This window comes from Carcharodon carcharias, chromosome 11, assembly GCF_017639515.1.
Source record: "Carcharodon carcharias isolate sCarCar2 chromosome 11, sCarCar2.pri, whole genome shotgun sequence".
In the NCBI taxonomy this organism is placed as follows: Eukaryota; Metazoa; Chordata; class Chondrichthyes; order Lamniformes; family Lamnidae; genus Carcharodon; species Carcharodon carcharias.
Window position 1 is genome coordinate 90,402,515 of NC_054477.1, and position 144,179 is coordinate 90,546,693.

Below are 144,179 nucleotides of genomic sequence, written 5' to 3' on the forward strand. Positions count from 1 at the left end.
CACTGGATGGCTGACCTCTTGTGTGCAGCATTGGCACTGACAACTTCTGCCACCGCCTCCCATGCCAAAATGGTGAGACTGATGGGCCTCCTGCAGGCTGAGTGGGGTAAAGGACATTGTGGCGGGTCTCCAAGGCACCCAGAAGGTGTCCCAGGGATGCAACACTGATTCGGGGTTGAACTCTCTTGGTTTTTGGGTCTATTTCTTCTACTTCAATTTCCAGAAGGCATTTGATAAGGTGCCACATCAAAGATTATTGTGGAAAATAAAAGCTCCTGGTGTAGGATGTAACATATTGGCATGGATAGAAGATTGGCTGGCTAACAGGAGGCAGAGAGTAGACATACATGGGTCTTTTTCAGGTTGGCAAGATGTAACAAATGGTGTGCTGCAGGGATCAGTGCTGGGACCTCAACTGTTTACAATTTATATAAATGACTTGAATGAAGGGGTTCTTGAGATGGTTGCCAAATTTGCTAATGACACAAAGATAGATAGGAAAGTTAGTTGTGAAGAGGACAAAAGGAAGCTACAAAAACATATAAAACAAAACCAAAATATCTGGAAAAACTCAGCAGGTCTGGCAGCATCTGCGGAGAGGAACACAGTTAACGTTTCGAGTCCAAATGACCCTTCAACAAAACTAAATAACAATAGAAGAGAGGTGAAATATAAGCTAGTTCAAGGGGTGGGTGTGGGGGGGGTGGGGGGGGGGGGGGGGGGGTTGCGCGGGGGGAGGTGGGGGGGTGGGGGGGAAAGAGCTGGATAGAGGGCCAGTGTTAGGTGGAGATAACCAAAAGATGTCACAGACAAAAGGACAAAGAGGTATTGAAGGTGGTGATATTATCTAAAGGAATGTGCTAATTAAGGGTAGAAAGCAGGACGAGCAAGGTACAGATAGCCCTAGTGGTGGGGTGGGGGGAAGGGATCGAAATAAGCTAAAATGTAGAGATTAAACAATGGATGGAAATACATTTAGAATAATGGAAGTAGGTGGGAAAAGAAAAATCTATATAAATTATTGGAAAAAAACAAAAAGGAGCGGGAAAATCAATAAAGGGGTGGGGATGGAGGAGAGAGTTCATGATCTAAAATTGTTGAACTCAATATTCAGTCTGGACGGCTGTAAAGTGCCTAGTCGGAAGATGAGGTTCTGTTCCTCCAGTTTGCGTTTTCACATGGTCCATCTCTGACACTTCCCTTCCCTTCCTTGACCTCTCTGTCTCAATTTCTGGTGACAGACTGTCCACCAATATCCATTACAAGCCTACCGACTCCCATTGTTACCTTGACTACAGCTCCTCACACCCCGCTTCCTGTAAGGACTCCATCCCATTCTCTCAATTCCTTTGCCTCCGTCGTATCTGTTCTGATGATGCCACTTTCAAAAACAATTCCTCTGACATGTCCTCCTTCTTCCTTAACCAAAGTTTTCCACCCACGCTGGTTGACTGGGCCCTCAACCTGTCCGGCCCATCTCCCGCGCATCCGCCCTCACACCTTCTTCTCCCTACCAGAAACATGATAGGGTCCCCCTTGTCCTCACTTATTACCCCACCAGCCTCCACATTCAAAGGATCATCCTCCACATTTCCGTCAACTCCAGCATGATGCCACCACCAAACACATCTTCCCTTCACTTCCCCTGGCGGAATTCCACAGGAATCGTTCCCTCTGGCTCTCCCTGGTCCACTCCTCCATCACCCATTACACCTCAACCCCCTCCCATGACACATTCCCTTGCAACCATCGAAGGTGCAACACCTGCCCTTTTACTTCCCCTCTCCTCACTGTCCAAGGGTCCAAACACTCTTTTCAAGTGAAGCAGCATTTCAACTTAGTCTACTGCATTCGTTGCTCCCAATGCGGTTTCCTCTACATTGGAGAGACCAAATGCAGACTGGATGACCGCTTTGCAGGACACCTGCGGTCTGTCCGCAAGTATTACCCAGACCTCCCTGTCGCTTGCCATTTCAACACTACACCCAGCTCTCATGCCCACATGTCCGTCCTTGGCTTGTTGCATTGTTCCAGTGAAGCTCAACGTAAACTGGAGGAACAGCAACTCATCTTCCGATTAGGCACTCTACAGCCTTCCGGACTGAATATTGAGTTCAACAATTTTAGATCATGAACTTTCTCATCCATCCCCACCCCCTTTCCGATTTTCCCCCTCCTTTTTGTTTTTTCCAATAATTTATATAGGTTTTTCTTTTCCCACCTACTTCCATTATTTTTAAGTGTATTTCCATCCATTGTTTTATCTCTATCCTTTAGCTTATTTCGATCCTTTCCCCCCAACTCACCCCAACTAGGGCTATCTGTACCTTGCTTGTCCTGCTTTCTACCCTTAGTTAACACATTCCTTTAGATAATATCACCACCTTCAACACCTCTTTGTCCTTTTGTCTATGACATCTTTTGGTTATCTCCATGTAACACTGGCCCTCTATCCAGCTCTTCATGTCTCTCCCCTCCCCACCCACCCCCCCACCCCCCACCCCAACCCCCACACCCACCTCCCCCCCCCCCCTCCCCTTAAACCAGCTTATATTTCACCTCTCTTCTATTTTTACTTAGTTCTGTTGAAGGGTCCTTCGAGACTCGAAATGTTAACTATGCTCCTATCCGCAGATGCTGCCAGACCTGCTGAGTTTTTCCTGGTATTTTTGTTCATGTTTTGGATTTCCAGCTTCCGCAGTTTTTTGTTTTTACAAAAATATATAGATAGGTTAAGTGAGTGGGCAGAGATCTAGCAAATGGAGTATAAAGTGGGAAAATATGAAATTGTCCATTTTGGCAAGAAGAATAAAAGGGAAGCATGTTATCTAAATGGTGAGAGATTGCATAGATCTGAAATGCAGAGGGATCTGACTGTCTTAGAGCATGAATCACAAAAGACTACTATGCAAGTACAGCAAGTAATTAGGAAAGCCAATAGAATGTTATCATTTATTGTGAGGGGAATTGAATACAAAAGTAGGGAGGTTATACTTCAGTTAAATAGAGCACTAGTGAGACCACATTTGGAGTACTGTGTAGAGTATTGGTCACCAGATTTAAGGAAGGATGGAAATGTGTTGGAAGAAGTTCAGAGAAGGTTTACCAGACTAATACCTGGAATGGGTGGGCAGGTTAGGCTTGTACCTGTTGAAGTTTAGAAGAGTAAGCAGCAACTTGATTGAAACATATAAGCCCCTGAAACATCTTGACAGGGTGGATGTGGAGAGGATGTTTCATCCTGTAAGAGAATCTAGAAATAGGGGTTACCGTTTAAAAATAAAGGGTCGCCCTTTTAAAATGGAGATGAGGTGAAATTTTTTCTCTCATAGGATTGTGAGGTTTTTGAACTCTCTTCCTAAAAAAGCAGTGGAAGCAGAGTCTTTGAATATTTTTAAGGCAGAGGTGGATGGATTCTTGGCGAGCAAGGGGATGATAGATTATTGGGGATAGGCGGGATGCAGATTTCAGGTTACTATCATGTTAGCCATGATCTTATTAAATGGTTGAGCAGGCTCGAGAGGCCAAATGGCCTGCTCCTGCTCCTTGTTCATATGTTCACCAGAGCAGTCCTGGGTTGCAAACGTTGAGAAGTGTGCACACAGCTGCAGTTTAAATATGGCACCCTGCGTGAGGAAGAGGCAAGGTAATGACTTGGCAGACAAATTGGGGACTGTCTGCCAGCGAGACAGCGTGTTTCCTGTGGCTGTATAATTAATGAGGCAGCAATGGGATAATATGGCACAAAAACACGCCATTGCTGTCAGCAGGTAAAATGACTTTTTTTCCGTCCGCTACCACACTTTGTGGGAATCTGGTACAATTCTGCCTATGAATTTCAGAAGAGCCAACTCAGTGCTTACAGGACTTGTCAATTGAGAGTGAGGGACCTCTACAATAAGCAGTCTAGTGAAGCTTTTGCTATTAGATGAAAACAACAGCTTCTTCCACTTCTGCGGTGAAGGGGAGTCCTCCCTATTTATGGCTAAAATACTCATATCCCAACTTGAATAATCTTTGAAATAAGCTGTCTGATATTCACCTTGGAGACTCATGCAGCCCAAGTTGGCCCCTGTACTCCACCCCAGCCACCACCACCAGCACCCCTTCCCCAGTACAGCAACTTACTCACTGACCATAAAGAACAAAAATTAATAACACTCGATTAATAATACTCAAAGTAATCACATGCGGCTTCCTTCAGGCTTATGTGATGTAAGGACTGTATGTCTGTCCAGGAGGCTGGCCAATCTAAAGCTGACACCACAAGCAAGTAATATGCAAAACTTTCCACACTGTTACCTTCCCCAATACTAAACCACTGAAACCAAGACCAAATAAATTGTTTCAACTCTTTGACCCATAGTCACACCAAGAAATCCAGATGCATAAACGCATCCCTGCCACAAACATCTTGCAATCAAACATAAAACGGTTTCATAAAATTTATATCTGAATGTCATTTCTTTGAGAATTCAGTATGAGTTAAAGAGTATCTAATATGAATGTTCAAAACAATTTTGCACTAATATTTGAAGATCCCAGTTTCAAGGCAGAAGTTTTTAATCTTTGACCTCAAAGATCTGTTCAACTTCTTTTTCTCTTGCATCATCTCTTTTTTTCTCCTCTGTGCCTAGTGACACACAAAGTAAACCATTTCTTCTACTGCTTCATATCCAGCAGATTCTGCTCTGGGTTGTTTTCATAACAAAGTACAATGGGCAAGTTGTTAGCCTCATTCACAAAGCTCTTCCTGAAGAACTGGCTAGATACAATATGAGAGAGAAAAGGGGGGAGACAGAGAAAAAGGAGCAAATGGAAGGTCTGTGATAGGAGAAATTAAAGACAAAAGGGTTCATAGTGCAAGGTCAAAGGTACTGGAAATGCAGCAAGTAATGAATCAAAAGATGTGTCTAGAGGAGGTGTGAATGACAATATCATGAATACCTGCCACCTGAAAGCAAAAGAAAAGGGAAACAAAACAAAACCAGCAAGGAAAAGAGAAAGGAAATGGAGGCAGAGGTTATGATCCAAAGTTGTTGAATGCAATGTTAGTCTCTAAAGTGCTGTAAAGTGCCTAACTGAAAGATGAGGTGCTGTTCCTTGAGCTTATATTAAGCTTCATTGGAAAACTCTAGGAGACCAAGGACAGAAAAGTCAGAGTGGGAACAACATGGAAAATTAAAATACAGTTGAATATCTTTTATCCATATATCCAAAAACTAAACACATCCAAAACCTGAATGTTTTTTTTGAACAGCAATGCAATTAATTTGTATGTTAATAAAGCAGCATCGCATTATATTACAGATATAATAAGTATTAGCAGGTAAGAAGTAGGGTGTGTGAGAATTGGCAAAAGGGAAAAAACCTAGACCTGAATTTTTTGGGCGCGTGCAATTGGTGGGCACGGGAGCGAATGGAAAACAGGCCTCTGACCACGATCGGCCCCCAACTGCAATTCCACACTGGCTGGCCAACTACCGGCCAGCTAGCGTGAAATGCATGCTGAAAAGCTCAGCGCTGCCAGGGTGGGGGACAGGAAGAGGGCAGGTGATGACATCACTGCGGGCGTGGGTGAGCTCTGTGAGAGAGCTCCCTGATGGCAGACAGCTGCATCAGGGGGCTCCAGACCTGTAAATAATGAAATGAAGTAGTAAAAAGCTGCAAGAAAATGTCCATGCATCACAATCAAGCACCTGAAAACATACCCCATAAAAACATACCTCAGATATTTATTTTTATTTTGTTTCCTAATGGAGATTTCATCCCGCCCTTGGATGAGGTTTCATGAAAAATGTAAAGGCCGCCTGGCCGATTCACCCATCCAACTGTAAGATTGGATGGGCCATGAAAAATCGCAGACAATTGATCTGTTAATGGGCTTAATTGCTCACTTAATCGTCGGTAGGCGTGCTTTCAACTTTTGTACGTGCCTGCTGAGCGAAATATCGCGCACGTGTGTGATGACGTTGGGACGCTCGCCCAATGTCATCTCGCGTGATTTTACGCTCGATTGAGTCAGGTGCGTGCACGCCCTCAGGGTGTAAAATTCTGTTTCTAGTATTTGTAGACTATAGTTAACCTAGGCCTAGGCTATTGTAATGTAAGTAGGCCTAGCCCAACTATACATGCAGTAGCTCCAAAAATCAAAAATACCTGAAAAGTGAAACGCAATCGGCCCCGAGGGTTTTGGATAAAGGATACTCGACCTGTAACAGGCAACTGGGAGCTTGGGGTTGCACTTGCAGACTGAATGGAAGTGTTCTGCAAAGCTTTCATCCAATCTATGTTTAATTTTTCCATAGTAGAATAGACTGCAATGTGAAAAGCAAATTCAGCATATGAAATTGAAAATGCTACAAGTAAATCATTGTATTACCTGGAAGGTGTATTTGTGGCATTGGATGGTGAGAAGCAGGGAGATATAAGGACAAGTGTTGCATCTCCTTCACTTACACTGAAAGGTTCCATGAGAAGAGGAGGGAGTGATGATGGTGATGGAGGAGTGGACCAGGGTCTCACAGAGGAAACAGTCCCTTTAGAATTCTGGGAAGGAGAACAAGATACATTTGGTGGTGACATCATGCTGAAGGTGACTGAAATGACTGAGAAAATGACTCGTTGAATTTGAAGGCTGGTGAGCTGGAACATGTTGACAAGGGGATCCTTATCATGATATTAGGAGGGAGGAGAAAGGGTGAGAGCTAAGAGCACATTCATCAGAACAGATGGGAGAATGAATTAGAGGCCGGAATCACCCAGCCAGCAGCATGCCGCTTGCATATGGCTCGCATGCTGCTTGCATGCTCCCAAAACGCACTGCTCCACATTTCTTCTGGGATCTACCAATCCCAGCTGAAAAAGAAATGCACAGTGCAGTGTATTCCCTTCAACTCCAGTGAATGGTGTCAAGTTGGGGGAATAAGATGACATGCCCCCTTGTCATGGCCCAGGGTAAGCTTAAAGATCCAGCCTATGAATGTGGGTTAGGGAGTGGCAGGGTGAGGTGGGGGAACCAAGGGAGAGGTAGTCAAGTCAGGTCAGTGGAGGGGGGGGTGGCGGTATTCAGGTCAGGTCAGGTCAGCAGTGGGAGGGGGGTGGTGGGGGGTGGTAGCCGGGTCAGGTCGCGGTTGTAGTCCAGTGGCTGGGGGCTGATTGGGGGAGTCAGTTACCCAGGTGGAATTAACCAGGTCTTAAACCATGTTTTAAATTGTGAAACATTTCCTGGGTTACTATCAAGGCAAATCACACAGATCTGTCTGATCCCTCCGACTCTAGGTCAGAGTTGGAAACTGTCACGCAGGGACAGGCAATGGGGGGAATTGCCCATTGAAGTTGAAGCTTCCCGGGAAATTCCCATGTAGGTCTGTGCAACAGGACTTCCTCAGGGTCCAGGTGTGGATCATCCATCATACATCCAGTCTCCGACGATCTAAAGACCAGAAGATTTGAGACCCAGTCTTTAAAGAAACCAGGAACTGTAGTCAGTGTAGCTGTGAGAGTCAATGGGCTTACAGTGAATATTGGTTGATAGTCTGTCCCCAGGAATAAATATGGAGAAGTTGGAAATGGAGACAGAGAAATTAGAGAAGTTAAAGGGAGTATTGGAGATGGATTATGAGAAGGTGAGAGAAAGATGGGAATTGGAAACAAAGTCAATGAAATTTCCCAGTCCAGGATGAGAGCAGGTAATAACACAGATACATTCATCAATGTACCAGAAAAAGAGGTGAGGGAGGGAACTGCATAGGGGCAAAACATAGAATGTTCCACACATCCCACAAAAAGGCAGGCATAGGTAGGACCCTTCTATTTGAAGGAAGTGTGTATGATTAAAGTAGAAGTTGTTCGATGTGAGAACAAGTTCAGTCAGGGAAAGGAGAGTGATGGTGGATGGAAACTGGGTTTCTGTTCAAGGAAAATGTGGAGAGCCCTCAGAACGTCCTGGTGGAGGGTGGAGATGTAGAGAGATTGAATATCCATGGTGAAAAGGAGCTAGTTAGGGCCAGGAGAACTAGAAACTGCTAAAGTAAGGCATCAATAGATGGGGAGAGGCTGGAAAAGCATGAGAAAAATAGTTGGGAAATGAAGAAACCAGGGGTAGTCCGGTTTGTGGATTTTGGGAAGAAGGTAGCTGGGAACTATGACGTTGGAGATCTTGCTTTCACTGCATCCAGTGTCCTGGGTGAAATTTTCCGTGCCTGCTAGAATCAGGCATCAAGGTGGGTGTGAGCAGACAATATGGCGGGAAGGGCAAAAATCAATTTCACACCATCGTGAAACTAGTTTGCAACCATCCACTCCGCCTGTTATTGGCAGACCGTGTTTCCCGCCACTGGATGTCAGGAACTTCAGTGTAATACTCCTGCATATCATTATAATCCCAGCTTGCTGGAATCATCCCCCCCACACTGGATCATCTGAGCACATCAGCGTGTTTCACAACTGCACATGAGTGAAGTTCACCTGGCAAGCTGCAATTCATTCAGGACTTTGAGGCTTGTTTGCCTATCTTTCTTTGGGCAGCACTCACAGTCATCAGTGGCAGGTTTCACAGGCAGCACCACATTTTTACTTTTAGAGGGGACTCACGGGCAGCTCTCTACTTATGAGACCAGCCGTAATGTGAGGGTGACTTTTCAACAGCTGCAGGGCTAGGGCTTGCTTGGGGAAGGGGGAGAAGTGGCCTCAAGCAAGGAAAGCGCCTGCAAGGCTGGTTAGCGGCATGATGACATCGTTCATCTTCTTTCTGCACTGAACGGCAGGTAAATTGGAGGCTGCCACCAGCGAATTGGCATGTTTCCTGGGAATGCATGATTAATGAGGCGGGACTGGGATGATATGGCACGAAAACCCACCATTGCAGCGAGCAGGTAAAATGTCCTTTTTCTTGCCCGTTACCACATCAGGGATGACTCCAGCCCTGGAAAAAATGACTTGATATTCGGAAGTGGAGTCACAGTCCAGGGTGAGGCAGGAAAACATGTCAGAGATTTGACAGTTAGCCTCTGCTAGGTAGAGGTCAGTACATCAAACAACAGCAACACGCTTGTCAGTAGACTGGATAACAATGTTAGGGCTGGACCTGAGAGATCAGAGTGCTCCAAGTTTAGAAGGAGATAGGTCAGAGCAAATGAGGGGAACTGAAAAATTGCAATGGCTGATGTTACGCTGGTAGTTCTCAATGAAAGGGTAAGAGGCCATGGCAAGGATCCAGGCTGAGGGAGAATACTGGAGATAGATAAAAGGGTCCGCTGTGCAGGGGGAGCACTCCTGGCCAAAGAAGTGAGCAGGGAGGCGATGGAAGAAAAGTTCAATGATGAGTTTAGTTCAAGATTCATGGAGGTGAGGGCATAAAGAGATAAAGTCGAGGCCTTTGCTAACGACAGATCAATTAAGGTCAGAGAAGGGAATGTTGAAAAGTATCATGAATACACAAAAAGGGTGAGATTGGAAGAAGGAATGGGGGTCAGAGGGAATTTAAGGCATAGAAGAATCCGGAGGCATGTTGATACCCAAGAATTGTTGAAGCTTGCGATCTTTCACATCTGAAAGGAAGTAAAAAAGGCTAAGATGAAAGATGAAATGGAACAAGACAGCTTTGAGATAGAGTGAGTCAGTGTTGTTTAAGATATAAGTCAAGAGCATGCATGACCATGAATGTGGATTTCAGAATGTGACAAGAGCAGCAGTTTGAGAAATGCTGAATATTCAGGAGAGTCAGTTGGAATCAGTTAGAACTGAGACAGTTACATATGAACATTTGAACCTAAGAAATAGGAGCAGGGGAAGACTATGTGGCCCATCAAGCCTGCTCCACCATTTAATACGATCATGGCTGATCTTGGGCTTCTACTCCATTTTCCTGTATGCTCCCATATCCCTTGATTCCCTGATAAACCAAAATCTGTTGATCTCATCCTTAAATATATTCAATGATGGTGCATCACCCTTCTGGGATCGAGAATTCTAGTATTCACAACCCTTTGAGTGAAGAAATCTTTCCTCATCTCAGTCCTAAATGATCGGCCCATTATCCCAAAATTGTGCCCCCTTGTTCTAGATTCTCCAGCAAAGGGAAACTCTCTCACATGCCTCCAGGGATGGATCCTCAGGGTCAAAGAGTACCAACCCAAGACCTGGTTGATGATGCTACAGCCGGGGAAAGTTGAAATGCCTGCCATGGGTTAACCAGGCCACAATCAAGCTGACAATTACCCTATCCTGATTCAGCTGCCTAGGCCATTCCAATAAACCTCTGCAGTATGATCTGGCCAGGGTTTCCAGGATCATAATCATCTGCTGCACTCTGCACAGCAGTGGGGTGAGGCCATGCATCCAGATGACTTGGAGGAGACTCATTTCTCTTCTGATAAGGAGGATGTGGAGTAGGGGGCAGAGCAGGCAGGACAGCAGGATGAGGTGCCTACACTAGAGGCCAGAGCCTTGGAGAAACGCACAAGGGAGGCTTGTGACAAATTCATTCTCACCCACTTCCAGCAGGCATTTAAGCTGTCTGCCACATTAGACCACCAACCCATGTTGCCACTACATGTCATCAAACTTAGTAATTGCCAGTGTCAATCACCCAGACTCTATACGTATTGCTTCATTCATGGAGAGGTCTAGACTCTGCCTTCCCCACCCCTCCCACCCTCAACCCCCCAACACCAGCCCCCTTACAGACAGACAGATGTGGGTTCCAAGGTTCGCATTGCAAATGAGAAGACAGAAGTCACTGAATAAAGGGCACAAGAATAAATAGACCAACATAGGTTAATGAGACACAAAGACCAATAATTAATGTAAAGCACAAGTAAAGCTCAGTAGAGTGCAAACCACTGCCACAGTTATTACAAATCGTGGCTCTTTCTTGAGGTTTTTCCCTGCCTGGTTGATGCTCTGTAACTACAAACCTAAAAACAGAAATCTTTTAATCAAGAGCTTAACTCACACTCAGAGGACTTCAGGCCAATCCACAAGTAACTACATGTCTGGAAACTCTGCTCACATTTTGACAGTTATGATAAATTCCACCACAGTAGCTGAGACAATCCACAACATTCTAAATAAATAAACCCCACAAAATTCTAAAAAAAAAATCAATTTTCCCTATCTCCCAACGTGAATAGATCGTTTTTAAAAATTCCAGATCTGAATCCGGAATCCAGTTTTAATAAAATCTGTCCATTAGATTTTCAGATATATTGTTTACAAACAGATTAACAAACAGGGGCCAAAACATTGCCTCCGCTTAAAAAGGTCTATTGCCACCCTGGTCTTTTAAGTCCTCTTTCTAATACACTTTCAAGTGCACTGTTGAGGTGCAGCCTGGCATCTTGCAGCTGAGTTGGGGGCAGGCTGCTGATATGATGTCCCATTGCCTGGGATGATCTTGGCGCCTGTCTTCTGGCTGCCTGAAGGCTGGAGGGCCCTGACATGCTGAAGGGCTCCTGCACAGGTGCAGTTGCTTCCTCTGTAGGCCTGTCTGCTGGAGGCTGTCAGGTCACAGAGAGGGATGCTGAGGAACGCCTATCCATCCTTGGAACAAATTGAAAGGAACACTCACATGTGGTGGGCTGGCGCTCCTCCTCCCTCCCAGTGCACAGTCAACCAGAAATGGAAGGACACCTTGAGGGGACTGCAGCACCTTGTCCCCTCTTGCTTGGACATTGTTGCATAGAGCTCACTGCCAAAGCAATGCTATGCAAGTCTGCATGCATATCAGACAGCTGGATGGTCTGTTGGACTTGGCTCTCCATGACAGTCTCCAACCTCTGGAGGTGGAGAAAGCCATACCCGCACACACCTGAGACATGGTTTTGCAATCCTGTTAGGGGCCATTACCGTTTAAAGGAGAAATCCAAACACCCAGCAATTTACTGACAGAACCATGCCACAACATTTCACATTTTTTAACAATAACAAACTTTATTGTATATCAAAAAGAATTAAACAAAGTAAACACAATTAAGTTAAAACTATAGCTTATAAAGATATATGCTATAAACTCAGTTCTACTTTTTACTTTCCCTCCAAGAGTTCCCTTATCTTATGAAATCTCTAAGGTTCATTTGCTTTTCCTGGGACCAACTCAGAATGTATATCACTGCTCTCCAGAATTCACTCTGATTCCTCATCAATGTTCCTGCTCTTCGTCAAGGTTCAAGATTTCATGGGGGTCTTTCCATTAGCTTTGGGCTAAGCGACCCTCCAATTTCTTTACTGAACTCATGATTTTGGATTCCACAGCTCCAACACTTGCCTTCCTGTGACTCCTGCATAGTGTTTTAAAACACCAGAAAACACTTTTGGTTTCTAATAGCCCGCTGCTGTGGTTTCAAACTGCAACCAAACTGATTACTTCCAGAACTCTAATTGCAACAAGGTTAATGGCCTTTTATTGAGAGGATTGTGTAGATTTCTTCCTTTGGCATCTAGCTAAACAAATCTTCAAGCCACTTCTCCTCTTACCTCCTCTTATATGGAATACCAGCTCCCAATCACAGGCTGTGTCACCGACGATGGATCTAGCATTTACTCTAATTCAGATGTAGATCTGGCTTTATCTCTCAACTTTTAAGGAGCTACACAAGCTACATAAAACCCAAAGCTGACAGAGTCTCTTAGCTTATTTTCCAAACATCAACCAGCTATGCCCAAACTGAATTCACTGGAGATAAACACAAAACAAAGAATCTCACTAATTTCCATCATCTCCATGGCAATGTGACACAGATAGGTAGAGCTGCAAATTTACTAACTTTTAACTTCTGTTTGTCTTGATTCTGGGAAACCATATGAACAACTTATATCTTTAACTGCAAATATCATGTCTCCAGTTCTTCAGCTAAAAAAGACCAGCTATCCTTTTATGAATCTCATCCTTTTACCCTGATTTTATTCAGTAAGCATAAGATACCTTCTGAATTGTGCTTACTGATTGTGCTGCTTGCCAACCTCTAGATGTTTACAAGGGTTTTTCCCACTGAACTTACATTTAAAATTTAAATAAAATGCTATACCTCTAAAACATAAGAACCATTACATTAGGCATATGTAACATAGCAGAACTCATGGCCTGGATTGTCTCCTCCAGCATCCATACATGGCTTCATATAGCATCTGCAAGCTCTGTGTTAGGAATGAGACAGAAACAGGAGAAAGTACCAAGAAGACAGTCTAGTCAAAGGAAGGACAGGAACCTGGTAAAGGTCCTGTTAAGTGAAATTAAGGGTAAGGAGCAGAGGAAGGCTCCCAGCTTCAATCTTAAAGGAAGAAAAGCTGCAGGAAGCATATTCAAAGCAAGAGGCCAGAATATTCAAAGAGACAACTCTTTGCTATTGGTATGTGAAGCAGTGCTGAGTAAGTGAGAGAGATTGCGTGGAAGAAAGCTTGAATGCATGTGCTGACCCAGGGGAAAGGAACAGTAGAAGAAGAGTTTGAAACACTAGAGGAGGACACTTGTGGAAGGCATCTGAGAGAAAGCATCATTTTGGGAGAAGTTTCCCAATCAAGTTTTTTGAGACTGGAGATTAGCAACCCCTGAGATAAAAACAAAAAACTGCGGATGCTGGAAATCCAAAACCAGAACAGAATTACCTGGAAAAACTCAGCAGGTCTGGCAGCATCGGCGGAGAAGAAAAGAGTTGACGTTTCGAGTCCTCATGACCCTTCAACAGAACTGAAACCCCTTGTGTGAAAGAGGGAGTTCAGTGAGGCTGGTTGGCTTATGGTGTGACAAGCATCTTGGGGTATCTGATGAGAGATTCGTAGCATCTGTTTGGACTGGCATCTGTCATTTGGTTTCAGAGTATGGTTCATCTGACCACGGGTTGCCTATTGGTTTATACGGACTGTGTACTTACTGTGAACATTAGAGTATAAGATAGCTTTTGTAACTAATTTTGTTATCCTTATAAATCTGTATGTATAAAAAAACTGTACAGGCACAGTTGTGGGTGAAGGAGTATTGCAACATAGTTCATCTTCTCTTGTTAAATACATGTTTTATTCTTTTGTTAAATGCTCATAAGCTGATTCCTGTGTCTCTGTTCAGTAGCCACACTCCGCATATCTAAACAAAAAAATAAAAGTTAGGATCTATCAAGCTGGGATCCAAACTGGGACCTGACTTGTCCAGTAGTAACATCAGCTGGGATCATAACATCTGCCAGATGTTCTCTTCCCTCTCGATGCAACTCCAGCAGGTCCCATTTGACTGACACCAAAGGCCTTTTATCAGCTGGGGCTCTTGCATGGGTCTGGCCCCCCACAGTCCTCCTACTGTCAGGGACCTCAACTGTCACAGCCTTCATCAGCCATGCTTGCATGTCTGTGTGCTGTTCACCCGAATGTGACCTCAAATAGATTTATGAACACATACTCACTGAGATGAACATACCCATGCTGGTGGAGTGTGCAGGGGAATAATGTGGCACTACACCCTCTGAGGGATTGGCACACTCCTCCGCAGAGATGTACTGCAGAGTCCCTGCTGAGGCCACAGTTTATCCTGCTTCAGTGCTAAAACCTATATTGAAGAATGGAAATAATTATGGCCAATGCCTTCACATTCCTTCTTCCCATCCATGCTTGACTCATGTTTCCTTTCTGCCCAGCATTGGATACCAAGCTTGAGGCTTCCTCACTTTCTTCGCACTGCACTCTGATCTCACCACTGTTGGCTTCCTACAACACAGAAGAAAACCTGCAACTATATATATTTAAAGAATGTTATCCTTATTGCTATTTATTTTTAAAACTGGTCTTTTTCTGCTGAACAAAGAAAATTAAGATGGCTGCTACAATTCACCTGGTTATGGGGTTGGTCCTCAGGCTGAGAGCTATCCCCAGGAATTTCAAGGACAAAATAATTATTTTCTCAGTTTCTGGAATGTCATACCTCATTATGCCTAGAGAGCTACTAATATCACATCACACCTGGGACTGTTCAGACCAATTTCAAAGGGAACTATAAGGATAACATTTGCATTTGATAAACCAACCTTGCAAGCAGAGTCAGTGGGTCTGCTGAGTCAATAGTTCCCACACGCCAGACACTCAACATAGATGGCAGCCCTTTCAACAACTAATGACTGAGACATTATCAGTACTGACACCAAAGCCTATTCCAGATGCTGAATAAACAGCCCTTTTGAAGTCATTTTTGAGAAGGAAGGCCACATGACCCAAGCCTTCTGCCTTTTTGGACAGTTTAATATTACATCTTTCGCACCCAGACTGCTGATTTAACATCGACTGGACAGGATGCCAGCAGCTGGGCTGGATGAGCAGTCTCAACTTCACGAAGCCTGCTTGATTTATAAATGTCTGACCAATGTCTGTCAGGTAGTCTAAACACAGAAAGCCCATTGTGCAGCAGCATAATTTGTTTCAAGGATTTTTGTATCATTTAACCAACAAGAAACAGGACACCACCATGAAGGAAACACCCTTTGAACTCTGGAACTCACATGAACCAATATTCATTTATTTGTGGCCTTTATAGTTCTTAGATGCAATGTGACAATCTTATGGTGTCCCCCTCACTGCATGTCGTCATCATCCTCTGCAAATCTAGCAGCTATGCGGGCCTCCCAAGCACGCTTGCCTTGTCTGGCCAGTGTGAGGGCCTCATCAACACCACCCTCACCTACAAGGACCTCCTCACCCTCATCACCATCGACATCCTCCTCATTGGAGGAGATCTCCAGCTCCTCCATCTTGTCATTATCCAACTGCTCTCCCCATTGCAGCTCCAGGTTGTAAAGAGTGCAGCAGGTGACAACAATGCATGACACCCTTTGCGGATTGTATTGCAGGGCTCCACCAGACTGGTCCAGGCTCCGGAACCTCATCTTCAGCATCCCAATGGTTTACTCCACCAAGGTACAAGTTGCAGCATGAGCCTCATTATATCTTTCCTCTACTGTGGCCTGAGGTCACCCCCCGGGAATCATCAGCCATGTCCTCTGCGGGTAGCCCTTGTCCCTGAGGAGTCATCCCTGCAGCCTCTGTGGACCCTGGAAGATGTCATGGATCTGTAGCTGACTGGGAATGTAAGGGTCATGCACATTCCCTGGAAACCGTGTGCAAGCCTACAAGATGCATTTGTGGTGGTTGTACACCAGCTGCACGTTCAGCAAATGGAGTCCCTTGCGGTTGACATGTTTGACTACACATTGTGGTGGAGAACTAAGCGCCACATGCGTGCAGTCGATCGCACTCTGCACCTGTGGGAAACCCAAGATCTAGTCTAATCCAATCACTCATGCATCCTGGCTGTCATGGTCCCGGGCAAACTGCACAAAGTTTTGTGCCTTCACGAAGATGGCATCCATGACTTCATTCATGCATTTGTGGGTGGAGGCTTGTGAGATCTCACAGAGGTCACCTATGGAGCCCTGAAAGGAGCCACTAGCATAGAAATTGATTGCCGTTGTCACTTTCATGGCCAGTGGCAGTGGGTGTCCTCCTTGTCCACGTGGCACCAAATCTGGCAGCAGCTAGCTGATGTGACCGACCAGTTCCCTGGTCATGTGCAGTCTTCAGCAACACTGGTCCTTGGTCATCTGCAGGAATGAAAGGCGGACTCTATAGACCCTGGGGTCCAGCTAGGTGCCAACCAGCGACAATTCGCTGTGGCTTTTCGGCAGCGTGTGCAAGAGCGCCAGCTGCCCCTTCTTCCAGATAGTGCTACTGCACCATCTGTGCAGACAGGCGCCTCAGCTGCTCTCTTTTCCATTGTCTTCAGCCTCTATTCACCACGAGACATACAGCTAGTTCACCAGGCACTATGATCCTGATGTACTCCTCCTGCAGGATGAAAGAGAGAGATGCTTGGGTTAACATGGGTGTACTAAGAACTTGTCTTGCTTAAGTCTGAAGGCTTCTTAACGCATCCCAGAGAGTGCTGGCCACCACTTCGATGGCCAGAGATTAGTGCGCTGCATGGTTGCCCGAAACCCTACCCTCATCCACCCCACCCCACCTGACCAATTAGCGGCAGCTTTGCCCACTGGACTGCATGCTGTGCTGTCAGCTCAGGCAATCTCCTACCACGCGCTGCAAGACTGCATTGTTAGCCGGGTTTTGAATGTGTAAAATAAGTTGATCTCTGAGTTAATCCTAATTGGAGCTTGCTGTGGATTATTAGTAAAATTTGATCACAAAAACCAAGGGACTGGGAAAACATGTCATCGCTGATCTCTTACAAACTAATTCAAAACACCTTCTGCTTGCAGAAGGACAGGTGATAAGAGGAAATCAATGCAGTTTGAGCAGTCCCTCTCTCTGTAACACCATCTGCAACAGCCCAGCCTTCTTGTTCTCCAGCAAGGTCAAGAGCCTCCTGTCAGGGTGTCTCAGCTTCGAATGTCCAGTACACCTCCATTCATCTTTGTCCTTTCCCAGTTGTTGTGGGCCCTTTTATCCTGCAAGCAGAATGGGAAAGTGAGTCTCCCTACAATGATCAACTGATCCCCTAAGCAGTTGACATCCCTTTGACATTTGATGGGGGCTCCCGTATGTCTCATTCACATGTCGACTATCACTGGACTTGAAGGATGCAGACACCAAGATGCAGACGCCTGTCGCCCACGTGCAGTCATTCCTCATGAGATACCTGGAATGGAGGCACACAAATCTTTCCCTCGCTTGTCTGAACCCTCCCCACATTGAATTAGATATTTTTCTACTTTTCACTCTGATTCCCTGTCAGCTGCAGCAAGATGTGGCTGAAATACTGGATTTCTTTTATCTTCTGGTTATGTTTAACCTTCTGGACCTTCCTGTGTCTCTAACTCTATGGAGACTTAGATCATAGAGTGGAATCCTGTTGTACACATATTATGGCAGCCTCAGGGAAGGTGACTCCTTCTGAATTAAAGCAAGTTACATGAGGGGAGTTTTAACCTGTAAAAGTTCATAGGTTGAGGTACAGGTGGAGAATTAAAGTTGATGGAAATGTCAGCATTTCCAGAAGTCAGCTCCAATTTAATTTGGGCACATTTAATTGTGTGCATATAACCCTTGCAGGAGACACTGGTTAGTGATTTGAATATTTAAATCATTGATTTGCAGCAATCTTTAAACCAACATTTATATTTAGCACCACATGCACAGGTTTCCTGGAGTTTCTGAAACTTGCCATTGACACCAAGCTGAGAAGGAAAAGGCAATTTATGGGGCTCAATAAAAGTCAGTCAAATGCAACAGTAAATACTCAGTGCTCACAGCTGCTTTCTTACCCACCACTGGGAAAGGATTCGATCAGAGTACTTGTGGTGAGAGCTTCATTTTCCACACTTCAGAGGCGTTACCTCTTGATCAGGATGGGTGGCATCTTGGCTGCCACGGAATGGATCTCAGGTGAGGAGCAATATGAGCATGAGCAACAGCAGCAGTCATAGCAACATCAGCAGGAACAGCCGTTGAGGAGATACTTGCAGGTGGTAAGCAGAGATGTGACACTACCCAGGTTGGAGGATATACAGCAGAGGTTCAGAATTGCAGTGCTTCCAGATGCTTGGACTGTTGGGACTGTTTTTCTTGGAGAGGAGAAGGCTGAGAGGAGGCTTGATAGAAGTTTTCAAAATAATGAGGGGCCTAGGTAGAGTAGATAGGGAGAAACTGTTCCCATTTGTAAACAAATTGAAAACCAGAGGGCACATTTTTAAAGCGTTTTGCAAAAGTAATAAATGCGAGGTGAGAAAAAACTTTTTCACACAGCGAGCAGTTAGGGTTTGGAATGCACTGCCTGGAAGTGTGGTGGAGGCTGGTTTAATTGAGGCAATCAAGAGGGCATTGGATGATTATTTAAATAGAAACAATATGCAGGGTTACGGGGAAAAGGCAGGAGATTGGCACTAAGTTAAGATGCTCAGAAAGCTAGTGCAGACACGATGAGCTGAATGGCCTCCTTCTGCAATGTAACAATTCTGTGATTCTATGTTTCTGGGGCCCCCCTTCAGTGCGCACCAACTAGAATCTCCTGAATGATTATGGTGTACTGAACTTTGCATAACAATTGTTCAGCAGAGAAGCTGGTGCAGCTGGAGGAAGATGACAGTGAGCACACATCATGTGTAGGTGAATCCGAAGAGGAGGAGGAGGAAGATGGTGACTCCAATGCAGCACCAGCTGCTCTCATGTTTGCCCAGAATGCCAGCGATTCCCTTATATCTGTAAGGTTCATTTAGTTACCACCAATGTGCCAATATAACAATCATATCCAATGGACACTTTCTCGCCCTGCAATTCCACTGATACCAAACAGCCCAATAACCAATCAATCATCCATTACACAGCTCCACATTTGCCACCATCAATTCAGGTATCAACAAGCAACAGAAAAGATGAGTTGCCAATGAACAATCAAGACATGCAACATGAGAAAGTGGTGCAAAGTAATAAATTTTATGCGATTCTAGTAAAGCAACTCCCCAAGGCTCCTTCGACAGTACCTTCCAAACCCTTGACCTCTATCACCTGGAAGGATAAGGGCAGTAGATACATGGGAACATCACCACCTGCAAGTTCCCCTCCAAGCCACACACCATCCTGACTTGGAACTATATCACCATTCTTTCACTGTCACAGGGTCAAAATCATGGAACTCCCTCCCTAACAGCACTCTAGGTGTACCTACTCCTCATGGACTGCAGTGGTTCAAGAAGATGGCTCACCACCACCTTCTCAAGGGCAATTAAAGATGGGCAATAAATGCTGGCCTGGCCAGTGATGCTCACATTCTGTGGAAGAGTGAAAAAAGAAAATACCAGAAAATCTCATATGCCCATGTGTAACTACAAATCTTAATTTTTTCTTTTCCTGCTTCTCCTACTGTTAATGTAAGAATGCTGTAGATTAGCATTATGAAGATGTCACCCTTGACTGAAATCAAGCCAACGTGGTCAAGAGGTTTTGTCATATTTAATTCTGATGTTTAATTCTGTCCCGAGGTAACCGGGAGGCCCACATATCTGATGATCAGGGATGCCACTGTTTTCCAACTCTTGCCCGTCTGCAGTTGTCAGCAGTGAAATATGTGGAGGACCATCTCCAGTACTCTCCCTCTCCTGGTGTTCTGTGTTTTCTTCACCTGCAATGCAGGAAAGAAAACACACTAATGGCATGTCCATTGGATGTGGTGCACTTGGTGACGGTAACTATCCAGGAGGCATCAAATTACATAAGGATGAGAGTGAGAGCCTGTTGTGAATGGATAGATGGGGATTTGAGGATGTGCATAGAAAGAGGATGAGTGCACTTGTGGGTCTGAGGAGTGAAGTAATGGTGTAGATTTGACAAAGTAAAATGAAGAGGTGGGGTGATGTGAGCAGCAGGTTGGTGAATGTGCAGCTATAATCACTCATCTGAATCCAGAAGCATGGCACAATGCTGCTCCTGCTAACCTCTTGGACCACCTCCAGCCATAATTTCTTTGTGGCAGGATCAGGTTTCTTAATCCTGTTGCTGGGGAAGAGCATGTTTCTTTCTGCTTCCTCATAGTCCCCCACAGTATGCCAAGGGAATGGTCATTAAATTGAGGTGCATCCCTGAATGCCATAAATCCGTGCTGAGACTTCACTTTCTATTCTCCCTGACTTCCCATTTGGGTTTGGACCTTTAAATACTGAAGTTTAAATTGCACCATGCAGGTCCACCGTGCATGGGAACACCACGACCTGCAAGTTCCCTTCCAAGCCACACACAATCCCGACTTGGAACTATATCACCAGGGTCAAAATCATGAAATTGTACATTTGCTGCCAAACTTGAAGTAATGGTATAATTTTGTGGCTGTTATAAATTGCTACAAACAGTCGTGCTGAAAGTTCTTCTTGGGTTTCCCACCCCATATAGTACCCTCTCACTCTAAATGCAATTCTGAATTATTCTTGGGGCCTTTCTCAAAACTTGATTCCTTAATTAAGATATACGTATTTCAATTAAAAAACATTGCAAAAGTGCAATGATTGAGAGCAAATATAATGCAATGTGACTGACAATGCCACTATTAAGTAATGCTTAGAAAACAACTTTAGAGCATTTTATAAACTTGCCCCATGTGTTATAATTCAACACTTCGCTCTGGCTACAGAGCTCTGAAGTCATATGGACTTCCTCTCCACAGATGCTGCCAGACCTGCTGAGTTTTACCAGCATTTTCTGTTTTTATTCAAATTTCCAGCATCTGCAGTATTTTGCTTTCACTTCCCTATGGTTGTCCATTAAGTTCAAGTACAGAGTGAGAGTGCATATACTGCATTGCTAACTGTTACTCCTTCCCTATGATGGCATGAAGCAGGCAGACAACAGTTCAGCACTTACTGCTGTGCCATCATTTTCATACCATACCCTTCAGAAGTGACCAAGGTGCCAGCCACATACATTCAAAGGCTTATGATTATACTTAAACCAGGATCCTATATTGAAATTAGGACTCTAACACCAATCACTAAACAAATCGCTCAGTGCTGGCTTTGTCAGTAAAACCTGACAGGATTAGTGTCAGGAGTATTTAAATTGGCATTCATATGCAGTGAATTGAATCACAGGATCATTGTGCCATTTGGATTGCCAGGAGAGTTTATATCATTCACATTGCTTCTTTCTCACTTTTATTGCATTACACACTCTCAGTAAGACTTTGCTGCTTATCATTAGTGCTATTATTGCTGGTTTGATTTGGATGGAAGAACAGATGGAGGGAGAAGAGTAGCAGGAAGAGCTGGGCTTGTTAGAACAGAAGACAAGGAGGTTACACCTCTTAAGCTGCATCCAGTGCACTAGGTGAGTGCTTCCCAAACTTGTGGCCAAATTTGAAATTTGAGTGAAAATTTGGGGTTTGGGGTTTGGGGAAGGGGGAAAGGGGTAGGAGATAAAACGGAACAAAACAGCAGGATAGTAACCTTCACTGTTTAATTATTAAAGTGCACATTAAATTAGAACATACAAAAATCCTGTGTTTTTAAATTTAAACTATTATATGAAAACGTTATCTTACTCACTGGGCCTAATGAGACATATGGGCATGCATGTTGCGATACAGTCTCTCAAAATCTGGCAGTGTGATTGATAGTGCACATCTAATCTCCGACATCCAGGCTTGATCAATGTTGGGAATTGATGCAGACCAGCGTGCTAAAAAAAAAGATCAGGGGAGCTGAAGGCAGACACTGAGGCTGCCTGTGCAAAACTTGTACACTCTCCACCCCTCCTAGCAAACTGCAAACCGGAAAAAAAATCAGGCACGCTCATGGCAGACACTGAGGCTGCCTGTGCCAAGCTTGTTCATTCCCCACCCCTCCTAGCAAACTGCGAACAAAGAAAAAACGTATGAGTGCAGAGCTGGTCCTAGGACTTTTCCAATAGAATTTCCATCACGGCCACTATTACAGCCTCAGGGTTCACAACCCCAAAATCTCATCTTGAGATGACCCATGGCTTGGGAACACCAGCATTAGATGCATAGGCCAAAAATCACTTTCCTAGCAAGCCACCATTGTTTTATAATATCACCTTTCCCATTGATTACAACCTTCAGCAGAAGAAAGCTCAGTGGTTGGCTTCCTTCACATCCACATCAATTACACACATACTGTTGCCAGAATATCAGTCAGCAGCATAAATTTACCAAGGTTATTACTCAATTAATGTTCTATTGGTATCTGATCACAGAAACAGGAAGAGGGAAATTACCCAGGTTACTGCCATGACATAATTATCCTACATGAGTCTACCTTGGCCACAATATTCAACTCTCCCAAGCATTTGTCATGTTGGCTGCTGGAGAACAAGGGATAACACCCATCTGCAAACCCAACACGCCCAAGTGACACAGATATAATTAAAGCCAAGACGACACCAGAATCAACACTAAGCACAATATAGGACTGCTAAATGAGAAGATGCCCTGATGCCAGGGTCAAATTTGATTAACAAGGCTGTATAGATAGATGGTGGGATTTCCTCTGTGATCTCCTCATTTTCAGCCAATTAATGGGCAGCAGGCAGGGGAGTTGGCCAATAATGGATGGCAGGCAGTTGGAAGTCCCACAATAATTAAAGGGAAGCCAGCAGCCTTCATACAGGCTGCACAAGTGGAGGACACTGGAAGGAAAGCTGAACAAGGAAGGTCATGCAGGAATAGCTGAATCTGAGAAAGGGTCGCTCAATGGGTCAGGGACATCTCTCTGGAGGTGCGCCGCAGTTGATGAAGGAATGGGGAGAAATGTTGTTCCCATTAGATATAATACGAAGGCCAGCAAGCCTCATGAAGAAGGTATGGATGGAGGTACCAAGGAAGTCAGCAGCCATGGGGTGGTCGCATGAACACGGGTGAAGTGCCTGAAGCATTTCAATGAACTGGTCATTCTGGTAAGTTGAGAGGAATTCATAATAGCAAGTTTGTAGCCCTGATGTCTTCAATGGCACCCATGAAATGTGAGGTCAGGTGGCCAACCCATGCATCAGGCTTGACCATAGATCAATGTCCACCCTGAGATGCAGAGTCACCTCACACTGGAGGTGCATGATTAGTCACAAGTGATCACTGCATTGCCAAGGCTGAATGGTCACTTAGCTGGCCTCCCAGTGACATGATGTTGTACACGGAAAGTGGCACAGGCTGGCAAGTACAGCTGGGCTTTGAGACAGGAGTGATACTGTGTAAGTATGTGATTACAGGAGTAGAACACTCAGAATTCCAGGGAGCGGAGAAAAACTGGAGATTGTGTGCCATTCATAACTGTAGTGATGCCAATAGAGATGGAGGCAAAGGATAATGGATGGGTTGCAGCAGGGAAACCTGTTGCTGAGGGAAAGGTTTGTGTGGAACCTATAAAGTGTGTGTAACTTGATGGATACAGACATCAAATATTCTGGCGAATATTAGGTAAAACTATGAACCTTGATGAACACGCAAAGCTCCTGGTCAAGGTAGGTCAGCAGGAGTTGGCTGAAAGTGGAATCAATGACAGCTCTGAGACCGCAGGAGATGTCAGAAAAGGATCTGTTATCTCTGGAGACAGGGTCACATCAGCCCAGCACACCGTCCGCAGAGGCACTCACATCAGTGGGCATTGATGCACATTTGGAAAGGATGACAATTAGTTAGCATGACACAGATGAGCAAGAGCAGCTAATGGAGGCAGTGATAACTGCTCACCATTGGAGGACTGAGGTGGTGCCTTGTGATTCCCAGTTTCATGCTGATGGTAAGCCTCAACAGCCATCATCAAAGAGGCAGGTGCTGGAGCAGCAGTGTGAAACATGTGGATCCCTGTCAGAGTTCCCAAAGGCTGTTCGCTCCCATGTACACATGATGCAGAAATCCATCTATGCCATGATTAATGCCATATCTCTGACGTGTGGGCAAATGGCCCCCTCCATTGAGAGAGTGGTGACCCCGGGATGGTAAGCTCATTTAATGAAAAGCACCTATGCTACACCAGGAAAAGACTGAATGGTTTCCAGGGCCAGAATTTTGCTCTCGTCAGGCAGGTGGACCCAGGAAAGGTCATGAAGCCAACCGCCGCCTGCGATCGGGCCTTGACAACGATTTCACGCTGGCTGGCCAATTATCAGCCAGCCAGCGTGAAAATAATACTGGAGTGCTCTGTGCTGCCAGGGTGGGGTCAGGAGGAGCGCAAACGCAGAAGTGTGTGCATGTACGGGGGGTGCGCACAGTAAAAGCTCCCTGAGGAACAGAGTTGCCTCAGGGAGCTGAAGATTTTTAACGATAAAAATAAAGATATTAAAAATAATTAAAACATGCTCCCTCAAGTGACTCTGTGTTAAAAGCTTTTAATTTTTTTAAATCACTGGTTGAAACCTCATCCCACCCGTCGATGAGATTTTGCCAAAAATGCAAAGGCCGCTTGGCCTTTTCATCCACCCGCCAACTGAGCAAAAAATTCGAGTCAATTAATTGACTAATGGCCTTAATAGGCCACTTAATTGTCAGCGGGCTCACTGCTGCCTCTCACATGTGTCCGCTGAGCAAAACATTGTGAGAGTGCGTGATGACATCAGGGCACTCGCTTGACGTGATCGTGCACTAGTTTACTTTCGTTTTTGTTGGGTGCAAGCCCGCCTGATGAGAGAAAAATTCAGCCCCAGTTTTGTTTCATAATATCATGGGAGAAATGTGTGAATATGAGTGAGTCGCGTGTATCATTGGCATGCAAGTTGACGTCAAACCCACGGGAGCATTTCCATTGGCTGCCAGGTCTCAAAGCTGCTCCAACTTACCCTCCTGGAGGAGGTGGTGAGACGCTCAATGTGGTCTTCCATCTTCAATGCAACTCCCCTTTGGAACTCAAGGTTGTGTAAAGTGGAGCATTCCACCAAGATATTTATGACCCTTGATAGCCACATGCGTGCAGCTGAGCATGCCCCTAGCATCTGATGAATCCAGGCAATGGCCTTGAATTCTATTGCCCTCATGGTCTGATGGACCTGACCTGTGATACCTGATGTATAGCACTGACCTCTGGTACCTATTTGATGCAGCAATAGGCCGCCGACTGGGTGATCCCACACATGTGTCCAAATGATCCCTGGGATGAGCCTGATGTGTAATAGCTGAGCACCATAGTTTCCTTCACTGCCACTGGCAATGGGCAACCACTACATCCATTGGTGTCTACTCCTCCAGCATTCTGCACATGCCTGCTATCCACCTGGACAGGCATAGTTTCCTGAGACACTGGCACTCTGGCATCTGCATGAAGCTAAGCCTCTGTCTATTAACCTTTTCAGCTGGGTGACACCTTCTGTGAACATTAGCTTGCATTGAAGTCCTATGCACCATCCTAATCCACATCCTATCACATCCTCATGACACTGTTGCTCCTGTGGCTGAATTAGTCTCTCTCTCCCACTCACTGGAAGAGTCAAACTCAGAGCATGGAGCACTTATTTAGATTTGGAGCATTCACAGTTCAGTGCCTCTAAACCCCTTTGTGCAGTGGACCTTGGAGACACCATTTCAATAAGTGCCCTCTGGTATGGGATTCACTCTACAATCCCTCCAAATGTTTATACCTTTGCTTATCTGAAGCTTAACCTGCCTAGTTGACAATGCAGTTGTACTCAATGGCTGCCACTCCCCCAACACTCAGTTGTCACTGAGCTCTTTCCTCCTTTGCAGACAATTCACTGATGCTATGTGGCACCCAGCTGCCCCATGGAGAATTTAAAACCCACTTCAAAATCACTCTTGGTTCACACCTTAATAGCCTCAATTGCTGTACACCTGCACATTCTTCATCCCACTGTCTGAAAGCCCCGTGGAAATTTGTCCGGTGGTGAGATGTGGTGCCTGCCGTTTTACCGGCAGCCCCACCTCCAAGCCAAATGCCATGGCAGTCGGTAAAATCAAGCCCAGAGATTTAGGGGGCTTGACCAGGGCCGCTGACAATTTGCTTCATGCAGATCTTCCCACATTGTCCTGATATGCTGCATATTGCAGCCTCAACATAAAAAGAGGTCTTGATATTGAGCAGGCACAGTCCCCAGCAAGCTAGGAAGCCTAAGCAAAAGCAAGTAAACAACAGAAGAATGAAAACTATAACAAAAGATGTGAGGATTAGCTAATTGGTGACCTGTTCATTCCCTCCCCTGACACTTAGGGATTAAAATTACCTGTGCCTCATGCTGGTAACCCCATGAATGCTTTCCACTGCTCCTGCTCCTTGCTGGTGAATTTTCTGAGTTAAAATCAGGACTCTTACGTTTCTCATATATTGTAGTATATTATTGTCAGATCAGTGAGTACTAGCTAAAGGACATCATGATCCATCAATCTGATTATGTTCCCCGCACTAACAATTGAAGAGCTCAGTTTAGTTTACCACATTTATTAGTTGGCCTGTGCAAAAGCTGTTCAGATTGCTTTCTCCATTCATTTTTGACAGATCAATAAAGCTACTATAACATAAGCAGTGCACAGAATCTCAAGCAATTGCTTGCTACCTATAAATAAATGGCCTGATAAGACAGCAGGTAGAGAGGAGCAGGATAGAGTCCAAATTAGATTCAAATGCTGATCTATTAACTGCATCCAGTCGCCATTTTTTTCTCTGCAAATTGAGGATAGGTTGTCACAGCGGTAAGGCAAACACCACTTTTAGGATTTAAAATACTTCTGATTTGACACTCCAAAACATCTGCCCTCTTGTCTCTCAGAGAAAAGGAGACCTAATCATATTTAAAATCAGGCTCATTTCTATCTTTTGTAGTCTATCAAAGAGTATGAAGCAAAAACCTGTTCTTCAATTTGAAAATTTAATGGTAATAATATATAAAATTCAGATTTGTGCCAATGTTAATTATTCCATCAGTGATGGCACTTGCAGGCTGGATGTGAGGGTGAAAACAGATATTAGCGCAGACCCTTCATTTAGACCGAAAGTATCATGATGAAATGGTGCTGTGTGCCTGTGATTTCCTGAAATGTGCTCAGAGAATTCACTCTTAAGCCCCTTTCTTCTACCACTATGACCCCAAACCGAACCTTTCCACTCACCAAGGTTCCTTGACCTTATTGGTGTTTCCCAGATTTATGCTGCTCTCTCCCAAAATTCCATTCAGTCAGATATCAACTTTGCCCATAGCACCAAGACCACCCTAGCCAAAGTCACCAAAGGCTTTCTTTGTTACTGTGACCATTGTGCATTATCTATCTTTGCCCTTTACAAATTCTTTGTGACACCTGACATGGTCAATCACACCATTCTCCATATTTTCTTCTTGGTGCTCCCTTGGGATACTGGACACAAATTTGCATGAAGTGCGGTAGCGGGCGGGTAAAACAACGTTTTAACCACCGGCTGTGATGGCTGGTTTTTATGCCGTAGGCGCTCCCGGGAAATACAGTTCTCATTTGCTCACCTGCCATTATCCCTCCATTGCATCACACCAGGCATCAAGTTTAAAGTCAGCCGCAAGCACACATCTCAGACTAACACTGTTACATGGAAGACATGGGCCAGAAACTGAAGAAGACTACAGCCCTCCCAGTTTAATGACAGGTCTCTCGAGCAAATTTTGGATGCCGTGGAGGCCCGCTGGGATGCCCTGTACTCTGGCTCTGGTTGCAGGATGGGCAGCAACACGACCAATCCGGCTTGGGAGGTGGTGGCAGTGGTAGTCACCGCCAACGCCCTTCAGAAGCGGACAGCCACCCAGTGCTGCAAAAGGGTGGATGATCTCCTCCGTTCCGCCAGGGTAAGTCACTCTTTTCATCACTCTCATCATACATATTCACAAACCCATCACACAGGACTCTCACTCACTGCCAGTTGAAGGGGCATCACCATTCACTCTCTCACACTCACTGTCATTGTCCTCATCCCGTCCATGGGACCACTCATCACCCTCACAGGTCAGGCATACTTATCATCTGGTGTCCTGCTTACAATTTCTCTATCTCTATCCATGCAGGACAAGCTGGCACACAAGAGAGAGAGAGAGAGGTCACAGACTGATGATGGAATGTTGAAATCAAGATCCTCACGGACTTTGAAAACAGAGCCATCCAGCTGGCCAGCGATGACTGGAACCAGTCCTGTGCTGACGATGAGGTCGGTGTTTCTCTAGCAAGTGAGGATCCAGCAGTGCAACATCCATCAACCATGCCATGAATGATATGTCCTCTTTCATAGGTCACTACCATGCACTAATTATCTCCCCTTGCTTTCACAGGCACATCTATCAAACAGCTGACAGAGTCCATGACCCAGAGCCTCAAATCAAGTCCCGAAGAAACCTCTGAAGAGGAATCTGAAGGGACCCTCCCTGAAGACCTGTCACAGCGCTCACCCACACCCTCCAACAGCACAGAGACACACACCTCAGTGGGACTTAGCTTTAGAGCAGCCTCAGGATCACAACCTGGTAAGCACATCACACAGTCTGATCCACAGCAGGAGGAGGCAGGGAATTCCCAGGTGTCCAGCACTCAGAAGACTGCGGGAGGCCAGAACATTGCTGAGTCCGAGTCAGATGACGAGCTTCTGGACTCAGTCATTTTCTCAGATGCTGGAGCTGTAAAGGCAAGCTCAGGAACATCAGGAAGAGATGTTTGCTGCACTCCTCAGATTGCAAGGCATGATGGAGGAGTCCGTACACCTTCAGGCTAAGATGATAGCATTGGCATGCCAATGCACTGAGGTCAACACTAATAGGATGGTGGCCGCCATGGAGACCTTGGTCCAGGACTTCGTTCCTGCACTGCTGCACGGGCTCAACTCCATCACCAATGCCATACTTGGCCTCCAAAAGTGTGTATGCGAGAAGGGCGCCGGGCAGCTCAATCTCACTCCAGCTACCCGTGGTCCTCAAGTATTCAGCCTGGGGCCCCCATAGGGAGGAGAATCTGCAGGTGCACACTTCCGGGCCCATCCATCCAGGTGACTCCGAAAGTGTCCGGCCCATCTGATGCCCCCCTTCCTGTGACCTCAGCAGCTCTGGCTCCACAGGCCAAGGAGAGTGCCACTGCCACACAGCAGGACCCCCAAAGCAGGCCCAGGCCATCCAAGTCTCGGCCGTCCAGAGGACACCTACCAAAGTCATCACAGACAGGGCGTTGCAGTCAGCAGGCTGTCTCCACCTCCGCTGTGGATGTCCAGAGAGCATCAAGACGTAGCATCAGGGTTAGGAGGTTTAAGGAGAATTAGTTGCACCGCCTGGGCACGGGTGTTAATCACTTGTACACAGTGTTCACTATTGTCAGTAAGTTCCCCAGAATGTCTCCCTGCCTATGGCTTCTTGTTCTGATGAGCAGTGTTCGTGTCACTCAGATGTGAAACCTTTCTGCACAAGATAAAGGCAGGTGTATCAGTCCAGGGCCTCTTCCCTGTGCTCTGTATAGCCTTCAGACCAAAGTGGTTGTCCAGCCTTACACTCCCTGGACACATTACTGATGCCTCCACCTCGGCGCTGCTTGTCATTGCTGCCAGAATGTAGTGGGCAGACGGCACAGAGTTCTCTCATACCCTCTGGTGTGCTCTCAGCAGCTTTAAGGAGGGACTGCTCCCCATCTCTTCAGCACCTATGACCACTGATGCTGTGCTCCAGCTCCTGAAGGGCTCAGGTGCTGAAGGCAGAAAAAGCATCAGATGTTTCTAAGGTTTCATGGCTTTGTCTCTATAGTATAGCCCATATCACGGAGCACAAGCGAGCTGCCCTCGACCAGATAGGTGTCAGACATTCTCAGAGGCTGTGTGAATATTTATCGAGTGTCCTCACCGCATGTCATCATTATCCTTCTGCAATTGAGTGAATATTAGTGCCTCCACCACATCTCCATGACAGTAGCATTCTCATAAAGGGTATTCGCGCTGCTTTAAGCCAGGCTGGAGTCAAATGTTCACAAAAGCGATGTGAGGAACTATAGGGTCACCTCACTGCATGTTATCATAATCCTCCACAAATCTAGCAGTTATGAGGGCCTTCTGAGCACACCTGGTTCATCTAGCCAGTGTGAGGGCCTCATCCCTGTCATCGTCACCTCTGAGGACCGCCTCAGCCTCATTCCCATCGACGTCCTTCTCATTGGAGAAGGCATGCAGCTCCTCCAACTCCTCCTCAGCCAGCTCCTCTCCCCGTTGGAGCGCTAGGTTGTAAAGGGCGCAGCAGACAACGATGATGTGTGATACCCTCTGCGGACTGTATTGCAGGACTCCACCAGACAACACCAGACACTGGAACCATATCTTCAGCATCCCAATGCTCTGCTCCACCAAGTTGCGAGCTGCAGCATGAGAATCATTATAGCGTCGCTCTGCTGCAGTCTGAGGCCACTGCACGGGTGTCATCAGCTATCGCCTCTGCAGGTAGCCCTTGTCCCTGAGGAGCCAACCCTGTGGACCCTGTAAGACTCTAGGGATCAGTGACCAACTAAGCATGTAGGGGTCATACACACTCCCTGGAAACCTGTAGTAAGCGTTTCTGGCTGTCTCACACCAGCTGCATATTCAGCAAATAGAAGCACTTGCTGTTGATATAGTTCACTGTGTGAAGCGATGGAGATCTGAGCACCACATGAGTGCAGTCAATCGTCCCAGGCAAAATGCACAAAGTTGTGTTGCCTCGCAAAGATCGCATCTGTGACCTCATGGATGCATTTGTGGTTGGAGGCTTCAGAGATCCCACAGAGGCTGCCTGTGGAGCCCTGAAAGGAACCACTGGCATAGAAATTGAGCCCCATGGTCGCTTTCATGGCCACTGGCAGTGGATGCCCTCCATGTCCCAATGGTGCCAAATCCTGCAGTAACTTCCAGATGTGACTGACTAGTTCCCTAGGCATTTGCAGTCTTCAGCGACACTGGTTCTTGGTCATCTGCAGTAATGAAAGGCAACGTCTATAGACCCTGGGTATCACTCGGCGCCAGCCTGCAATGGCTCGTTGTGGTTCTTGGGCAGTAAGTGTGGGAGCCCCAGCCGCCCCTTCTTCCTGAAGTTGCTGCTCCTGCTTCTGTGCAGCCAGGAGCTTTGGTCGCTCTCTCCTCTGTCTTCTTCGTGCTCCGTAGGCCATCAGGCAATACAGCTAGTTCACCAGGCTCCATGATCCTGATGTATTCCTCCTGCAGGATGAAAGAGAGAGACACATGGTTAGTATGGGTGCACTAAGAACTTGTCCTGGTTAAGTGTGATGACCCCTTAAAACCTCCCAGAGAGTGCTGGCCACCATTTGGATGGCCAGAGATTAGTTCACTCCATGGCTGCCCTGTTACTTAGTGGAGGCTAAACTGGGACGTTGACGTTGCAAAGGTCTTTGAGCACCTCTGGCAGTGACTTGCTCCATGACCAGATTCAGCGTGGAGATTGTACAACATGTGCAGCCCGACTGCTCTGGGTCCACTAAAATGCTCATGAATTTGCAGTCTGTGCCAGAGAGAGTGATGTGGGGGGGGTGGTGGGGGGGGAATGGCTGTGTGTGTGTGTGTGTGTGTGTGTGTGTGTGTGTGTGTGTGTGTGTGTGTGTGGGGGGGGTGGCGGGTGAGGAGGTAGGGGTGAGGGCGCGGTGGGGGGATCACTGAAGAATTTGGGGGCACTTGATACCTCTGCATTACTTGTGTGGGCCGATAAGCTAGGAGCCCGAATCCAATCATATCGATGTGGCTGCGCCTGAACTATCTCAGTTGCAGAGGAATGGTCACCTTCTACAGTTTTCCCGAATGCTTGGCCACTTCCCTCTTCCACCCTACCCCACCCCAGCCTGAATGTTTGTGCGTTACATTCAAAGGCAAGGCTGCCCTTACCGCCAAACCCCCCCGCCACCGGTCGCCTCGACGGCAAGGCTGCACTTGGCCCCTGCTCACCCTCACCATCAAAAGTCACCTCAGAGGCAAGGCAGAATGTAACCCCAACCCCCCAGCACCCCTGAATCCTGCAAAGCAACAGCCAACACTGGCGAGCTCTGCAGACTGCGCCTCCAGTTCACCCAAAGCGCAGGCCAACAAGTGCGTGTCGCCTCTGTGCTGTTTTGAAACACGTCAGCGTACTTTCCTGCCAACGTGGACAGATCCAGCAGGGGTTTCAAGAGCCTGGCGGGATGACCTGATAATAATATGCTGATGCATTACAATGTGGTTCCCAGCGACCGATGGAGGGAAGCACAGCCTGCCATTGGCTGGCTGAGTGAACAACTGCGACCTGCCTTCCCGCCACCATGAAACTGATCATGCCACATTGTCCGCTCACGCCACCTATCACGTCCGCGCCAGCAGGCACGGAAAATTCCGCCCATGGTTCTAACTTTTTCCAATAATCCATACATCTCAAGCAGTGAATTCCCCTCTCAGCCCTATTAAGTCACCTCCACACTGCACCAAAGTTGCATCTTTGGCACCTTCTTTTCCTTGCTTAAGTCTTCCCATCTGGACATCCTCCTCCCGTCCTGCTTGTAGCTACTCCTACCAGGATATCGACTATCACAGGATCACAGAATTATTATGGTGCAGAAGGAGGCTATTCAGCCCATCAAGTCTGCACCAACTCTCTGAGCATTTTAACTTAGTGTCAATCTCCTGCCTTTGCCCTGTACATTGTTGCTATTTAAATAATCATCCAATGCCCTCTTGAATGCTTCAATTGAACCTGCCTCCACCACACTTCCAGACAGTGCATTCCAAACCCTAACTACTAGCTGTGTGAAAATATTTTTTCTCACTTCGCATTTGCTTCTTTTGCAAAACACTTTAAAACTATACCCTCTGGTTTTCAGTTGGCTTATGAATGGGAACAGTTTCTCCCCATCTACTCTGTCCAGACCCCTTATGATTTTGAAAACTTCTATCAAGTCTCATTTTTGCCATCTCGTCTCCAAGGAAAACAGTTGGAACTTCTCCAATCTTTCCTCATAACTGAGGTATCTCACCCCTGGAACTATTCTCGTAAACCTCTTCTGCACTCTCTCTAATGTATTCACATTATTCCTATAGTGTGGCGCCCAGAAATGTACACAATACTCCAGCTGAGATCTAACTAGTGTCTTATATAAGTTCATCATAACCTCCCTCCTCTTGTACTCTATGTCCCCATTAATGAAGTCCAGAATACTGTACATTTTAGAAACAGCTCTCTCTACCTCTCCTGCCTCCTTTGATGACTAATGTAAATATACACCCAGGTCTCTCTGCTCCTGCACACCCTTTAGAACCACCCTTTATTTTATACTTTCTCTCCATATTCTTTGTACCAAATTGTATCACCTTACACTTCTCCGCATTGAACTTCATCTGCCACCTATCTGCCCACTCTACCAGTGTGTCAACGTTCTTTCGAAGTTCTACACTGTCCTTCTCACAGTTTACAATTCTCCCAAGTTTTCTGTCATCCCCACCTTTGAAATTGTCTCCTGAACACCAAGATCTAGATCATTTATATGTATCAGGAAAAACAAGGGTCCCAATACCGACCCAGGGGAACTCCACTACAAATCTCCTTCCAGCCCAAAAAATACCCATTTCCTATCCCTCAGCCCATCATAGTATGTCACACTCATCTGTCTTGCAGCATCCTCACACATCCACTGAGATTCAGCTGCAACAACCCTGTGACATCCTTCATCCAACTATACCTAGGTTGACCGGTCTTTCTGCTGCCCTCCACTTTACCCTCTAAAAGAGATTTCAGTGGTGTTTCAGCCCTGATCAAATGGCTGAAACAGTGATGTTTTCTTTTCTCCATGTCATTTTTTAAGAGTTCCTTTTGCTCTTGCAATTTCAAGCAGCCCTTAATTTGTGCAATGGTTTGGTGTGGAATTTTAATTCTAAGTCTTAGCATCCACATTTCAAAATCCTCTATTTTCTTCCACAGATCTTTATATGTTGTCCAGATTTCTAAGATGTACAGGAAAGTGGATAGAATGTAAAACGTTATGAGCTTTTTACCTTGTTGCAAGCTTGAGTTTTCTTGTTGTTCACAAATCCTTCATCTTCACAAAATTGTATTTGAATTTCTCTCTATCTTTCTTCTGACTTTGACATCATATCTACAATATTCTGCTGTCATTGCCTAAATAGCTGAACCTCTCTACTTGTTCCAGGGTGGCACCATCCACTTCAATCTAGTTTCTTCTAATGTATATCTTTTAATTACCATTATTTTTGGCTTTTCGGTGTTTATACTCAATCCATATTCTAAACTCCTAGATTTTACTTGATCTATAATATTTTGTCGGATCTCTTCTGATTCTGCAAGGAGTGCTGTGCCATCAGCATACACAAGTTAGTTCTGTTCTTGCTCTGAATTTTAACTCTGGAAGTACATCTGATTGTCTGAATATTTGTTGCGTGTGATAAATCCAGACTGTGTTTCACCAATTTCTGCTTCAAATGTATTATTATATCTTTCTGTTATGATTTTCAAGATCACTTGAGTTAGAAGGGTTATTAAGCTTATAGTTCCGAAATGATTGCACCCATTGTTTTAGGTTTCTGAGGTACGCTATGCCCAGTACAGGCATGAAGATATTACAATTTTAAAAGTTGTATTGTTTTGATTCATTCACGGATGCAGGCTTCGCTTACTGGGCCAGCATTTATTGCCCATCCCTGGTTGCCCTTGAGAAGGCGGTGGTGAGCTGCCTTCTTGAACCACTGCATTCCATGCGGTGTTGGTACACCCACCGTGCTATCAGGGAGGGAGCTCCAGGATTTTGACCCAACGACATTGAAGGCACAGCAACATGGCTCCAAGTCAGGATGGTCTTAAAATGGATGCAACACTTTGTAAGATGGCTGACAACACATCATGTAACTTTGGCAACACCGGCTCCAGACAAGGCTTGAAACACAAGCAAATGCCTCGTTAAAATATGAACAATCCCAGCCACATGTGAAACTCACAGAGTCCTTTGGTTAAGGGTGAACTGTAAATGGACAGGGCTATGATATACCGGCCAATTCGTTTTCCTACCTCACCATGGACAACAAAGATGTCAAAATTCATTGGCTGTTAGACAAATATGAAATGAGTCTCATTGCTTGTGATGACCTCACAGCTCAAAACACTCAAAAGTATGAAAGGTCACAACACGGGATGTGTATTGGCCCAACCCACTACCTTATCTTGAAAAGGACTTTAGGCTTATCAAAAGTCATAGATTATAGGTCACATCATTAAAGCAGCCATGTTTGTACCTGCTTTTTAAAAGTTACTACAGAGGTTGGTCAGATCAGAGAAACACAAGAGAGATACCATTGGAAACATCATCCAAAAAGCCATCAAACCAGCTGCAAGCCAATGACACAGCCAAGATAAAACAGCTATACCTTGAAAATGGCCTGTTCCATCTTCAAGTTCACTTGATAGCTAACCTGCTGGCAATTCAACTACCAGAAACCTCGCAGTTTACTGAGAATTCTCTGCTTTTACCTGATCTGCACTCTAGCTACAGCAGCAATTCAGTTAAGAAACTACAGACCTGCTACAAAAGAGACTGCAATCACTTCAACTTATAATTGTGTTATTCTCTTCCTCATGTGTTTCTATTCTTTATGTGTGTGATAGCATGTGTGAGACATCACATTAAATCCTCGGGGGCAAGAGTGTGATAATAAATAATCTTTATTTTTAAATTCATCAAAGCTTGCTGCTAGGAATTATTTAAATTGGAACAAACCACTCTGAGAGTAAGAACACACACCCACCTCACACGATAAACATACGTTGTTCACTGACAATAGTGAACACATAAGGCAGTATTTTCCATTCCGATTTGCAGCGGGCTTCATGTGGGTGGGGGAAGGGGCAGAAATCAGTTTCACGCTGTTGTGAAATCACAGTGGGATCATCTGATGCTGTTTGCCATGTGCGAATCCCTCTGGAAACCAAATTGCATCCTGCTAATGGGATGCGATGTAAGGCCGGGAATCATCCCTACATGCCCAATTTACCATTATGCCAGTGAGAAAACCCGCCAGTCCAGAACATATCTGAACAAGCAAGACATGCAGAAATTGGGACCTGCCTTTAGGTCATTGCTCAGATCGTGGCCATCCGAAGAGAAGAATATGCTGGAGGCCTATTGCTACTGGACCCTGGAGGAATACACACACCACATCATGCATATGGTTTTGCCATGAAACAGACCTCGGAAGGTGGGCAGTCTCCTCACAGCCGCTTTGACTTAACTGAGGCTTCAGATCTTCATGGGCTTTGCTGATACTTCGGACCTGCTATGGATCTTCAGGGACTGCATCATGGGCAGGCAGAGATGAGTGGCGGAGGGTGGGGGGAGAGGAAGATATAGGTGTGAGTGGGAGGGAAGTGTACCAGGGGATGAGGTTGAGGTGGGGAGGTGAGGGCGTTATGGAGGGAAGGATGAGTCTTCGGGGGGGGGAGTGACAGGGGATTGTGATTGTGAGGTTGGAGCGGGCTGAAGGTCTCGGTGGGGAGCGGGGTGGGGGGGATGATGTTGGGAAGTGGGGGGGGGGTTCAAAGGTATCAGGGGGTGTGAAGTTGGTGGGGGTGGGGCAAAGATGTTGGGGGGTTGAAGTTGGGAGGGGGGAGCTGTAAGGGAGTGGAAGGTTTATTGGGGGAAGAAAATGAAATGTAAAGGGGGAGGAAGGTGTAAGGAAGGTTTGGAATATCAAGGTGAATGTGCATGGGAGGGGCCTGTGGAGTCAATGAGATGCTCCTGGGGACCGAACTGAGGGTGGGCATGGTAGGACGGAATGGTGATTGTTAGAGGGGGCAGAGGCAACCGGTAGGGTGGGAGGGTGAGAGTGCGTTGGTACCAGTCGAGGGGGTGGCGAGGGTGGTTGGTGGGGCCTCAGTGGCAGACATGGAATCTGGGAGCGGGAAGGAGGAGGTCAGGCAGGTCAATGTGGATGGGGTTGGGATCTTCAGGAAGGTAGGGAATCTGCACGTTCACCTGGACATTCATGAAAGAGGAAGGTTCGAGGTGTAGCGTAATGATGGAGAGGTCAAAGGTGATGCCAGGGAGGTCAATTGTGGGAAAGGACATTGGTGTCTGCAGGAGGGGAAAGGATGGGGGAGCTTATCAAATACTTAACAACTACCACGCTGTGCAAATCGAAAGATGCTGAACAGGCACAGGTGCTGCATGGGAGTGTGATCAGTGGGTGGGCAGAGATGCAGCTCAGCTCAGATGGACAACTGAAAGTGATCCCCAGCAGGCAGCACTAAAAATGCTCAGGACAGTGAGATTAGTGTGATATGAGAAGGATCCGCATGCGTGGGAGAGTGTTTGCATGAGGCTCTGTCTTACACAATTTCTCCCTCCAGGTTCACTCCTAGTCCAGCTATGTGCAGCTGAACTGCTAGTGCAGGGGGAGAGCCGGGGCCTTGAGGGCCCCAGCTTGCTTTGGTTGTGCTCCTATGGGCCAGCTGCCCTCTCTGAGGTGACAGAGGATTGGGCTGAGGGGGCCACAGGCAAAGGGGATTGGGAAAGATCGGACAGTCTCTGGGATTCCTGAGTGGATGACCCAGGGGTGTCCAGCTGCTGCCCCTCCTCCCCTCGGGTGCCCAAGGACCCCAGCCTGACTCCTTGAGGGGAATGAGCAGCTGTGAGAATGTTGAGATGCACCATTTCCCCATTGCATTCCCACTGTAGGAGCTCACCCATGCCCACTATGATGGAGTGCAGATCTGCATACATCTCTGTATTCTACTGGACTAGGGTCTGCATAGCATCTGCCATCCTTCCCATGGAAACATCCATGTACGCATATGTGGCCACCACTTCATCAGAGAGCAGGCAGATGCTCTCCTCTGACTTGCATGCCGCTCTGTTGAAGGCTTCCAACAGCTCTGTATGATGTTCCCCCGCCTTCTGCTGACTCTCCACAATGAGTTGAAAGGCTGAATCCAGAGGTTTGTCATCTGACTCCAACCTGATAGATGTCTCTTCCCCAGCAGTCCTCAGACTGCCGGGGAGCTTGGCTGAACCTGCCTTCTCCTGCTGCTGACATGTGTCTGTGTGGTGACTGCCAGATTGTGAATGCAAGCTTGCTCTGGATCTAGTCCCAGCAAGGTGTGTGTCTCTGCGCTGGTGGAGGGTGTGGGTAAACGCTGGATGGATCTACCAGGCTGCTTATTTCCAGCTCCTCAATGGGGGAGGTGTCCTCTTGGTTGGAGGTGAGGACCTGGATGAAGCTGAGGGACTGGCTGGCTGAGGGTGTTGGTCACTTGCAGAGCTTCCTGGGAAACAAAGTTGAGATAATTAGCGAATGGCAGCAGAGTCATAAACAAGAGAGAGAGCACTCACATTTGCATTGAAAGAAGGTTGATCTGGTGCAAGATCCTCATGTGGATTTTTGTCGCCAACCTCACCATCACTGCAGGCACGGTCTATGTCCTCACCAGTCAGCACAATAGCACACTCCTCAAAGTGAGGGGCCTAATTTGGGCCATTCCACTCCCCAGTCTGGGACCACTCCCTGCTGTTGTGAGCCAGCTTCTCCTGTATGCAAACAGGTGGAGAGAGTGTGAGCAAGACACATGGCACTGCGTGGAATGTTTGTGTGATGAGCGGAGCCATGGACGGGATGAGGATGCAAGCTCCAGAGGATATGAGCCTGATGTAGATGTGAGGGTGTGTGTGAGAGTTAGTTGTGTTGTCCCTTGAGGTGTGAGTTCCCTGTGGATGTGTGATGGGTTTGTAAGTGTGAGAGTTGAGAATGATGAGGTGGTTGGCTTACCCTGATGGAACAAATTAGATCATTCACCCACTTTCTGCATTGGATGGCTGACCTGCTCCATTGGCACTGACTGCTGCAGCCACTGCCTGCCAGGCTGCATTGGTGATGCTGATGCACCTCCTGCAGCCAGGGAGGGGTGTAGGAGATCGCAGTGGGCCACAACAGCGTCCAAAGGAGTTCCAGTGAGGTGTCACTAAATTTGGGTGCTACCATGTTCTTTGCTTTCAGGGCCATCTGTTGACTAGAGTAGTCCTGGCCTGTAGACATGAAGTAGGCTGCGCTCTGGTGCTCTTTAAACATGGCACCTGGAGCGAGGAAGTACTGAGGTCATGGCGTGGTGGGCAAATCTGAGCCCGCCCACCAGTGATCCGGCGTGTTTACCACAAATGCGTTATTAATAAGGAGGGAAGTGCCAGGAAGCGGACAATATGACACAAAAACCTGTCATTGCGGCCGACGGGAAAGACATCGTTTTGCTTTTCACTTAGTTCAATTCAGGGATGATTCTACTCATAAACTCTGTCCATGATTGGTATCCTAATGAATTATGAATGTCTCAAATCATGAACGTATCCTTCAGTATATATTGATTACAAATTTGTTAGCACTTCTATTTCTGTTTTCCCAAAGACTTTCAACTCTTCTGTTGTTACCTCACCTTTGTCTGGAGCCTGGAGCCTGGAACTTTTCCTGTACTCATCAATTCCAAAGCATTCTTTACCTCTGATATCACAATGTTTGGTCTACAACTAGAGGGATCCCACAATGTAGACCATCATGCAATTCACTTGTATATTCTGTCCATCTTTTTGCTGCTATGTCCCTTTCAAATAATGTTTTGCCATTTTTGTCTTTTATGCACCCACTATCTTTTGTTATCCCTTTCTTTCAGTAAAAGATTTCAACTTCTGGTGCATAACTCTCTACTGGGCATATTGGCTTGAATTTTTTCAGCAAATTTTCTCTCACCTTAGCTCTGCAGGAGAGCTGCAGAATCTACTAGGAAAAGACAGGAACTTGTTTGTGCCGCACCACTGCCATTTCTAGAAATTTCAAGCCTGCCTTTTAGAAATGAAGCTTCATCCTGCTCTTTCCAAGGAAATTGTTGTGAGGATTGATTGTGGAACCAAGACAGGGTCCCTCCTCCCTGTGATTTCCATACTCCCTGATGCATTCGTACTCTAGCATTATACTTGGGTTCCGTAGCCCAGTGAGAACTACTGTTCAGAGGGTCATAGGTTTCCTGGACAATGAGCCACCATTTAAGAAAAAATGTTGAGCTGTTACATAATAGGCCAAAAGGAGGTCTTGTCTAAGTACTGGAGTGCAGTCTATGGAACATATCACCTGCAGTGGAAACATGTTGGGTCCTCCAGCTGCATGCATGGGGCAGGCACCAGCAATATGTTCACAGGTGCCCATCTACCCCATTTGACCCCACAAACTTTGGTTGGATCAGTGCTGTGGGTATTGGCATACATGATCTGGCATAACCACTGCAATTAGTGTTCAGGCTGATTATCCTCAAAAATGAGATCATTTTCCATTTGTGTGTTTGCAATGTCCAGTTCATTCTTTCCAATGCCACCCTTAAATCTGTGGCTACCTCTATTTGTCTATCTGGCATCAGGTTGTTAACAAGCTAGAACTTTCTCCAGTTGAACACTGGGAAGACCAAAGTCATTTTCTTTGGCTCATTTCAAAAATTTTTATCTTTGCTCCAAACACTCTCCCCTCCCCTTTCTACTCAGGTTGTGTTCTATTTCATCCAGTGCGCTGTCCATCAAATATTGACATTTAATCTTCTTGCAACAAATTCATGAGCCACTTGGATTTGCTTTGTTACACCAGATTTTCACGCTCTGCTTTTTGAATTTAGGTAACCTGTCTAACTATTGGTACAGACCAGGGAGGGATAGTAAGATCGTTCCCTCGTTTCACCCCTTGACTGACTGAAGACAGGTGTATTTTAAAACACAGGGGCAGGATTTTCTGGCCCTGTCGTGGGTGGGACCCACCGCGGGCGAGGCGGCGCCCCAGCCAGAAGTCCATTGACTTGCGGCAGGACCGGAAGATTGCAGCAGCAGGTGGGTGTGGAAAATCCCACCCAGAGTGTTTTAATCCCCTGAGTGCTGTGACTGCTAGGAACAGACGATGATAGTCTTTCGCTTAAGCTTTTTTAAAACGGAGGATAAATGTTTATTACTCAACACCCAAAATGTATTCGCAACTGCACCCACACCCAGTCATACAGTCACACACAAGAAAAGGTGAATACAAAAGAGATAGCATGCACTTAGGTCTTAAAAGTCCAAAAATTACTGTCACACTTATTTCTCTCAAGATGGTTGAAATGTTGCAGGCCTATGATCCCTTTTTGGCCCACTGAAAAAATAATGAGTGGAGGTTTGTGAGGATGGATTCACAGTGGCTTGTTGCATGCAGTAGCAGGTTTCTCTGAAGTGCAGTCGAAGCCCTGAAGTGAAAACCTGGTTTGGTTCTGCAAATAGGGATGTAAAAAGCCAACCTGAATTCTCTGTCTTTTGATGGTTCTCACACAAGGTCCTATTCCATTGCTGGTCTGGATCTGTTTCCCTTTGGAGGCATGGATGTGATTATTCATCCATTTTCTGTACTGGATGGCCAACCATTTGTGTGCAGCATTGTCTACCACTGCCTCCCAAGCTGAAGTGGTTAGACTGATGGGACTCCTGCTGCCAGTGCTGGGGTAGAGGACATCATGGGGCGGGGGGGTCCACAGCATCCAGAAGGCATCCCAGGGATGCCTCACTGAATCGGGGCTCTTCTTGGCTTTTGGAGCCATGTCTTCACCAGAGCAGTCCTGGGCTGCAAGCATTGAGAGGTGTGAGCGTGGCTACAGTTTACATGTGGTGACCTGCGTGAGGAAGCAGCGAGGAATGGGCAAATCGGAGGCTGCCTCCAGTGAGATGGTGTGTTTTCTGTGGCTGCAGAATTAATGAGACAAGAATGGGATGATATGGAGTGAAAACCCGCCATTGCGGCCAGTGGCTAGATGACTTTTTTCCCGCCCGCTACCACACTTTTTGCAAATCTGGGACAATTCCACCCATTCTCTTTCATTATACCTCCGTTTGTTTCACACTGCTATCACTTCCATCATGTAACCACTTCCTGCGCCCCTGCTCTCCGCCCAGCATTACAGCTAATTCTTTAACTTTGCTTGTACCTATTATCCCCCAGCCCTTTCCCTTCTGCTGTTCCTTCTTAAAACCTGCTCAATTGTAATATCTTCCAAGTCTGACAAATGACAATGCCTGAAACACCCGCATTTTTCCATGAAATCTTTTACATTCATCTGAGTAGGCTGATGGGGGCCTCAGTTTGTTACCTCATCCAATAGACAGAACCTCCAGGGATGCAGCGCTGAAGTGCTCAAATCTCTTAAATGGGACTTGAACCTATAGCCTACTGAACACTACCCACTGAGCCAAGACTGACACAACATATGCATTGTTAGGATTTCAGTTAAGTCAGAGCTTCAGAAGCCAGTGAATTATATACCTTTATTCAGAGTCCAAATCTAATAAAGGCAAATTTTATTCAGCTCGGCTATATTTGTTTAACAAGCTCATTTTGTTTTAATTTGTTATTGCAATAAGTAATTCAAAATTGAATAGTTTTGATTATTTGTTAAGAATGTCAGGGAATCAAAATAAACTGCAACCACTGGAGATAGGGGATAATACTTTGGACATCTTTAACTGAATAGGATAAAGCAAAATTTCAGCTGCCTTTTCTTGTATTTAGATAAGGATCCCATGGCACTATTTGAAAAAGAGCAGGGAGGAATCCTCATGTCCTAGCTAACTGATGTTTTACTATGGGGTCGTTTTGCTTGTGAGCCGGTTGCATGTTTATCTGTGGGCAGGTGAGTCAATTACAATATACGGCAGACGCAGAGACCAATATGAAATGAAGCACATATTATTTATTTACACAAACAACAGAGCACTAATATGATATGTTCTTCTCCAGGCCCTACTCTGGACTAACATTAACATGTAGCCCATGCTACACAGCTATTGGGCCTTACAGTCATGAGGTCAACCTGCTCAGTCTCCTAAAGGTGTATTACACCTCCGATTACCACATCCCTCCCCCTTTACTTGAAAGTACATTTTACATTATATTAACTATTTACAAAAATGAACTATTTACAAATTCAGTCTCTCAGGATGGTCAAATGTGTTGACCGTTGTAGTTCTTTGACTTCGGAAGGTTTATCTGGGTCCTCCCTCTCAGGAGTTATCTGTCCACTAGGCTCCCCAGTAGGAACCTGTAAATTTGCCTCTTCGACTTTCTCAAGCACAATGGGTTCTACAGGTACTTCCAAGGCAAGGGGAGTTTCTTCTACCTGCGGTATAGACTCCAACGAGAATGTTTGGCACACCTTTTCTTGTGGATCTGTTTCCCGTTTCCTGAGGTGATCCATGTCTCCTGATTATCCAACCTTCAACCGATATATGGTAGGGCAGGGATCCTGTCACTGCACTGACTTCACCTGATAGTTATTTGGGCCCATCTCCAAATTTCTTTGCTTCTCCTACAGCGACGTTTCTTTCATGACTGTGTTTAGCGTGTTCATTTTTCTGGGCCACCTGACTTCTCTCTATCTTATGAGGCTTAATCATGTCCTGAGATATCTCTTCATTAATAAATTTGCAGGGGCACCAGTGGTGGCCATATGTGGCATGGTTCCGTAGCTGAGCAGGAAACTTGATAATTTTGTTGCTATAGTGTCCCCCTCTAGTTTTTTCATTTTGGCCTTGAAGATCTGAATTGCTCTCTTGGCCAATCCATTGGATGCAGGGTGGTATGGCAAGGTCTTGACATGTGATATGCCATAGAGAATTGTAAATCTTTGCAATTTTCCGCTAATGAATGCCATTCCATTATCAGACACTATTATTTCTGATAAACTGTGTATCACGAAACTTAATCTGTTTATGGTGGGGGCAGATGTGGGTGATGGCACCCCAAATACATCCATCAAACTGGAGTGGGAATCGATAAGTAAGAGGAACATTGTGCCCAAAAAAACCCTGCATAGTCAATGTGGAGGTGGACCCATGGCCTTCCTGGCCATTCCCAAGGATGTAGTGGAGCAGAAGTAGGCAATTTCTGCATCTGTTGTCATTACATGCAGCTCTTGACCATGTTTTGATTTCAGTGTCCATCCCTGAGCACTATAAGTAGCCAACATTTTCATCCTGGAAATGATAGGGTGAGCGCTATGCAATTCTATCAATAATGGTTGTTTTCCTCTGGGAGGCACAATGACTCTCACTCCCCACAGTAAGATGCCATCCTGGCAGGTCAGTTCGTATCTCCTGCTAAAATAGGGCTTCATTTCATCCAACTTTTACTCTTTAGATCATCCCTGCAAGACTTGCTCCATGACATGAGACAAAACTAGACCACGGTCTGTCCGTTCTCTGATCTGTTTGGCATTCAGATCAATCCAGAAAGTTTAAAAACAAGACAAGTTCTTGAGGGTTGGGGACATGCACATTGCTGTCCTTTAGAGGTAATTGGCTCAGTGCATCGGCATTTGCAATCTGACTTCCCAGCCGGTAGATAAAAGTATATTTGTAAGCAGCTAGAATCAGTGCCCATCTTTGGATGCGTGCCAAGGCAACTGAGGGTATTGCCTTATCTTCCCCAAACAAGCCTACTGGTAGTTAGTGGTAGGATACCATGGCGAAGTGGCGACCATGGATGTATCGGTGGAATTTCTTAATGCCAAATACGATGGATAAGCCTTCTTTATCTATTTGTGAATATCTTCGCATTGAGTGTTTTTGAAACATAGCCAATGGGCCGTTCAGAACCCTCTGACATCCGGTGAGAGAGTACAGCCCCTACTCCGTTAGGGGATACATCGCATGTTAAAATCAATTGTTTCTTTGGGCTGAAATGTACCAACAGGGCCAATGAATGCAGTAACTGCTTTACTGCTGTAAAAGCCTGTTGTTGTGGGGCTTGCCAAGTCCACCTATGGCTTATCTTGAGCAACCCGTAGAATGGCGCCAGTACAGACAAATTTGGGAGAAAACGACCGTAGTAGTTAACCATTCCCAAGAAGGACTTGAATTCTGTGTCATGTTTCAGGGCTGGTGCCTCATGAATAGCTCTCACCTTACCTTCTACAGTTGAAGGCTCTGCAAATCGACCCTATGACCCAGGTAAATTCTTTTGCTTGGAAAATAGGTTTTTCCCTTTTCAAGTGTACTCCGGCTTGTTGGCAACGCTTCAATACCTCATCCAAGTTAGCTAGGTGTTCTTCATCAGTTAGTCCTTCTACCAGGACATCATTGAGATAAACTACCACATTGAGTAGACCTTGGAGCAAATTTTCCATAATCCATTGGAAAATGGCACAAGCCAATGAGACTTTGAAAGGTAACCTGGTATACTGGTATAACCCTCTATGTGTGTTGATAGTCACAAAATCCCAAGAGGTCTTTTCTAGCTTGACTTTCTGGTAAGTGTGGCTCATATTGAGTTTCGTATATGTGGAAAGTCTGGCCACTTTTGATGATGGCCAACTTGTAGTCCCTGCATATTCGCACACTCCAGTCAGGCTTTAGTACTGGAACTATGTGTGGTGCCCATTTGGAAAATTGTACACATTGTAAGACTCCCAACCTTTCCAGCCTGTCTAATTCAACATCAACTTTCTCTCGTAATGCATAGGGGACTAGCCTGGCCTTCAAATATCTGGGGCTTGATCCGGGAACAACGTGGATTTTAGCTTGCAGTCCCTGAATCTTCCTGCGTTCTTCCCTGAACACAGAGGCATAATTCTGTAATAATTTTTGCAGGCCTTTCACTCTGAATTGAAAAATCCCAGTCCACTCCAATTTTATTTCCTTAAGCCAATTCCAATTAAGTGGAGTTGGACCTGCCCCTGCTACCAATACCAGGGATTGGTTGGCAGACTGGCTTCCATATTGTACTGGAACCTTGCATATACATTTCACTTGTATGTTTTCACCAATATATGTCTTTAGCCTGGCAATTGAGTTTTCCAGCTTTAGTGAGTGGCCTCTTCCATTTAGATACTTAAACGTGTGTTCCCCTATGACTGTCGTGGATGTGCCTGTAATCTGCATCACGTAGATTGGCTCTGTTTTACCCATTTTTAAATTGTGTAGCAAGCAAATATCTGACTCTGTTTCTTCTGGCTCTTCCATTATATAAATTTCATGACGTCTGCCTTTTTGTTTGAAATTTGGCCTCAATCTTTCTTTACAATATCACATGATGTGCCCATTGCGATGGCAGTAGAGACACTCGATTCTTTTAAACTGTCATTTGTTTGTAAGTTGTCTGGTTCCAATTCTGCTATTATGAATGTGGTTTTTATCTGTTAAGCCATTGCTTTTTGCTGGTCTGTTAATGGCGGCTATTTCCTGCCTTTCCACAGAGCCCTGTGCTTCTGCATAATTTCTTGCCAGTGCCTACCTCCTGGAATGAAGAATGGCGCCATTTTGTGCTCCCTTGATTTCTTCTGAGTCCCTGACTGTTTCCATTACAGGTGCCAACTCCAGTTCTTTGCTGGAATCCAAATTTGTCTCTGACAACAACTTTTTTGAATGGCATCTTTGTTAACCCTACACACTAATCAGTCTCTCAACATGTCATTAATCGATGTCCTGAACTCACAGTGCTCTGTCAATTGTTTTAAGTCTGCTACATAGCAAGCGACTATCTCTCCAGCAGTGTGACACTTCAAATTGAATTTAAAATGCTGTGCTGTTACCAAGGGTTTTGGTTGAAAGCAGCCTTTCACTAGATTCACCAGCTCATCAAAGCTCTTAGGATCTGGGGTGTTTGGTGTCATTAGATTACAAATTAGGCTGTATGTTTCACTGCCACATGATGATAAGTGGATCGCCCACCTCTTCTGTTCCCCTGATATGACATTGGCCAAAAGGGAAAATGATATAATGGCAATATAATGGGACTAGTCATCGGTGGTCTGATCAAACGTTTCAATGCAGCCAAATTGTGGCATACTAGAGGGCGACTATAGTGAGAGTTTACAATTGTAATGTACTTACAATCAGCCTGCAGGGCACGGCTAATTCAGTACAGTTGAGTTTTTGTGGCTTTCTTTGGTGTTGTCAACTGGTCGTGTTTTGCCTCATCGCCAGTTGTTATGTTTTACAATGGGGTCACTTTGCTTGTGAACTGGTTGCTTGTCTATCAGCAGGCGAATCGATTACAATATACTGCAGATGTAGAGACCAATATGAAATAAAGTAAATACTATTTATTTACACAAACAACAGAGCACTAACATGATATGTGCTTCTCCAATCAGACCCTAATCTAGACTAACATTAACATGGTAGCCTGCGCTACACAGCTATTGGGTCTCACAGACACATGGTCAATCTGCTCACTGTCTCTTAAAAGTGTATTACACCTCAGATTACCACACTAACATTACTTTTTTAATCCTTCCCCTTTGTGGTATCCTCCTAATGCACATTGGATGCAGTATTAATCTGCACAACAAGACTTACTTTACGGTTAAAAAAATGATTGTTTGGAGTACTTAGATGTTTTAATTTGATAAAGCACCCCAAATGTACAAAGCATGTATATGGCAATAATAGTAGGAGACTTCAACTATCCTAATATCAACTGGGATTCAAACAATATAAGGGACACTGAGGGAGAAAAATTCATGCAGTGCAACCAGAAAATTTTTTTCAACCAATTAGTGACAAATCCAACGAGAGGAGATGCAATTCTAAATCTAGTCTTGGGGAACGAAGAAGGGCAAGTGGGTGAAGTGACAGGTGGTGACCATATCGGGGACAGTGATCACAATTCAGTTAGATTTAGCATTACCATGGAAAAGGACAAAGATAAGGCAAGAGTAAAACTTGAACTGGGGGAAGGCAAATTTTGCAGAAATGAGAAGGGACTTGACTGAGGTGGACTGGACAGCACTGCTGGAGGATAAAAACAGTGGAAAACCAGTGGGAGGCACTAAAAAGTGAGATCCTAATTGTACAAAGTGGACATGTCCGTTACAAAAATAAGAGTGGTACTGCCAAATCTAGACCTCCCTGGTCGTCTAGAGGAATACAGGGGAAGATCAAACAGAAAAAGAAAGCGTACGATAGGCACAAAGAACTAAGCACTGCAGATAGCCTAAATGAATATAGGAAGTGCAGGGATGAAGTAAAAAAAGGAAATAAGGAAATCAAAGAGAGGGCATGAAAAATGATTAGCAAGTAAAGTTAAAGATAACCCAAGGATGTTTTATGAATACATTCCTTAGTTAAGGAAAAAAGTGGGGCCTATCAGAGATGAAGATGGAAACTTGTGTGTACATGCAGAGGTTGTGGGAAGGGTTTTAAATGAACATTTTGTCTCCGTGTTTACAAAGGAAAGGGAGGATGTAGATATAGTAGTCCAGGAGGAACACTGAGAGATATTGGATGGGATAGTCGTAAAGAGAGAGGAAGAACTCGAAGGGTTGAAATCCTTGAAAGTTGATAAGTCATCAGGGCCAAATGGATTGTTTCCGAGGCTGCTGAAGGAAGTCAGGGAGGAGATAGCAGATGCTCTGAGGATGATTTTCTAATCTTCACTAGTTACAGGGGAGGTACCAGAGGACTGGAGAAATGCAAACGTAGTTCCATTGTTTAAAAAGGGATCAAACTAAATGCCAAACAATTATAGGCCAGTTAGTCTTACAAACGTGGTGAGCAAATTAGTAGAATCAATCCTGAGAGATAGGATTAACTGTCATGTGGAAAGGCATGGACTGGTCAGGGATGGTCGGCATGGATTTGTTAAAGGAAGGTCTTGCCTCACAAATTTGATTGAATTCTTTGAGGAAGTGGCAAGAAGGGTAGATGAAGGTAGTGCAGTGGATGTTGTATACATGGATTTTAGCAAGGCATTTGACAAGGTCCCACATGGCAGATTGGTCAGGAAAGTAAAAACCCTTGGGATTCAGGGTAATGTGGCAAACTGGATAAAAGGTTGGCTTTGTAACAGGAGACAAAGGGTAATGGTCGATGTATGCCCTTGCGAATGGAAAATTGTCTCAAGTGGTGCTCCACAGGGCTCAGTGTTGGGACCCTTGCTGTTTGCATTATATATTAATGATTTGGATGAGAATGTGGGGGGCATGATTGGGAAATTTGCAGATGACACAAAGATTGGCCGAGTAGTGGATAGTGTAGAGGATAGCCATAATCTCCAAAATGATATAGATGGGTTGGTGGAGTGGGAGGTAAAGTGGCAGATGGATTTTAACATAGAGAAGTGTGTGGTCATACATTTAGGGAGGTCAAACAGTTACAGGGATTACAGAATAAATGGGAATCTACTAAGAGGGTAGATGAAGTGAGAGATCTTGGCGTACAAGTACACAGGTCCCTGAATGCAGCAGTTCAAGTAGACAAGGTTGTAAAGAAGGTATATGAAATGCTCTCCTTCATTGGCAGAGGTATAGAATATAAAAGTAAGGATTTAATGTTGGAATTGTATAAAACACTGGTGAGGCCACAACTGGAGTATTGTGTGCAGTTCTGGTCACCACATTACAGGAAGGACGTAATAGCTCTGGAGAGAGTGCAGAGAAAGTTTACAAGGATGTTGCCAGGGTTAGAAAAGTGTAGCTACGAGGAGAGATTGAATAAGTTGGGGTTATTTTCCTTAGAACAAAGAAGGCTGAGAGGTGACTTGATTGATGTGTACAAAATTATGATGGGAATAGATAGAGTGGACTGGTTAAAATTGTTTCCCTTGGTGGATAATTCTAGAACTAGGGACATAGATTCAAGATAAGTGGCAGAAGGTGTAGGAGGGACATGAGGAAGAATTTTTTTACGCAGAGGGTAGTGGGTGTCTGTAATTCGCTGCCCAAGTTGGTGGTAGAGGCAGAAACTCTAAACTCTTTTAAAAAGTACCAGGATCTGCACCTTAAGTGCTGGAAGGTGCAGGGCTATGGGCTGGGTGCAGGAAGATGGGATTAGAAAGGGCGCCTCTAGAAAGGGCATGGCCTCCTTCTGTGCTGTAACTTTACTATGGTTCTATGTAGTTGGTTATAATGTTCTTCTCATGAGATATTTAAACAACGTAAAGTTGTTCTCACAGTGGTATCAAATACCCAATCCTGATAGTTATGCGTCCTTTGTATCTCATCAACAAATGCCATTTATTAAATTGTACTTTCATCCTGAAACCTATTGATTTTGTAGTCAAACCATTTACTGCAATAGGAACAATCATTACTTTTAACTAAATGTATACATGTAACAAATCAATAAGTGTTCCTTGGAGATTTGGGTTAAGTTCCATCTCATAACAGCATGGGTTCGCTCTATTGGAAAACATTTACTTCTACCAGGCCTCTGTTTCCAGGGCATATCTTAATTATTCATAAAACAATATCTTTAAACAGTCTTTTCAAAATATCTTTCTGATCCCAGTAAAGGCCAACATATGTTTCTAAAAATTATATTATTTCTGATACCCTATGTAAGAGCAGAGGAGATCTCTTCTTTCTTTATTTCTTTCTTTCTTTCTTTCTCTTTCCTTTTCTCTCCCTCTCTTTCTTTTTCTCTCCCTCTCTTTCTCTTTCGCTCTTTGTCTCTTTCTTTCACTTTGTCTCTTTTTTCACTCTTTCTTCCTCTTTTTCTCTCTCTTTCTTTCTTTGTTCCTCCCTTTCTCCCTCTCTCCCTTCCTTCCTTTGGTTCTTTCTTCCTCTCTTTCTTTTTCCCACTCTTAGTCTACTAAAGACCATCTGACATTCATGCTAGATGAATATGATTGCTATCTTGCATATTTATATGAAATCCATTTCTATATGCTCTGTAAATATCTTGCTTCATAACTAGTTGGTAAATATTTCTTTCATATGATCATTTCTAACACTGTCAGTTCTATTAATTTCAGTAGTAAGTGCTATTGCTTGTGCATTCCTAGCAGTTACATTAATAGTCAGGAAATAGTGTACATTGTGTATCTGAGTGACAGATTCCTCATGGATGAGACTCCCCTTTGCAAGCATGAAATCAGAAAATTACCTTTTACTCTACACTTCCATCCTTTACTCCCATTTTCTGACTTCTTTTCAACCCTCATCTTCTCTACTTTCCTTTTTCTTACTTTAACTTTGAATTTATTTTATTTCTATCGAATCTATTTTTTTCTTTTTTTTAAGCTTTATTTTAAGTTGAAATTCTTTAAGGTAAGAGGAGTTGGGTTTGGATGTGTGTGGAGAGTGAACTCATCAAAATTGAAGTTGGGTTGGGATCCCTACATCATCCTACTAAAATTCACCAGAGTGGGATTGAAGGCGATTGGGAGACTTCCTGTGTACCTGTTGAGTAAGGAATTAAAATATTCAAATAGCTTACTGTTAAGTACTGTCTTAACCCTCAATTCTGCCTTTAATAGCCAAAGGACCTGTTTCCCAAGCTGTCAGCAACACACCAGGGTCATCAAGGTGAGTGCATAGAGGGAGGAACATCTTCAGTAAAACTGACAGGCAGGGAAGTCTTTCGTCAATGAAAGTGAAGAGTCACAGCCATGGTCAGGTGAGAGACTGCTGCTGACAGCACTCTTTCTTAGACAGTGCTTTCAGTGTTTGACAGGTAATGGACAACTATTTCTTATTCTTCCATGTGATGTGGGTTTAGCTGGCAAAGCCAGCATTTGTTGCCCATCCCTAATTGCCCTTGAGCCTTGAGAAGGTAGTAGTGGCTGCCTTCTTGAACTGCTGCCATCCAACTGGTGCAGATATACCCAAGTTGCTTCTGAGAAAGGAAAGGAGTTCTAGGATTTTGATAAAGCGACAGTGAAGGAGCGACAATATAGTCCCAAGTAAGAATGGTGTATGACTTGAAGGAGAAATTGCAGGTAGTGGTGTTCCCATGCACCTGCTGCCCTTGTCCTTCTAGGCAATAGAGTTGCTGGTTTGGAAGGGGCTACTGAAGGAGGCTTGGAAAGTTGCTGCAGTGCATTGTGTATATGGTATACACACTTCTGTGACTGCATCAGTGGTGGACGGAATGAATGTTTAAAGTGGATGGGGTGCCAATCAAGCATGCTTCTTTGTCCTGGATGGTCTTGAGTTTCTTAAGTATTGTTGGAGCTGCACTCATCGAGGCAAGTGAAGAGTATTGCATTGCCTTGTGCCTTGTAGATGGTGGATCGGCTTTGGGGAGTCAGAAGGTGAGTTACTCTCTGCAAAATTACTTACTACTGATCTACTCTTCTGACCTGGTCCAGTTCAGTTCCTGGTCAATGGTAACTCTCAGGATATTGATAGTGGGGGATTCAGTGATGGTAATGCCATTGAATGTCAGGAGAGATAGTTAGATCCACTCTTCTTGAGGATGATCTTTGCCAGGCACTAGTATACCACAAATGTTACTTTCCACTTATCAGCCCAAACCTGTATGTTGTCCTAGGGCAGGATTTTTACCTTGTTGGGCGGGCTCGGCGGGTGGGCCCGGGAGCATTCGCAAAACTGACCACCGCCTGTGATCGGGCTCCGCCCACAATTTCACACAGGCTGGCCAATTAACGGCCAGCTGACGTGAATCATGCGCTGCAACACTGAGCGCCGCTAGGATGGTGGGGGGAGGAGGGCGAGGACGAGAGTGGACGTTTGTGCATGCACTTGGATGTATGCACTGAAAGCTCCCTGAAGTCACAGAGCTGCCTCAGGGAGCTGAAGATTTTTAAAAAAATAAGTAAAGAATTTAAAAATGTCAAAAACATGTCCCCTCATGTGACTCTGCCACATGAGCAGGGACATGTTTTAACTGAGATTTCAACCCCGCCCGTGGGTTTCATAAGAAACCCAAAGGCTGCCTGGTCAATTCACCTGCCTGCCAACTGTAAGGTTGGACGGGCAGCGAAAACTTGCATTTAGTTATTACTTTAATAGCCTTAACTAGCCTGTTAATTGTTGGTGGTCGCGCTGCTGACTCCCACACGCGCCCGGCAGGATTGTGCAGGTGCGCGATGGCGTCAGGACACTCGCCAAACGTCATCGCGCATCATTTTGCACTCAAGCATGTCGGGCACATGCCTGCATGCTGAGCGAAAAATTCTGGCCCAGGTCTTTCTGCATATCGGCATAGTCTGCTTCAGTGTCTCAGGAGTCGCGAATGGTGCTGAACATTGTGCAATCAATAGTGAACATTCCCACTTCTGACCTTTTGATGGAAGGAAGGTCATTGATGCAGCAGCTGAAGATGGATGGGCCTAGAACACAACCCTAAGGAACTCCTGCAGCGATGTCCTGAGACAGACAAGATTGGCCTTTATTAATGACAACCATTTTCCTTTGTACTAGGTATGACTCCAACCAGTGGAGAGTTTTCCCTCAATTCACACTGACTTCAGTTTTGCTAGAGCTCCTTGACGCCACACTCAGTCAAATGCTGCCTTGATGTCAAAGGCAGTCACCCTCATCTCATCTCCAGAGTTCAACTCTTTTGGCCATGTTTGGACCATGTTTGGAGCCAAGTGGCCCTGGAAAAATCCAATCTGAGCATCAGTGAGTAAGTCACTGCTGTGCAATTATCGGTTGATAGCACTGTTGATAACACCTTCTATCACCTTGCTGATGATTAAGAATGGACTGATGGGGCACTAATTGGCTGGGTTGGATTTGTCCTGCTTTTTTGGAGAGGACATACCTGGGCAATTTTCCACATTGTCTGGTAGATGCCAGCATTGTACCTGCAATGGAACAGCTAGGTTAGGGGCGCAGTGAGTTCAGGAACACAAGCCTTCAATACTATTGCTGGGATGTTGTCAGGACGCATTGTCTTTGTGGCATTTAGTGCCTTCAGCCATTTCTTGATATCACGTGGAATGAATAGAATTGAGGGGTGTGAGATGGATCATCGACTCCGCACTTCTGGCTGAAGATGGTTACAAATACTTCAATCTTTTCTTTTGCACTGATGTGCTGGGCTCCCCCGCCATTGAGGATGGGGATATTTGTGGAGCCTCCTCCTGTCAGTTGTTTGTTTACCACCATGAACAACCGGATGTGGCAGGACTGCATAGCTTAGATCTGATCCATTGGTTGTGGTATTGCTTAGCTCTATCGGTGCATGCTGCTTCCACTGGTTGGCATGAAACTAGTCCTGTGTTGTAGCTACACCAGGTTGACATCTCATTTTTAGGTATGCCTGGTGCTGCTCCTGGCCTGCCCTCCTGCACTCCTAATTGAACCAGGGCTGATCCCTTGGCTTGATCCCAACTTCTTGGAAGGTGCTTCACCTGCCTAGCACGTCAACCATCTTCAAATGCATTTCCCTGCTGCCAGCCTTCACTACTGCATGGGAGCAGCTTATGCAGCTCCATCACTGCCAGCAGCATTAGCAGCAGCAGGAATAACACCAGCAGCAACACCAGCTGCCTTCTCCCCAGCCACATGCGCCTCTACACGGCAGATGGGATTTACGCTAAGATCGAGGTGGAGGTAGGCAACACCCCCAACACAGGATTGCCAGGGAGAGGATCAACTCTCTTGACATGTCTAAGCAGCAATGCCTGAGGATGCTCAAGCTTTCATTGCAAGTCATTGCTGACATCAGAAACCTCCTGGAACAAGATCTCCCTCCCAGTGGGGCAAGAGGGCATTGACCATGGTCGATAAGATGCCTCTCCCTGCCAACCACCTCCCTTCCCCCATGGGATCTGTGTCTCTTTCCAAGTTGTGTGCCCTTTTGTCCTAGAAGGAGTGAAAGCAGAGAGATGCAATTATTCATAGTTGACTTGTGCGGAGAGGGAAGGACAACATTTGTAGAGGGTGACTGTGAGTGATGAATGTGAGACAGCAATAGGATGTGGGTGAGCATGAGTGTAAGTGTTGGCCACTCAGACATGGGTGTGATGTGCCAGCAGAGAGAGGATTGGGTGCAGCTGCAAAGCGTGTTGACTTGAGGCATGATGTACAGAAGAATGGTGGGGAAGTCAGAGTGCAGGGCTTGGCGCCTGAAAGCATTCTCCTACTCACCTTTCCTGCTCTCCCAGTGGTCTCAGATTCTCTTGGTCCACTGTCTCCAGTTTGGAGGGAACACACCTCTGCTGTTGACTTCCTTTGCCACTTCAATGCATGTCCGATTGGTTGGACAGGTTGTCCTCATCCTCTGATCCTTGGTAAAGATCACCTCACTGCAGACCCTCTGATTCCACAATAGAATCTTCAGATAAGATTGAAAGACCCAAGGAGCAGCCTTCCTATCCTGTGGTTATTGCAGCCTCAAAAACCAAGTGCCAGTGAGCCATTCTAACCCATATGGTCCCTTTATTCAAATTCCTTCCTTTGACGGAATCAATGCATTGTCCCTCCTCCCATCGCGGATTGGGTGGGGAATGCCAAGATGGGATTCTATTGTTGTAGATGAGTAAACAGTCTCAGCCAAACTCAATCCATCTGTCAAATTGTTCTCAACCCACAAATGATATCGGTGATTGGCTAGGGACTAAGTTGGAAAGGTGCCACCATGTATTCCTGAGTCTTCTGTGCCTTGTCACTTTGACAGTGAGATCTCCAGCATAAAAATTAGTCACCCATATGGCTCCTTTATTAGAATTCCCTCCATAAAAATTGGTCATGAGATGATTGTAAACCAGTTTTCAGAAACGTCTTTCAACCAGTCAAGATTCAGCACTGTAAAGCCTAGCATTGCTGTGGTTTAACTGATAGCACTCTTCTCTTTAACTCATGAATGTTACAAGTTTGAGTCCCATTCCAGCGTTTTGAGCATATAGTCTAAACCGACACTAATGAGGGATTATTATATTGTCAGATGTGCTGTCTTTCAGATGAGGCATCAGTTAAGATCCTGCCTGCTCTCTCAGGTGGATGTAAAAGATCCCACAGCACTATTTTGAAGAAGAGCAGGGGTGTTTGCCCCAGTTTCCTGGCCAACATTTTTCCCTCAAGCAGCATCACTAACTCTTTTATATCTCACTGTTGTGGGACTTGCTGTTGTTCAATTGGATGCTGTGTTTCTGGCATTACAACAATGACTACACTTCAAAGCAAAAGTGCTTTATTGAGACAGTAGTAAAGTGGTAATTTCACTGGATTAGTAAACCAGAGGTCCAGGTAAATGCTCTGGGGGCATAGGTTCAAATCCCATCATGGCAGCTGGTGGAATTTAAATTCCAACTAATGAAATCTAGAATTGAAAAGCTAGCCTCAGTAATAATGACCATGAAACCATTGTTGTTCTAAAAGCCTATTTTGTTCACTGATGTCCTTTCAGTGAGGAAATCTACCACCCTTACCTGGTCCAGCCTACATGTGACTCCAGACCCATAGCAATGTGGTTGACTGTTGCCTGCCCCCTGAAATAGCCGAGTAAGCCATTCAGTTCAAGGGCAATTAGGGAAGGACAACAAATGCTGGTCTTGCCAGTGAAGCCAAAATCCCATGTAAAGAAACAATAAAATAAAGTGCTGTGGGACAACCTGAGGTTGTGGAATAAATGATTCGAATGCATGACTTTCTTTCATGGTCACATCACATATTCAACAAGATCAATGGTATCCTGAATGTTAATTGATGTCTTTGAGGGGGTAAGTAGGGCTGGTAAATGGTCACAAGGATCATGATGCATGATTAGCCTATGCCCTTTTTGCAATAATGCAGGCAGCCTGTAAACTAAACGATAGTGGCATGAATCTGAACGTAGCTAGCGTACTGCAGAGTGGCTGCACACTTCAGCAGGGGCTGCTTAGTTCATGCAAGGCTAGTGCCACATAATGCTAACCTGCATAACCCACTCGGAAGTTTTGAGGAATAAAGGGACCTTGGTGTGTGTCTATAGATCTCTGAAGGCAGAGGGGCATGTTAATGGGCTGGTGAAAAAGGCATATGGGACACTTGCCTTTATCAATCGAGGCATAGATTACAAAAGTAGGGAGGTCATGATGCAGTTGTATAGAACCTTGGTGAGGCCACAGCTGGAGTACTGTGTGCTGTTCCGGTCACCACATGATAGGAAGGATGTGATTGCACTGGAAAAGATGCAGAGAAGATTCACCAGGATGTTGCCTGGGATGAAACATTTAAGTTATGAAGAGAGGTTGGATAGACTTGGGTTGGTTTCGTTGGAGCAAAGAAGACTGAGGGGTGACCTAATCGAGGTGTACAAGATTATGAGGAAGGTGGATAGGGAGCAGCTGTTCCCCTTAGTTGGAGGGTCAGTCACAAGGGGACATAAGTTCAAGGTGAGGGGCAGGAGGTTTGGGGGGATGTGAGGGAAAACTTTTTTACCCAGAGGATGGTGGTGGTCTGGAATGCACTGCCTGGGAGGATGGTGGAGACGGGTTGCCTCACATCCTTTAAAAAGTACCTGGATGAGCAATTGGCACGTCATAACAGTCAAAGCTATGGGCCAAGTGCTGGTAAATGGGATTAGCTAGGTAGGTCAGGTGTTTCTCATGTGTTGGTGCAGACTCGATGGGCTGAAGGGCCTCTTCTGCACTGTGTGATTCTGTGATTCTTAAAGCAGAGATGCATTCTGGCTGCAGTAGATGCTGGAACTTGTTCAAGAAGAGTCTCTAAGCAGAAAAGAGAATGGAAATAGTGCAACCAACTAGAGAATGAACAATCCAACAATTGGCGAATTCTGCTTCACAATGCTTTGAAGAGCTATAGAAGGGATCCTCCAGAACTGCCGGCTTGATGCAGGAGATGATTCTCTTCTATTAGGTGACCAGGAGGCTTTCTAGATGGACATTATGAAGACAGTGGTAGCAGATAGCCATTGCAGCCAATGCCAGCATTTGCTCTGAGGATGTGGGTGCAGTTCCATAAAACACTCAAAGACTTCACGCATGAGGCCAAAGTGAATGAATCTTTAGATTTTTTCAATTCACACACAGGATGTGGGCACCACTGACTAGGTTAGCCTTTATTGCCCATCTCAATTGCCCTTGAGAAGGTGGTGATGAGCTGCTTTCTTGAACTGCTGCAGTCCATGTGGTGTAGGTACACCCACAGTGCTGTTAGGGAGGGAGTTCCAGCATTTTGATCTAGCGACAGTGAAGGAACAGCGATATATTTCTAAGTCAGGATGGTGAGTGACTTGGAGGGGAGCTTCCATATAATGGTGTTCCCATGTATCTGCTGCCCTTGTCCTGCTAGGTGGTAGCGGTCATTGGTTTGGAAGGTGCTACCTAAGGCGCCTTGGTGATTTTCTACAGTGCATCTTGTAGATGATATACACTGTTGACACTGTTTAGCAGTGGTGGAGGGAGTGAATATTTGTGGATGTGGTGCCAATCAAGTGGATTGCTTTGTCCTGGATGGTGTCAAGCTTCTTGAGTGTTGTTGGAGCTGTACTCATCCAGGCAAGAAGGGAGTATTCCATCACACTCCTGACCTGTGCCTTGTAGGTGGTGGACAGGCTTTGGGGAGTCAGGAGATAAGCTAAATGCTGCAGGATTCCTAACCTCGGACATGGTCCTGTAGCCACAGTATTTATATGGGTAGCCCAGTTCAGTTTCTGGTCAAAGGTAATGCCCAGGATGTTGATAGTGGGGGATTCAGCCATTGAATGTCAAGTGGCGAAGGATAGATTCTCTCTTTTTGGAGATGGTCATTGCCTGGCACTTGTCTGGCGTGAATGTTACTTGCCACTTGTCAGCCCAAGCCTAGGTGTTGTCCAGGTCTTGCTGCATTTGGACATGGAGTGCTTCAGGAGCTGAGGAGTTGCAAATGGTGCTGAACGTTGTGCAATCATCAGCGAACATCCTGACTTCTGACCATATGATGGAAGAAAGATCATTGATGAAGCAGCTGAAGATGGTTGTACCTAGGACACTACCCTGAGGAACTCCTGCAATCATGTCCAGGAACTGAGATGATTCATCTGCAACAACCACAACCATCTTTCTTTGTGCTATGTATGACACCAACCATGCCATATCCAGCGCATATGAGGCGCAGTCATCATTTTGGTACAAAAACGACACCCTAAAGCCAAAACCCTAGGTACTACAGAGCTCAATTTTACATTCTTTAATTTTACTTTACACCCTTTGTTATTCTTTTTGTAATTTTACTATAATTCACTGTTTTCTTCAGTTCTTTAAAATATTGATATTATAATTTCCTTGTTTAACTATTTTAGTGTTGAATACCATCTGTTTTATATGGTTTGTATTTAATTAGCTTCAAATTATTAGCTTTGAGAGGATCTCAATTTTAAATGGTGTTTTAACTCCATTTATCATTTCTATTTGATCATCCTTACTTCAAAATCAGTTTTCCTAAAATAACCAAGATTCACTTTCTTAATTGCTGCCATTCATGAATGGATATCAAATCCAATTATCAGGGCCCATGTACTCCTTTCTGTAAATTTTCCACCGTATCAGACTCATTGCTAAATAATAGATTACATATGCCCTCTCTTATGTCCTGTAGAAAGAAGCAGCCCTGTGTTCGCTCATCATCTGGAATTTTGGAATATCCATTCTCTCATATAATTTTAACTTATGTTAGTTGGAATTATCTCATAGTTACAACCTCCTTTTTTTCCCTTATCAATATCTAGCATGCATCCTCTCTTTCCTTTAAGAAATCAATTTCATGTAACTTTACTTTTCCTGGGAGTATTGATTTGCATTATATGTTTTACAACTAGGACATACTAATCCAAACAGGTGTACTGTGCTGCAGAATGGGATGAAAAATTACCCTTCATGATGTTATCAAACGAGCACTTAACATATACATATCAGATTTCTTCCCTTGCTATCTTAATGGAGCAGCGACCTGTTTAAAATAGGCAAGTTAGTGCTTCCATTAAAAAAAAGTAGAGAGGAATTTGATACAAGCAAGTCAAGCACTTGCACACTAACCCTACCGACAAATTTCCAGGCTTATCTCGCCATTTCAACTTGAATGTTAGACAAAACACTAAAGCTGGCTACATCTGTCACTGTACCAGGTGTTGCATAAGAAATGAAATCAGGCTCCAGGTGGGTTGGAATGCACAGCTGCAATTTGATCACTCACCCACATTCAGAATAGAATGCCATATGGCTTGGAATTAAGATTTAATTTTTGAGGTGTATTTTTTACAGTTGACACATTGTTCGAGATAGATACACATGGAATAGTCTTAAATTAAGAAATCTAGCTCTCTAAAATGATACTCAAAAACTCCAAAACTGCACTCTAAATTGTAATACTTGGTGAGTTTAACATATGGACTACTATAAGTATACAGATCAGACGGTGGTTAGTGAATACATTTACCAGAGACTGAAATATTCATTACCCACCTCTGTCTGCCACCAGTGAGGTAAAAAGTCCAATCAGAGAGCAGCAATTATCCCAGTTGCCTAGCTTATAGAGTTAGAGTTGAGGCCTCTGCGCCCTATAGTGCACTGAATTGTTATGCTGACAGAAAAAAATCTGATTAGAAAATGACATATTTGTTTAACACAAGAATAATCCAGGCTTTTTGAACAGTTGATTTTTGCAGATGAGGCTATGACTAGGAGCTCTTCAATATTTGGAAGTAGTGTATATGCCACAAATCCATGCATATGTAAGGAGAGGGAGGCCTGAGTTTCTGTGCACAGTGGTTGAGTATCATTTTATGAAATAAAATAATCTGGATCAATTCACTAAGGTAACACCTATATCACCACCCTCCCCTGTGACCTCTACCACTGAAAAAGACAAGCAGAAAACTAATGGAAACCCAATCATCTAAGTTCTCTTCCAAGAGACACATCATTCTGATTTTGACATATATTGTCATTTATTCACCATTGCTGGTCAGTATCCTGAAATTCTCTACCCAACACCATTGGGGAATGCCATCACTGCAGTGACCGCGGAAGACCCAACACAGTCTTCTCAGGGCAATTAGGGGTAGGCAATAAGTTTGGCCTCACTAATGTCACCCACGTCCCAAGAACAGATTAAAAAATTACATTTGTCAATAGCAAGACAGATACACGAAGACCGCACTCAATTGCCAAAAACCGCTTGATGTGACAGCAAAGGGCTGAAGGAAGTTTCCACATCTGAGTGAAGTATGTTCTCTTTGCAATGCTTAGATTCATTTAGAATTGTCAATTTTTAAATACATGAACTCTTCATCAACCCACCTGGCAAATGAGGCAACCCATCAGTCAATTCTTATCAGCATCTTCAATCTATAAGTTCCAAGTCAGTGGACCAAGAAACTTTCTATTGCTTATTTCACCTCCTCCTGCTTCACTCTCCATGGTTCAGTTCTTCTATTGCCTCTATGGTGCAGCATGTCTCTGCTGCTTCCACCATGCTAACTCTGCAGATCTTGTTGATCATCATCACTGCTGCTTGCCCATATTTCCCTACTGCATCTATCACCAACTATTTGCAGCTTCTCTAAAGCCCTTACAGCCATTGTCTTCTCACAGATGCTGGACTTCTCTGATCTTCCTGCTGGCCTTAAATTGACCATTGGACTAATTCCCTCTGCTCATCATGCAGCTGGTCTGGGAAATTCCCTGTTATATCGAGCTCTAAGTCTCTCGCCTGTGTAATTTACTTTCTTGTATCGATTCGCACATGCACATTGATGGTGTTCCAGAATTGAACAGTTCCCCACTGATGCATCAGCCATCTGCTTCTGCTTCCTAGTGCCCCTCTCCCCTTGCACACATGCTTTTATTTCTTTCAGTAACAAGCCTCCCTTGCTTACTTTCACACATGACCATCAACTCTGTAACTTACCACATCACCTCCCCATCTCTGGTTTAAATCTCTTGAACACCTCATTTGATTAATTAGTGGGCTTTGTTGAAGCTATTTTGCTGTAATGTGGTGGTACCATCCCACTTCTGTGTTTTCAGATCAATCAGGGAAGACAGATGGGATGACACACCTAAACAAGCATAACATCATAAGATCATAGAAAGAGGAGCAGAAGGAGGCCTCCTCCGGCTCTGCCTTTTGATTGGACCGTGGCTGATCTGATTGTGGCTTTAACTCCACTTTCCTGCCTGCTTCCAATAACCCTTGACTCTCTTGTCAAACAAAAATCTGTCAAACTCAGCCTTAAATATATTTGATGACCCAGCATCCACAGACGTTGCCTAGTCTGCTGAGCATTTCCAGTATTTTCTGTTTATATTTGAAAACCAGTTGGGTGAGAACTTCAAGACAACCAGATTATTTAGCCAAACAGCATCTGCCAGGAGTTAACTAGTCCTAATTTTAAGCTGCACTCCGAAGTAGATAGCATTGTGCAAATCATGACATTTAATATATTGCTGACATCAATTTAACATGAGGAAGAATTAAGTGCCAAAACAGAAGGAAACAACAGTTCAAACCAGTACTCTTATTTCCTAGTTTTTACTGGTGTTCCTTTTGAAGGTATACAAGACCAGCTCGGACCAGTATTCTTATTTCCCAGTTTTTACTGTTTATTCTTTCTGGGAAATAGCAGTGTGATATCGAATGCTGTCACCAGGACTCCGAATCATTGACACCTCTCCTGTGCTAACAGCAATATTAGTGCCACACAACTGATCTCAAGTGCTTCCACCCTCTATTGTGGTCAAGGTTCTCATGGCTGCAGGCCGTCTCCCTTTCTCTGTCTCTATCTGGGACTGTGAGCTCTCTTATCCTGCAAGAGAAAAGACTGGGAGTTTGGAACGTGAGAAGCAGTCTGCTGAGGGTGGAAGGTGAACATTTGAGGAGGGTAACTATGACAAATGAGAGCAAGAGGGCAATAGTTTGAAGCTGAGTGTGAGTGCTGAGTGTTGAGATGGAGATGTGAGGAGAAGGCTGGGGGTAAAATAATGTGTGTGACAGCAGGGTGTGTCAGGCAAAGGAGTGCTGTACAGGAGAATGTTGGGGAGATGAGAGAGTGAGAGTTGCTGGATGAAAGTAGTAGGACACTCAACTTTCTGGAGCTTATAAAACCATTAAATCTTTTGAGGTATGATCCAGGTCCTTGGCACCATGTTCCTGTTGCTCACCGCTTCTATTACTTGCAACCACAACTGCTTGGTGAAGCTGGCTTGCCCCCTCTTCCCGTCCTTGCATCCATCAGGACCTCCAAGGATTAGTCTGAGAATCATGGGATAGCCTTATGCATTGCCTCTATTCTACACTAGTTGCCTTCTTCCCACTTGTACATTCAATATCTCACTCATTGCTGCCATTGTGAGCCCTGCTTTAAATGGAAATTTTTCTTTGCTGTAAACCTATCTTCTTCCAGCTTTCGCTGCAAAATGGGAGTAGCTTATGCAGCTACTATATTGATTTTTGAAAAGGAACTGGAGGAGCAGAAACACCAACACCAGCAACAGCAGAAGTAACAACAACAGTAATAGCTCCCTACTGAATCTACCACCTCTTACAGCCAGACTGCAGCCTCAGGGCTGGGTGAGCATGGTATTGCCTGACAAGGTAACCATGGCCATGATTCTTTATGCATTAGGCTCCTTTCAGGCTGGAGAAGGTGATATTGCAACATCTGCCAGTTAGCTGTCCACTGTTGCACAAGGGAGTTAACTGAGACTCTATTGGCAAAAAGAGCTGAATGCATTTCACACTCTGTTGCTAGAGAGAAGCAGGGAGTGTGAGCACATGGTTTCTCCAGGATCCCAGGCTTCCCCATGGCTCAGAGTGCCATTGACTGCACAGGTTGCTTTGCGGGCACCACATGTGAATTCTGAGATGTACCTCAATCAGAAGGTATTCCGCTCTCTTAATGTCCATCTGGTGTGCAACAATATTTAACACGGGTCAATGCTTGGTATCCTGGCAGCAGTCATAATGCCTTCATTCTGCAGCAGTCTGCTGTATCATCTTCATTTTAGTGACCACAACACACCAGAGGGTGGCTGCTGAACAACAAGGGCTATCTGCTGACCACCTGGCTCATGACTTCAGTGTGCAACCCTTGTTGTATATGTACAAGAAAGGTTATGCTGCCACGTGAAATGTGATCAAGTAGGCCACTAGAATATTTAAACAAAGTTTCAGCTGTCTAGATGCCTCTATAGTTGCCCTGCAATGCTCACCAGGATGCTTGTCACGATTTGTGCTAGTCTGCTGCATGTTCACAACCTCACCATCATGAGGGAACAGGTATACAGTGAGCAACTGAAGAGAAGGAGGGGAAAGTAGAGGTGGAGAAGGAGAAAGGAAAATGGCTGGTTGCAACGTCCATAGTCAACTCATCCGACTGCAGTAACAGAGAACACAAGACAAGTTCACCATCACAGCGGCCTCTTGGCCACAATGCTGAAACAGAAGCCAACAAGAAACAACCGTTGCAGTTCATATTTATAAACCAAACAATCCAATATTCCATACCAAAGTCAAAGTCAACTAATCACATTGTACATTCCCTTACTGCCTGACTTCATTGCATCTTTACCTATCCTAGTGCTCCTACACAGTAGTACCCCAGTGGCTGCAACATGACTGGTGAAAAGCTGCTGAATTTAAATGCGGGAGACTCCAGATGGCCTTAGAGGTCAACCTTGAACTGTCCTGGCTCTAGAAGGCCCAGATTTGGGCTGCATGACTTCAGCACAGCAGCAGTCTTGGTTGGCTAGCAGAATACAACTAGGACAATGAGGGAATGGCAATGATGGGAGATTGAATCCTCTCACCCTAACAAAAGGAAAGCAAATTCATGCAGCACAGGGCCACTGCAATTCCTCTGAGGCTTGGCTTCAGCAATCTTAGCAACGTGTTGGAGTACAGATTGCTGGACTGCTGTGACACTCTGCAAGCCCCTTTGCATACCGGTGTCCACAGCTTTGACGACAGCAGTCTGAGCTTGCTTGGTAGTAAGTTGAACGTCAACAAGTGCAGTTTGAGCTTGTGTGGCAGCAAGCTAATGTTAAGTGCCTCAGTTAAAGCTCCCACTGCAGCACACAGATTATGGGTGCCTTCTGCTCATGCTGCAATGGAAGTTGAGCCATTGGTCATCAGATGTTGCATCGTGGTTGAGTGCACAAGGATGCTAATGGAGTTGGCTTTCACTTCCATGCTGAATAACATGGGCTTCAAACTCTCAATGAAGCCCTGTGTGAGGTTGATATTGATCCCTCCATAGTCCTTGAGATAGACCACAGGCTTTCCAGCAGGCCTGCTAATGCACTGAGCAGTTCATTTACATACCCATCAACCTTGCTCTGTATGCCACTCTATCAATGCCCTCATATTAGTTCTCTGCAGTAGAACTAGTATGCCACCTCACCCTCCAATGAGCTGGCACCACTATCTTTGTCTCCTGCCCCAAAGGCCACAGGTGCCCAGTGCTCTTTTGGAAATAGGTTCCTTGATAGTGCGTTAAATGCAGTGGCGATAAATTGCTGCAAAACATGTGCAGTGAATATTTAGTTTGTAGAACATTTTGAAAAGGATAAAACACTTTCTCTGCTTTTTAGGAAAGAGAAGGGAGAATGGAAGTGGGGCGGGAGTGCAATTATGCCAGCCTCATGCACAAATGGTTAATTATTTTTCAGGATGTGCATATAGAATTTTTTTTATTTTGCTTTTACTTTTCAGAATGTCCAAAGGCACTTCACTGCCAATAAAGAACCTTTAAAGTAAAGTCATTGATGTCAATTAGAGAAACTTGGCAGCCAATTTGTGCTCACCAGGGGCCCAGGGGAACAATGAGAGGCACAATTTTCCATGCCCGCTGGAGGCAGGCGCCATAGGTAGCCTGAGCAGACAATATGGCACAATTAGTTCCACGACGGCAGGAAGGCAGGTTGCAATTGTCTGCTCAGCCCGCCGACAGTGGGCCATGTTTCCCGCCATCAGCCTACGGGAACCTCATTGTAATACATCAGCATATCATTATCAGGCCTTCCCTCCAGGGCCTTGCACACCTGCTGGATCGTCCATCCACCTCATTGGGAAAGCACACTGACGTGTTCCACAACAGCACAGAGGCGACATGCACTTGGCGGCCTTCACTTTGGGTGAACTGGAGGTGAGTGCACAGCAACATTCTGCACAGGTCACCAGGGTCACCTGTTGCATTGCAGGTCTCAGTGGCACTGGGGGATCGGGGTTAAGTGCCATCCTGCTTCGGAGGCAACTTTTGAGGATGAGGGGGAATGGGTGGCAAGTGCAGCCCTGCCTCTGAGGCTACTTCTGAGGGTGAGGGGGCATCAGGGGGGCAAGTGCAGCCCTACTCTGAGACAACTTGTGAAGGTGAGGGGGGTTCAGGGGGGCGAATGCAGCCTTGCCTCTGAGGCGACTTGTGAGGGTGAGGTGGGGTCAGAGGGGCAAATGCAGCCCTGCCTCTGAGGCAACTTGTGAGGGTGAAGGGGGAGTGGTGGGGTATGTGCAGCCCCGCCTCTGAGGCAACTTGTGAGGGTGAGGGGGGAGTGGGGGGGTAAGTGCAGCCCTGCCTTTGAATATAGCACACAAGCGTTCGGGGTGGGGGGTAGGGTGGGCAAGGGAAGTGGCCACACATTTAGGAAACCTGTAGAAAGTGACCATTCCTCTGCAGCTCAGACAGTTCAGGCACAGCCACATTGATATGATTGGAGTTGGGCTTCTAGCTTATCCGCCCATTCAAGCAACGCAGAGATATCAAAGTGCCACCAAGTGCTCCAGATCTCCCACACCCAACCCATAGAACAGACTGCAAATTCATGGGCACTTTAGTGGACTGCAGAGCAGTTGGGCTGCGCACATTATACAATCTCCTCGCTAAAGCTGGCCATGGAGCAGTCACTGCTAGAGGCGCTCCCAGCCCCTTGCAAAGTCAACAATCTGCTTTGGACCAATCTCCCCCATGGTTCAAAGCTAACAGGGCAGATATGCAGCGCATAATCTCTGGCCATCACTTTGGTGGCCAGCACTCTCCGGTAAGCGTTAAGGGGCTGTCACACTTAACCAGGATAGGTTCTTAGTACACCCAAACTAACCACCTGTCTCTCACTTTTATCCTGCAGGATCATTGAGCCAGGTTAACTAGCTGTATGCCTGATGGCCTACAGAGTGTGAAAACAATGGAGGAGAGAGCGACTGAGGCTCCTGGCTGTGCAGAGGCAGGAGCAGCAACCTCAGGAAGAAGGGGCGGCTAGGGCTCCTGCACATGCCACCCAAGAGCCACAAGCAGCTGTCACAGGCCAGCGCTGAGTGACACCCAAGGTCTATAGACACCGCCTTTCATTCCTGCAGATGACGAGATCCATTGCCGCCAAAGACTACGAATGTCTAGGGAACTAGTTGGTCACATCTGCCAGCTATTGAAGGATTTGGCACCATGGGGACATGGAGGGCATCCACTGCCAGTGGCTGTGAAAGTGACCCCGGCAGTCAATTTCTATGCCAATGGCTTCTTTCAGGTGACCTCTGTGGGATCTCTCAAGCCTCCACCCACAAATGCATCCATAAGGTCATGGATGCCAAATTCATGGGGGTACACAACTTTGTGCATCTTGCCTGGGACCGGGACAGCCAGGATGCAAGAGTGATTGGATTTGCCCAGATCTCGGGTTTCCCACAGGTGCAGGGTGCGATTGACTGCATTCATGTGGTGCTCAGATCTCCGTCATAACACACGGTGAACTACATCAACCACAAGAGATTCCATTCGCTGAACGTGCAGCTGGTGTGCGACCCCCAGAAACAGATCCCGCAGGTATGCGCACGGTTTCCAGGGAGTGTGCATGATGCCTACACCCTCAGTCGGTTACAGCTCCCTGCAGTCTTCCAGGGACCACAGAAGCTGCAGGGTTGGCTCATTGGGGACAAGGGCTACCCGCAGAGGCCATGGCTGATGACACCCATGTGGCGGGCTCAGACTGCAGCAGAGCGATGCTATAATGAGGCTCATGCTACAGCTTGCAACTTGGTGGAGCAGACCATCGGGCTGCTGAAGGTGAAGTGCCGGTGCTTGGACCAGTTTGGTGCAGCCCTGTAATACAGTCCAAAGGGGGTGTCAAGAATTGTCGTCATCTGCAAGGCCCTTTAAAACCTGGCACTGCAACAGGGAGATGAGCTGGCTGAAGAGGAGGTGGAGGAGCTGCACGTCTCCTCCGATGGGGAGGATGCCAACAGGCATGAGGCTGAGGAGGTCCTTGGAGGTGATGATGATGGAGATGAGGCCATCGCACAGGCTAAACAAACCAGGCACACTCAGGAGGCCCTCATAGCTGCGAGATTTGTGAAAGATGATGATGACATGCAGTGAGGTCACCCCATAGATCCTCACATCGCATCTGTGAATGTCTGGCTTATGGCAGCACAAATATCTTCTGTGAGAATGCTCCTGTCATGGAGATGTAGTGGAGGCCCTAATAATAGCTCGATCGCAGGAGGATGATAACGACATATGTTGAGGACACTCCATAAATCTTCACACAGCTTCGGAGAATGTCTGACTCCTGTCAGGCTGAGGGCAGCTCACTTGCGCTCTGTGATCAGGGTCATATCATAGAGACGCAGCCTTGAAACTTCAGAAGCATCTGATGCTTTGTCCGCCTTCAGCACATGAGCCCTTTGGGAGCTGGAGCACAGCACCAGTGGTCACTGATGCTAAAGAGATGGAGTCCAGTCCCTCCTTCAATGTTCTGAGAGCACATCAAGAGAATGAGAGAACTCTATGGCGCATGCCCGCTACATTCTGGCAGCAATGACAAGCACCATGAGGTGCAGGCATCAGTAATGTTTCCAGAGAGTGTGAGGCTGGACCACCACTTTGGTCTGAAGGCTGCACAGAGCACAGGGAAGAGACCCTGGACTTGGACACCTGCCTTTATCTTGTACAGAAATGTTTCACGTAAGACAAGAACACAGCTCATCAGAACAAGGAGACATAGCCAGGGAGATATTCTTTAGAATTTATTAACAATAGTGAACAGTATATACGAGTGATTAACACCCTTGCCCAGGTTGTCCTTAACTGTCCTAACCCTGTCTTGGTGCCCCCGGGACAACCACAGCGGAGATGGGGGCAGCCTGCTGACTCCGACACCCTGTCTGTGATGAGCTTGGCAGGTGTCCTCTGGAGGGCCAAGACTTGGAGGGTTCCGGCCTGCTTTCGGGATCCTGCTTTGTGGCAGTGGCACCCTCCTTGGCCTGTGGAGCTGCAGCTGCTGAGGTCACAGGGAGAAAGGGATTGGATGAGCCGGACACTCTTAGATTCACCTGGATGGATGGGCCCGGAAGTGCGCACTTATGGATCCTCCTCCCTATCGGTGCCTGCTGTCCCCAGACTGATTTCGTGAGAAGCAGGGGTAGCTGGAGTGACACTGAGCTGTCCGGCACCGCTATCGCGTACACACAGTTGGAGGGCAACTATGGCATCAGCGATGGAGTTAAGCCCGCGCAGCAGTGCAAGAGCAAAGTCCTGGACCAAGGTTTCCATGGCACCTGCCATCGTCCCTGTGTTGACCTCAGTGCATTGGCATGCCAGAGATTTCATCTCAGCCTGAAGACAGATGGGCTTCTCCATTGTGCCTTGTAATCTGAGGAGTGAAGTGGACATCCCTTCCTGATGTTCCCCGGCTTGCCTTTGCAGCTCCAGCAACTGTGACATGACTGAGTCCAGAGGCACGTCATTGGACTTGTACTCAGCAAAGTTCTGGCCTCAAATTGCCATTCAAATGCCGGACACTTGGGAAGTTCCTGCAGCTGCCTGCTGTGGATCAGAAAGTGTGATGTGCTCACCAGCTGTTCTAAAGCTAGGTGCCACCAAGGTGTGGTTCTCTGTGCTGGTGGAGGGTGTGGGTGAGCGCTATGACAGGAATCCAGGAAGGGTGCCTCCAGATTTCTCTTCAGAGGTTTCTTCAGGGCTTGATTGGAAGCCCTGGATCATGGACTCTGTCAGCTGTTTGGCAGATGTGCCTGTGAAAGCAAGGAGAGATAGTTAGTGCATGGCAGTGGCCTGTCAAGTAGGACACATCACTCATGGCATGGTTGTCTGATGGATGTTGCACTGCTGAACCCTCACTCAGTAGAACAGCACTGACCTCATCATCAGCACAGGACCTGTTCAGATCCTCACTTCAGTACAGAGCTGGATGGCTCTGTTTTCAATGTTCATGAGGACCTTGATTTTGGGCATTCTGCCACCAGTCTTCGATCTCTCTTTCTTGTTGTGTACCAGCTCATCCTGCATGGATAGAGACAAAGAAAGTGTAAGCAGGATGCCTGCAAGGCCAGATGACAAGTATGCCTGACCTGTGTGGATATTGAGTGGTCCCATTGACAGGATGAGGACGATGAAGTTGTGTGTGAGAGAGTGAATGGTGATCTTCCTTGAACCGGCAGTGAGTGCAGGCCCTGTGGATGTGCGATGGATTTGTGGGTGTATGATTGAGTGATGAGATGAGTGACTTACCCTGATGGATTGGAGGAGATCATTCATCTTCTTGTGGCACTGGGTGGCTGTCCTCTTTTGAAGCACGTTGGCACTGACCATCTTTGCCACCGCCTCCCAAGCCGGGTTAGTGCTTTTGCTGCCCATCCTGCAGCCAGAGCGGGGTAGAGGGCATCCTGACGGGCCTCCATGGCATCCAAAAGTCTCTCAAGAGACACTTCGCTGAACCTGGGACTGCAGTCCTCTTCAGTTTCAGGGCCATGTCTTCCATGCAGCACTGGTGAGCTGGAAGTACCAAGATGTGTGCTTGCGGCTAAGCTTTAAATTTGGCCCCTGGCATGATGCAACAGCAGAATCATGGCAGGCGGGCAAATGAGAGCCTGCCCACCATGGAAATGGCTGTTTCCCGGGAGTGCATATATAATGAGCGAGTTCGGGATGATACGGCGTGAGACGCTGCCATTGCAGCCAGTGAACAAAATGCCGTTTTACCCTCCCGCTACTGCACTTAGTGCAAATTTGGGAACATTTTGCCCGAGGTAAATGACATGATAATAGGCCTGAAGTCAGGGCAGATGGTAAAATTTTAAAAACTGAAACCTAATCCTAATTTGTCCACTTTCTGGTAAAATTAAGCTGGAACAAGGAGTGGGAAGTGAACCCACTCCCAGGGCTCATCATTCAAATATTTTAATGAGACTGGCAGCATTTGATTTAACCCACTTTGCAGTTTAACAGTTGCCATCTTGGTTTCCCAGGTCTTGGAAATCCCATAACAGAAGAGAGTTGAGGATAACTTCAGGGAGTTTTGCTTGTGGGCAGAAAGAGCATCTCCTGCCCTCTTGCAGCACCACCCCCCAACCCCCCCAAACTACCACTATGTATCAAGACTACTGGAACCAGATGACCTCAAGTTTAGAGGCCGCCATAAACAGACCCTACCTCCTTCCAAGGTCACGATCATAGCCCCATTTCTCAGATTAGATCCTGCCTTCCACTATAACCCTCTTCCACTATCTGCTCCAGAATCCTTCCCACCTAATTGGAAGTCAATCAGTCTGGCCTCTAGCTGGGAAACTTGTCAAGGGGGGCAAGTTAGAAAGGGAGTTAAAATTCCACAGGATGCGGGAAAACATGGACCTGCAGGTTTCCTATCTGACGCTCCAACCCTCACCTACATAACCTGCCACTATTCATATCCAGGTCATTGCTTTTTTGTGATATTGATTAAGGAATATATCAGGTCCAGAACAGCAACAGCAGGAGAACTCCCTTTGAAACGGACCTTGGAATCTTTGACATCCAGCTGAAAGGCCTCAGTTTAATATCTCATGCTGAATTATACCTCTGCTCGACTCACATCTCTGTCATGGGGTATGGAATTATTTTATAGTTCATGGCCATTGTCTCTGTTATCCCTATGAAGATATGTCAGGCACATTATACTAATTTAGAATTAAACAGGCATGGGGATGAATTCCCATGGTGGTTCTCCTGCTCACCTGCAGTAACATTAATGGAAGAACTGAAAAACACCAAAGCAATGACGTTCATTATTCAACGGACTGATAGAGGATGAATTTCCATGAGGTTTTTCTTATGCCACATTGAAGTATGATCACTACAACCTTCTTTATTTTTATAAGGAACTCAAATCCTAAAGATTTATCCTTACCAAAACTGGACCATAAATAAATGAAGGATCATTTATTTCTAATTTAAGCTGTTCTGGTCCAATTTCCATATTCCAACAAATTTTTGCCTCAGGTACTTAAATGTTACAAGTTATATCTTTATGACACTTGAAAACTATAATCATTTGTGCCAACTGGAATAACCTATTCATGAATCATGCTAATTAAACTGATATCTATATAAATTAGGTTAATTAGAAAATTAAGTATTTCCTTTCATCCAAAGTATCTAAATTAAATCATTTTGAAACTTGGAGAATTTAATTGTCACACAATAAGGGATAAAATATTCACAAATTATGCTAATTAGATTAAACGCACGTAAGCTAATTATGCCACATACTATTCATAATGTTGATCCTCTTCCCACCCAATTGCTGCTGAGTGCAAAATTTGCACTTCCGATAATGAAAGTACTTTCAGTGTTTTTATCATTGATCTGGAATTTCCAGCATGAGTTTTGCACAATGGTAAACTAAAAGCATTTTAAGGACAGGCTCCATTAACATGCCCATCAATTGAACAGGATTTATTTTGAACCACCAACCAAGCATAATGGCTGTGAAATTCCTGGCCCCCAATGCCAAGGCATATGAGCATTGAGAAGAGTGCATCTGTCCACCAAAATTCTGGGAAATTGACCCCATTGGAAATTTCCAGGTTATAAATCTTGTGGGGCAGAGATGTGCATGGCCTGTGGTAGATCTTTCTTTTACATGGGACGTGGGCGTCACTAGCAAGGCCAGCATTTGTTGCCCATCCCTAATTGACTTTGGGAAGGTAAGCCACTGCCTTGAACTGCAGCAGTCCATCTGGTGCAGGTACACTCACAGTGCTGCTGGAAAGGGAGTTACAGAATTTCAACCTCATGACAGTGAAGGAACAGCAACATAGTTCCAAGTCAGGGTGGTGTGTTACTTAAAGGGGAACTTTCAGGTAGTGGTGATGTTATGCACCTGCTGTCTTTGTCCTTCTAGTGATAAAGGTCATAGGTTTGGAAGATTCTGTCAAAGAAGCTTTTGTTAGTTGCTGCAGGGTACGTTGTATATTGTACACACAGCTGCCACTGGATGTCATTGCTAAGGGAATGAATATTTAAGTTGGTGGATGGAGTGCCAATCAAGCATTGCCCTGGATGGTATTGAGCTTCTTGGATGTTGGAAAGCATTGTGGAAAGTGTTCCATCACTCTGCTGACTTGTGGATGGTTGACCAGCTTTGGGGAGTCAGGAGGTCAGTTACTCCCCTTAGAATTCCCAACCTCTGAACTGCTTTTGTAGCCAGAATATTTATATAGCTGTTCTAGTGCAATTTTTGGCCAGTTTAACCACCCTCTTACACCCCCACCTCCAGGATGTTGATAGTGGCGAATTCAGCAATGGGAATGCCATTGAATGAATATATCTGACATTTGCTACCACTTAAAGTTTCACACCATAGGTTTATTCCAATTACTATTATCATTCATGTGTGCCAACATCTGGGAGGATTTCATTTCATTATAGGTCATCCTTGGAATATAGAAGCTGTAGGAGCGTGTAAAAACCTTCCTCCATTTCATGAGAGATCTGGGTAAGTCAGCCAATTCAATGTGGAAGGTGTTGGGGGACTGTTTGAAGAAGTCCATGTCAATTAGGTTGTGAAGTGTATAGCACAGTATCTCAGAGAGCCTAAGCATATTCAGTTGACTCTTTCTGAGGGATTTAAGGATCTCTCTGATTGCATATGGTTTATATTCCTATTGATTGCTAGCAACCAGAATCCAGTTCCCACTATCCATGGTGTACAAACCAAAATTGTAGTTTCCCTTCACAGCAGTGTCACAGAGGACTGCCTCATCTCGGTGTAGAAGCTGTCATCTTTGAAGTATCAAGCTTCCATGAATCCTTTATGAAAGAGTTAATTTATCCTGTGTCTACCTGAGAACCTGAGGGCCCTGAGGTTCATTGTATTTTACAACATCTATCCATATCTCAAACCCCAGGCTCTAAACTGCAATGATCGAGAGAGAAATTATAGAATAGGGCAGACATTGTCGTCACAAGGGGGCTACTTCAAGAAGGACAAAAAAAACAAGCATAGTTGCAGTGAATCACTGGAATATATAAAATATATAAGGACTGCTTGATGTTTTAAGGAGCAAGAATACTCTTTATACCATAAAATGTTAATGAGAGGAGGCCTCTCTTTTATTGGCCAAGATCTCTGAAAATATATTTCTCTATGCATCTGTCAAGATGTCACAGATGTGTCTGGCTCCCAGTTGCCTTGTAGCACTAGGCACTCCACTTGCTTCTAGTACTTCATGAGCCTGGTCTTCAACATCACCAATGTTATCATCTGCCTTTCTACCCTTATCTGAGACATTTAAAATCAATTCTTTACTTATTTTAGATTTATGAAGTGCGCCACATGCTTCCACAGTTCATGAGACAATTCCAAGTGCACACTGTGAGGGTGCTTGGACCAGGATCTTTCATGAGCATCCCAATGACTTTCTCAGTTCTTAGTTTTCATGAATGCATCAATGATGTTCCTCTGTGACTGCAGCGGCCCCAGAAGCAGCATCATGCTTAAAGAGAGTAGCGAGTATCCATTATCACCCAAAAGTCGCAGAATCCCAGAATTATTATGGCACAGAAGGAAGCCATTCAGCCCACCGTGTCTGCACCGGTTCTCTGTAGGAGCAATTTACCTTGTGCCACTCCCCTGTCTTGTCCCAGTAACCCTGTACGTTCTTCCTTTTCAGATAACAATCCAATTCCCTCTTGAAAACCTCAATTAAATCTATTGCCACAACACTCTCAGGCAGTGCATTTCAAAAAAAAAGTTTTTCCTCATGTCACCATTGCTTCTTTTTCCTTAAACCTGTACCCTCTTGTTCTCAATCCTTCCACCAATGGGAACAGTTTTTTTCCCTATCTACTGTACCCCTATCAAATCTCTTCTCAACCTCTCTTGTCCAAGGAAAACAGTCTCAATTTCTCCAATCTATCTATACAACTGAAGTTCCTCACCTCTGGGACAATCCTTGTGAATCCTTTTTGAATTTTCTCTGATGCCTTCACATTTTTCCTTGTGTGGCATCCAGAACTGGCGCAATACTCCAGCTCAGGCTGAAAAATGTTCTATACAAGTTTAATATAACTGCCTTGCTTTTATACTCTATGCACCTATTAATAAAGCCAGGATGCTGTATGCTTTATTAACTACTGTCTCAACCTGTCCAGCCACTTTCTATAATTTATTCACATATGCACCCAGGTCCCTCTTCTCCTGCACTCCCTTTAGAATTGTATATTTTATTTTATATTGTCTCTCCACATTCTTCCGACCAAAATGAATCACTTCACATTTCTCTGCATTAAATTTTATCTGCCACTTGTCTGCCCTTTCCACCAACATGTCTATGTACTTTTGAAGTTCTACACAAACCCCCTCACAATTTACAATGCTTCCAAGTTTCAAATCATGCACATATTTTGAAGTTGTATCCTGTAGACTAAGGTCCAGGCCATTAATATGTCTCAGTAAAAGCAAGGGTCCCAACACTGACACCTGGGGAACTCCACTAGAAACCTTCCTGCAGTCTGAGAAACATCCACCAAACACTACTTTGTTTTCTGTCATTCAGCCAATTTCATATCCAAGTTGCTACTGTCTGTTTTATTCCATGAACTATAACTTTGCCCACAAGCCTGTTGTGTGGAATTTTATCAAATGCCGTTTGGAAGCCCATGTACACCACATCAACAGCATTACCCTTATCAAACTTCTCCGTTACCTCATCTGAAAACTCCAATAAGTTAATTAACTACAATTTGCCCTTAACAAATCCATGCTGACTTTCCTTAATTAATTTGCAGTTGCCCAAGCAACTATTATTTTTGTCCCGAATTGTTATTTCTAGAAGCTTCCCACCACCGAAGTTAAACTGACTGGCCTGGAGTTGCTGGGCTTATCTTTGAACTCTTTTTTGAAAAACATTTGCAATTCTCCAGTCCTCTGACACTACCTCTGAGCCTAAAGAAGACTGGATATTTATGGGCAGTGCCTCTGCAATTTCCACTTTGATTTCCCTCAGTATCTTTGGATGCATCTCATCCACTCCTGTTGCCTTATCAAATCCAAGTACAGCCTATCCAATACCTCCTCTTTATCAATTTTAAACCATTCAAGGCATCTTGCCTCTTTTCCCTGCTGTTGAAATGGAGCTGGGATACTAGCCTAATGAAATATAAAAGCATTATGGAAGGTCACAACATATCAATGTGCCATAAATTGTGCCTGTCATCACAAATGATCTGACATCAGGGAATGGAAATCATTGCAGTTCATTTTTATTCAAAGAATAAAATGTCACAATCAATAGATCTTACAGTCTTTTGGGATTTTAACCTTCTCAACTGGGTAGACAGCAAGGACAATCACCCAAAGCCAGCAGGGTCCCATTCTGGGTCTTAGGGCGGAATCATCCCAGATTTGCACTAAGTGCGGCAACGGGCAGGAGAAAAAGTCATTTTACCCAATGGGTTTTTGTGTTGTATCGTCCTGCTCCTGGCGCGTACCAGGAAATAAGTCAGGTTGCTGACGGGATGGCCTCTGATTCGCCTGCCCTGCCCTCACCTCAGGCCTTCAGTAATTGGGGTGCCCCTGCACAGAGCTAATTCTCTCTAAAGGATCAGAAGCTGCAGTTAGTCATGGCTGGCAAAGGGAGGAATCATGCTACCTCAAATTTGTCAACTCCTCCCTCGGGTGCCTACTGGATGCAATGGAAGTCCTTCTTGCAGTCCTCTAAGTCCGGTCTGGGTGAAGATAAGCATACAATGTCACCAATCCAGCTTAGAAAGCAGTGGCATCAGTGGTCAGGGCCAATGCTTTGCAACAGAGGACAATCACCCTGTGCCAAAAGAGAATAAATGATCTCCTTTGTTTCACCCGGGTAGGTCACTCTTCTCGTCACTCTCAGCTCACACGCTCACAAACAAAACAAAGGGATCTCACTCACTGCCAGTTGAAGGGACATCACCATTCACTCTCTTACACACATCTTCATTGTCTTCATCCCGTCCACGGCACCAGTCGCCACGCACATGTGCCAGGTATCCTTCTCATCTGGCCTGGCAGATATCCTGCGTACACTTTCACCATCTTTATTCATGCAGGATAAGCTGGCACACAACAAAAGGGAGAGATTGCAGACTTGTGAAAGAATGCTTGACATCAAGGTCCTCACAAACTTTGAGAGTAGAACCATACAGCTGGCCCATGGTTACCTGGACCATTCCTGTGCTGATGGTGAAGTCGGCGGTACTCAACCAAATGAGGACCCAGCAGTGCAACAAGAATCAATCAAGCAAGCTGTGAGTGATGTGCCCTGATCCGCAGTCCCCTGCCTTGCACTAATTAGCTTTCCTTACTTTCGCAGGTACATCTGGGAAGCAGTTGAGGTGTTCCATGACCCAGGTCCTCAACTCAAGCCCTGAAGAAACCTCAGAAGAATCTGATGAGACCCTAATTGAAGACCCATCACAGCACTCACCTAGTGCAGAGACACACACCTCGGTGGGACCTAGCTCTAGAGCAGCCTCAGGATCATAATCTGGTGAGCGCATCGCACAGCAGGCGGAGGCAGGGACTTCCCAGTTTTCCTGCACTCGGAGAACTACTGGAGGCCAGAAATTTGCTGAGTCCGAGTCAGATGAGTAGCCTGTGGATTCAGTCATACCTCAGTTGCTGGAGCTGCAAAGGCTAGCTCAGGAACATCAGGAAGAAATGTCCACTGCACTTCTCAGATTGCAAGGGATAATGGAGGAGTCTGTCCACCTTCAGTCTGAGGTGATAACACCGGCATGCCAATGCACTGAGGTCAACACTGGTAGGTTGGCAGCCACCATGGAGACCTTGGTCCTGGACATAGATCCTGCAGAGTTGTGTGGGCCGAATTCCATCGTTGACGCCATGGTTGGCCTCCAACAGTGTCAATGTGAGAGGGGTGCAGGGAGCTCAATCTCACTCCAGCTACCCCTTCTCCTCAAGGATTCCGCCAGAGGCCCTCGAGCATCCATAACGAGGAGAATCAACAGGTACGCACCCCAGGACATCCATCCAGATGTCTCCAGGCATGTTTGGCCCATCCAGAACCCCCTTTCCTGTGAACCCAGCAGCTTTAATTCCACAGGTGAAGGAGGGTGCCATGCAGCAGGACCCCCAAACCAGCTGGGGCCCTCCAGGTCTCGGCCCTCCAGAGGACACCCATCAAGGTCATCACAGACAGGGCGTCGAAGTCAAAAGGCTGCCTCGACCTCTGCTGTGGATGTTGGGGGAGCACCAAGACATGACAGCAGGGTTAGGAAAGTTAAAGAGATGTGGTTGCACAGCCAGAGCAGAGGTGTTAATCACTCACATGTAATGTTCACTATTGTAAATAAACTCTGGAGGATGTCTCCTTACCTGTGGCTCCTTGTTATGATGAGCAGTGTTTGTGTCATTCAGATATAAAACCTTGGTTCCTGCACAAGATAAAGGCAGGTGCCTCAGTCCAGGGCCACTTCCCTGGGCAGTGTGTAACATTCAGACCAAAGTGATGGTCTGGCTTCACACTCAAAGGACACATTATTGATACCTGCACCTCGAAGATGCTTGTCATTGCTACCAGAACGTCGTGGGCAGGTGTCATTCTCTTTGTGTGCTCTCAGCACCTTTGAGGTGGGGCTGACCTCCCATCTCTTCAGTATCTGTGATCAGTGACCCTGTGCTCCTGAAGGGGTCACGTGCTGAAGGCTGACAAAGGATCAGGTGCATTTAAAGCTGGAGTGGGGAACATACAGCCCATGGACCGGATCTGGTCATTGCTCAATTTCATTTGGACTGCAGCAAGATTATAGACCTGTGACAGTAGCACCTTCAAAATAGCATTTCTCATCACTGTTATGAATTTGCTTTGGATAAAAGCGTCAGCTAAATTACTAGAATAATATTTAACAATACAGACATAACAAGATTCATAATGGAAAAGCAAACTCAGCCATCACATTAAAACAGCGGGTGAGTTGAACGTTTCTGTATTCTCTCTGAAAAAACTAAATTAAGTTAATTTTAAATGTGTGGCCCACGACTGATTTTGCCTATGTGTGAATAGCCTGTGATAAGAAAAAGTAAGAAAAATAACAAACTGATTTAAAGTTTCATGGCTGCGTCTCCTGATCACAGAGCACATGTGAGCTACCCTCAGCAGTCTGAGGCCGCTGCATGGGCATCATCAGCCACACCCTTTGTGAGTAGCCCTTGCCCCTGAGGAACCAACCCTGCAGCGTCTCTGGACCCTGGAAGATGTCAGGGATCTGAGACCCACTAAGGATGTAGGAGTCTTGGATGTTCCCTCGCAATCATGCACAGAACTGCAGGATGTGTTTGTGGTGGTTGCATACCAGCTGAACATTCAGTGAGTGGAAGCCCTTGCAGTTGACATAGTTGACCGCTTGTTGCCATGAAGATCAAAGCACCACGTGAGTGCAATCAATGGCACCCTGCACCTGTGGAAAACCTGAGATCTGAACAAATCCCAGCGCTCTTGCTTCCTGGGTTTCCCGGCCCTGGCTGAAATGCACAAGGGTCTGTGCCTTTGTGAAGATGGTGTCCACAGCCTCCTGGATACACTTATGTGTGGAGGCTTGTGAGATCCCGAAAAGGTCACCTGTGGAGTTTTGGAAGGAGCCACTAGCGTAAAAATTGAGCACTGTGGTCACTTGCACGGCCATTGGCAGCCGATTCCCTCCATGTCCCTGTGGCACCAAATCCTGCAGCAGGTGGCATATGTGACTGACCAGTTACCTAAAGATGTGTAGTCTTAGGCGACACTGGTTTTCAATCATCTGCAGGAATAACAAGTGCCATCTATAGACCCTGGGTCTAGTAAGTCACCTACAAGTGATGGCTCTCTGTGGATCTTCAGCTGCGTGTACTGCAGGCCCTGCCACCCCTTCATCTTGAGGGAGGTGCTTCTCCTCTTGCCAAGCCAGGCACTCCGCTGCACTCTTCTTCTTCTCTGCTTCCTGTAAGCCATGAGACATTCTGCTAAATCACCAGGCTCCATGATCCTGATGTTCACCTCCTGCAGATCAAAGAGAGAGACACATGGGTTAGCATATTTGTCCTATGGACCCCTCTTGGTTAAGTCTGAAGGCCTCTTCATGCATGCAGGAGAATGCTGGCCACCACTTGGATGCCCCGTTTGTAGTCTGCTCATTGTCCAAAACCCCTCTTAACTTGACTGATTGGCAGCAGCTTCAGCCATTGGACTGCATGCTGTGCTCTGAGCTCAGGTGCAGGCTTTCTCCTAACCCGCACTGCAAGGCTGCGCTGTTAGCTTGAAGAATGATGCATCCTGAACAAGAATAAAGAATTGCAAGGGGCTGTGAGTGCCTCCGCCCAATCACTGCGCCATGGCCACCTTTCGCAAGGGGATTGTACAACATGCCCTGTCGGCCAATTGTTGTGCTGCCCCCTAAAACGTACAGTCTGCGCCCAAGGGATGAAAAGTTCTGGAGCATTTGGTGGTAGTTTCACGCTTTTACATTGCTTGAGTGGGCAGAAAACCTTCAGAGACTCGACTGCAAGCATGTTAATGGAGCAGCAGATGAATGGTCTCAGCTGCAGGCGAATGCTGATTTTTGACAAGGTTTTCCAAGTATGTGGCCTCTTCCCTCACCACCCCTCCCCCCGCACCCCTCACCCTCCTAGCATGTGCTTGAGTACTTCCTTTGGTCTGTGCTGCCTTGCCTCCCACCAACCCTTCCCCCCCACCCCAACCCCCCAGCTTGACCTGCACTGGAGCCCTTGCCCTGGCACCGCACTGAAAACCAGCTGGGAAAAAGCAATTTGCCTGCATCCACGTGACTGCTAGGGGCCTCTTCCTTGATGCCCTATGGGCAATGCCTACAAGCGCTTTGTAAGGTTGTGTGCAGGTGCCTCAGGGTTCCCCTTAAAGTTCAGATCGCTAGGTGCATGCCTTTTAAAGGCAGTTGTGAAGCACACCCTTCTGAAATCACGCTGATGTGGGTGGTAAATTTGATGTGGAGGGGTGATTCCAGCAAGCAGGGCTTATCATGAGATACTAAAATATTGAAATTAGGTCCCTGACCTGCAGTGGTGGGAAACGCGGCCCACATTGACAGGTGGAGCGAATGATCGCAAACTGATTTCACGGCAGCATGAAACTGATTTTTGGCTTCTCACCATATTGTTCCCTCCCCACCCACCATGACACCCGACGCCAACAGGGGCAGAAAATTCCAGCCTTAATGACATCAATGGGACCCAACAGCAAGTCTAACTCAATGGCCTAAACATGAGACCCGAGGGAGGCTGCTGCAAGAACAACTTGGCAAGAAAGTGGAATGGAGCAAGAAGGAAGCCTAAAAAGGTACGTTTTTAATAACCTCTTTTCTTTTCCTGCAGAGCCATAGGAAAGCTCAGTGAGCTTTGTTCCATTTCAGGGACAGTTTAATGCTCTTTTGCCTGTGTATCCTATTTGTGCTGAATACATTTTTTGCCAGTTTCAACAGGGGAGTTACATGTAATCATTTTTTTCTTCGCAGTTCCCAGTGTGAAGCTATATAAAATTCTTATGGAATAATATCAGAACACATTTTAATTTTTATCTGGAATACATTGACCTTTGAGGATTTGTGTCTGCCAAAGGATCCCTGGGTTTTTATAAAACATTTAATATTAAATATTAAACAGGCTCTTCCATAATAGAAAGATAGTGTCTTGTATTTTTTTTCACAGCTGTTTTCTTAAAATTAGATCTTTGGTGTATTGAACAGCTACCTGCATTCTCTCTGGAACACAATCTTATTTCAATTGCTCTGATAATTCTAACTTTATTTAACTCATTACTCAATAATGAATGAGTACCTCTGTTCCTATGAGCCACTGCCATGCTCAATATGTCCATGACTTTATATTTTGATAATCTAACACTGCAAAATGTCAGTTTTCCTTCTCTGATACCTTTCCTTAAAGTTCAGACAAAATGACCAATTTCAAGCAGAATTATTCTATTTAAATGTTTTTTTTGTGTACATTTAAAGCATTAAATTGTTACAGTATTAAACAAACAATAATGTAAATGGAAATTGAGATACTCATTGATGTTATATCTCACCACGGTAAAGAGAAAGATTCTTATTCCTTTGCCAAAATTGAATTGGGTGAGATGTTCCTGCTTGTGCAACAATGTAAATGCAGTTAGCACCAACACAAGTAGATTTTTGGCTGAGGCCCTGAATCAAATGGAGCTTTTTCCCAGTGCCAGACTGATGGCATTTTCACTACTTGACAATGTTGTTATTTTGGAGATTGAAGTTACAAAATGTTGACAGTGGTTTGGTCATAAAGCAAACAGTTTTTTCTTACTAGAGAGTTAAAAAAAAATAAAAGTGTATATATGAAGATGTTAAAGGTAGAACCAGAGTTAGGAATGAGAAGTCAAGCTTCTGAATAGCCGCATGAATTGTACTCAATAAAATTAACAACTAACTTTGAGGAAGGATTACAGAAAATATAATTTATTTTTTATTTTACATTTATGGGATGTGGGCATCGCTGACTAGGCCAACATTTATTGCCCACCCGATATTGCTGTTGAGAAGGTGATGGTGAGCTGCCTTCTAGAACTGCTGGAATCCATGTGCTGTAAGGATACTCACAGTGCTGTTAGGGAGTGAGTTGCAGGATTTTGACCCGGCAACAGTGAAGGAATGGTGATATATTTCCACTACTGGAAGTTCCCCTCCAAGCCACTCACCATCCTGACTTGGAAATATATCGCTGTTCCTTCATTGTTGCCGGGTCAAAATCCTGCAACTCCCTCCCTAACAGCACTGTGTGTACTTACAGCACATAGATTCCAGTAATTCAAGAAGGCAGCTCACCACCACCTTCTCAAGGGCAACTAGGGGTGGGCAATAAATGATGGCCTAGCCAGTGATGCCCACATCCCATAAATGAATTTAAAAAGGTATATTTTCTGTAATCCGTCCTCAAATGAGCTGAAATCAAGCAGCTATTCAGAATCTTGACTTGTCATTCTTAACTCTGGTTCTTTCTTTAACACCTTCATATATATTCTTGCTCTTGGAGACTGCACTATTATTTAGGCAGAATAGATGTTCCATTGTGATTCAGTTTCCTGGTAATTTAACGTATATAAATTACTAAGTGTATTGAATGGGCATAATGGGCTCTAAACTCATTCCACCAGCCTGCAGCATAATTCAATATAATTCAGGTAAGCTGCTGGTGACAATCAGATGACTCAAAGCAGTTGACCTCCCATGGATGAGTTTCAGCCATTGCTGAAGCCCACAGATAAGGCTGAGGTGAAGGAGGTGAGCAGATAACGGCAGGCTGGCAGCAGGCACAGTTGTTTCACAGAAACAAGAACAGCACTTCTACCTTTCAAACTCTGCAAAAAACATTTATAAAATTTCTGGGGCCTTTTTTTAAAATGGCTTCCAAACTTTCAAATTATGGTAACCAACAATTAGGACCAAAATTGTGTGCTAAATCCAGACTTACAAACAGCTGTGAATTAGTTAGTGTCTGTTTTTATCTTTTTGCTGAGATAATGTTCCCAATAAATTAATGATAGAGAATGGGCTATCATATTGGCCAAAGTTACCACTCTGCTTGAAAACAGGATGGCGGAGGGTACAACTCCTTCTTTCCCAGTTAATGCTGTTTTTTTCATTCTCTCAATTTTCTGGATAACATAATTCCTAGCGGCCAGGCTTCCTATCTGAAGCAGGCAGAACTTAATGCATCAATTCAAATTGGGGTTAAATTATGTCATTATAAAGCCAATACTATTTTCCAACCTCACTTTCCCACCAGCCATGGGTGGAACTTGTCCTGAGGCATCTACTCCAAAGACTATTCAAAGATATTTCAAGTAAATCTGGATAGAGTTTCTGAAGACATTTTCCTTGCAGTAACCATTCCACATTTTTTGAGCCACTATTGTAGGCTCTAAACTATAAAGGCTTTTTTCACATTGCATTTATTTTGTTATATGGCACTTCTAGGAATCTTGTGTGAGATGGAATAGGAGGAGGAGTAAACAGAATTGGAGGCAGAGCACGTAGAAGCTGATGTGTTCAGAAGATTCCTAGTTCTCCCAACAGAGCTTATAGGTTCAGTACAATATAGCTCAGAGGAACACTACTGAAGACTGCATAAAGGCAGTTCTGACACATCCTGGCAGAGGATCTACAGGCAATTTGCACAGTTTAACATTGCATTGCTCATTGCAGCCCTGAACTTCCTTGCCTTCCCTTTAAACCGCTGAAGGTTTCAGAGCCATGGCAGTGCCTCATTTCCCACTTCATAATCAGCAAGCAGCCTATGGGGAGTACAGTTTGCATAGGCAAGTCACCTCACTCGCAGAAATGAGGGATATCTCAAAAACAGGGACTGATTCCCTATTGATTTATCTGAGCAAGCTTTGCTTTCACCCACTGGGAGACTAAAATGGACTTTGCAGGGTTACTTAAACTGACCTTATATTGTAATATCATTTTTTGCCTCCTGCAAACCTAATCCATAATTTAAAAACTGAAACCTGTCTGGGATGCTTTTCTTTTTTATGTGAGCCACTCCTGATTTATACATATTGAACTACCAAGCTCATTTATCAAGTTCCCTCTCCAGAAGTCATTCTATTGGGGATGGGACAATCTGGGCTCTCCAGTTCTTCACAGTTCTTATTACTATCAGCCCATGTTCAGTCATCGGGAGAATGAATTCAAGCAGGGTGTCAATTGTTCACTTCCTACCAGATGGACCAATGATATCACATGATTCGCTGTCTCACAATTGAAGCCAGCCAACTTTAAAGTGATTGCAAGCTCAAAGCTCAAAGGTTCCAATCTGTGACATTTTTGTTGAGAAGAGTTTTCTGGATGGGAGAATCTATTTAAAATCTATAAAAGATTTGATATTTAAAAATGAATTAATGCACAAATCTCCTTTGTGCTGTATTGCTTGTACTGGAGAATATATTCCAACATTTTACATTAATTAGATAGAAAGTACAACACAGCTGCCTGGCACAACCAGTGTTTGTTGGCTTCCCTTTCCCCAAACCCACACCTCCTCCTTATTTGCCTTTGCTCCGTACTCACTTATAAGCTAAAATATCTAAATTCCTCTGGTTCTGATGAAAGCTCAACAACCTGAAACATTGGGCAGCATTTAATCCAGCCCATCATGGTGGGACACATGGCGGCTGGGCTCACGTAATCGCAGGAGAGGCCACATGACAGCCTGCTGCTGGCGGGAAAACCTTTGGTTTCATGACAGCGTAAAACCAGTTCATGATTGTCCACTCAGCCCACCAATGGTGAGCATCATTTCCCGCCATCGGATGTCGGGAATCTCAGTGTAGTACATCAGCATATAATTATTAGACCAGCCCACCAGAATCGTCACCCAGCTGGATCATTCGTCCATGTCGGCAGGAAGGCATGCCGATGTGTTTCACAATAGCGCATAAGAAACGTGCACTTGGTGGTCTGCACTTTGAGGGGAACTCAGAGATGAGTGCACAGTAACATTGGGGAGCAATCGCCAGAGTCATCTGTTGGACTTCAAGCTTGAGGGGCGTTGGGGGTTCGGGGTCAAGGGCAGCCTGCTGTTGAGGCGATCTGTGGAGGGGGTGGGCATTCATCTCTGGCCATCCAAGTGATGGCCAGCACTCTCCGGGAAGCATTAAGGGGCCTTCATACTTAACCAGGACAGGTTCTTAGGACACCCATGCTAACCAAGTGTCTTTGTCTTTCATCTTGCAGGAGGAGTACATCGGGATCATGGATCCTGATGGCCTACAGAGAGTGAAGATGATGGAGGAGAAAGCAACTGAGGCTCCTGGCTGCGCAGAGGCAGGAGCAGCAACCGCAGGAAGAGCTCCGGACTCCCACACACGCTGCCCAAGAGCCACAGTGAGCCACCACTGGTTGGTGCCTAGCGACACCCAGGGTCGATTGACATCGCCTGTCATTCCTGCAGATGACCAAGAAGCTGCACATGTCTAGAGAACTGGTCAGTCACATCTGCCAGTTACTACAGCATTTGGCGCCACAGGGACATGGAAGACATCCATTGCCAGTGGCCATGAAAGAGACTGCAGCGCTCAATTTCTATGCCAATGACTCCTTTCAGGGCTCCATAGTTAGCTTCTGTGGGATCTCACAAGCCTCCATCCACAAATGCATCCATGAGGTCACGGATGCCATCCTTGCAAGGGCAAACAAATTTGTGCAGCCAAGATGCAAGAGCGATTGGATTTGCCCAGATCTCGGGTTTCCCACATGTGCAGGGAGCGATCGACTGCACTCACGTGGTGCTCAGGTCTCCATCACAACACACGGTGAACGACATCAACCGCAAGGAATTCCATTTGCTGAATGTGCAGCTTGTGTGCAACCACCACAAACACATCCTGCAAGTCTGTGCACAGTTTCCAGGGAGTGTGTACAACTCCTAAATCCTTAGTCATTCACAAATCCTTGATGTCTTTCAGGGTCCACAGAGGCTGCAGGGATGGCTCCTCAGAGACAAGGGCTACCCACGGAGGAGGTGGCTGATGACACCCATGCAGCGGCTTCAGGCTGCAGCAGAGCGACACTATAATGAGGGTCACGCTGCAACTCACAACTTGGTAGAGCAGACCATCGGGATGCTGAAGATGAGCTTCTGGTGCCTGGACTAGTCTGGTGGAGCCCTGCAATACAGTCCACGGAGGGTGTCATGCATCGTCGACACCTGCTGCGCCCATCACAACCTGGCGCTGCAATGGGAAAGTGAGCTGGCTGAGGAGGAGATGGAGGAGCTGCATGTCTCCTCCAATTAGGAGGATGCCAATGGGGAAGAGGCTGAGGAGAGCCTTGGAGGCAACAATGATGGGGATGAGGCCCTCACACTGGCTAGACGAAGCAGGCATGCTCAGGAGGCCCTCATAGCTGCTAGACTTGTGGAGGATGATGACAACATGCAGTGAGGACACCCCATAGATCCTCACAAAGCCTCTGAGAATGTTTGACTCCTGTCTGACTGAGGGCAGCTCGCTTGCGCTCCGTGATCCGGGTCATATCATAGAGACTCAGCCATGAAACTTTAGAAGCTTCTGATCCTTTGTCCGCCTTCAATGCCTGAGCCCTTCAGAAGCTGCAGCACAGCATCAGTGGTCACAGATGCTGAAGCGATGGGGGCCAGCACCTCCTTAATGGTGCTGAGAGCACATCTAGAGAATGAGAGAACTCTGTGGCGTTTGCCCACTACATTCTGGCAGCAATGACAAACACCGTGAGGTGCAGGCATCAGTAATGTGTCCAGAGAGTATGAGGCCGGACCATCACGAGGCTGGAAGAATAGATAGGTGCTCGATGGTCGGCACGGACATGATGGGCCGATGGGCCTGTTTCTGTGCTGTATAACTCTATGAATCTATGAAGGCTGCACAGAGCACAGGGAAGAGGCCCTGGACTGAGCCACCTGCCTTTATCTTGTGCAGAAAGGTTTCACATCTGAGTGACAAGAACACTGCTCATCAGAACAAGGAGCCATAGGCAGGGAGACATTCTTGGGAGTTATTGACAATAGTGAACAGTATGTATAAGTGATTAACACCCTTGCCCAGGCTGTGTAACATGTGCTTCTTAACTTTCCTAAAGCTTGAGCTGTATCTTGGTGCTCACCTGACATCCAACACCCTGTCTGTGATGACCTTGGCGGGTGTCCTCTGAAAGGCCACGACCGTGAGGGCCCCAGCCTGCTTTCGAGATCCTGCTGTGTGGCAGTGGCACCCTCCTTGGCCTGTGGAGCTGGAGCTGCTGAGGTCACAGGAGGAGGGGATTCGGATGGACCAGACATGCTCGGAGCCACTTGGTGGATGGTCCCAGTGTGTACGCCTGTTGATCTCCCTATGGGTGTCTGAAGGCCCTAGGCTGACTCCTTGGGGAGAAGGGGTAGCTGGAGTGAGATCAAGCTGCCCTTCACCCCTCTTGCATACACAGCATTGGAGGCCAACTATGGCATCAGCAATGGAGTTGAGCCCACACAGCAGTGCAGAAGCGGTGTCCTGGACTAAGATCTTCATGGCGGCCGCCATCCTACCAGTGTTGATCTTGGTGCATTGGCATGCTGACGCTGTCACCTCAGACTGAAGACGGACAGACTCCTCCATTCTGCCTTGCAATCTGATGAGTGCAGTGGACATCCCTTCCTGATGTTCCTGAGCTTGCCTTTGCAGCTCCAGCTACTGTGAGACTCGTTGTCTGACTCAGACTCAGCAATGTTCTGGCCTCCAGCAGTCCTCCAAGTGCCAGATGCCAGGGAGGTCCCTGCCAATGCCTCCTGTGGATTAGGCAGTGAGATGTGCTCACCAGATTTTGATCCCGAGGTTATTCTAAAGCTATGTCCCACCGAGGTGTGTGTCTCTGCCCTGGTGGAGGGTGTCGGTGAGGGCTGTGATGAGACTTCAAGAAGGGTGCCTCCAGCTTCCTCTTCAGAGGTTTCTTCAGAGCTTAATTGGAGACCCTGGGTCATGGACTCTGTCAGCTGTTTCCCAGGTGTGCCTGTGGAAGCAAGGGAGATAATTAATGCATGGCAGTGGCCTGTGAAACAAGACACATCACTCCCGGGAAGGTTGTCTGATGTTGCACTGCTGGACCCTGACTTGGTAGAGCACCACTGACCTCACCATCAGCCTGGACCAGTCCAGATCATCGCTGCTTTCAAAGGCATTCCTCCACCATTCTGTGACCTCTCCCTCTTGTGTGCCAGCTTATCCTGCATGAATAGAGATTGAGAGAGTGTAATCAGGACAACTGCCAGTCCAGATGATAAATATGCTTGGCCTGTGTGGGTGGTGAGTGGTCCCATGGACATGATGAGGACAATGAGGTTGTGTGTGAGAGAGTGAATGGTGATGGCCCATGAACTGTCAGTGAGTGATAGCCCCAAGGATGTGTGAAGACTTTGTGCGTATGTGAGTTGAGAGTGATGAGAAGAGTGACTTACCCTGGCAGAACGGAGCAGATCATTCATCCTCTTGCGGCACTGGATAGTTGTCCTCTTTTGAAGACCATTGCTGCTGACCACCACTGCCACGGCCTCACAAACCAGAGTAGTGAGTTTGTTGCCCATCCTACAGCCAGAGCGGGGTTAGAGGACATCCCGGCAGAACGCCACGGCATCCAAAAGGCGTTCCAGTGACACGTCGCTGAACTGAGGGCTGCAGTCATTTTGCCTTTCAGGGCCCTGTCTTCTTTGCAGCAGTCATGGTCGGGAAACACTGAGGTGTGTGCGTGCGGCTGGACTTTAAATTTGACGCCTGGCATGAGGAAGCGGCGAGGTGATGGCGGGCGACTGACAGCTCGCTCGCCATGGAAACAGCGTGTTTTCCGGGAGTGCATAAATAATGTGGCGGGTTTGGGATGATACAGGCCCCATCATGGCCGGCAGGTAAAACGTTGTTATACCCTCCTGCTACCGCACTTAGTGCAAATCTGGGACGATTCCATCCACAGTACCTAGGAGGCCGTAAAGCATTTTGGACTCTGAGTCTGGATTGCTAAACTTGGTCTCCACCCCTCTTTCAAGTATTTTGTTGCTACTGTATTGTTAATTGAGTTGCTAATCTGGAGCTGCCTCATTTTTTTTGTTTCTGCTGTTCTCCATATTTTGGTCTGCCTGAGGTTCTCATCCTCCCCACTGAAAGCCAATGTTTCAAACTTGTTGGAGAGGTTAATTGCTTATGACCTCCCTGCTCTGACCTGCCCCTCCTCACTTCCTCTGGCCTGCCCAATGTAACTACAACTGTCTTGGTGTAGACCTCAACAATGCCACACAACGTATTCATAATAGTAATTAAATTGGTGTTACTATAGCATCCTCTTCCCTCAAAAATAGATTTACATTTTGTCTTCCTCAGAGATATCTGTGCTCATCTGGCCTCTTGAGCACCCTTGATTTTAATCCCTACACCATTGGTGGTTCTGCCTTCAGCTGCCTAGGTCTTAAGTTCTGGAATTCCCTCCCTAAATCTCTCTGCCTCTCTGCCATGCTTTCCCCTTTAAGACATTCTTTAAAACCTACTTCATTGACTAAGCTTGTGGTCATCTGGTCTAATATCTCCTTGCATCACTCGCTCTCAAATTTTGCATTATGACGCTCCTGTGAAGTGCCTTAGGATCTTTTTTACATTCAAAGTACTATATAAATACAAATTGTTGTTGGTTTTGCTGTTTGTAGCATATGCCAAAGTCAGCAATGAGCAGCAGCACATGGAAATTGGTTTAGAAGCCCAAGATTCTAGCTCAGTATATACTGAATAGTTTGGAGGAAGTATTTAGTGCCAAACCTGAAATTCTGGCATGTAAATGCCATGCTAGAAAAATATATATATAAATATTTTGTAGCACCACAGCCTTTGATTTCAAATTGGAAGCAGTCCAACAGTAAAGCTACATATTGAAATAAATGACCCAATCAATGGGAAAAGTACTGAACTTGCAAGCCATGACTTTGGGCACACCCATAAATCATAATGGATAATATTGCATAGAACACTACAGCTTGTTGTTTTAGTCTTGCATTGCAGTCACATCCAGATAAATAATTATCCTCCCTGGTTAGTTAGGTTTTTCATATTTTCCAATCACATACATTACAGATTTCAGCTATAATTTTGGGATATGTTTGCTGCCCAGGCATAAAACTGATATGACGATTCGATCACCTGTTATGGAAACTTCAAAAATGTAATTTCCATTGATCTCATTGGAAATTTAAACTCTGCAGTTTCTATAAGGAGCAGTCAATCCACAATGTCAGTTTTATGCCAGGGTATCAAGTTGGAAATCCACCCCATTATATACCCATTTGCTAAAATGCTACATAACAGTCTTATCAGCAAAGTTTAAGCCTATGCAATAAAAGGTACAGTAGCAACATGGATACAAAGTTGACTGAGTGACAAGAAATGAAAAACAGTGGGTAAATGTCTGTTTTTCGACCTGGGAGAAGGTATACAGTGGAGTTGCCCAGGAGTTAGTACCAGAACTACTGCGTTTCTTGATCTATGAGACTTGGGTGTCAAGGATACAATTTCAAAATCAGTGGATAACTCAAAAGGATCTGGAGTGAACTTCCTGAAAGTATGATGGTAGCAGATTGAATCATGGTTTCTAGAGGGAATTGGATAATTATCTGAAGACAAAAAAAATCTGAGCTACAGGGAAAGGGCAGGGGAGTGGGACAAGCTGAATTGCATTTACAGTCAACATGGACATGATGGGCCAAATGGTTTCCTTCTGTTCTGTAACCATCCAATGATTTTATGATTATGATATTTATATTTACTGTGACAGAGGTAAACAATCTCTTCCTCCTTGGTCCTGCAGCCTTTGATATGGTTGATTGTAAAATTCTGTTCCTACACCTCTGTACTATAAGCCAGCTAGTTGAGGCTACTCTGGTTTCTTCCTTATCTATCCTATCATAGCCAGACACTCACCTACAGTGGCTTCTTTTCTCATTCTCATTCTATTACTTCTGGTGTTCCCCAAGGATCTATCCTTGGCCTCCTCCTTCTTCTCATTTATATGCTACTCCTCAGTGATATCATCTGAAATCATGGCATCAGCTTCCATATGTACGCTGACGATACCCAGCTCTACCTCACCAATGTCTCCCTTGACTCCTCCTCTGTCTCTGAATCATCTGACTGCTTGTCTGACATCCAGTATTGGATGAGCAGAGATTCCCCCCCAACTATATATTAGGAAGATAGAAGCCATTGGCTTTGGGTCCCATCATGAACTCTATTCGCTAACCACTGGCTCCATCCCTCTCCCTGGAAACTGAGTCAGGCTGAACCAGACTGCTCACAACTTTGATGTTATATTTGACCTTGAGATCAGCAGCCTACCATTTATCCACACTATAACTAAGTCTACCTACTTCTGTTGTGTTTGCTTCACCCTTGTGTAAGTTTTAAACACACAAAGAGTATTGACCATGCATAAGGATCAGTTAACACTTCAACAAGGATTCTTTATAGACAACTGGCTACAGTGCTCTCTTCAGACTGACACTCATAGAGAGATCAGAAGGTAAGTTACATCATTTCCCTTACACCTTTGCACATTGAAAAGGTAGCCACGCCTCCTAACAGAATTCCACAACAATTTCCACCTCCATGTTGCTGAAACCCTCGTCCATGCCTTTGTTACATCTAGACTTTATGGGCTGGATTTTCAAGGAGTTGGAGAGACTCCATGCAGGTGTAAAAATGATGGCTGGGGCCTGATCCTGGGATTCCCATCCCATTCCCAGAGGCCCCAATTGTCATCAGTGCATTCTTGACTGGGAGCCCAGACATCTATTACTCTATTGAAACAACTGCACTACAGGGAAAACATTACTTGATTGACAGCCTTGCTCAGTAATCTATTCTGTCAATTGCACAATGCTTATTTACACAAGACAAAGGGGTTTGAAGTTCTTGCAATTTCTGCTACTGATATTTTAAAGCAGGCTGAACCAGACTGCTCACAACTTTGATGTTATATTTGACCTTGAGATCAGCAGCCTACCATTTATCCACACTATAACTAAGTCTACCTACTTCTGTTGTGTTTGCTTCACCCTTGTGTAAGTTTTAAACACACAAAGAGTATTGACCATGCATAAGGATCAGTTAAAACTTCAACAAGGATTCTTTATAGACAACTGGCTACAGTGCTCTCTTCAGACTGACACTCATAGAGAGATCAGAAGGTAAGTTACATCATTTCCCTTAGACCTTTGCACATTGAAAAGGGTCTGGATTATTTTAAAGGGTCTGGATAATTGATACTTTTATAGGGCTGTAATGAAATTAGTTCTTTTACAAGGAAGTAGAGGATTATGTATGAATGAATATTTTTTTTAAAAGCTTTATCACATATCCTATTGTTACTATAAGATTCATTGGTTTTGTACAGAGTGTATAGTGAGTGAATGGGCATGGAAGTGCCATGGCTTGGGATGGAGAGCATGAGGGCCCATGGGAGTGGGTAGAAGAGTATAGGTTGGCATGGGGTGTATGACGGTGCATGGGGAGGGTGGGTGGAAGGCCATAGCTTGGCATAGAGGATTTGAGGTGCCATGGAGATGGGTAGAGGACTACAGCTTAGCATGAGTGGTATGAGGAGGCATGGGCAGTATGTGGGGGTTGAGGGAGTGTCAAGGGTGAGGGCTAGAGGGCTGTTCTTTGTCGTGCTGTCATAATTACATAAGTACATAATTATAGAGTACAGGCCCTGCTTCAGACTTGCTAGCCCCGGTAGCTGCCTCTGAGCTCTTTCCAGGGGCAGTGGACCTGACTCCAGTTAGCACCTACTCCCTGGAACGAAAATACCATCTTTGCTGGCACTTTGTCCAAAGGTGGGCGGGCCGAGCTGAGAAATTTGCCGACTCCTACTATCCACCTCTAGGATGAAAACCCAGCCCAATTTTTCCAATGGTCTCTTGGCCAGCCTCCCATATTCTATTCCCTGAAAACTTGAAGTCTTTTAAAAATCTGCTGCCCTTTTCTGAACCCGCACCAAGGTCTCACCTGTATCCTTGTCCTTGCTGATCTACATCGGCTCCTGGCCAAGCAATGCCTCGATTTTAAAATTCTCACCCATGTTTTGAAGCCGCGCTTGGCCTCACCCTTCCCTATCTCTGTAATTTCCTTCAGCCCTGCAAACTCTCGGGCTCCCACACACCCACCCCCGCACCATCCTTAAGCCTCTGCGCTGCACTAATTCTGGCCTATTGTGCATCCTCAATTTTAATCATTCCACCACTTATGGCTTTGCCTTCAGTAATCTAGTCCCTATGTTCTAGAATACCCTTCCCAAACTCTTATGCCTCTCTTCCTCTCTTTGCTGCTTTAAGACATTCTTTAAAACCTAACTCCTAGACCAAATATTTGGTGCTCGTGCTCAGGATGGAAATTAATACCCCTCTCCCAGCCCCAGTAACAAATGCTTCATAATGCTCCGGTAAAGCACTTTGGTATGTATAATTACTTTAAAGTTGCCATTTAAATGCATGTCATTGTATTAGCTGTGAGTTGCACAATTAAACAATTCGAGTGCGTTTTTTAATTTTAAAAATTTTGCTGTTCGTCCTGACGTGCATTTTCTTCTATCTCTTTCCTTTTTAAGTTTTCAATTTACTTTATTTTAACCTAATTGTAAATATTTCACTTGCCTAGTTTCTTTTTCCTCCTGCTTCCTGCATTGGATGCAAATCTTGAAAATACTGGATATCATGGGCTGAAAGCCAAGTTCAGAGGCTTTTTCAGAGGCAAAAAAGCCCAAAGACTGACCTGGCTAATTGTTCACATGTAAAAGTGCATCAAAGAAAAGGCATGTTGATAAATGAATAAACTTGCCAGTGGCTCCCACAACCCACTTATATCCAGTTCAGCAAACACGTCCACAGTATGTTCAGGATCATGTACTATTTTCTCTCCTTTCTCTTCTCTGGGGCTTTCCTGCAATTTTTACTGTCGCGGGGTGGGATGACAGGTTGGAAATGTGCTCCCAGCAAAACTACTTTTCAGTTAGTTATCAGGAGATGCACAGAGCAAATCATGGTACTTCAACCTCCAGTTTCTTTCAACCCTCTTTCTGACGAAGGGTGTGCTCCTTGTCCAACAATCTCACAAATGCCATTAACACATTGAAATTCAAATATGGCCGTCAATCTGTGTCCTACTATTTAGTGCCACAACAGGTTGGAAAACCAAGTGATTGTCTCCTTTCCACAGGTTTTGTGCTCATCTGTGCCATAGTAAGGTCAACATTAAAAGGATTTTGTCAAAGGGCAGAGGTTAGGGCATATGGAACTGAACTGCTAATGTGACTAAAGCATAAATGTCAGTACCTTTAACTTTCAGGTTATAAAGTACTGATAAATTAGATTTATCTTGCTGTCTCAGTAAGTATATAGGATTGATTGTTTCAATTGAAATGACTACATTGAAAGTATAACATCAGTAATATATTTGCTTAAATGCGTAGCATGTTAATTAGAGATCTGCATTGTTTATACACAGCAGGCATGAACTACGGGCTTGGTAATTGGCCAATTACTATAATTAACTCATTAAAATTAATCGCCCTATTTATAATAACTGGGTACTTATAGATAATTATTTATCTCACTTCATATTTTTAACCTTGAAAAATTCAGTTTCCAGATTTAAACAATCGGTTATCCTGATTAACATGTAAAAGGTAGTAATAATTAAACTATGCCCAGATCAGCCTTGAAGAGTATTTTTTTGTATTGTCTCATAATATTAAAATAAAGAACAAAGAAATTAATACAGTTTTGTGATCATTTACTGCTGGTTCTCAAACAACCAAGGAGCTAAACAAACGCTGGGAAGGATTTATACTTAGATAGTAATTACTGATCCTTGAAGGGTTGGTAAAATGCTGTCAATTAATCAACAGCTAGAATTTCTAATTGATGCACACACAGTTATGACACTGTTCTTCCAAAAGTCAGGTCCCAGGAAATTGCCAGCGGTATGCCATAAAACATACATGACAGATCTGGGCCTTCCACTTCATATTAATGCGAGGTGCCAAGTGTTATTTCCTGCAGAATGACTGCACAGGGAGAACTGAGCATAACATTTTTAAAATTTTTATCAGAATATTTTTAGGGTCTTTTATTTTGAACTGAAAATATATTCCAGAAACATTATTGCAGACAACATTATTATAGTTGCTATAAATTTACAATCTACAAATTTTCCAGTTAACAGAATAATAGCTTAGGTGCATGTTATACCCTAAACATGTTTAAATAAATCTAGAATAATAAGTGGCAGTCATTTAATCACATTTTAATGTGGGATCTTGATATTATATTCTTATTAATGCAGGCACCTTTCCATTATTATTTCTGACTTCTCTTCCCTTTGATGTTGAAATGCAAATGCAGCAACTTAATACATGAATTCATTTCTAACATAATTTTCAGTTACCGACATATGACACGTACCATTTTGGCTATTAATGCAATTATAGGAAGGAGAGTCTATTTTCTGAGAAATTATATTAAAATTGGTGGTACTGATGCCTGATTTTAAACCATTACATTCTGATCAAGGAAGCTAGTAGGCTGTCAGCATCCATTCTTCAGTCTACATGACATTTTACCTGGCCACTACAGGTGCATGTCAGGTACCCATATTAAAAAGGAGATCAAAATAACAAGATCAGGTCATCTGTGTGGATCTCAACATTGGGCTAAGTGGCTGAATAGGTTGCACTCAACCTTGCTACTCCTCATTTTGCAAAAGATTGCCACTGATACATGCCAAACTACAATAAATATAAATTTGATCGAGGAACCTTTACTAAGTTGGAAGTTCTTGGAGCTGCTACTGCTCTGGCAGCATTACTTTACCCTGTTATGGGTACCTGACCTGCACCTGTAGTGGCCAGGTAAAATGTCATGTAGACTGAAGAATGGATGCTGACAGTCTACTAGCTTCCTTGATCAGAATGTAATGGTTTAAAATCAGACATAAGTACCACCGATTTTAATATAATTTCTCATAAAAAAGAGTCTCCTTTCTATAATTGCATTAATAGCCAAAATGGTACATTTCATATTTCGGTAACTGGAGATTATGTTAGAAATGAATTCATGTATTAAGTTACTGCATTTATATTTTCTGATATGAAGAGTGCTATGTATAAATACAGCTTGGCGAGACTCTCGACAGTATGTAATATAAAATGACATAAATTGCATATTAGCATGGATGTTGTAGAGGTATCAAAAGGAAGCAAAGAAAGGTGTAATTATGTTAGAACAACAATTATTTTCTCAATTAATAGACCACACATATTTAAGCTGTCTAGAGTTTTGATTATTAGTTGATTGAGCATTTAAACACAATATGTGCATGAAATTACTTACACTGCAGTAGCAGCCTAATGAAACGACTACTTGTGTTATAAAATTGAAAAAAAACTAATTCCATCTACCATCTTTGTATTTTGCCCTTTTGGTGGAAGAGATGGATCAGGCAGAAAAGTGAGCACAAGGATTGCTGTTGAGTGGCTGCATACCTCAACAGGGGTGCAAGTTCATGTTGGCTAGTGCTGCATAAAAATGTAGGCCTGCCCCTCCTAAAAGGAAGGTGCATTCTGGCAGGATCAAGTGTTGGAGGTAGCTGAAGAAGATATTCTGAGCAGAAAGGAAAAGTAAATTTGGTGTGACAGGACTGAGACCATGTTCCAAAATTCGCAACACAGAATTGGAGGCCTTGGTGCAGGAGGTGGACAGAAGGAGAGAGGTCCTTGATCCACACGAGATCAGGAGGCTGTCCAAATTGACACTGTGAAAGCAGTGGGAGCAGTTAGCTGTTGCAGCCAATGCCAACAGTGTTGCCCTGAGGGTCTGGAAGCAGTTGTGAAATAAGTTCAATGACCTCACATGACTGGCAAAGGTCAATTAATGCATTTTCAAAAGCCATGTCCTTAGTATTATATCATTAGCCTCATACATTACTCAATGCACCTTCAACTGCCCTGGCCACTAATCTACCAACAATAGCTATCACTCACGATGTTTGGAAAAATGCTTTTGCATACTGCTTCATATTGTGTACTATTGCTTGCCATTGTCATGTGACCTCTGAGGTAATCCTGGGAGAAACAAATGATTCGGACAGAAACCATTTCATCCACCATATGGAACATGGTGTCAGGTGTTTGCAATTGAATTTGGGTGAAAATTAACAGCTGTTAGAGAGCCAGCTACTGTAAGAAACAGCAGAGAATAATTAAAATTTCAGTCTGCAACTTTGTACAGGATGGGTGAGTCTGCTGGGTGAGTCAGTATGGTTTTCAATATTCCAGTACCATCCCCTATGGAAATGAACGGAGATTTGAGAATGGATTGGAAATTCTTCCAGTCTCAATGGCAGAGCCATGAAATTGCCAGTGTTAAATAAGAAACCTGAAAATATAAGAATAGCAACTCTGTTATCAGTGCTGGGGAAAGATGGCTACAATCTGTATTTCACCATACACCTCACTGAGAAGCAGAAAAAACAGCCTTGTGAAATTTTGGAGCCCTTGAAGATGCACTTTGAATCCTTTACTAATGTTATTTATGTGTTATGATCCAAGCTGAGGTTACCCCTGCAGCTAGCTATCTGCCTCTTCTAGGCTGCTTCTCCGGCAGCTATCTTCAAAACCAGTTGAACTCGAACAGCTTCCAAAGCAAATCTGCTGTTTCCAACTTTCCTGCGTGTGTGCCTTTGGGAGAGACCTCCTTCTCTGGACACCTGTTGCTAGGCAATAGCCCAATTCTTCTACTCTTGTTTGTTTAACCTAGCTGCAACAGTCATATAAACCTCATCAGAAATGTAGGCACCTTTTTAAAGTGAAACTAAAACTCAATTTGACCTTTCTTACCATACAGATACTAAAATACAAATCAAACTTAAACTTTAAAGCTAAAACTCAATCTTAACACCTACTAATACCAATATAACTTATTTAAATTGTCTCTATTTCCTAATCTATGAATGCTACATGTTCACCAAAAGAACTAAGGAACAGGGAGAGGATGTTAGAACCATAGAACCATAGAATAGTACAGCACAGAAAACAGGCCATTCGGCCCTTCTAGTCTGTGCCGAAATATTATTCCGTTAATCCCATTGACCTGCACCCAGTCCATAACCCTCCAGGCCTCTCCCATCCATGTATCTATCCAATTTATTCTTAAAACTTAAGAGTGAGCCCGCATTTACCACGTCAGATGGCAGCTCGTTCAACACTCTCATCACTCTGAGTGAAGAAAATATTGATCAGTATGTGACTGCGCTGAAATGTCTAGCTGAACCCTGTGAGTTTGAAGAACTGAAGAATGATCTGATCAGAGATAGGATTGTCCTAAGAACAAGAGATCCCACCATGAGAGCACGTTGGCTGAGAGAAGAGATACTTAGTCTCAAGAAAACTATTGACATGTGCCGAAGCTCTGAAATGGTTAGTTATCAGCTGAAAAGTATTAATGTGAGAACTGGCGAGGTTTTGCACAATGCTGATGGGCAGTACAGGCCTTCCAAGTATAAGGCAATGGAGCAAAGGAAGAACAATTTACAGAAGGGCCAGTAGAAAAATTAAGGCCAGAGTACTGGATGTAAATATTGCAGAGGACACTGCACTGAAGAAAAGGAAATGTGCCCAGCATGGGAAAAACAGTGCTCGAACTGCAAGAAGCTGAGTTACTTTGTATGCAAGTGTTTTTCTGGAAAGAAGACAAGCAAGCCTACAAAGATGGTTGCTGGAGAGATGCTGGACAATGAATCTGACGAATCACTCCACACACTAGAGCAGGTTGTTGGCACCTTCAAGTCTGAAGGCAAAAATGGTTTGCGATTATTGGAATGATGACTGCAGAAGCAAAGCATCAAGTGAACGTGAAGCGTCAGATAGACACTGGTGCATCATGCAACATCAAAAGATTCGCGGACCTGTGTGAAGTTGCTCAAGATGATGACCTGAAAATGATGCTGTCAGAAGCTTAATGTAGCTGGTGAGGCTATATGATGGATCCAAGAGGACAAGCTAACCTGAGCTCCCAATGCAATGGGAAGAAAAAAGATCTGCATTTCCAGATAGTAGACATTAAGCAAAATCCCCTCATCTCAGCTGAAATAAGTCAAAAGCTTGGACTGGTAATCCTCCATGTACCAGAAGAAATTTACAGTGTTATGCATGGCACCAAGACACAGGCTGCTGAACAGATCCTGACAAATTATAAAGATGTTTTCACAGGTTTTGGATGTCTTCCTGGTAAATATCATTTTGAAGTAGATGAAAGTGTGATGCCAACTCAGTATCTTCCAAGTAGAAGTGCGGCTGCACTCAGGTCCAGCCTGAAAGACAAGAAGGAGGAGCTATAATTTCCTAGGCCCAACCATCTTCAGCTACTTCATCAATGACCTTTTTTCCATCATAAGGTCAGAAGTGGGGATGTTCGCTGATGATTGCACAATGTTCAGCACCAATCGCGACTCCTCAGATACTGAAGCAGTCCAAGTCTAAATGCAGCAAGACCTGGACAATATCCAGGCTTGGGCTAACAAGTGACAAATACAAGTACCAGGCAACAACCATCTCCAACAAGTGACAATCTAACCATCAGCCCTTGACATTCAGTGACATTGCTATTGTTGAGTTCCCCACTATCAACATACTGGGAGTTACCATTGACCAGAAACTGAACTGGACCAGCCATATAAGTACTGTGGCTATAAGAGCAGGTCAGAAGCTAGGAATCCTATGCTGAGTAACTCGCCTCCTGACTCCCCAAAGCCTGTCCACCATCTACAGGGCACAGGTCAGGAGTGTGATGGAATATTCTCCACTTGCCTGGATGAGTGCAGCTCCAACAGCACTTAAGAAGCTTGACACCATCCAAGACAAAGTAGCCCGCTTGATTGGTGCCACATCCACAAACATTCACTCCCTCCACCACTGACAAACAGTGGCAGCAATGCATACCATTTACAAGATACACTGCAGGAGCTCATCAAGGCTCCTTAGATAGCACAATCCAAACCTACGACCACTACCACCTCGAAGAACAAGGGCAGCAGACACATAGGAACTCCCCTCCAAGCCACTCACCACCCTGACTTGGAAATATATTGCCGTTCCTTCACTGTCGCTGGGTCAGAATTCTGGAACTTCCTTCCTAACAGCGCTGTGAGTGTAGCTACACCACATAGATTGCAGTGGCTCAAGAAGGTAGCTCACCATCAGCTTCTCAAGGGTAATTAGAGATGGGCAATAAATGCTGGCCAAGCCAGCGATGCCCATATCCTAAGACTGAATTAAAAAAACTTGAAAAGATAGGCATAATCAAGAAAGTGACTACTCCTACCTACTGGATTAGCAATACGGCAGCAGTGAGAAAACCTGGAAAGCTGAGATTGGGCATACAGTACGTCAGTAAAGTTTTGATGAGATCTCACTGCCCAATGCCAACCATTGAAGAAATGTTGCTGCAACTTGCTAAAGCAAATGTCTTTACCACCCTAGATGTGAAGGATGGCAAGTAAAGTTGGATGAAAGCAATAGTTTTCTGATTACATTCTGGATGGGATGTACAGATGGTTTCACATGCAATTTGCCATTTTTGCAACTCTTGGAAGCGTATCAATGCTGACAACATGAGATAGTCAATGACTTTACAGGAGTGGAAACAATCGTGGATGAACTACTCATCTATGGATGTGGAGATATGATAGAAGAAGGCATTTCAGACCAGGAACAGAATATAATGCAACTGCTAGAGAGAGATTGCCAGATGAACCTGTAGCTAAACAAGAAAAAACTGCAACTGAAGGTGGCTCAAAACAAGTACAAAGGTCATGTGCTGACAGCAAAAGGGCTTTGCCTGGACCCTCATAAAATGCTACCTGTATGTCAAGAGACTATCATATTTCTCCTAATATCATTTTGGGATACTTTAAAACAGGGTTATGTGTGTTTGTGTGTGTGTGTGTGTGTGGTTCTGTTGTGTGGCTAATTTAATTAAACTAGAGACAGTTAGACAGCAAAGTTGAAATTATTAAAGAAGTGAGGTGTAAAACAGGCATTTGAAATGGAGATGAGTAAGCTAGGTGTGAGGTCTCGGCAGATATGATATGAATGAAATTTGCATTTTTAGATAAATGGGAAAAGTGTTTGATTTACAACTGGCAAAATAAATAAGGCAATGTTATTACATTGATTCTTCCCAAAAGTGCTGGCCCTAATGAGAACATGAAATATTTTTATATTCTGGGAAAAGTAGCTTCTAAAGACAAGTGGAAATAATTTGGGATTTACAAATCAAAAGGCATAAAGAAGGATGGAAGGCTATGTGATATGTGATCATATGACTGTGTGAAACAGGTTTGGTGGGAAAAGCATCTGGCCACCCTGAAGAAGTTTGCTATTTCAGTAACCAAAGTTGTGTTAAAAGACTTTGGATGTCCATTTTCCGGTAGGTGCTTGTGATAGTATTGCTGGATGACTTAATAAATTTGGAATTTATTTGGATAGTTGCCTTAAAGGGGATGTGCAGTTGGGAGTATGGTTAAGTAGACATTTTGGGAACTGTTATGGCTGTAATCTTGTGTGTTTTTCGAGGTAGCTGTGGGAGTCGGGAGGCTTGTAATGGATATTGGTGGACAGTCTATCACCAGATCCTCACACCCCGCTTCCTGTAAGGACTCCATCCCATTCTCTCAGTTCCTTCACCTTCGTCGCATCTGTTCTGATGATGCTACCTTCAAAAACAGTTCCTCTGACATATCCTCCTTCGTCCTTAAACGAGGTTTTCCACCCATGGTTGTTGACAGGGCCCTCAACCATGTCCGGCCCATCTCCCGCTCATCCACCCTCACGCCTTCTCCTCCATCCCAGAAACATGATAGGGTCCCCCTTGTCTTCACTTATCACCCCATCAGCCTCCGCGTTCAAAGGATCATCCTCCGCCATTTCCGCCAACTCCAGCATGATGCCACCACCAAACACATCTTCCCTTCACTCCCCCTGGTGGCATTCCATAGGGATCGTTCCCTCTGGGACACCCTGGTCCACTCTTCCATCACCCCCTACTCCTCAACCCCCACCTATGGTACCTCCCCATGCCCACGCAAAAGATGCAACACCTGCCCCTTCACTTCCTCTCTCCTCACCATCCAAGGGCCCAAACACTCCTTTCAAGTGAAGCAGCATTTCATTAGCATTTCCCCCAACTTAGTCTACTGCATTTGTTGCTCCCAATGCGGTCTCCTCTACATTGGAGAGACTAAATGTAAACTGGGTGACCGCTTTGCAGAACACCTGCGGTCTGTCCGCAAGAATGACCCAAACCTCCCTGTTGCTTGCCATTTTAACACTCCACCCTGCTCTATTGCCCGCATGTCTGTCCTTGGCTTGCTGCATTGTTCCAGTGAAGCCCAACGCAAACTGCAGGAATAGCACCTCATCTTCCGACTAGGCACTTTTCAGCCTTCCGGACTGAATATTGAATTCAACAACTTTAGATCTTGAACTCTCTCCTCCATCCCCATCCCCTTTCTGTTTCTTCCCCCTTCCTTTTGTTTTTTCCAATAATTTATATAGATTCTTCTTTTCCCACCTATTTCCATTATTTTTAAATCTTTTATGTGCCCCCCACCCCCACTAGAGCTATACCTTGAATGCCCTACCATCCATTCTTAACTAGCACATTCATTTAGATAATATTACCACCTTCAACATCTCTGTGTTCTTTTGTTCTTTTGTCTGTGACATCTTTTGATTATCTGCTCCTATCATTGCTTGCTTGTCCCTACAACCACACCACCCACCTCCACTTCTCTCCCCCCACCCAACCCGCCCCCCTCCCCCCGCCACCTTAAACCAGCTTATATTTCACCCCTCTCCTTGGATTCACCCAGTTCTGCTAAAGGGTCATGAGGACTCGAAACATCAACTCTTTTCTTCTCCGTCGATGCTGCCAGACCTACTGAGTTTTTCCAGGTAATTCTGTTTTTGTTTTGGATTTCCAGCATCTGCAGTTTTTTGTTTTTATACTCTAGGAATTATTGCCTCTCTCTGCCCTTTACACTACTACTATCCCAGTCTATATTCAGGTAATTAAAGCCCCCATTATAAATACACTATAATATTTTCATCTCTCTGTAATTCCCCTGCAGATTAGTTCCTCTACATCCTTCTCACTAATTGGTGACCTATAGACTACACTGAGCAATATAATTGCACCCTTTTTTTCCCTTAGCTCTAGCCAAATTGATTCTGCCATTGAACCCTCCAGGACATCATTTTTCTCCAGCACTACAATACTCTCCTTAACCAATACAGCCACCCTCCTCCTTTTCTTTTTGCCCTATCTTTCCTGCACACTTTGTACCCAGGAATATTTAACACCCAGTCCTACCCTTCCTTGAGCCAGGTCCCTGTTATTGTCGCAACGTCATAATTTCGCATGGCATTCTGTGCCTGTAACTCACCAACCTTATTTAAGATGCTCTGTGCATTCATATAGATGCAGTATAACCCTGATATGACCCAAGGATGAACATGTGCAGGAAGATGCTGACCTTATGTTGAATGATGAATAACCCCAGGGATCACAGGCAAGGCACAATGAGATACGTACAAGGGAGGTTCACATCACACTTGTAAAGGCACATTTCAGGTGATCCTTATTAACAGATCCATGAATTCTATTAAAGCTACAAACATCTGCAAGCATGTTGCCACTTTCTTTATTGCCATTACCATTTACCTGCACCCATTAACAAATTGGACAGCAGCATAGGGAATGCATTGACTACACAGAGATTGGTTCTTTCCTTCACACTCTTTGAGGGTACTACTGAAGGCACAGTGGTCTGCGACCAATGAAAGGAATCCTCTTGCCTTACACCATTGCTCATTTATTGGGAAACAAAAAGTTGCAAGGCAGCATGCATCAGTAAAAAAATAAACCCATGATCCCTAAGTGCAGCTAGATGCTCTTCCTAAATCTCTTCTGTTTGCATCCACGCGAGCAATATTCAGGTCAGTGAGCATGCACAGGTGTCGGAGCCCTGCCCGCCATCAATTAAAATGCCACTTAAGGCCATTAAAAACCCAATTGATCCAGATTTTATGTTGCCTGCGTGATTTCGCGCTCATCGTACGGGTAAAACCAGCAGGCGGGCAGCCCACTTTTTGAAAAACCTCATCCAAGGGTGGGATAAAAAAAGGCAGCAGCATCACCAGTGTAAGTAGTGAGGAGTTTAGGAGATAGCTTGCAGCTGGTTGCTTTTGGAACTTGACAGCTTCATCTCTGTTCTGATCTTCATTCTTAACATTTCCAGGCTTCATTTCAGGACTCGTCTCCAAGGCTCCTGGAAGATTTTGACCATGTGGACTCTTCCAGGTATCAGATACACTTCTGCAACCCCGGTAATGGGAATCATGCTTTTCACTGGACGTACCTTCTCTGAGGAGGGGCAGAAGGGAGAGGAGGCCAGGTCCGCCAATGCAGCTTCCAGGGGAGGGACCTGTGGGAGGAGAGGCGCAGGCACCAAGGGGCGCAGGGACAGCAGGTAGTCCAAGATGGAAGGGGCCACAGAAGATGCCACTATCCTGCTGCCAGGGTTTACAAGCAGCGTGCATCTATCAGAATATGCCCAAGGTGCAATACCAAAGGAGGCTCCAGGGAGACTGTGACCTCCATTCGTCAGATGTTGGGCCTGAGACCACCTCCGATTGTATGGGTGGACACCCCATGCCAGCGGCTCTCAAGGTCACAGTGGCCCTCAACTTCTATGCCTCCAGTTCTTTCCAGGGGCCAGTGGGGGATCTTTGTGGAGTCTCCCAATCAGCTGTTCACAGTTGCGTCAAGCTGCTGACAGAAACTCTGTTCAGGCGGTAATGAAATTTATTCATTTCCATACAGACAAGGTCAGCCAAGCTGAGCGAGCCATAGGGTTTGCAGCAATTGCTTTGTTCACCTGCATCCATAAGAACATAACAACATAAGAACTCGGAGCAAGAGTAGGCAATTCAGCCCCTCGAGCCTGCCCTGCCATTTATTATGACCTTGGCTGATCTCATTTCGGCCTCAACTCCAATTTCCCACCCTCTCCCCATAACCTCTCAACCCATTACTAATTAAAAATCTGTCTATCTCCTCCTTAAATTTATTCAGCCTCCTGGCACCCACTGCACTCTGAGGTAGTGATTGACTGCACACGTGGCCTTCAAGGCACCAGCAGGTCAGCCGGGTGCCTTCATCAGCAGGAAAGGATTCTACTCGATGACCGTCCAGATAGTGTGTGACCACAAGATACAGGATCTGCAGTCTGTGCAAGGTACCCTAGCAGCTCCCATGACACTTACATCCTCAGACATTCCCAGTGCCAAGGCTCTTAAGTGCTCCAAACCAGCTGGATGGATGGCTGCTGGGTGATAAGGGCTATCTGTTGAAAAGGTGGCTTATGACGCCTCTCCACCACCCAAGAACAGAGGCAGAGCAGTGTTATAATAGAAGTCATGCCTCCACAAGGACGGTGTTAGAGAGGACCATAGGTCTTCTGAAGATGCGCTTCTGATGCCTGGACTGTTCAGGGGGAGCACTACAATAGTCCCCAGCGCGGGTGTCGCTGATTGTGGTTGCATGCTGCACTCTCCACAAACTGGCACTGGCAAGGGGGGACCCACTGGAGGAAGAGGATTTTGCAGCAGCTCCATAGGCCACAGAGGATGAATTCAGTAATGAGTCAGAAGAGAAGTATGGTGAGGAGAATGCTTAGGGCATGGAGGCAGACCTCTATCCTTTGGGAAGGCAGGGATACCAGGGACGCCTTGATCTAATGCCCCTTCAGCTAGGCTGTCAAAGATCTGCTTCCACCTCTTGCCAGTGTTGCCACCTCCATCCCAAATGCCTGAAAGGATTCTTTCATTTGAACCCAAAGTCCACTCAGTGCCTGTGCAATAAAGTTTAGAGCCACTCACGTCCAGCGTTACACACTGACACACTCTGCACCACAAAAAATGGGAAGCATACTCAGGCCATTACAACAAAAGCAAAATTTATATAATTTTCACACTCAAAACAAATTAACATTACCATCTCTGGTGTTCATTTCTACAACTGTAAACACATAAACAATACATTACGGAACAGATGATCACACGTGAAAACTCCCTCTTGTGCTCATGGTGCCTTAAGCTTATGTTTATGAGAGCTGCATCTTGGTGCCCCCTGCCCCCACCCCCCCACCCCCCCCACCACCGCCCTCACTGGCAGCAACATTAGACAGCCTGCTGACTCTGCTGTCTTGTTGGCCTTGATGACCTTGGCGGCCATCCTCTGACCAGTGGAGCCTGTGCTGGCACTGACTGAGAGGATGTGGCCAGTGCCATGGCTGGCATCCCCCCAGTCATCACAGCCTCATCAGGTGCCCTGGTCACTGGCAGAGGAGCAAAGGAGCTGCTGCCATCATCCAGAGCCCCCTGACAGGAGCCCGCAGAGACAACAAGCAGCTCATTCGCCAATGTTAGGTTGCTCTGGACCTCCCTGCTGATCAATGATGGACAGGCACCTAGCCGGGATACTGGATGCCTCATCCATCTCCCAAACTGACCTCCTTTCAGGTCCAAGAGCAACCCCAGGAACCCCTGATTCTGTCCCTGGAGCTGCCTCTCCATGAGAGTCGCCGTTCGCTCAATGGAGAAGACAGTGTGCTCGGCCTTGAGTGTCAACGCAATGCTTATGCTCTGCAAGGACTCCTCCATCACAGAGTCCATGGCAAGCATATCCTCATGGATCTCTGCCAGATCCTCCTGCACATCCCACTGCCACCTAATGCATGACTCCAGAGGCTCATCATCTGTCTTCAACTCAGCATCGTCTTGGTCTCCAGCAGTCCTCCGACTGCCAGTGCCTGGGCACTTTCTGCTTCTGCCTGCACCTCAAGGGAGAGTGAAGTGCCCTCACTGCTGTGCTCCGACATTCTAGCCAATGATCTAATACCCACTAAGGTGCTAATATCTGCGCTGTTGCCCAGTTCAGAAGCGGCTGTGACACAGGAGCAGCTGAAGCCTGGCGGTCCTCTGGTGTCAGGGGTGGCTCTTTGGGGTCCTGCGAATGTGTGTGTGCTGGTGAATCTAAGGGAGAACAATGACATGTCATTAATTTAAGTCATCACACTGTCACTGTGCATGTCAGGCACCCTGGTGAGACAATGGAGATCTGCATCATGGTGCTATTGTCTTTCAATGATCATTGGGGTCTCCAGTTTTGAGGCTCCTATCAGTTAAGAGACTACACAAGAATGTTTGCACAATCTGAAACTCTCACCTCTGTGCACTGCACTATTACCTTGGGTGGGCCTTAAATGGCCAGCCAGCGTGAAATCCTGGTCATGGGCCGATGGCAGTCATGGTCCTGTTTCCCAACCGCTCCCTGGCCCGCCAATTGGGCAGGCCTACTAAGGATAAAATTCAGGCCATTGTGTGGGAAACTGACCTGGAGAAACCAATTAATGGCCAAAGGGTCATCCATGAGCAAATATTTAAAAAAATTAAGGATGGTGGGCGAGCTCTGTGAGATGGATGGTAGATTTGGGACCTTCCAGCTTCAAAGTAGCAGCAGGATGTCATGGCCGGTAATTGAGGAGAGAAAGCATTTCAAAGTGGTGAGACCATCTCTCCAAATTTTAAAGTTTGCATCATAAGTTTTTGACAGTCTAGCCATCAGTTTGGAGTGGGGAGGACTGCACTGCAGGGTGAGCTGTGGCTGCAGCTCCACCCAGGCAAATAGGGAAGGCAGGCAGGCCTCTGGACCTGCCTAAGGCACTGGCTCTCAGTCTTCTATCAGGAGGCCGCTGCCAGGTACTTAAACTGCCCCCTGCCACCTGCGGGAACATTGAGAGCCATAGTCTTCACTGACACTTAGACACCTGCAGAGAGCTGAGGTGAATCTGGTACACTGTCTCCCACAGGTAGGCACATCTTGACATGGCAAGCTGTTGGCACTCCTCGATGCACTCTTTAGCAGTGTGCCCAACTTGGAGGCTGGCCCTCTTGCTGCTCCTATTGTTGGTTCTGAGGCCTCACTGGTCTCTGATCCTCCCTCTCTCTGCATTGCTCTTCCTCTTCACGGAGGTCACGAAGACTAATGGATCTGTCGTACAATAGTTGGTCTCTCCTCATCTCATGTGATGTCCTTGCAATCAACATCCCCAGTAACCTCACCCTTGCTATTCCCTTTTTAGGGCCACTGCCCCTCTGTGTCATTTGGAGATTGCCCACTCCATCCCTCCCCACTCTAGATGCCTTCCTTGCACAAGCACAACTAAATGCAGATCCAATCCCTAGAGGCTTAACACTGCCATTGGCTTCCACTTCCCACTCTTCCCCCTCAAGTCAACAAAGACTTTCAAAATGGCTGGCTGCCAGAGATAGCACTGGGGCCTTGTCTTGTTGCTGCCACCTTTAACTGGTTGGGGTATTGAAGGCCTATGAATTCTGTGCACCATTCATGAAATGCAAAACATTCCTTAAAATTCCATTCAATTGCATTTAAGTTCAGATTAATTATCTTTAAGTAAGCTCAACTGATGTCCCACTATGTGCCAGTGAGAAAATCCACCCTCCATCTGCCCTGCCACTTATAAAATTAGGAAGCAAAGTCATGCTGTTGGGATCCCATATGAGTGCACTTCCTCCTGCTCTTTCAGGCCCATTAAAATTCTGGCCAGCCGGTAGGAATCGATCAGTAACTATTCTGAAAAATATTGATGACCCCCTTCAATTGCACAGGTGGAGGTGCCCTGACGTCACAATCTGCCTGTTTTGCAAAGTTCCTGCACACACTTCTAATGCCCGCACCAACAGCCTCAACAAAATGGCATGGACCATGCCAGACGTGCGTGCACCCATGGGGGCACCATTTTGCAACAGAACCAAAAATATGAGCACCAGAGGGCCAAACTTTGCCGTTGTTATTTCCACAAAATTGGGTATAATTTTGACTGTGTGCTTGTGTAAAACAGTGATAGCGAATCAGCATTCTATTTTACATCTCTCCTGATTTTTTATTTCCATTAAATTCAATAAAAATCAGAAAAGATATAAAACTCTCTGCAACTCTGGTGAACTGTACATCTTTCCTTACCCAATTTACATACTTTCCTTATTGTGGATAGACTATGGCATATTGTGCATTTTTTGCTTTCACTGATTAACCTAATTTAAAAATAGAATAAAAGGAAATGGTTTTTTAAATTTACATAACCCAAAATGCTGTAATTTCAATATTTCATAACAAGTGGTGAAAGGAGACTGGTTCTAACACAACAACTCTCTAAACAATGAACTCTTAGTCATACTATCAATGTTGAATTCTTGCTGAGGCCAGCCAGTTCCAAACAGGAATGACGGAAGTATGGTATAAAGTTCACATTGCCTTCTGTGTACATCATTTTCCAGAAAACCTGCAAAAGGTTTCATGGGTTTTATTAGGGGAGGGCAAAAGGCAGAATCTGTGTTGTACAAACTTGCCATCCTAACAAAGGAGAAGAACATGCCAACAGGGACAAGCATAATGTTAAAGGATTGCAATACTTAGTTCAAAGATATATAGGTTTTAATTGATGTTCTTGTGCACAGATGTATAAGGTGTATACATTGCATGGAAAATAAGTGTTCCCATCGCTCATGTAATACATTTTCAACAGTGTTTGTGGGTCGTGGTTATGCAGCAACACTGTGCAGTAGAAGCCTACACCTAGACAAGTTGCAGGAAATTTAGGCCTTGATATGCCTGATGTTCAAATGCAAAACGGGTGCAAAACGGGCAAAAAGGTCCAGGGTATGCAACTAAAATAAGTATGATGTCATTTTGGCAAAGTCAGTATTCAGGCATCACTGTCAGCTGCCTAAGATAGGTATTATGACACCTTACAAATGCTAATGCATCCTTAAACATGTCTTTTTGTAATTGGTCAGCTCTAAGTGGTGCATGCTACATTCAGCTTTTCTTTTTCTTGAGCTGGCATAGCTAACAATTTTTCCAGGGATTGCTGGAGGCCAACAACAAGCAAAGTATTTTACTTCTTCTTTGCTTATCTTTTAGTGAAGTAAAAAGGGACAAGAATGCCTCCAAGATGCCCTTGAGAGCATATGCTGGCCCACACTCACCAACATACCTCCCCAACCGCAGCCCTCCTTAGGTTGCCAACCCTCCAGGATTGGCCTGGGAGCTTCCAGGAATTGAAAATCAATCTCCAGGACACTGCTGTGTGCAACCCTGGAGAAAAATCATTAGGACATTAAAAAAGATTGTTTATTTTGCCATTTTTTAGCGCTTTTCTCTTGAAAAAGGCGAGCAACTGGTTAATGAGTCCTTTCGCTTTCCAGTTGGCGTAGGGAGGCAGTGCGTCACAAGGGTGGATGTGTTGGCTGATGAATGGCTGGAGCTTGGCGGGGTGGGGGGGTGGGGGGGTGTGGGGGGTGAGTCATTTAATGAAACCTCCAGGAATGTGTTTAATTACAGTTGACAATCCCAGCCCCCAAGCCACCACTGCTGTCCTGCTCTTCCCCGGAATGTACCAGTGGATGGGTAACACATCAGCTGCAAATTTTCAGGCAGCCGAGCAGGGACCAGCCTCTGGATGCCTGCACTAGCAGCTTACCGAAACAATGCTGCTGAGCCCCAATTTCATATATGGACATACATAATAATGGTATTGTCTGTCTGACTAAGTTTGTCATTGGTGCACAGTCAAGAGCACTGTTACAGGCACAGCAGAAGACTCTGTATTTTTGAAATTGGAGTTTACAGTCAGCTTTTGAAGATGCTTGATTCAATTCAGGCAGAACGTCAGCTGGTGCTAAATGAATTGCCATAGTCATTTTCTCCAGTTATAAAGCAGTAATCTCTTGGCATCCACTGCAACCTGTTCTGGTATCTGTATTTATGTTACTCTGTGTTAAACTTACATTGGTTTCACTGTCAATAACACTGGTGCAAACACTGAAACACTGTATCATTGTAATTGGATATTCACAATCAGAGTAGAAGGGTCAATGTACTGAGAGCAATGGTACATCTGAAAGCTTACAATTAGAGGTACATAACTTCAAAGCAAACTGTGAAATTGGGTGGAATTTTCCTAAAATTGCACTAAATGTGGTAGCAGGTGGGTAAAATGGAGTCCTATTCGCAGATGAAAATGGTAGGTTTTCACGCTGTATCCTCATGAGCGCGCATCATTATTTATGCATTCCAGCGAAACATGCCGTTTCCATGGCAGACGGGCTCTCATTCACCCACTTGCCATTACCCCGCTGTTACATCACGCTGGCCACCATCTTTAAAAAGCAGCCGCCAACAAAACGCTCATCACCACCAGCTCACCACCACTGTGCAGGAGACATAGCAAGCAAAGGCAAAAAGACTGCAGCCTCCCCATTTCAACAACGGGTCCCTTGAGTGACTGCTGGATGCCGTGGAGGCCTGACTGGATTTGCTCTATCCCCGCTCTGGCTGCAGGATGGGTAGCAATTTCGCCAACCTGGCTTGGGAGGCGGTGGCAACGGTAGTCAGCACGAATGTCCTGCAGAGGAGGACAGTCACCCTGTGCCACAAAAGGATGAATGATCTCCTCCGTTCCACCAGGGTAAGTCACTCTTTTCATCACTCCCAACTCACACACTCACAAACCCATCACACATCCACAGGGCCCTCACTCACTGCCAGTGTAAGGGACATCACTATTTCTCTTTCACACACACCATCATTGTCCTCATGCCATCCATGGAACCAGTCACCACCCACACAGGTCAGGCATACTTATCATTTGGCCTTGCAGGAGTCCTGATACATTCTCCCCCTCTCTATCCATGCAGGACAAACTGGCTCACAACAGGAGGGAAAGGTCACAGACAGGTGGAAGGATGCCGGAAATCAAAGTTCTGACACAATTCAAAAACAGAGCCATCCAGCTGGCTGTTGATGACCGGGACCGGTCCTGTGCTGACAGTGAGGTCAGCGCTGCTCTACCAAGTGAGGTTCCAGTAGTGCAACATCCATCAGTCAACCATGCTGTGAGCGATGTGTCCTCTTTCACTGGCCACTGCCAGGCACTAATTATCTCTCCTTGCTTTCGCAGGCACATCGGCCAAACAGCCGACAGAGTCCATGACCCAGGACTCCAATCAAGGCCCAAAGAAACTTCTGAAGAGGAATCTGAAGACATCCTCCCTGAAGACCCATCACAGCGCTCACCCACACCCACCACCAGTGCAGAGACACACACCTGAATGAGACCTAGCTTAAGTGTAGCCTCAGGATTACAATCTGGTGAGCACATCACACTTTCTGATCCACAGCAGGCGGAGGCAGGGACTTGCCAGGTCCCCGGCACTCAGAGGACTGCTGAAGGCCAGAACATGATGGAGTCCAAGTCAGATAATGAGCCTCTGGACTCAATCATGTCACAGTTGCTAGAGCTGAAAAGGCAAGCTCGGAAACATCAGGAAGGGATGTCCGCTGCACTTCTCAGATTGCAGGGCACGATGGATTAGTCCGTCCATCTTCAGGCAGAGGTGACAGTGCCAGCATGCCAATGCACCTACATCAACACAGGCAGGATGGCAGCTGCCATGGAGACCACGGTCTAGGACATCACTTCTACACTGCTGCACTCATAGTTGTGAACGTCTGACTCCGGTATGACTTATCCCAGCGCCAATACCCTCTGTGAGAATACTCCTGTTAATTGAGATGCTGTGGAGGTTCTAATATTGGCTTGGTCGCAGGAGGATGAAGACAACATGCAGTGAGGACACTCCATAGATCTTCACATGGCCTCTGAGAATGTTTTACTCCTGTCTGGCTGAGGGCAGCTCGCTTGCGCTCCATGATCAGGGCCATCTCAGAGACGCAGCCATGAAACTTTAGACGCACCTGATGCTGTGTCCGCCTTCAGCACCTCAGCTCCTCAGGAGCTGGTGCACAGCATCACTTGTCACAGATGCTGGTGTGTTGGGGCCCCACCTTAAAGGTGCTGAGAGCACACAGAGAGTATGAGAGAACTCTGCATCGCCTGCCCACTACATTCTGGCAGCAATGACCAGCACTGCTGAGATGCAGGCATCAGTAATGTTTCCAGGGCTTAACTCCATCACTGATGTCAGTTGGCCACCAATAATTTTTACGCAAGAGGGGTGTTAGGCAGCTCGATCTCACTCCAGCTATCCCTTCCACTCAAGAATGAGCTAGGGGACCTTGGGCATCCATAGGGAGGAGAATCAGAGAACGCACGCTCCGGGATCATCCATCCAGGTGACTCTGGGAGTGACCAGCCCTCCAAATCCTATCTTCCTATGACCTCCGCAGATCCAGATCCACAGGTCGAGGAGGGTGCCACTGCCACACAGCAGGTCCCCCAAAGCAGGCCAGGGCCCTCCAAGTCTGGCCCTCCAGAGGACGCCTGCCAAAGACATCACAGGTAGGGCGTCGCAGTCAGCAGGCTGGCTGTTGATGTCCAGGGAGCACCAAGATTTTGCGTCAAGGTTAGGAAAGTTAGGTAAAAGTAGTTGCACAGCCTGGATGGGTGTTAATCTTGTACATGCTATTCACTATTGTCAATAATCTCCTAAGAATGTCACCCTGCCTACAGCTCCTTGTTCTGATGAGCAGTGTTCTTGTCACTCAGATGTGAAACCTTTTGGCACAAGATAAAAGTCTAGGACCACTTCTCTGTACTTTGTGTGACCTTCAGGCCACAGTGATGGTCTAGCCTCACACTCCCTGGAAACATTACTGATGTCTGCATCTCAGCAGTGCTGGTCATTGCTGCCAGAATGTAGTGGGCAGGCGATGCAGAGTTCTCTCATTCTATCTGTGTGCTCTCAGCACCTTTAAGGTGGGGCTGGCCCCCTTCACACCAGCATCTGTGACCAGTGATGCTGTGCACCAGCTCCTGAGGAGCTGAGGTGCTGAAGGCAGACACAGCATCAGATGCATTTAAAGTTTCATGGCTGTGTCTCTGAGATGGCCCTGATCATGGAGCGCAAGCGAGCTGCCCTCAGCCTGACAGGAGTTAAACGTTCTCAGAGGCCATGTGAAGATCTATGGAGTGTCCTCACTGCATGTTGTCTTCATCCTCCGACGACCAAGCGACGATTAGGACCTCCACAGCATCTCCATAACAGGAGTATTCTCACAGAGGGTATTGGCGCTGGGATAAGCCATACCAGAGTCAGACGTTCACACCTGCGATGTGAGAATCTACGGGGACACCTCACTGCATGTCGTCATATCCTCCACAAATCTGGCAGCTATGAGGGCCTCCCAAGTGCGCCTGCCTCGTCTAGCCAGTACGAGAGCCTCATTCTCATCATCGTCACCACCAAGGACCCCCCTCATCCTCATCCCTGTCAGTGTCCTCCTCATCGGAGGAGATGTACAGCTCCTCCATCCCCTCAGCCAGCTCCTCTCCTTGTTGCAGCACTGGTCACCCTAGAGGCTGACAGGCACTTGCCCCCAGACACCTCCCACCACCCCCCTTAGCATTAGCCTCCGAGGCTGGCCAGCAATTGCCCCTGGACACCATTGCACCCCCCTCAGCAGTCGCCTCTGGGGCCAGGCATCAGTTACCCCCCCCCCCCATTGTTGCCCCTGAGCTGTGCAGAACATTGCTGCTCACTCACCTCAGTTCCTCCAAAGTGAAGGCCGCCAAGTGCACGTCGCCTGCGTACTGTTGTGAAACACGTTAGCGTGTTCTCCCGCCAACATGGACATAGGCGGGCTGAGCAGAAGATCGCGACCTGCCTTCATGCCGTTGTAAAGCAGATCCCGCCATATTTTCCGCGCACGCCACCTATCACACTCACCACCAGCGGCCTCAGCAAATTCTGCGCATTGTGTGCATCACTGTTGATAGTTTAGTGTTGCTGTGAATAATTTCCACTCTGTAATAACATTAATTCAGAAATATGAATATACGAACAAGGAGCAGTAGGCCATTTGGCCCCTCGAGCCTGCTCTGCCATTTAATAAGATGGCACTTTTGTAGACACCTGGAATCCAAGATAGAAGGACCATGGCTGACCTGATAGCAACCTCAAATCTGCGTCCCACCTACCCCTGATAACCTATCATCCCTTTGCTTACCAAGAATGCATCCACCTCTGGCTTAAAAATATTCAAAGACTGCTCTCGCCACCATTTCAGAAAGAGAGTTCCAAAGACTTACAATCCTCCAAGTGAAAAAATTTTGCCTCATCTCTGTTTTAAATGGGCGACCCCTTATTTTTAAACAGCGACCCCTGGTTCTAGATTCTCTCCCAAAGGGAGCATCCTCTCTGCCTCTCCATCTTCATGTAGACTGTCAGGACCCAATGCAAAATGAAGCAGCATGAGATTTTCTCAAGCAAGAGGCTTTTTAAAAAATTCTTTCACAAGATGTGGGTGTCACCAGCTAGGCCAGTGTTTATTGCCCATCCCTAATTACCCTTAAAAAGTGTAGTATAAAGAGTTAACATTTGGGATATGCTAATGTATGACATAGATAATAATGTACTACTGTCAATCTGTGTTAGATTCGAGAAAGAGAGATTGGAAAACCATGCCTAGCAGCAACATGCCTACTCTGCAACCTGTTTAGATGTAGTATTAATAAGCAAGTGTTAAGCAGGTGCCAAAATATGTCAGCTGTCTGTCTACTAATGATGTACCACGCTTAGAAGGACCATCTCAGAACATGGCGGCCGCCGTGGGGGCATTGATGCAAAAAATACATTGGTGTTATCAAGGGAACCACAGAGTGAGGAAAATCTTGATAGCAGCTCGTAACAAACCAACAGAAGGAGGAGACAAAAGCAAAACACTGCGGATGCTGGAAATCTGAAACAAAAGCAAAAATACCTGGAAAAACTCAGCAGGTCCGACAGCATCTGCGGAGAGGAATACAGTTGACGTTTCAAGTCCATATGACTCTTCATCCGATCTGAGGAAATATAGAAATGAGGTGAAATTTATGCTGGTAGAGGGAGTGGGACAGGAAGATCTGGATAGAGGGCCAGTTATTAGTTGTAGGTGGAGGCAAAAAAGAGATTGCCAAAGATGTCATAGACAAAAGGACAAAGGGGTGTTGACGGTGGTGATATTACCTAAGGAATGTGCTAATGGGGACATTAAGGGTAGCAAGCAGGTCAAGCTAGTGGCAGATGGTCCTAGTGGGGGTGGGATGGAAGAAAGGATCGAAATGGTCTAAAAAGGGGAGATAAAACAATAGATTGAAATAAATTTTAAAATAGGTGGGAAAGGAAATATATATATATTTTTTTTTTAAATTATAAATTATTGGAAAAAGGAGACATTCTGGAGAGAGGTAATGATTACTATACCTGGTGAGCAGTCTCTGGCCCTACCCTTCCTGTTTAACTGCCTCGAGGCATGGAGAGAGACTAGCATTAGCATTTAATGCCATTTTCTCCGGTATTGACAGCATCAGGTCTTCACTCTAAAGATCAAAAGCATCAAGTTAGTTCTTTCTTTATGCAGTAGATGCAGTAGCAGACAACGCTCTCCTGAGGCAGGTGTTAGAGGAGTCCACTGCGGGCTTTGAGACTATTATCAAAGCTTTTGATACTTACTTTAGCCTGCTAAAGAACACCATTGTCAAGCAAGCGGTTTAGTATGCGAGGCAGGCCGAACTCCGAGTGCCAAATCAGGCTATAATCTGACACAATTCCAAGGTTTCACATGGCTCTGATGATTGGGTGGACCCATGGACAGTGGCCCCATGCATATGAAAGCCCACCAAATCGGGCAAAGGGGAGCAAAAAAAAAAATCAACATGAATGTTAGAACTGCCAATGACATGCCAGGGAATATTTCCAATGTGGCAAAACTTGACATTTCAAGCATTTTTGCAAATCAAACAATTTTAATCGAACAAAAGACGAGAATGTAGTTATGAAACACACTCTATTCAAGAAATAGAAAATCAAGACAAAAGTGAAATTACAGAGCTCCTCAGGAAGTTGAATGTCTTAGCCCAGACTATTGGTCAGTTACAGTGCAAGTTCAAGGCTTTGATACCACGTTTAAAATTGATACAGGAGCTGTTGTGAACATATTAGCAGATGCTTCTCAATTGGCTTCAGCCAATGACCCTTCATTCATCAGACATCAAATTACAAGGTCCAGGCAGCATAGACTTTCCAATTAAAGGCAGGATTATTGCTCCTTTTCACTACAAGAGGTAACAGTTGTTGATCCTATGTTATCCACAATCAAAGCATATCATTATTGAGTGGCAATGTTGGCAAGCTTCTCGTAATCTTCAAAAAAATGATGCCCACCATTTAAACGACTCACTGTCTTTCCTGCAACAGTCTTCAACCTTTTACTTAAAACCAGTGGAACTTCAAGATTCAGATGCTGAGGAAGTTTATACAATCAACAGCAACTTCCTTCTTTACACAGAGATATCATCCACAAGACTACAGGCAGAGATTGAAGCTATGAATCTCTCAGTTCCTCATGAAGTAAGGCCAGAGGTGATGGATACAAAAGGCACTGCAGCAGATGGTGACCATCCACATGAGGACCTGCTGGACCTGAATTGGCTTTTCCTGGAAGAAGGTGATGAGGAGAAAGCCCTTGCAGCACTGAGTGATCTATTGGTGGTAGAAGTCCTAGATAATGATATGGTTTTCTGGTTGATTGATGCACCATATGAAGTCTCTAGTTGTCTTTTTAAAGAGGTCAGCTGTGTTTCCAGAGGCTGAACAGCATTCAGATCTTTGTTCCACTGAACATACCAAGGTATTGCATAGATTATCTCCTGTTGTTACTGAAGAATCTTCCAGAGAGGATGCCTTGCCTGAGTCCATGTCAGAGTCCATAGAGGATCATACTGCCACAGAGCTGGTACCTTACAGGGGTGAAAGTCAATTGAAACCCATACTTCAGTCCCAACTGGAAATCTTCTTCCTTCTATAGCTGTATTTCAGCACAGAAGCTACAGCAGGGATCTTTATCACTTCTGAAACAGTATAATTCTATAAAGCATTCTTGTCTCTGAGTCAATTGTCTACAGGAAATTTGTCTCATTACAGAAGATGATGCTGTCGAGACAGCATCTTGTCTCCATGTCCTCAACTATTCTTCCCATTGCCCAGAGTGCAGCAATATCAAACAGAGAGAATTGTAGCTCACTTACCACTGCCTACAGAAAGTAGATGGTCCTCCTGAAATACCATTGGGAAATCATTTCTTCTTTTTTTCCTGAAAGGCTTACTGGAATTTTGTTGTTTCTTCCTTCATCATTTAAACTCGTTGAAATCTTGAATCTTCAATACCTTTGCAGTCTTCAATGCAGCAGTGAATGACACAATCGTGACAGTCTTCCCTGGCGTTAAAGATCATTCTTTTTCTGAAGCACTTTCCCTGTGTGCTTTGAGAGAGTAGCAAGTTCCTCAGAGAGTTATTTTTTTCTAGTCCCGGAGGGTCCAAAGGTAAATTCTCTTCAGTCTTCTCTCTTGGATCAGTCTTTCATTGAAAAGTCTCCATTGTCCTTTTAGTTCAATCATCCTGCAACCCACATTTTACCTACCAACAAAATTGTTGTCCTATTCTTATAATGATAATGTCCTCCAAAACAAGGGAGAAACCCTGCATGTCTCCAAGATGTCTTTCCTAAGGGCTAAGGATACTATGGTAGATTAAATCCCTTAGGACTGTGACTTGGGAAGGGAAGAGTAGGAGTAGGAGTTGGATAGAATCTGTAGCTGTAAAAAGGGAGTTACAGAAATCCAAAGTAATTAAAGACAATTTGTTGTTGAAGACAGGATAGTATACTTGGGGAAGGTGTAGTATAAAGGGTTAACAGGTAAAGGGACAACAGAGAGAGGGATAAGCTAATGTATGGCATACATGATGATGTACGACTGACAGCAATCAGAGAGAGGTTGGAACAGCATGCCTAGGAGCAACATGGCTACTCTGTAACCCACTTAGATGTAGTACAAATAAACAAGTGTTAAGCAGATACCAGAATATGTCTACACTGTGTCTACTAAGTACCATGCCTAGAGACCAAGATAGAAGGACCATCTTAGAACAAAAAAGTGGTGGTGAGCTGCCTTCTTGAACTGCTGCAATCTATTTGTTGTTGGTGCTGTTCGGAAGGGAGTTCCAGGATTTTGACCCAGTGACAGTGAAGGGACGGCAATATAGTCCCAGGTCAGGACAGGTTGTGGCTTGGAGGGAAACTTGCAGATGGTGCTGTTCCCATGAACCTTCTGCCCTTATCCATTAGGTAGTAGAAGCCACAGGTTTGGAAGGTACTGTCGAAGAAGCCTGGTGTTTGCTGCAGCACATCTTGTACACACTGCTGCCCTTGTGCATCAATGATGGAGGGAATAAATGTTTAATGTGGTGAATAGGGTGCCAGTCAAGTGGGCTGATTTGTCCTGGATTGTGTCAAGCTTCTTGAGTGTTCTTGGAGCTGCACTCATCCAGGCAAGTTAAGAGTATTCCATCACGCTCCTGATTTGAGTCTTGTTGATGGTGGACAGGCTTTGGGGAATCAAGAGGTGAGTTACTCATTACAGAATTCCAAGCCTCTGACCTGCTCTTGTAGCCACAGTATTTAGATGGCTGGTCCAGTTCAGTTTCTGGTCAATGGTAACCCTCAGAATGTTGATAGTGGTGGATTCAGTGATGGTAACACCATTGAATGTCAAGGGGCAATGCTTAGATTCTCTCTTGTTGAAGATGGTCATTGCCTGGCACTTGTGTGGTGCAAGTTTTACTTGACACTGATCAGCCCCAGCCTGAATGGTGTCCAGGCCATTCTGCATTTGGACATGAACTGCCTCAGCATCTGAGGAGTTCTGAATGGTGCTGAACATTGTGCAGTCAATAGCAAACATCCTCACTTCTGACCTTATGATAGAGAAAAGGTCATTGATGAACAACTGAAGATGTTTGGGCCTAGGACACTATCTGAGGAACTCCTGCAGTGATGTCCTGGAACTGAGATGATTGACCTCCAACAACCACATGTCAGGAAGATATAATAATTCTCAGAATGTTATTGGAACTTATTGCAAAATAATGATATCTGTGCCTATATGTGTCTGTGTATGTGTGGCTCTGTCTATGTGTGTATGTGTGTGTGTGTGTGTGAGACTTAATTGGATTTAAGGCAGCTGGTCTGAAGGCTTTGATGTGGTAGAAGATGAGCTCGGTTGGGAATGTTAAGTAGGTAAACATAAGTGCAAAAGGACATTTGCAATTTTAAATAAACCAAATTAGATTGGTTTCAAATGAGGGGCGAAATGTGTCACCTAGCCAGGTGAAGTTTAGAAATCTTTTTCCCAAAGATTACTGGTAAAGCTTAATACTATGAGAGATTTTTATTATAGAAAGGTAAAGTTCAAAAGACAGAGAAACAATGGGAATTTGCCTTCGAATGGGGAAAGTATGTATAAAGGAACGAAGGCTGTGTGTAAAGGCAGGCATTTTAAGATCCAACAAGTGTGAAAAGCCTTCAGCATCTATGCCTCAAGCTACTGTCTGCAAAGAGCTGAAGTTATGGAAGCTCACCTTGAATTGGATTGTCAGGATATCATGTTTCTTTGCCTGGGTCTTTTAAAATCAGTGTGTCTTACTGTTGCTTTAACAAAAGTATAACTGGGAGTCAAATTAAATAGGGGATTTAGCAATTATTATAGTAGTAATTTGTAGTCATATGTAAGTGCTTAAAATCATTTTTCTTGTTAGTAAATACTTAATCTAGTTTTGTAAAAGCCTAAAAGACTTGGTGGTCTTATTACTACTGAATTCAAGGCATGCATCTCGAAATTTATATAAATTGTAAAACAAGTTGTGGCAGTTGTTTTAAGTTTCCCTCTGGGATTTGAACAACTCAGCATTTACCATTGGCTGTGCCATAACACACAACCATCTTCCTTTGTGCTCAGCAGGTGCAGACTTTTCTCCCAATTCCAATTGACTTCAGTTTTGCTTGGGGTCCTTGATATCACACTCAATCAAATGCTACCTTGATGTCAAGGGCAGTCACTCTCACCTCACCTCTGGAGTTCAGCTCTTTTTTCCATGTATAGACCAAGGCTGTAATGAGGTCAGGAGCTGAGTGGCCCTGGCAGAACTCAAACTGAGCATCAGGTTATTTCTGAGTAAGTGTCACTTGTTAGCACTAATGACAACCCCTTCCATCACTTTTCTGATGATCGAGAGTAGACTGAAGGGGTAGCAATTGGCCGATTAGATTTATCCTGCTTTTTGTTGGTAGGATATACCTGGGCAATTTCCACATTAGGTAGACGGCAGTAGTGCAGCTTGGCTAGGGTCATGGCTAGTTCTGGCATGCAAGCCTTCAGTACTACTGCTGGAATGTTTCTAAGGCCCATAGCCTTTCCTGTATCCAATACCTTTAGCCATTTCTTGATATCATGTGGAATGAATCGCATTGGCAGTCTCTGTGATGCTGGGGACCTTAGAGCAGGTCAAAATGGATTATCCAATCAGCACCTTTGATTGAAGATGATTGCAAATATCTTAGCTTTGTTTTTTTCACTGATGAGCTGGGTTCAAGCTGTGCTTGGGGATGGCGGTATTTGTGGAGTCTCCTCGCGCGGTTTGTCGTTTGATTGTCCACCAATATTCACAGCTGGATGTGGCAGGATTGCAGACCTTTAACTTGCACCACTTCACTTCAGCACTGCATGAGTTACAAATCCAGTGATATTTTAAACTTGGTTTGCAAAATCCTGAGTGATCCATTGGAAATTTTTGTTAACTTATCAGACTATAATTTTTTTCCTCCTTGTTCCCTAAATATTTGAATTATTGAGAGATAGTTTTTTTTTCCCCATGAATGTAAACAAAGCATGTGCAGATCTCTCTCTTTGAAAGTGGATAATGTAACAGCCAGACAGGAGCCAAGCAATTTAAACACTGTTGTGCCTGACTGGTACCTGAATTGCAATTATTAGTCTCAGACCTGTAGCTGAAATGTAAATGAACCCTGAGTAAACAGTCACACATCAATTGTATATTAAGTTTAGTACATTCCAATCACCCTCTGCATAATGAAATTTCTGATGAATTCCCTACTGGATTTATTAGCATCTATTTATATTTATGATGGCTAGGCTTGGATTTTCATGCCTCTGTCCATGTCAGAATAGAGGCATCGAGAGAAAAATAAACAATGCACAGGACCCGGAATGGAAATCCCAACCCCATTTTCAGCTCTGCGTATTCTCATTGGCATGGGAAAGGTTGGGGGTGGGGCAGGAGGGTGATTTCTGATTCACACACTGGTTTGGAGAGAATCTGGAATCTTGTATTGGAAAAAATTTCTAGGCTCCATTTTCATTGTTCCTGACGCTGCCGTGAAGGACTTGGGAAGCACGGCCTTAGCAGCAAATCATGGAGGGTGGATTGAAGGTGTGGAAACTTTATACAAAGTTATCCCAAACTGTTAATAGTTTGTTTAAGTCACCTGGTCATCACCTTATAGTTGGGATGGGGGACTGAGGGAGGGACTAGTGCTGGGTCACTTCACGTGCTACAAAAATACCTGGCACCAGGCAGACCTGCCAAGCTCTCGCAGAAATTGTATTTTGCTGAAAGAGGCCTTCAATTATAAAATTGGTGCAGCTCCCTCACACATCCAGGCCATCGAGGCAGGCCAGCAGTAGGTATGTGCTACAAAGGCAAAGGTCTCCAGGCATCATGAGGCTAGCTTCAAGAGGCACAGCCAAGAAGGAAGGCATGCTATTACCCTGAGAACAGGGTGTATCATGTTAGGCATAACTATTTGGACATGTCAGAGTGCCAGTGTAGGAGAAGGCTGAGAATATCTGGACATGCAGGAAGAACTGGTTCCTCAAGCTAATGGCCAACAGTCTTGCTGGTAACATTCAAGGGGACGGCAGCCCTAAATTATTTTGTGTTTAGCTCATTCCAGGGCTCTGCTGCAAACCTGTGCGGCATTTCACAAGTGGCAACTCATCGTTGCATGACCACAGTTATGGTTGTGCTGTTCATGTGGATGATGGACTTCATCATCTTTTCCACATATGTGGACCCCAGGGCAATGGCTTTGCCATGGTATCTGACTTCCCCTAGGTGCAAGGAGTAATCAGTTGGACACACATGGCCATCAAGGCCCCCACTTACAGGCCTGAGAGATTCATAAATTGGCAGGGCTTCCACTCTTTGAACATTCACATGGTGTGTGACCACAGGAATATATTCCTGCATGCGTGCACTCGATTCCCAGGCAGTGGTTATGATGCCTTCATCCTGAGGAAGTCATGTCTGCTTCAATTATTCCACTTCATTTTCCAGGTGCATGGTTGTCTATTCAATGGCAAGGGCTAGACTTTAAGATGGTGATTCCTCACTCCCCTGAGAATTCCACAAGATGGGGCCCAACAGCGTTACAATGCGAGCCATATTCAGATGTGGACCATCATCAAATATACAACCAGGCTGTTGAAGGTGCACTTTTGGTACTCTGACCTTTCCCTGCAACATTCACCTGCCAAGTTCTCCAGGACAGTAGTTGTCTGCTTCATCCTGCACAATATTGCACAGAAAATGGGGGTACACCTTGAAAGGGTAGATGTCAAGGATGTTCCCATGTCATCGTCAGAGGACCATAAGACGTAGGAGCAGAAGTAGGCCATTTGGCCCATTGAGTCTGTTTCGCCATTCAATGAGATCATGGCTGATCTGAAAATCCTCAACTCCACTTTGCTGCCTTTCCCCATAACCCTTGATTCCCTTACTGATTACAAACCTATCTATCTCAGCCCTGAATATACTTAACAACCCAGCCTCTACAGACCTCTGCGGTAAGGAATTCCACAGATTCACTACCCTCTGAGAGAAGAAATTCCTCCTTGACTCTGTTTTAAATGACTCTGAGATTATGTCCTCTGGTCCACAAGGGGAAACAATCTCTCAGCATCTATCCTGTCAAGCCCCCTAAGAATTTAATATGTTTCAATACAGTTGCCTCTCATTCTCTAAACCTCAACCTACTCAGTCTCTCCTCATAAGAAAATGCCTCCATACCCAGGATCAACCTAGTGAACCTTCTCTGGACTACCTCCAATACTAGCATATCTTTCCTTAGATAAGGGGACCAAAACTATTCACAGTGTTCTAGGTGTGGTCTAACTCATGCCTTGTATAATTTTAGCAAAACTTCCCTATTTTTATACCCATTCCCTTTGAAATAAAGGCCAATATGCCATTTGCCTTCCCTATTACTTGTTGAACTTGTATGTTAGCTTTTTGGGATGCGTGCAGGAGGACTACCTAATCCCTCTGTGCTGCAACTTTCTGCAGTCTTTCTTCATTTAAATAATATCCAGCTGCTCTATTCTTCCTGCCAAAGTGCATAACGTCACATTTTCAATCGTGGTATTCCATCTGCCAACCTTTTGCCCACTCACTCAACCTGCCTATATCCCTCTGCAGATGATTTGTGTCATCCTCACCATTTGCCTTCCCACCTATTTTTATGTCATCCACAAACATGGCGATAGTACATTCACTGCCCTCATCTAAGTCATTAACATATGCTGTAAATAATTGTGGCCCTAGCGCTGATCCCTGTGGCACTCCATTAGTTACAAGTTGCCAACCTGAAAATGCCCCCATTATCCCAAATGTCTGTCTTACATTAGTTAGCCAATCCTCTATTCATGCCAATATACTACCCCAACACCATGAGCACATGGCTTCCTCCATGTAGAGGTTGGCGATCATCATGGAAAGCCACATCTAGCAGAACACTCAGTGGCTGCCAGGTCACACCTGCATACCATCACCTCAACCATGAGCTCAGTGCAGTGACTAGACGAGAGGGGAAGTTGAGCATGGAGTCTCGTTCAGATCAACATCCCACTCTGTTAACCATGGAGAGGCTGCCACACATGTAGATGGAGGAGGAATTGTAGAGGGATTCTCTCATGGCATATCCACATTGAACATATACACCCCTCCCCCTCTGCCAGTGATCCAAGCACCTCCAGCAGAATAGGCCATAGAAGTGGCTGGTGCTCTGATTAGAGAGTCCCTCGGCCAGTGGGCAGCTGCCAAGTTCTTCTCAGGCAACGGGGATTAAAGCCCAACTGCCTGCCTCAAGCTCAGCTGCAGACGCTGTGGCCACACTTTGTCACAGCAATGTTAATTATTTTCGGAAGGTGATTTAGCTGCACCATGGTTAAACAGACAAATATGCCTTCAAGGTTAGTGCATAGCTTATACATGTAATTAAATTGAGAGGGAAGTTTTCACTTTGCTTCATTTATTCAGTTTCATGTGGCCACTAATTGGAAATGGCAGGCCTTGTCCCTCCATACTGTTGCGTGTGGTGTTGACTTTGTTTTTTGGCTATCTCCCTTGATGGGGCTGTGGACATGGAGCGGCTTTGTGATGGACAGTGGAAATGTAATGGATGTAGGAGAGAAGTCTCCAGTGCTGGGGAATGTCAGACCTTTCAGGAATCTCATGACTGGAGGAATCGGTTCTGAATAAGATTCTCATGAACCTCCCTAGTGTGTTGCTCCAGCGCTCTGACTTGGTTGTGAGGTTGTGAAGAGTGCAGTAAACAACAACGATGCTGGAGACCCTAATATGATCTCCATTGAGACCAATAACTATTACAAAGAGGTTCAAACTTCCAGTTATTAGCTAAAAGAATGAAGCAGTAAGATTTCACATTTTAAACATTTTATTACAATAAATGAGTAAAAAAAACACTACTTTCTTTTACAAGCAACTCATACTTTAAATTATAGAAATGTTTATGTTCATTTTTACTTATCACACAATCTGTGGAATTACAGTCCTTATAGCAAATATCTACAGTTGCTCCCAGCTTCCAATGGGTTGCACCCTTTTCACTTTCCCAGCCAGATAACTTCTAATCCCAAAAGCTGACATTCACTGCGAGGGTTGCAAGGTAGATTTGTTCTGTCTTGCTCCAAGCTAGGTGAATCTTCCAGCCCCCTTTAAATCCTCACAAACCCAGGCTTCAATCTGAGTGTGAACTCCCAACCACGTTCTGTGTAGTGAACAATAAAATCAGCATTCCCTCTGCTTCAGGTGCATGACTAGCTGAAACAAAAAAATAAAACATAACTGGAAAAACTCAGCAGGTCTGGCAGCATCGGCGGAGAAGAGTACAGTTGACGTTTCGAGTCCTCATGACCCTTCACCCTTCAACAGAACTAAGTAAAAATAGAGAGGGGTGAAATATAAACTGGTTTAAGGGGGGGCAGGGGGAGAGAAGTGTGGGGGGGTGGTTGTTGGGACAAGCAAGCAGTGATAGAAAGAGATAACCAAAAGATGTCACAGACAAAAGAACAAAGAGGTGTTGAATGTGGTGATATTATCTAAAAGAATGTGCTAATTAAGAATGGATAGTAGGACAAGCATCATACAGATAGCTCTAGTGGGGGTGGGGTGAAATAAGACTAAAAGGGCATAAAAGGTATAGATAAATGATCGGTGGAATACATTAAAAATAATGGAAATAGGTGGGAAAAGAAAAATCTACATAAATTGTTGGAAAAAACAAAAAGGAGGGGGAAGAAATGGAAAGGGGGTTGGGATGGAGGAGGGAGTTTAAGATCTAAAATTGTTGAATTCAATATTCAGTCCGGAAGGCTGTAAAGTGCCTAGTCGGAAGATGAGGTGCTGTTCCTCCAGTTTGCTTTGAGTTTCACTGGAACAATGCAGCAAGCCAAGGACAGACATGTGGGCAAGAGAGCAGGGTGGAGTGTTAAAATGGCAAGCGACAGGGAGGTCTGGGTGATGCTTGCGGACAGACCGAAGGTGATCTGCAAAGCGGTCACTCAGTCTACGTTTGTTCTCTCCAATGTAGAGGAAACCGCATTGGGAGCAACGAATGCAGTAGACTAAATTGAAGGAAATACAAATGCTGCTTCACTTGGAAGGAATGTTTGGGCCCTTGGACGGTGAGGAGAGAGGAAGTGAAGGGGCAGGTGTTGCACATCTTGTGTTCGCATGGGGAGGTGCCGTAGGAGGGGGTTGAGGAATAGGGGATGATGGAGGAGTGGACCAGGGTGTCATGGAGGGAACAATCCCTATGGAATGCCGTAGGGTGTGGGGGGGGTGGCAGGGGGTGTGAAGGGATTATGTGTTTGGTGGTGGCATCATGCTGGAGTTGGCGGAAATGGCAGAGGATGATTCTTTGAATGCGGAGGCTGGTGGGGTGATAAGTGAGGACAAGGGGACCCTATCATGTTTCTGGGAGGGAGGAGAAGGCGTGAGGGCGGATGTGCGGGAGATGGGCTGGACACGGTTGAGGGCCCTGTCAACCACTGTGGGTGGAAAACCTTAGTTAAGGAAGAAGGAGGACATGTCAGAGGAACTGTTTTTGAAGGTAGCATCATCAGAACAGATGCGACGGAGGTGAAGGAACTGAGAGAATGGGATGGAGTCCTTACAGGAAGCGGAGTGTGAGGAGCTGTAGTCGAGGCAGCTGTGGGAGTGTGTAGGCTTGTAATGGATATTGGTGGACAGTCTATCACCAGAAATTGAGACAGAGAGGTCAAGGAAGGGAAAGGAAGTGTCAGAGATGGACCACGTGAAAATGATGGAGGGGTGGAGATTGGAAGCAAAATCCAGGCCCCGATGAGAACATGAAGCAGCACTGAAGTAATCATCGATGTACTGGAGAAAGAGTTGTGGAAGGGGGACGGAGTAGGACTGGAACAAGGAATGTTCCACATACCCCATAAAGAGACAGGCATAGCTGGGGCCCATGCGGGTACCCATAGCCACACCTTTTATTTGGAGGAAGTGAGAGGAGTTAAAGGAGAAGTTGTTCAGTGTGAGAACAAGTTCAGCCAGATGAAGGAGAGTAGTGATGGATGGAGATTGTTCGGGCCTCTGTTTGAGGAAGAAGCTGAAAGCCCTCATACCATCCCAGTGGGGGATGGAGGTGTAGAGGGATTGGACGTCCATGGTGAAGAGGAGACGGCTGGGGCCAGGGAACTGGAAATTGTTGATGTGAAGTAAGGTGTCAGAGGAATCACAGATGTAGGTGGGAAGGGAATGGACAAGGAGATAGAGAAGGGAGTCAAGATAGCGAGAAATGAGTTCTGTGGGGCAGAAACAGGCTGACACGATCGGTCTGCCGGGACAGTCCTGTTTGTGGATATTGGGTAGGAGGTAGAAGCGGGCCATCCGAGGTTGGGCGACTATTAGGTTGGAAGCTGTGGAAGGAAGATCTCCAGAGGAGATGAGGTCAGTGACAGCCCTGGAATCAGTGGCTTGATGTTCAGTGGTGGGGTCATGGTCCAGGGAGAGGTAGGAGGAAGTGTCTGTGAGTTGATGCTCAGCCTCCGCGAGGTGGGGGTCAGTGCACCAGACAACAACAGTACCACCCTTGTCAGCGGGTTTGATGCCAATGTTAGGGTTGGACCTGAGAGAACGGAGTGCAGTAAGTTCAGAGAGAGATAGGTTAGAATGGGTGAGAGGAGCAGAGAAATTGAGATGACTAATGTCACGCCGACAGTTCTCAATGAAAAGATCAAGAGAAGGTAAGAATCCAGAGGGAGGGGTTCAGGTGGAGGGAGAATATTGGAGGTGGGTAGAAGGATCCATTGAATGGGGAGAGGACTCCTGCCCAAAGATGTGAGCACGGAGATGAAGGCGGCGGAAGAAGAGTTCAGTATCGTGCCAAGCCCGAAATTCATTGAGATGAGGGCATAAGGGTATGAAACTAAGTCCTTTGCTGAGCACTGAATATTCAGCGTCGGAGAGGGGAAGGTCAGGGGGTACAGTGCATACCAGGCCGGGGCTGGGATTGGAAGATGGGGTGGGGACAGAGGGACAGGCAGGGGTGGAGGGTCCTGGATGGGTGTTGGTGTCGAAGAGTTGTTGGAGCTTGCGTTCCTTTGCACTTGAGAGAAAGAGAAAAAGTCTCTTGTTGAGGCGTCGGATGAGACGAAGAATAAAATGAAACTAGGGGCAGGCGCAGCTTTGGAAAAGGGTGCGGCGGTGCTGCTGGAGGGAGAGGTCGAATGTGTTCAAATGGCAGCAGTTGGCACTGAGTGTGGATCTCAGAATGCAACGGGGACAGCAATCCAAGGAACGTTGTATGTCCCGGAGATACCTATAATCCTGGGTGGGTTCGAAACATGAGGGATGGAATTTCAGTTGAAATCCACGTGGGGACACTTCAGTGAGACAGTCACTGAGAAAGGAAATATGGCTGTTAAAGCAGGTTTTAGTAACCACCTTGTCAAACACCAGGAGAGAAATAGAAAGCATGACTCGCTGCCTTTATTCCTTACTCTCTTCCTCCCAGATGACTGCAGAGCAACAAACTGTTGTCTGTCTGTCATAGATTTTATAGAAGTTTGTAACCTGATCTCAAAAATGGCATGCTCTACCCTCTTTCTCATGGCAACATGAAACGCATTAGTCTTGCATGTAGGTAGAAATGCTAATTAGTTATCTCCCTTTCACTTTAGGAGTAAGTGGACAAATTACAACACAACTGTTTACAACCTGATACCTATAACACCTTTCTGGAAATTTGGGAGACTCAGGGTCTACTCATGGTATCCACTGCTGCCATTGTTTCCAAGCAGAAATATCTTGCACCTTTTTCCTCAGTAAAACAATCTGAGCTTTCCTTTGATCTCTAGCAATCAAATCATCCAAGCTTATTGTCAGACAAATTCAGAACAGGTCACATGACCACTTATTTATCCTAAATTTAGAGCTACAGCCCTAAAATATAATAATTTTATAAACCTCATAATTGTAATAACCTTCATTGGGTCATACTACAGAACAACCCCCAGAACAGTCTAGGCACCAGACTCTCATTTTGAGAAGGCCTATTATCTACTCTATCATGGCCTGGGTGGAGCCATGGCAGGCATTGTATCATGCCTCTGCCTCACTGACAGGATTTCTCACTGATGTTAACAACTGTGGATTGAGAAGCTATTCCCTGTATCCAAGGATCCATCCATTGAAGTGTGCGCTAGGCTCAAACAGCTGTGGCAATTGTGAGTGCTGGAGGATAAATAAGTCATGAGTGCTTCCCAGGAAATGGATGCACGCCGAGAAAATGCACGACAACCGGCATGTTAATTAAATAGAACCTCTTCCTTTGATGAAGGCTACAGGCTGGCCTGACAGAGCTCTGAAGGCCATCTATAACTCTCTGCACACATGGGAACCCTGCATTGGTCCCAAAGCCTACAGACCTCTTTACTTGGCTTTCTGCACCATTTCAGAAATGCACAAGCTTTCCAGCCCTTTTAAAAGGAGCATTTGAAATCTCCTTGATATAGCTATGGGTGAGTGCCTGTGATCTCCACAGATGTCGCCAGTAGATCCTTGAAAAGATTCGATGCATAAAAGTTTAACAGAGTGTTGATCTTCAGTGCCACTGGCATCAAGTGCCCACACAGCCCATCGGATGCAGGTCGTCCTGCAGTAATACGTATCGGTGAGTGACTGGCTGCCTGGAGACGAACAATCTTCTGTTGAACTGTTGCTCAGACAGCTGTAAGTAGTTGGTTCAAGTTCTAAAGACTCTGGAAAAAGGAATGTTCTGTCTTCTGCCTCTCTGCTGGATTGGTTCCCCTCTTGGTGCTCCTGCTGCCCTGGTTGTGCAGTGTCTGGTGCCTAGATCCCTATTCCTCTCTGCCTTCCTTCCACCATTCATGGGTCCGGAAATATTGGGTGTATGATTTCTATCCTGTGAATATTCCTCCTGCAGTGGCCACTTCCCTTGGACACAGTATCCAGCTTCAGACCCATAGTCTCTCAGTTCAGCCCTTCCTCCCACAGGGCTCTGTTGCTAGCTTCTTTGAACCTTCCATGTAATGCTTCTCGCACCTTCTCTTTCCTTGCCAGGAGATTACAGAAATTGCAGGTGGAATATGGCTGACCTTCCAGTCAAGGATTGTGACCTCATCTGAAAATCATTAGATTCCCAGATGTCGGTGGGGATGATGCACTTTTTCAATGAGGCTTTGAGCCCTTGAAGCATTTCCTCTGCCATGTCAAAGCTCCAAGTAGAGCATTTGTTTCGGTAGTCTTGTGTCAGGTACATGGATGAGGTGGCCCACCCAGTGGAGCTGATCAAGCCTGGTCAATGCTTCAATGCTGACAATGTTGGCCTGAGTGAGAACACTGACATTGGTGCGCCTATCCCACCAATGGATTTGCAGGATCTTGCGGAATCAGTGCTGGCAGTACTTCTCCAGAGTTTTGAGGTACCTGCTGTACATAGTCCACATCTCTGAGCCCTATAGGAGGGCGGATGTCACTACTGCTGTGTAAACCATGAGCTTGGTGCTGGTTTGTAATGTAGAGGTCCTGGTCTTCAAACACTCTCTTCCTCAGGTGTGAGAAGGCTGAGCTGGCACAAGAAAGGCAGTGTTGAACCTCGTCATCAATGCCTGCCCTTGTTGACATAAACTCCCAAGGTATGGAAAGTGGTCCACATTATCCAAGGTCTCATCGTGGAATTTGATAACTGGGGCAGTGCGGTGTGGAGGGGGCAGGTTGGTAGATGACCTTTGTCTTACGGATGTTGAGTGTAAGTCCCATGCTTTCATATGCCTTGGTGAAGATGTTGACGATGGCTTGGAGCCTGGCCTCCGAGTGTATGCATACTGTAGTTCAATGACAGAAGATGGGACAACCTTGGATCTGGCCTGCAGGCGGCAGATGTTGAACAGGTTCCCATTTGTTCTGTAGTTTAGCTCCACTCCAGCTAAACTACAGAACAAACGGAACCTGTTCAAAGGAAGGCGTAAGGAAAGGGTTAACGACTGACCGCAAGCTCAGAGCAGTGTTTGTAATGTAGAAACGGATAGATGTGGTACTTATTAATTATTTGATAACTGCAGTGATATTACTCAATTGAATAGGACAAGTTACATTGAAATAAAGCAGTTAATCACAGCAAACTGATCAAAATCAGACAGCGGGACAGGAAGAAGTCTTTGTATGTCTCAGCCAATGGAAGACAATTTGGGAACATGCTAACCGACCTACAGCTAAACTTGAATCCAATTAACCTATTACATGCAGAATATATTGGGCACAAGTTTTTGAAAAACTGTATCCTGCGTATAAACCCCTGAAAATGGCCCATAGGGGAGCACTCAAGGAGGAAGACATATCAGAAGATAAGTATAAACAGGAAATGCTCCAGAAAGAAGACAGAGATACATGTCGAAGGGAAGAGTCCCAGTGAGCCAAGCAGAAAGATTTCTGCCAAAGCTCACGCCTAAGCAATTTACAGTCATTTCAGATTGACCACCTAAGAGCTAACAGATTTAATTGAAGCTATTTTGTTTAAAATTTTCACTAAGGATTTTAGATTTAGTGTGGGATTTTCTCACTCAAAATTCTCAGTCTCTGAACTTAAGAGAGAGTAAAATCACCTACGACTCATGTAGTTGGAGGCAGTGCACTGAAGATTGGTTTGCAGGGATAAGAGGGCTGTCCTATGTTGAGAGGCTGAGTAAATTAGACCAATATTCTCTAGAGTTTAGAAGAATGAGATGTGATCTCATTGAAACATAGAAGATTCTGAAGGGGGTTGGTGGGGTAGACACTGAGAGGGTGTTTCTCCTGACTGGGGAAACTAGAACAGGGGTCACAGTCTCAGAATATTTAGGACTTATTTCTTCACTCAAAGGATTGTGAATCTTTAGAATTCTCTACCTTAGAGGGTTGTGGAAGTTCCATTATTGAATAACTTTAAGGCTCAGATAGACAGTTTCTTGATCATTCAAGAAATCAATGGATATGGGGAGCAGGCAGGAAATGGAGTTGAGACAAAAGATCAGCCATGATTGTATTGAATCAAAGAGAAGGCTTAAGGGGCCTGATCTGGTTAGGCCACAGCTAGTGTTTTGGGTCCAATTCTGGTCACCACACTTTAGGAAGGATGTGAGGGTCCTTGAGACGGTGCAGCAGAGATTTACCAGAATGGTTCCAGGGATGAGGTGTTTTAGCTACAAAGTCAGATTGGAGATACTGATGTTGTTCTCTTTGGATCAAAGGAGATTGAGGGGAGATTTGAAAGAAGTGTATAAGATTATGACAGAAACAAAAATAGCTGGAAAAACTCAGCAGGTCTGACAGTATCTGCGGAGAGGAACACAGTTAATGTTTCGAGTCCGAATGACTCTTCGTCAGAACTAAAGATATATAGAAATGTGGTGAAATATGATATATTTCACCACATTTCTATATTTCTTTAGTTTTGATGAAGTCATTTGACTCAAAACGTTAACTGTGTTCCTCTACGCAGATGCCGTAGGACCTGCTAAGTTTTTCCAGCCATTTTTGTTTTTGTTTCAGATTTCCAGCATCCACAGTATTTTGCTTTTATCTTAAGATTATGACAGGTTTAGATAAGGTTCACAAAGAAAAGCTGTTCCCATTAGTTGATGGTAGAAAGACTAAGTGACATTGTTTTAAAGTTTTAGGCAAGAGATGTGGGGAGGATGTGAGGAAGAACATTCTTACGCAGTGAGTGATAATGACTGGAACTCTTTACCGATGCAGGTGGAACTGGAGACAATGAATGATTTCGTAAAGAAATTGGATAGGCATTTGAGAGAAAGAAGCTTGCGGGGCTATGGAGATAGAATGGGGGGAATGGGACTGATTGGATTGCTCTGCAGAGAACCGACATGCACCCATTGGGCCACATGACCTCATGCTGTGCCGTAATGATTATATTAATCCCTGATGCTAAGCAGTCAACCAGAAACCTCACAGTCTGGGTGAAAGAGAGATAAACTGAGGACTGATGCAAGGTGAAAGCATCATGGTACAGGTAGACATAATTTGACGTTTACGGTCATGGACAAGTTGCATATTTAAGGAATGGAAGTCTTTAACGTTGTAATAGAAAGGTTGGTCTTATAACGAGCATGCAGGGTCAAGTACAGTTGATGACACTCCATAACTGAGAAAATCCAGCAATTCTTGCAAAGCTTCAACGATCTATTCTCTTTCTTGGCAGTCTACACTGGGAAAGTGAAGTACAATGAAATATACAGCTGGGGTGGGTGTTTTGCCACTGGCGCTCATTGCTAATATGAAACAGAGCAGATTGGCCTTATTCATTGCCAAATGTCTTTTGAAAGTTGCACATCTATTATGTTATGACGTGACAGGTGATGTGTTTCAAGCGGACCAAATCCACAAGGGAAACTTGGCCACGCTATCACAATGGCTTTGTAATTTGTATTTATTATGAGCACTGAACCCAGAAGTACTGAGTTCACTAACACCTTCAGATATTTTAAAAACTAAATAAATACATTTATTAACAAAAAAGACTTCAAGCACATACACGCAATTACAGTTAATTAATATTATAAGAAATCTCAAAAAATCCTAATTAAATTGACTTCCAACTATATACCTACTTTAAGACAACAGTTCAAAGTAGATTTTAAATTTAAATAGCAAGCCAGCAAATTTACCGCAGCACCCACTCGACAGTGGAATTCCAAAGGCTTTTCTCCAACTTTAGTTACTGGACACAGCAGACTTTTGCAAATTGGGCAGGAGGCTTCCCCAAGGCTGTTTTACATACTCCTTTTGGTTCTTATATGGCCCCACAACATCACTTTCCTTCCTTCTTTATATATGTTTTTCTCTCTCTTTAATCTCTAAATTCCATTATTCTATATGTCTTTGGAAATGTACTTTTCCCATAATATAAAAATCTTTGATGCTGCCAATATGGTCAGTACCTTCTGGGAAAAATATACATAATAACCTTGCCCTATTTACCTTGTTAGTTGTAAACATCCCATCATCCCTTTGAAACCCAAACAACTCCTTCACTTATCTAAAAATTTCCTTCACATCCTACATGCTAAGCCCTCATCCATGTTTACTCATTAGCATTTCAAATGCCTTTTACCCCTAACTTCTTTTGATAATTTCAAGCTTGCAACCTATCTGACTCTCATTCAATTAAATCACACAGACAGAACCATCTATACTTACACCCATAAACTTACTTTACAATAAACTACAATAATATTATGAAACTTATTATTGGTTGGTGACAGTTATAACAGCTAAAAATGATTTTTCTTATGCCTGGTGCCTGGCAAAGAATGCAAGTGACTTTCTTGATGACAGCGCATGTGTAGAGGAAACTGAGAGATGTCATCTGCTAAATGTTGGAAGGTGCCCAATTTATAAGTGTTCAGAGTCACAGTGACCCTCACAATGCTGGTGCTGGGTTATAATATTTGAACCCAGAATAGTTGGCAGAGCTCAGTCACCACCTCCCTGGAGAACTGGAGCCACCTGAAGGATTGCTAAATTGTAAATCTTCAGATTATAAGGCCTCTTCTGCTCTTTCCAGATTTAACCTTCATTTTTTTAGGCAATCCCTCAGGATTGAGGGTGACTTATTTCCACTCCAGTTCAATGTGTTTTGAGATGTGTTAAAATCATATCTCTCAAGAATGAAGTGTTCTTTTACAAAATGAAAGAATTTGGCATGATCTGGACATGTGGACGCTAACCTGGGATTTTCTTTAAAGAAGGTCATGAGTTCACCTTCGAAATGTAAACGAGCAGGCTTCTTCCAAAAAATCACCTGACCTAAATGGTACTCGAGAAGGAGTTGTTTGTTTGTTTTGAACTGCAATGTCTTTTAATTAATGAAAAATTGGGGGGCAAAAGGGCAATCATATGGGAGAGAGGAAAAAAGTTGTGAACCTGCTTGTTTTGAAAGGGGTCTTGCTGAAGAACAAGCTGAGGAAGAAAGGCTACCTTGACTGGTTCTCTCTCTCTACCTCTCTTAAAATTGCATGTGGTTATCAAACTGTAGCCAGATAACCCTTATCTGAGTGTAACTAGTCTGCATTTGAACCTGCAAAGCTGACATCAGTTGGTGAGAACTTCCAGGAATCCACCAGGACCAGCAGCCCATCTTCACACGAACGACCTTCAGGTCAACAGCATTGAGACCCTCCAGACCTTATCATTTATTTCATTATGGCCATCCTCCAAGCCCATCTCTGCAGAGATACTCTATCTGTTTGTCCTTTATTTTTCTTTGTGCGTGTCTGTGTGTGTGTGTGTGCTGGGGGAATTCTTTATGAAGAGACAGATAGTTATACTTCCCAATTGCACTTATGTGTTAACCAGTACTTGCAACTTGTTAAAAGAACTTTTGTTTTAAAATAAATTAATCATTGAGTTTTTGAAAGAAGCATGGTCAGAGTCTCTTTTCTTCTAGGTACGAGAGGTATAGGTACACAGCTGGCCATTTCGGTGAGAAAATTAAACATTTAAATTAAAGATATGGCCTGTGGAGTAGTATATCTTGATAATTTGCACACTCCACCCATCCCAGTTGTAACGGTTGATAAATCCAATATGCTATCTGCAGACTTTGCCTCATGCGGGCCAGGTGGTGCTTGAAGAGTCGGGGAGATGAGATGCTTGGAGGTTTGCGCCCTCTCTCCAATGCCTTGACTTTGCCTCTGAATGTTCTTGACGAAGTCTCTAGATAAGTTCAGTACCTTCCTGAATGAACCTTTGGTTGGTCACAAGCCAGGAACACCCATGAGTTAGCGAGGATGTGTGATCACTTCAGAGATGCTTTGAGGACATCGTGAAGGCATTTCTGCTGTCCTCCTGGGAGTCTCTTGCCTTGCCTGAGTTTGGAGTAGAGCAGTTGCTCAGGGAGCCTGGTGTCAGGCATACACATGACATGTCCTCCCAGCAGAGTTGGCTTTGAGTGCTTAGTGCCACAATGCTGGAGGTATGCTGACTTGGGAGAGAACGCTGATATTGGGCTGCCTTTATTGCCACCTGGTTTGGAGAATCTTGTGAAAGAATCACTGATGTTCCTTCTCCAGTGCTTTGAGGTGCCTGCTGTAGATTGTCTTATTCTCTGAAGCTATTTATTATTTATGGAATTAGCAGAGATCTCTAATGTTTCTAAAAGCTCACTGCAATAATTCTCCTGTTTGAGTATCAGCTGTTGCAATTCTACATTAAAGAGCTGAATAGATACACTACTGGATACCTCATTACCTGAAGATGGCAGCAGAGTGTGTGCAGACCACGGCAGTGAGGTAGTAACTTGTAGCTGTGGGAAAGCTGGTCAACCTCTACAGTGCAGCTATTAGATTTCACATAGGAGCACGGGGATCACTGCTGCCTGGTAAATCATGACCTTCGTCTCGGGTTCGAGATCCTGGTCCGGAAATACTCTTTTCGTCATCTATACCTGCCTGCATTGAGATGAGGCCCCCAAGATATAGAAATTGGTCCACATTTTCCAGAATCTCTCCATTGATCTTAATCAACAGTGAGAGGTATTGTGCTGTGTGGGCTGGTTGGAAGAGGATCTTAGTTTTTTACTGAGTCATTTTCAGGCCCCCTCGCACAACTTTCTCCGGTACTTCGATGACCATGCTCTCGTCTGGACCTGGAAAAATTTATTAATTTTGCTTCCACTTTCTACCCTCCATCACTTTTACATGGTCCATCACTGACACTTCACTTCCCTTCCTTGACCTCTCTGTCTCAATTTCTGGTGATAGATTGTCCACCAATATTTATTACAAGCCTACCGACTCCCACAGCTACCTCGACTACAGCTCCTCACACCTTGTTTCCTGTAAGGACTCCATCCCATTCTCTCAGTTCCTTCACCACCGTTGTATCTGTTCTGATGATGCCACTTTCCAAAACAGTGCTTCTAACTTGTCTTCCTCCTTCCTTAACCAAGGTTTCCCATCCACGGTGGTTGACAGGGCCCTCAACTGTTTCTGACCCATCTCCCGCGCCACTGCTGTCACACATTCCTCTCCCTCCTAGAACCATGACAGGGTCCCCGTCGTCTTCATTTATCACTCCACCAGCCTCCGCATTCAAAGGATCATCATCTGCCAATACCGCCAACTCCAGCATGATGCCACCACCAAACACATCTTCCCTTCACCACCCCCGTCAGCATTCCATAGGGGCTGTTCCCTCCGGGTCACCCTGGCCCACTCCTCCATCAACCCCAACACCTCAACCCCCTCCCACGGCACCTTCCCATGCAATTGCAGAAGGTGCAACACCTGCCCCTTTACTTCCCCCCTTCTCACCGTCTAAAGGCCCAAACACTCCTTTCAAGTGAACCAGCACTTCACTTGCACTTCCCTCAATTTAGTCTACTGCATTCGCTACTCCCAATGCGGTCTCCTCTATATTGGAAAGACCAAACGCAGACTGGGTGACCGCTTCATGGAACACATTCGTTCTGTCCATAAGCATAACCCAGACCTTCCTGTCGCTTGCCATTTCAGCACTCCACCCTGCTCTCATGCTCACATATCTGTCCTGGTCTGCTGCAATGTTCCAGTGAAGCTCAACGCAAACTGGAGGAACAGCACCTCATCTTCCGATTAGGCATTTTACAGCCTTCTGGACTTAACATTGAGTTCGACAACTTCAGACCATGAACTCACTCCTCCATCCTCACCCCTTTTTGATCCACTTTTTTCAAATATTTATTTTTGAATTTTCATATATAAACTTTCTTCCCACCTATTTCTGTTATTATTATTTTTAAAATTTATTTCCATTCATTGTTTTACCCCCACCTTTTAGCCTATTTCGATCTTTTCTCCCACACCATCCCCTTCCACCTCTCCACCCCCACTAGGGCCACCTGTCGCTTGCTCATCCTGCTTTCTACTCTTACTGTCACCATTAGCACCTCCTTTAGCCAGTATCACCACCATGAATACCCCTTCAGCCTTTTGCTTATGACATCTTTTGCAATCTCTCTTTTGCCTCCACCTATCACTGGCCTTCTTTCCAGCTTCACCTGTCCCACCCCCCTTAAACAGTATATATTTCATCACTTTTTTACTTCCCTTTATTTCTGAAGAAGAGTCATATAGACCTGAAATGTTAACTCTGTCTTTCTCTCCACAGATGTTGTCAGACCTGCTGAGCTTTTCCAGCAATTTTTGCTTTTGTTTTAGTTTTTTGGGCATTTTCTTATTGACTCCAGAGAAGAAGTCGACAATGATCTGGAGTTTGGTTTCTATGTAAGCGTGCATTCAAGTATCATCTGCTTATTGGAGATCACTGACTGAAATTGGAGTGATTTTGGTTTTGGATTGAAGGCAGTGAAGTATGAACTGTTTCCCATTTGTTCTTTTGATCACCTCCACGCCTGTGGGTGATTTGTTGGAGGTGAAGTGCCGTGAGGAAAATGGAGGAGAGTTGGTGCAATGACACAGTCTTGTTTGACCTCAGTCTTTGCTGAGATAGGCTCTATGCTGATTCTGTTGGTGAGGATCACAGCATGCATGGCATCATGGAGTGGTCGGTGGATAGTGACACATTTATGAGAGCAGTCTAATTGAGGAGGATAATCCATAAATCTTGGCAGTTGAGGGAGTCAAAGGCTTTTTTGAGGTCAAAAAAGGCCATGGACAGTGGTTGATGTTCTTCCTCGCATTTATTTTTGAAGTTACCATGAAGTGAAGATCTTGTCTGTGCGTGGTGCCTGTCGAAGGGCGAAAACCGTACCCCGACCCTGGAAGGAGCTATTTGGCCACTGGGGGGAGGCAATAGAGGAGGATGCTTGCAATGATTTCCCCTGTGGCAAATAGCAGGGAGACTTCTGCAGTTACCCCAATTGGACTTGTCTCTCTTCTTGATCATAGTCACGATCACAGTGTTCCTGAGATCCCCCACCATGTACTTCTCTTCCCAGATGAGGGATATGAGATTTTGTGGCCTTGCCAAGAGTGTACCTCCATCGTGCTTCATTGTGTAAGGTCTCTTCTGCCATTTCTATCTTCACCATTATACAGCCATATACTGCCTTCCTTATCATTGCTGCTGCTGCCATCCTTGGTCACCATGTTGCAGCCGTCAAAAGAAGACCAAACTGAACGTCCATTTTTTTAAACAATTTTGGGAAAGCAATCCTTTGACAGACTTAAAAAAATCTTTGAAAAAACTCTTCAGTTCAGCCAAGAAAAAACATCATCAAAAATCAGCTAAACATTCTCCAGAAACTTATAAGGTTCCAACAGAGACTGCATTAATGTAGTAAAGACACAAAGCTGGGAAATTTTGACTCCTGCACATCTAAAGCAACTCCATTGTTCAAAAATACTTGAATGTATTACTCACTATAAGCAGCACCATGGGAGCAAAACTAATATTAAAATTTATCAGCTGTTCGCTATCTCTTGAAAATTATCCAATGGATGGTGTTCTGGCCAAATTTGTCAATGCTGTTTTTTTTTTGATGGATGAAAGGTAATGAAAATCCATGAGCATGTATTCTGGAATGAGTGCCATGATGAAGCTACCCAAGACTTCTGGGTATTGACCCTGTTAAAGTTTATAAGAACAGGGAGAGGTCCTTTGATTTTATAACCATGACTGGGCACCTGAACCACTAGATGCATATCTAGGGTGGCCACCTTTTTCCACAGATCATACATTGTGGCAGAAATTGCCACTTTTGGAGAGAGGGGGTAGTAGGGTTGCCAAATATGATAAATGCATTCCTAAACGTTTCATCACATGACTTGTTCCCACTCTCTCGCCATTCATCGGCCAATACATCTATCCTTGTGATGCACTGCCTTGTTGCGCCAACTGGAAAGCAAAGAGAGTCATTACCCAACTGGATGATGCTTGACTGTCAGCCAAACAGCCATTTTCTTCCCACTATCATTATTTTTATATCCGGTAAAGAGAAATGTTCAAAGAAAATGATCCAAAAAAGTAAATCTTTTTTTAATGTCACGATGATATTTCTCCAGGATTGCACACAGCTGTGTCCTGGAGATTGACCTTTAACCCTGGAAGGTTGGAAAACCTAGGGAGTAAAGTACAGGATTCAAGGCTACCCCAGAGAAGAAATCATCCTCACAGAAGCAATGTTTGTAACATGGTTGCATTTAAATATATAAACAAAAAACCTTGTTGCTTTTTCTTCAGACAATTATCTCAAACCGGACTCCCAGGTGAGCTCCACTGTTGCCAGCTGAAGGCATGGGATGCCTGCTCACACCAGGGGCTGAATTTAATGCCCCTTGGAAAACAAGTTTGGAGGGGGACATTTGATCGTGCATGAGGGTGTGGATAGGATACTCTGCTGCCTCCCTGCCTCTATCCAATTAAGCCCACTTAATGGCCTCATCCTGATACTGCTGGTATTTAGCTAGTGGCAGGTGGGGGACTCGCCATGGAGACCAAAAAACAAGCCGTCAGATTTGATCGCAAACTCCCAAGTGAGGTCCCTTGTTCAAATGCACTGAGTGCTTGACCAATGGGCCTGGCATCAGAAAGTTGGAAGGGGGTTGGTGGGGGGCTACTGCTGAAAGCCTCCTCCTCCCCTTTCTTCTGAGCCTGCTCTCACCCAGGCCAACGACCCCCTCCTTGCAAACTCCATCCTGCCCTCACTCACCTGTGGCCTAGATCCCCGATGATCCCAGGCCTCTCCCTGCGTACGTTAATGACAGCTGTCACTATTCCCAGTGGTGCTGCTGGTAATGGAGAGCTAATGGCCTCTTATTGATTGGCAACTCTCAGGGGACGTGATTTCCACCTCTGTGGTTCTAAGTCCATGGGAAGATCTGATGCTAGCCAGTTAAGTGCCTGATGAATGCTTAATTCCTTTGGGCCTTCTCCAACAGAGATGACATGGCCTCCTGCTGGTTCTCCAACAGTCAGACAAGATTCCCGTCACCAAAATTAAATTCTGCCCCAGGTGTAACTCTTTATTTCTGCTGGCTCTATGTCAGATCCCTCTGACAGCTGGATTCTATGAACCCTCCATGTTTGGATTTCTCTCTCCTGGTTCCATCAATTCTTCCACTGACGGCCTTGCTTTTGGCTACTGCCCCCAGTCAGCCATTCCAGAAACTCCATGTTACTCAGGGGTCAAACATATCCAAGTCCAGACCTATCTATCATTTTGAAGAATAAGGCTATGCCAGGAATTCACCAGGTGGGCTGCAAATATTTCACTGCATGGCTACCAGATTCATTTAATGATCAAACGCTCCTCTCCTCCACGGAAAAATGTTTCTGGCAGCAATTGCAAGCTCCTCTGTGAGCGTTACTATTTAAATATTCAACAAAAAGTTGCAAGTTACAACTCCCAGTTGGATATTAGGGGGAAAAACCTCTTCAGACCACAATTTGAAGCTTGAGGAGTAAGGTCATGTATGCTAGTGCATACATACACATAAACATACACCTCCTTTAATCCACAGATTTAATACCCACCTTGTGTACAGCTGCTGACATTTCATTAGAGCTTTATAAAGCTGGGAATGTGGGACTATGGGTGTCAGCCTTAACTCAGTGATAGCACCCTTGCTTTTGAGTCGGGGATCCTGGGACACATAATCCAGGCTGGCACTTCAGTGCAGCACTGAGGGAGCTCCACAATGTTGAAGGTCCTGTCTTGAGGATCAGATGTTAAAGCAAGGCCCTACCTGCTCTGTCAAATGGCAAAGCATATTCCATGGCATTTATGGAAGAACTGAAGAATTCTCCTGGTGTCTTGGCCAGATTTGATCCCTCAACTAATATTATTAAAAAGTTTACTTTCTGGTCAGAATATCATTGCTGAGCCTAAATTGATTACTGTGTTTTCTACCTTACAACAGTGATTACATTTCATTGGTTGTAAAACACTTTAGAATGCTCTGAGCCTGCGAAAGACACTATATAAAATACATGTTTTACTTTCTTTCTTAACTTGTGATGTAGGGAATTCCATGCCTATAGATCCCCTGCCTCACTTACTGAAATAACCTTACTTGGTCAGGTGAAGGCTTTGCACATATTCAGCCTTCCCAGAAATTTTCACACCAGCCCAGGGTATCCAGGGCCAACCTAATTTCCAGCACACTACAACAATACCAAAAAGACCACAGAGTTTTGGTCCATAGATAGTGAAAACATATTGAGAGTCTCCTCAAGAAGTTCTAAGTAAAAACCAAAATAACATGCTATGAAAGATTTTGGATGCAGCTCCTTGGAGACTTCTTATTGGAAACCAATGAGATGAAACAGGTCAAGCAAAGGTCAGTTGCTGATCGTGTTTACAAAGTAATTGAACAAATTCCAAAGTACAATGTAATATTGTTGATTTGA